At 44.6% G+C, this 134657-nt stretch overlaps 1 protein-coding gene across 1 annotated transcript; it reads right to left on the reverse strand.

The window, feature by feature from the left end:
• Positions 1-8952: 8952 nt before the first annotated feature.
• Positions 8953-120068, reverse strand: tubgcp3 (tubulin gamma complex component 3). Its single transcript, XM_084323527.1, is given in 24 exon segments — positions 8953-10677; positions 11163-11257; positions 12199-12315; positions 16050-16190; positions 24802-24933; positions 25808-25896; positions 31024-31159; positions 35739-35807; positions 37220-37355; positions 37855-38044; positions 39468-39576; positions 40000-40110; positions 55587-55753; positions 56482-56614; positions 70410-70478; positions 72395-72520; positions 74427-74539; positions 77839-78014; positions 82169-82401; positions 83112-83186; positions 84851-84918; positions 105160-105267; positions 119871-119930; positions 119933-120068. Coding segments are annotated over 24 exon segments (2733 nt in total). The 5' UTR covers positions 119946-120068; the 3' UTR covers positions 8953-10610.
• Between the last annotated feature and the right edge of the window lie 14589 nt (positions 120069-134657).

The following is a 134657-nucleotide window of genomic DNA, read 5'->3' on the forward strand; positions in this document are numbered from 1 at the left end:
TGAAAAAACCTAGGACAAATTGCAACAGTAGCAAACTCAACTGATTTTGTATCCTCATTATGTCCTTAGTGAGGGAAAAAAAGTCCCAAGGAATCCCATCATGGGAAAGTTTTGAAAACGACCTATATATATTCATATCGAAAAATGCCTGTTATAACATAGTGGTGAAAATTTTACTTTTAGATATCACTATAAAAACTCACAAGCTGATTACACACACAAAGACAAGAAAAAAAGTCAATCACAACTTCATTGAATTATTCTGTTTACTCATGCAAATCACACATTATCTTTTTTGATATGCACCAATTAGCATACACGCCAGAACTAATCAAAACATTTGATAAAGACATTTTTTTCTTCTTGGAATATTAGTAGATAGGCTCTGTGGAGCTCAGTCCACGAGGATGGGGCTCAAGGGTTTATGTCCGTGGGGATAGGTCCATGGAGATGGGGGTTTTTATAATAGGCGGAAACTACATATTTGTACAGCATGCAAAACACTACATGATTCTTGCACAAAACTACATGGGCTTAACATAAATTTGGTATGTCTGTATAGGGGAGGCTTGTAGGTACCCATGTAACCCATTTCCATTAACATATATTGAGGTAGAAGGCCAAGGGACCATTTGAAAAATGGTGATGGCCATATTTCCCTCCCCAAAAAATCGTCTTAACTTTGAATAATTAGGTATGTAGCCCCCTTTCCAATGAGGTAACATGACATGGTTGGTCTCATTGGAAACCCGAGGTTGTCTAGAATCAAAATGGTATCTTTACTTTTGAGCTACCTCAAAATTTGAACGCGTCACAATCTCTGAAAGACAGTGTCGTCAGTGATCCTGCCAGCAATCAAGTACATTGAAAAAAAACACATTTCCCATGATGGGATTCCTTGGGACTTTTTTTCTCTCACAAAAGACATATTGAGGATACAAAATCAGTTGAGTTTGCTAATGTTGCAATTTGTCCTAGGTTTAGCCTAATTCTGGCCTATAATGACTGGACTATAGGGGTAACAAAACATTGAAAAAAAAACACATTTCCCATGATGGGATTCCTTGGGACTTTTTTTCTCTCACTAAAGACATATTGAGGATACAAAATCAGTTGAGTTAGCTAATGTTGCAATTTGTCCTAGGTTTAGCCTAATTCTGGCCTATAATGACTGGACTAGGAGGTTGGGTAGGTGGGGTGAGGGGGGTTGGGTAGGTGGGGTGGGAAACTGTACATTGGAGGGGGTTGGGTTAGGACATTTGGCCAGTTTCAAATTGCAGTCTCCCGTAGGTGCTCTTTGAGAGTGGTTTTGAAAGTGGGTAGTGATTCACATTCCTTTACAGCTGTGTGGGTAGGGCATTCCACATTGATGTGGCATAATTGCGAAATGTGTTTAGTCCCTTGTTTGTGCCGAATCTGGGTTTAACATGATTTCTGGCGCTCCCTCTGGTGTTGTGGTCGTGGTATTCACTGACCTTTGGGAAGTATTTTGACATGTACACGGGTACCTTAGTGGTGTAGTGTATCTTGTAGACCAGGCCCATTGCAAGTTGCTGTACTATCTGGCTGCATGCTATCCTAGCTTAGCACAAATTAATGTAAGCAGATACAGACCACTAGCCTAGGGTTTTTGACCAACGGCTAGGCTAGTGGTCTGTGTCCCTATCCACTTCTGTCTACTCTAAGCCATCCTAGGTTGTCAAAGTGGGCAGGGGTGAGGTGGGTTCTAGGAGTAAGGTCAGTGAGTAAGGTCCTGGATCACCTTCTCCATTTGAGAGCACAATGCAGAAGTATTCAAATGTATTAGCTAAAGGAGACAACCTTATCTGGTAATAAAAAACCCTCAGGCCACCACAGGTTTAATTTTAGTTAGGCTAGTGTTGACTGACATTTTACATGTAGAAAACACCCAACACATAAACAGGTTTAGTGTGAGAACAGTGTTCGCCGACCCAACATTTGTTTAAGGAACATGCCTTTATGTGAAATGCCTTACCATCTTCTCCAGAGTCAAGATGGATAACAGTTTCCTGAAAGCTAGCCTAGCACAGCACAAATGAAGGAAGCGGATACGGCCACAGACCACTAGCCTAGCCGTTGGTCAAAAACCCTATAGGCTAGTGGTCTGTATCTGCTTACATTAATTTGTGCTAAGCTAGGATAGCATGCAGCCAGATAGTACAGCAACTTGCAATGGGCCTGGTCTACAAGATACACTACACCACTAAGGTACCCATGTACATGTCAAAATACTTCCCAAAGGTCAGTGAATACCACAACCACAACACCAGAGGGAGTTCCACAAATCATGTTAAACCCAGATTCGGCTCAAACAAGGGACTAAACACGTTTCGCAAATTTTCTGTTAGGATCTCTGTTTAACAGTACTGTATGTTTGCATATTGTGTATGTCACAAATGTAACAGTACTGTATGTTGTGTATGTCATAAATGTCATTATGAATTGAAAATGGGGGACCCTGATGTAAACAAGACGAAAGTCTTTCTCTGGTCTGCATCCCCTTAACAATTGTGTGTATTGAGCGGTACTGTATTGTACCCATTCTACAGTCTGTTAATAAAGTTTCAATCAATCAATCAATCAATAGAAGTCTGAGGTCCACACAACACTCTTAAAGGGACACTTCACCACAAAAACAACGCCGATTTATTTTGCCCATAATCTCACACATCCAAAAACTCTAATCAGACTCAAACAAAACTCTAAACAGTTTTGCACACATCCTGTAGGACCCACTCCTATCCGAGCTCCGGGAGGGTCATCAAAGAGAAGCCGCCTATTCTTGGTCCTCGCTCCAGTTAGGAGCCGAAACCGGACCAATCTTTCACCGTCGACTAAGAACACACTTCTTCAATCAATATCTGCCAAAAACAAAACCTGAACCTTCTTAGTTTACTGCCTTCTACTATCATCCACTCTTCCAATAATTAATCTTCCCTGTCTATATTACTACCTACTATACACCAATGTCTTTACTACTATGCACTCAACACTGCAGCACCCAAGTTCAGCACTGTTTGACGAACATTGTTACTCAGCTGAAAGAGTTGCACCTTCCTGCTGACTTGTCGTACAGAACCTGTAAGTTGGATAAAAGTGTTCAGCTAAATGACTAAATGTAAAAAAAAAAAATGTAAATGTAGTTTGACAGTTATTGATCGTACATGAGTGTGAATGTGGCCACTAGTGATGTCATCGGGGACATTGGATACTTGTGTGTTAATTACAGCTTAATGAAATGAGGTATGAAATGACTCGATGACATCACTGGTGACCACATTCAAACCCATCCCCTCTCAGTAGCGGTTAGGTACTGCTTAACCTCGTTCCCAGCTTTATCTCGAGAGATAAAGCCTGGTAAAGCACTACGGCCGAAAGTGGGAATCAGGTAGGAAGTCCCGCCCCTGAAATCATGACACGGTGCTCATGAAAATGTATTCCCCCCAGAAACAACCTCGTTATCGCCTCCCTCGACAGGCTGACAGACCTGCTTGTTGTTTGTTTCGCTGGGGACTATAAACAGATCAGGGGGTGCCCGGAAACCCTGTAGCCGGTATTTCTGTATTTCCGATTCACATTTTAGGAGGCATAGCTTTACCAGCCTAGGTACTGCTGCAGTTAATTGTATGTCCTGTGTTCCAGGTAGATTGGCAGCAATCAGCCAATCGAGACGCTGCCTGCAAAGTGCTTAAAAGGCCCTCCCCCGCCCCACACTCTCTCTCAGCCAATAGACACTGACTGCAAAGTGCTTAAAAGGCCCTCCCCCGCCCCACACTCTCTCTCAGCCAATAGACTGACTGCAAAGTGCTAAAAAGGCCCTCCCCCGCCCCACACTCTTCTCAGCCAATAGACACTGACTGCAAAGTGCTAAAAAGGCCTTCCCCCGCCCCACACTCTCTCTCAGCCAATAGACACTGACTGCAGTGCTAAAAAGGCCTTCCCCCGCCCCACACTCTCTCTCAGCCAATAGACACTGACTGCAGTGCTAAAAAGGCCCTCCCCCGACCCACACTCTCTCTGTTGGAGCAGTGTCTTCCCCAACCACCACACATGACCCTTTATTCACAGTAGTTGCATTAATAAATATGAACTTGACCTTGGTTGTTTGTGTCCATTTATGTTGCTTCCCTCGGAGCCAGGGTCGTAACAGTAACTCTCAAACAAAATTAATGTGTGAACCGTTTAGTTTATGCGCAAAATAAATCAGCCCCTTTAACAGGGGAGGTAACATGAGGACGTGTAGACCTGTAGACCACCACAGAAGACCTGTAGACCTCCACAGAAGACCTGTAGACCTCCACAGAAGACCCGTAGACCTCCACAGAAGACCCGTAGACCTCCACAGAAGACCTGTAGACCTCCACCAAAGACCTGTAGACCTCCACAGAAGACATGTAGACCTCCACCAAAGACCTGTAGACCTCCACAGAAGACCTGTAGACCTCCACCGAAGACCTGTAGACCTCCACCGAAGACCTCCACAGAAGACCTGTAGACCTCCACCGAAGACCTGTAGACCTCCACAAAGACCTGTAGACCTCCACAGAAGACCTGTAGACCTCCACAGAAGACCTGTAGATCTCCACAGAAGACCTGTAGACCTCCACAGAAGACCTGTAGATCTCCACAGAAGACCTGTAGATCTCCACAGAAGACCTGTAGATCTCCACAGAAGACCTGTAGACCTCCACCGAAGACCTCCACAGACCTGTAGACCTCTGCAGAAGACCTGTAGATCTCCGCAGGTCTGAACGACCTCTACATCGTCGTTAGAACGTTCAGCTCTCAAGGTTCTATCCCCGATGACCTCGTCCCCCTGAAAAGCCTGGGTTTGTGTCACCGTCAAGGATAAAATTTGTTACCCAACACAAATTATTTTAAAAAAGGATCATTTATTAAAGAGGTGAGAGGATGTTTCTTTTCCATATATTCTATACATAAATGTGTGCGCTCTACAATGGAGCGAGGACAGAGGACACATTCCTTCCACCAGACAGCTCTTCAACACTCTTGCTCTGCAGGAGACAAACCTTCCAACGACGGCTGGCTCTTCTCTGGTCTCCGTCTTTAGGAGCGAGTTGTCTGCGGTCACAGATACTGGTTGGACCGTCCATAGAGGGACAAGGAACGAGGCCAGTATCGGAATGATAAAGTCTGACACCAAGAGATTCAGTTGTAACGTGTCAGAAATCAAAGCGACACGACTGGATTTGCAGCATTTTTGACACGTTGGGTCTCAAACCGACCGGAGTCTGAATATATATATTAGTGAAAGCGACGGACTGGTATCTGGTATCCAGGCTGCCTGAATTCTTTCCCCACTACATTTCCAGTTCCGCGTTCGCCTTCTGCGCTCTGATTGGCCACTGACGTTTCTGGTCGCGCCAATCGTGTGACGGCAAGTTCTTTCGCCAGTTAAGCTTAGGCACTCTTTCGAAGTTGGTTAAGGTTAGTTTGTCTTAGAGCATGGCGATAGAACACCAGCCCTGATTCCATACTCTAACCTTAACCAACTTCGAAAGAGTCGCCTAAGCTTAACCAGTGATAAACTAGGCGTTAGGTAGTTTGCAGGCTGTTAGACCCGGAAATGGGCAAAGACACAGCTCGTCACGCGATTGGGCGCACATGTCACATGACCAGAAACGTCAGTGGCCAATCAGATCGCACCAGAAACGTCCGTGGCCAATCAGATCGCAGAACGCGGAACTGGAAATGTATTGGGGAAAGAATAGACGCATCCAGGCCGATACCGAGTCTGAATATATATTAGTGAAAGCGACGGACTGGTATCTGGTATCCAGGCCGATACAGAGTCTGAATCGGTATCGCCAGTGAAAAAGTGGTATGGGACCATCCCTGTAGGAATAACACAAACAAGTTCTCAAAACAGTCACACTTCCCAATGGCAGCCATTCAGCATCCCTTCTGCTAAACCTGGCGTTTTATTCAAACCAGGGGGATGCAAAACGGTGCAAGTGAAAAGACACCCGACTTGATTGAAAATATTCAATATCTTTTTCTAAAAAAAAAATTCAAACTGCAATATCTTCTAATCGTTAGTTCTGGGTCACCTTGGGACAGTTCAGGATTTATCATCTTTTTTGTTTTGTTTTAAGTTTCAACTTTCTTATAAAGATATGAGCACATACTGTGAGTTAAACAGGAGAAAAACACACTTAAATAATACAAAAAACCCATAACAAAACATCTCAAGTCCACAGATAGTCAGTCAAGCCGATGTGTGAGTAGTGAGTGAGCTTGAAGCCTTCACTGAGTGAACTAACCAGTGTCGACCAATCAAACTGAAGGACGAGGGCGTGTTGACTTTGTGCTCTACGTCGCCCCCCGGTGCTCATGGTGTGGCAGTGTGTCCTTGTGCGCCTGCTGGAAGAACGCGTGAGACACAATTTTCGTGGATTCTCTTTTCTCCTGCTGTACTCTATAGCGCCACTTTATCAACTAGTGGTCAAGAACTCCATTGGATACCCTTCATGTGATTAGTGTTGTCACTTTGATACCGATACCAGCCTAAGTATCACGATACCGGTTGTAAAACGATACCACGGCAAAAACCTAAAATATTTCTTAATAAAATAACAGAATATTTTTACACTGGTGAAACTTATATAATCAAAAATAATAAAAGTTATTCTGTTACAGCTGCTGAGCTAGAGAGAGGGGGGACAGGGACGTGTTAATATTAAAGGCAACCAACTTGTGTTCAGCTTTTCTGATTGGCCACGACCCCCCGCCCCCTTTTGCCACGAGCACGGCAGAAGTCCCTGCGAGCGGCAGAGGTCCCAAATGAAATTAATGATGAAGCGCGGAGCTGTAATCTTTGTCCGACTCGAATCGCGCGAATACACAACGCATTTATCAAAACTACACGCTTCACTCGTCAGTGGAGGCTGCTGACTGATTAACTAGAAACTGTACATTGTAACGTTATATAATGTATAATGTTATTTTGCGTGCTGACTGATTAACTAGAAACTGCACATTGTGAAGCGCCAGCGGGGCGATGCGGTGGTTTCTCCCCGGCTTCCGTGCGCCGCCGCCGGCTTGACTCTGTCCAGCTCCAGCAGTAGCGGCCGTCTTCCGTTGTAGAAGCCCTTTCAATGACAGAGCTCTCATATTTTGCGAATGCATAAACTATATCTTAAATTATGGCTATGTGTCTAATATGGCTGTCGCTTATCAATGACTTCGCGACAGCCATATTAGACACATAGCCATAAGATATAGTTTATGCATTCGCAAATATGAGAGCTATCATTGAAGTGGGTGGTGGCAGCGTAACAGCGTTCACTTCACCCTGATGTAAAGTAGCGATTTTTATTGTTTTGTCATGACAAACCAATTACATAATCCAACATAGGTGTAAAGAAACAACATATTCCAGTTAACGGTATATTTTTTTTAATGATTCATTACGGTATTAATTAGGTTAACTGGAGCTGCGTATTGCTGGCTCTCATATTTGCGAATACAACAGCGTTCACCCTGATGTAAACAAAACAAGTCATTGCGACGGCCATATTAGACACATAGCCATAATTTAAGATATAGTTTATGCATTCGCAAAATATGAGAGCTCTGTCATTGGAGGCTGTGGAGGCTGCTGACTGATTAACTAGAAACTGTACATTGTAACGTTATATAATGATAACATCCTCATTCGCTTCCATTCATTTTGGGGACCATGTTCAAATATCATACTTCTGAAGTATAAACAAACTATACTGCTGTGGCGATTTTGAATATCTTAACATGTATTTACGCCCTTCCTCCAGTAGTTAGTTATGGCGTTAAGTGATGCGGCGATATGGCATTAACCAACAACACAACGAGGCATTAACCAACAACGCAACAACAACGCAACGAGCACCTCTCAGAGCACCTGGGGGAGCCTCATGCGCATGCGCGGTCACTCTCTGCCGCGTACAACACAGAGCGACGCGGCGCGGATAAGGGCGTGTGCTAGGGCGGTCACGTGGCCGTGTGGCCAATCAGAGAAACGCTGAACGAAAAGCTGAACACAAGTTGGTTGCCTTTAATATTCACGCGGGGACGGGGACGATACTAATAAAATGAGAGTATTGGACGGTTTTTAATGGCTGGGTATCCAGATACTTTTCTAGTATCGGTGTATCGTGCAACATTACATGTGAACGTTTTCTTCTGTTCAGTCTCGGACAAAAGGAAAGCAACAACCTTTAGTTACTGTCTCATGAGTGGAGAGTAGCAAAACAAACCTCTAGGACCTTTAGTTACTGTCTCACGAGTGGAGAGTAGCAAAACAAATCTCTAGGACCTTTAGTTACTGTCTCATGAGTGGAGCAGGAAGAACACAGACCTCTGGACTGATGGACAGAACCACGGGCGTCTGTCTGCTAGTGAAATGATTGTAGCTGATCTGGACTTTGCCAGACGAGAGAAAACTCTTCCGCTAACCAGAGTCGTCGGGCGTCGCCGAACCCTCAACGGCCTCCGTTCCCACTGAGGCCTTTCACAGGATGTTTAGACGCCCAGTCGTCCTCCATGTTGGAAGAGACGACGGTTGCTACTGTATGTGCAAAAACCTCATAAATCAATGTTTTATTACTGGAAACAGTGACATCATGCTTCTGCGATGTTTTACCTGCTCTACCACTGCATAGACATTAGGGCGCTTTCTTTCAAACGTGGTTACCAGTGGTTACGGGCGGCCATGTTGGAAGAAAGAGAACGTTCTGTGCAAGGCCTCTGTTCTCCCCTCCGGACCAAAACACGTGATTTCCATCCCTTGTGTCGCGACCGCCGTGGTTCATAACTGAGTTCAAGGACGTCTAGACAAACACCAACGCTGGGGATTCAGAAGACACTTGTATGGAGAATAAAAACAAACAAAACCAGACAACGTCAAATATACACACAACAAAGAGATGTAAACAAAGCAGAAGGGAGAGATAATGTGGACGTTTTGTTCATCTAATGTACAATATGAAACTCTAAGGAGGAGAGGGGGGGGGGGGGCAGATTGTTCCAGAAAGCTTAGGGGGGGGGGGGGGGGTTTGGGGTTATTTTCACTAAAGTGAATTTATTCCTATATATTATTGAGGCGTGTTTAGAACCTAATTAATTAGTAATTAATGGGGACAGTGACAGAATGGCAAGGCATATAGGAGTGTGAGTGTCTCCATGTTAACAAGTCATATAGTCTTGTATTTAGCAGGTTGGGATCATATTGTAATGAAATGATGATAGAGGTCTTTCACAGAACGTTTAGATGCCTATTTGTCCTCCTTGTTGGAAGAGTCAACGTTTGCTCTGTGTTTGTTGTATGAGAAATATATCAACAAACATTGAATGTAACGTGATTTTCCAGTGTTTTACCTGCTCTACCAATGCAGATATCTTTCTCTCCAATGGTTACAGGCAACCATGTTGGAAGAGGAACATTCCGTACCTCCACGGTGACATTGCCATGGATGATAATAATAATAACCACATATTAACTCAGTTTCCTCTCAAAATGAGAATTTCAATATTTAACTGAACGTCACACGTTATCATGCAGTTCAGTGCTATGATCAGCGACTGGGATTGTTTATCTTGCAGATTTCCAGGCGACTATTGTGATATGAATTTCTTTCATGTGGCATTTTAAGACATTTTATTAAAACAAGAGTTCCGAGACAAATTGGCTCTTTTCAAATTATCTTTCTTCTGACCAAACTAATATCAAGATATTGAATCAGCGGAACAACCAAACTAATATGAAGATAATCTATATTGATATAGAGTTGTGAGATGTTATAACTCAATACAAGGCTAAATGACTTGTTAAGAGGGGGAACTTGGCATCACACTGTGGAAAGGCTGCTTGTTTATTCATGGCTTCTTACTGGAGCAGCGCAGGGCGTCGCTACTAGGAAACCCTGAGGAGAAGATCAGACAGAATCTATCCCCATATAGCCCCGCCCTACCGAACTAACAGACCTGGAAACAGGAACAGCAGAACTAACAGACCTGGGACCAGCAGATGTGACTGAGGAACGCGGCGGCTGTGATTGGAGGGTCAAGGAAAGAGGGCGGGGCTTGAGCTAGGTCATTTAGATAACAGGAAGTCATTAGAGTCCATTTTGGATGGTATGTAGAAGCTCAGCCTCTGCCTGGTCTTTGTTTTATAAGCACTATGTTCCTGGTTCATCGGAGGGCTTCACACCTGGTGCTTCTGTGATGTCATACTGGCTGCTGTGATGTCACCATTGTGATGTCACCTCGCCCGAGGCGTCGGGAATTCCTTCTGGACATATTATGAGGTCATCAATGACGGGACACATAAACTGTGATGTCACTCCTGGCTGGGCCCCTTCCGTCGTGACCTCGTGTTCTTTATCCTTCAAAGTTTCATATTTCTATGGTGAATTCATCTTCGCATAAGTGCTTATGATCCACAGGAATATCCTTTTTATTTTTTCCTTCTTCTCTTTCTGTCCGGCCCACATGTGATGATGTCATAATGTCCTCCTCCGGTCAGTTGAAGTTCTAGCCTTACAGTGACATCATCTCTGTAGTCGTCATGGTGGCAGGTGGGTGTCGCGGTGTCAGAAGTTGGACGATCGTCGCCCCCTGGAGGTGCCCAGAGAGGCCCTCAGCCTGGGCTCCCTGGCCCTGCAAGAATATCACAGCAATGATGTTAACTTCCTGCAAGAATATCACAACAATGATGTTAACTTCCTGATTTAACCTGGATGTAGTAAAAGGTAAAGGAGGGTTTAACCTGGATGTATAAACAGTAGGGAGGGTTAACCTGTATGTATAAACAGTAGGGGAGGGTTAACCTGTATGTAGTTAACAGTAGGGAGGGTTAACCTGTATGTAGTTAACAGTAGGGAGGGTTAACCTGGATGTAGTTAACAGTAGGGGAGGGTTAACCTGTATGTAGTTACCAGTAGGGAGGGTTAACCTGGATGTAGTTAACAGTAGAGAGGGTTAACCTGGATGTATAAACAGTAGGGAGGGTTAACCTGGATGTAGTTAACAGTAGGGAGGGTTAACCTGTATGTAGTTAACAGTAGGGGAGGGTTAACCTGGATGTAGTTAACAGTAGGGGAGGGTTTAACCTGTATGTAGTTAACAGTAGGGGAGGGTTTAACCTGTAGTGCTCGTTGAAGTCCAGCCTGAAGCTGAGGAAACGCAGACTCTCATCTTGACTGGTCATCAACAACACCAGGAACTGCTGAACTATGCCCTGAGAGAGAGAGGGATAGAGAGAGAGAGGGATAGAGAGGGAGGGAAGGGTGGAGTACAGACAAAATAAATGAGAAATGCATCATATCAGATCAACCGCACAAACTAACTGTAAAAGACAGACATAGATACAGACAGAGATACAGACAGACAAACATAGATACAGACAGACAGACAGACAGAGCGAGAGACAGACAGACAGACAGACAGAGCGAGAGACAGACAGACAGACAGAGCGAGAGACAGACAGACACATACACAGACCTGATAGAAGTGGGTCAGGATGACAGACAGACAGACAGGCAGACAGACAGACAGACAGACAGACATAGAGACAGACAAGACAGACAGGCAGGCAGACATAGAGACAGACAGACAGAGAGACAGACATACATAGACAGACAGAGAGACAGACAGACAGACATAGAAACAGACATAGAGACAGACAGACATACATAGAGACAGACAGACATAGAGACAGATCAGACAGACATAGAAACAGACATAGAGACAGACAGACATACATAGAGACAGACAGACATACATAGAGACAGACAGACAGACATAGAGACAGACAGACAGACATAGAAACAGACATAGAGACAGACAGACAGACATAGAGACAGAGACATAGAGACAGACAGACAGACAGGCATACAGACAGACATAGAGACAGACATACAGACAGGCATACAGACAGACAAGACATAGAGACAGACAGACAGACATACATAGAGACAGACAGACATAGAGACAGACATAGAGACAGACAGACAGACATAGAAACAGACATAGAGACAGACAGACAGACATAGAGACAGACAGACAGACATAGAGACAGACAGACAGGCATACAGACAGACAGACAAGACATAGAGACAGACAGACAGAGCGAGAGACAGACAGAGAGAGACAGGCAGACAGACAGACAGACAGACAGACCTGGTAGAAGTGGGTCAGGATGCGTAGCTGGGACCTCATCTTAGAGATGGTGTCCTGGAACTCCTGCACCCTCTTCTGCTCCTCCGCTTCCTGCTCAGCTGTGACGCCCCAGGTACCCTGCAACCAGTTAGACCAGTTACACCACCAGTTAGACCAGTTAGACCAGGTACCCTGCAACCAGTTAGACCAGTTACACCACCAGTTAGACCAGTTAGACCAGGTACCCTGCAACCAGTTAGACCAGTTAGACCAGGTACCCTGCAACCAGTTAAGACCAGTTAGACCAGTTACACCACCAGTTAGACCAGGTACCCTGTAACCAGTTAGACCAGTTACACCACCAGTTAGACCAGTTAGACCAGGTACCCTGCAACCAGTTAGACCAGTTACACCACCAGTTAGACCAGTTAGACCAGGTACCCTGCAACCAGTTAGACCAGTTAGACCAGGTACCCTGCAACCAGTTAAGACCAGTTAGACCAGTTACACCACCAGTTAGACCAGGTACCCTGTAACCAGTTAGACCAGGTACCCTGCAACCAGTTAGACCAGTTAGACCAGGTACCCTGCAACCAGTTAGACCAGTTAGACCAGGTACCCTGCAACCAGTTAGACCAGTTACCCTGCAACCAGTTAGACCAGTTAGACCAGGTACCCTGCAACCAGTTAGACCAGGTACCCTGCAACCAGTTAGACCAGTTACCCTGAAACCAGTTAGACCAGGTACCCTGCAACCAGTTAGACCAGTTAGACCAGGTACCCTGTAACCAGTTAGACCAGGTACCCTGCAACCAGTTAGACCAGTTAGACCAGTTACCCTGCAACCAGTTAGACCAGGTACCCTGCAACCAGTTAGACCAGGTACCCTGCAACCAGTTAGACCAGGTACCATGCAACCAGTTAGACCAGTTACCCTGCAACCAGTTAGACCAGTTACCCTGCAACCAGTTAGACCAGTTAGACCAGTTACCCTGCAACCAGTTAGACCAGGTACCCTGCAACCAGTTAGACCAGTTAGACCAGGTACCCTGCAACCAGTTAGACCAGTTACACCAGTTAGACCAGGTACCCTGAAACACACCACCAGTTAAAATCAGTCACCCTGAGAACACACCACCAGTTAAAACCAGTCACCCAGAGAACACACCACCAGTTAAAACCAGTCACCCTGAGAACACACCACCAGTTAAAACCAGTCACCCTGAGAACACACCACCAGTTAAAACCAGTACACCCTGAGAACACACCACCAGTTAAAACCAGTCACCCTGAGAACACACCACCAGTTAAAACCAGTCACCCTGAAACACACCACCAGTTAAAACCAGTCACCCTGAAACACACCACCAGTTAAAACCAGTCACCCTGAAACACACCACCAGTTAAAACCAGTCACCCTGAGAACACACCACCAGTTACTTAAAACCAGTCACCCATGAAACACACCACCAGTTAAAACCAGTAACCCTGAAACACACCACCAGTTAAAACCAGTCACCCTGAGAACACACCACCAGTTAAAACCAGTCACCCTGAAACACACCACCAGTTAAAACCAGTCACCCTGAAACACACCACCAGTTAAAACCAGTCACCCTGAAACACACCACCAGTTAAAACCAGTTACCCTGAAACACACCACCAGTTAAAACCAGTCACCCTGAAACACACCACCAGTTAAAACCAGTTACCCTGAAACACACCACCAGTTAAAACCAGTCACCCTGAAACACACCACCAGTTAAAACCAGTACACCCTGAAACACACCACCAGTTAAAACCAGTACACCCTGAGAAGTGAGAACACACCACCAGTTAAAACCAGTCACCCTGAGAACACACCACCAGTTAAAACCAGTCACCCTGAAACACACCACCAGTTAAAACCAGTCACCCTGAGAACACACCACCAGTTAAAACCAGTCACCCTGAAACACACCACCAGTTAAAACCAGTTACCCTGAAACACACCACCAGTTAAAACCAGTCACCCTGAGAACACACCACCAGTTAAAACCAGTCACCCTGAAACACACCACCAGTTAAAACCAGTTACCCTGAAACACACCACCAGTTAAAACCAGTACACCCTGAAACACACCACCAGTTAAAACCAGTACACCCTGAGAAGTGAGAACACACCACCAGTTAAAACCAGTCACCCTGAGAACACACCACCAGTTAAAACCAGTCACCCTGAAACACACCACCAGTTAAAACCAGTCACCCTGAGAACACACCACCAGTTAAAACCAGTCACCCTGAAACACACCACCAGTTAAAACCAGTACACCCTGAGAAGTGAGAACACACCACCAGTTAAAACCAGTCACCCTGAGAACACACCACCAGTTAAAACCAGTCACCCTGAAACACACCACCAGTTAAAACCAGTCACCCTGAGAACACACCACCAGTTAAAACCAGTCACCCTGAAACACACCACCAGTTAAAACCAGTACACCCTGAGAAGTGAGAACACACCACCAGTTAAAACCAGTCACCCTGAAACACACCACCAGTTAAAACCAGTCACCCTGAGAACACACCACCACACAAAGTGTACACCCTGAGTATACACAAACAAGCATATTCTCAGGTTAACAGCTTGTGTACTCACATTTTCCTGTAGTGGTTGTTGCCATATTCCAAAAAAATAATAAAAATTAAAGAAAATTGGTATAAGCTGGAATCCATAGCCTGCCCTGAAGTCTTATGTAGTACAGGTCAAATTTTATAAAAATCCATTCAGAAATTTGTCTTCTAGAGAGATCTGGGTAAACCCTGTGCTAAGAAAAAAGCACTCCATTTCTTCATTTCCTCATCCATGGCCATTCATTTGAAAATAAATTCACTTTTGGTTTTCGCTCGTCATATATATATATATTTTTATCCACTTTTTCTCCTTATTTTTCTCCCATCCCAATTTCGCCTTGCCAATTCTCCCTTCAATTCTCCCCTCCCCTGTCTCGAACGTTGCTAGACTATGCCTCCCACTGGTCGGCTGCAGTAAGCCTTGCATCACGTGTCCCCTCCGGTACACGAGGAGGCAGCTGTCACATCTTTTCACCTGTACAGCGTGATCTCTCAGTGGCGAGGAGTAACACGTGGGAGGCTCACGCTGCCCCCATTACTTCCTGATTCTGCTGTACAGGTGCACCAACCGACCTGTAGGAGTCGCTGTCCACAACGTCCAATCCCCACCCACCAGCTTTCCCACCCCTAACACTGCCAATTGTGTTAGTATGAACGACCAGCCAAGCTGGTAGCAACGCCGAGAGCTGGGCTCGAACCCAGCATCTCCTGCGTTAGTGGCGAGCGGCTTGCCCACTGCGCCACTTAGCCGCCCCTTCGCTTGTCATATTTCACCTAGATACCTTATTCGCACACCCCCACGTGGGATATCATTGGAAAGCTACACTCATTGGCTACAACCCTGACCAATCATTTTTTGGACGGATGATTGACAGTTCTAGAGCGTCGGGAGTCCGGTGTGGTAATCTGATGCTCGCGTGTAAAAAGTTGCACGCCTGACATATCGTCATGTAACTCGAGAACCGAGGCACGGATTTGGTCGAGTGAGGAGGCATTCGAACAGTAACAAAGAGCTTTAATTCGGTAATTTATATCTTCGGTGAAAAATGCAGCCCAGAGGCGCTAGACGCTCGCAAAGTGCCGTGACTTTGTGCGTTCCGCCGGTGGGCACGTCGGCCTGAATACGGTACCTCTCCTGTTAAGAGGTTAACAGCTGAACATGTTTCTAAAGGTTATGTCTTGTCTCAGGTGAACAGCTCAACATGTTTCTAAAGGTCTCGTCTCAGGTGAACAGCTCAACATGAATGTCTCGTCACCTCCTCCTGTCGGCTCTTCTTCTTCTCCTCGAACTGCAGGCGCAGGCTGAGCTCCTCCAGGGAGGAGCGGTACAGGCTGTCCTGAGAGGTCTGGAACTCTATGATCTGATCAAAGATAGCCCTCAGCTGGTTCAACAGGGACTAGAGAGAGGGGGGGGGAAGAGAGAGGGGGGAGGTAGAGAGAAAGAGAGGAGGGGAGGGAGATGGGGATGAAGGAGGGAGATGGAGAGAATGAAAGATGGGGTGGAGAAAGAGACAGTGGGAGGAGGAGGTAGAGAGGTGGGGAGGGAAAGAGGGAGGGTTGGATAGAGGTAGAGAGAGGGGGGGATGTAGAGAGAAAGAGAGGAGGAAGAGATGGGGAGGAAGGAGGAAGGGAGATGGAGAGAAGATGGGGTGGAGAAAGAGACAGAGGGAGAGGAGAGGAGGAGGTAGAGAGGTGGGGAGGGAAAGAGAGGGGAGGAGCAAGAAGAGAGTTTAGTTTCCACCTACATGCTTCTATATTCATACATACTAAGTGTTACAAAGGGTCAGATTAAACCGAATATATATATTTATTGCCTGAGATCCCATGTATAATATTTGTATATCGTTTGATATCCCTTGTATATTCTTTGTACATATACACGGAATATCCCTTTACCTGGTACAGGACAGACCATAATATTCGTTCTCCTATTGGAAGCGATCCCCTAGGCGCCAGTGACTTACCCCCTTGAGTCAAGTTCAATAGTGCCGACGAACATGTCCCAACTAGCCCCGGTTCCGCGTAGGAATACGGCTACCGAAATACGAATGGTACTATTTGTTCACCGTGCATATAAATAGGGCGCAAGAAATGTAGAACTCCTCTTAGTCCCTTGTCCCGTTCAGTCTCGTTCAGTTCCAGTTATCCAAGTGACGCCTGACCACACTATGCAACGTGCGGTAGAGTAGGACTCGTATTGCCCCAAATAGAGTCGTGTTTTATATCCTAATACGTTTGTTTAACGTATCGTTCGCTCCTTACTAGTAAAAGCCTTCATTACGAGTCAAAGACCACGTGAAGTGAGTAATTGTGTGTCTACATAGAGCACTTATTGCCGCGTGCTAATAGGATAGTAACATCAAGTTCAATTGTGAACCACCGCGCACCACGGAGGATACCTACACCGGTGATTGCAGAGCCATTTTCCGGCAGGATTATTCTTCATTGCTTTGACTGTGGCGGCTGGAGCAGAGAACCGTCTACACCCACTGCTGTGGGATCTACACATTCCCGTGAGGACATCACTCGAGCCCGTATCTGTCGGAGCAGAGACTCCACGGCTTCATCTGCGGCGCGCACCCTAGGATTACAGCTGCTGCTTTCCCCGCTGACACAGGGGTGATATCGCCTCCGTGGACCCTTGACTTTGTATAGAGCATTGCCTCCCCCTGCTGGCTTACGACCGGTAGTACCCCCCTTTCAGTATCTCCAGTATCTCTCCTGAGTACCATAGATAATTACTAATATTCATTATTGATTTGCCTATGCACATTCTTTGCCTTATAAGCGCATTCAATATAAAGCATATTAGGTAATACCATTTGATGTAATAAATATTCTAAACAAGTATGTGTGTGGAAACCGTGTTATTGTGGAGAAGTTCTCATCATATACCTGTGTACGGTATTGGCCAGTAATGTACATACACGGTAGTGGTTTAATGATACCAATACTTGATTAATACAGTCAGGGAATTGTACCCCTCAGTTACAATTGGTCCTTCGAGCCCCGGATAATAATTAGCGTAATATTAATATAATATTAATATTGACATGGCCGATGACGAACACTCCACAAACGGTTCTCCTAAGCTAGATCGCCCGCAGCGCAGACGGCAGCCACCTCCCTATCTAGAGGCATACGCTGTCAGTCCAATACCTAGCTTTAAAGGGAAATTAGATACGGATAAAATAACTAAAGCGGATAGTAAAATTATGTCCGACTCCATCAACCAGGATACCCCGACCACAGAGGCCCTAGTGGGTTCTAATGTAACTGACCAAGCTCACGGTGGGGACCAGGAGGGAACTGACACGACTTTATCCCCCGACAACGTCGACAAGGTAGTCCCCGGAGAGCTCCAGGACAAAGAAAGCCCTCCCGGGATGGAACCCGACCCACCACAAGAAGAGACGCGCACCCAGGAGATGGATCTCCTCGGTACGCAACAGGAGAACGGGTCTCCAACAAGTACTGCCGGGAGCCGATCGCCCCGAACGGCGTCTTCCCCCAGCGCGGCGGACAAGATGCTGGCGCAAGCACTCATCGCCACCCTGGCAGCCTCCACCGAACGCGATCGACTTCAAGCGCAACAGACGCGCGAGCGCGAACAGTTTGCAGGCGAGCGAGAGCGCTTCCAGGCGCAACAAAGGAGTGAAGACGACCGCATAAGACTGGAGACCAGACGCCTCAAGACAGAAGAGAACATTGAGAGAAGCCGCGCCGATGCACAGCACGCCGCCGCCAATGCACAGCACGCCGCCGCCAATGCACAGCGCGACGTCGCACATGCCCAGCGCGACGCCGCCAACGCACAGCGCGACGCTGCCCAGGCCAGCGCCAATGCGCAGCGCGACGTCGCCAATGCCCAGCGCGAAGCAGCGCGCGACGCAGCCCATGCCCAGCGCGAGGCAGAGCGCGACCGGCTGCAGGCAGAGCTGATGGACAAACTGGTTGCCATGGCGACACCCCCTCACTCCGCACGGAGCTCTCAGAGATCGTCAAGACATGGGTCTAGGACACATTCCCCTACCCGACGAAGCGACCCGGGACCCCGCCAACAGGAGGATCCTGTCCACGTCTCCGAACCCCCTCCCCAGCCGGTCCATACGAGACCCAGCAACCGGGAAGAATCGGACCACGCCGAGAGACTGAACAGAAGACTCCAGGTCCTAGCAGAGGGAGAGGAGGAGGAAGAGGAGGCCCAGTACAGCCCCGACCAGCAGCAACGTACTCTGGCCCAGGAGGCCCAGTACAGCCCCGACCAGCAGCAACGTACTCTGGACCAGGAGGTCCAGTACAGCCCAGAAGTCAGCCCCGAGGCCCTGCGCTACAAACCCCCGACTCAACTCACGGGTGAGTTTGACGCACCGCCAGCCCCGAGGGACAGCACCTGGGTACCCGACCTTCGGTACCCACCAAGTACCAGCCCAAGACGACACGCACGGGGAGACTCGCCTAGGAGGCCTCTTCCCCAACGCTCACCGATGTGCCAGTCATCCATGACATCGTACCTTGGCGCACCGACGTTTCCAGACTTCACCCATGAGAACCGAGCACAGTACACGGAGCTACGGATGTGCTTAGAGACAATGATGGTTGATGTAGCTGATGAACGCCACAAGTATGCTACCCTATTGAAGCACCTCAAGGTGCCCCGAGCGCACAATATAGCGCTGGCCTATGCCAACTCTACTACCCCATACACAGCGGCTCTAGCAGCACTCGACCAACGGTATGGACGCGTATGGGACTACGTGATACAGGAGATAAGAGACATTGACCGTCTCCCCCCAGCCAGAGACAACAGAGCGCTAGATGACCTGTCTATCAAGGTACAGTCCCTGGTAGGGATGCTGGGGTCCCAAAAGGAAAAGGGTATCTACGAACTGTACGCTAACTCTAACGTAGAGAGGATATTAGAGAAGCTCCCTCCCGCCCGACAAGAGCGCTTCAGGCGGCAGAGAGACTACCGCGACCCCAACGGTCCAGAGGCGTCCCTCCTGGACCTGTCTGAGTTCCTCGCCAGGGAGGTCAGTAGCCTACGACTCGACACGTTCGTATGGAGTGGACCAAGCCCACGACTCGGACCTCGGGGACAAACGGATAACCGCCGGTTGGTGACCGTTATGCACCAAGCCGAAGCAGTACCACACAAGAACCACAACACCCCCTCGACGAAAGAGGACCAGTGGAAGATTGAGTGCCAGTACTGTGAGGGAGAACATCGGCTGTATCAGTGCGAAGATTTCAAGAAGCTGACCACGGATGATGTGAGTCAGTGGGTCAAGGACCACCGCCGCTGCTTCCGCTGCGCGCGCAGCCACCTAGCAGCTGAGTGCCGCTTGAAGAAGAAGTGCAGCAGGTGCGGTGGCACCCACTTGGAGGTCCTGCATGACATCAACAGGCGTCAGCCAGGACAACAGAGTGGGCCCGTCGCGGTGATGTACCATGCCGAGGCGGTGGCACCAGTACCGAAGAGCCACCAGACCGCTCCCTACTGTACCTACTGCGACGGCGGACACTGGCTGGCACAGTGCGCCGAATATAAGACACTGAACCCCGTCCAAGTGGACCAGTGGCGTGAGGCGGCCCAGGCGGGCGCCGCTTACCACGAAGGGGCGGCCCAGGCGGGCGCCGCTTACCGCGCAGCACTGTGCGGAGCCCACCAGAAGTTCCAAGGCAACCAACCAACAGGAGTGCTCCACATTGACCAGCATAGCGGGACCCCCCGTGTGCTCCTCAAAGTGGTCAGAGTGCTCCTGAGCTACGAGGACAAGGTCCTGGACACTTACGCCGTCCTGGACGATGGGTCTGAAAAGACTCTCCTCCTCGCTTCCGCAGCAGCCCAGTTGGGCCTGCGAGGTGTCAAAGATACAATGACCATACGCACCATCAGAAGGGACCAGAAGACCATAAAGGGTGAAAGGGTCTCCTTCAAGATAGCAGCGGTGGACCAGCCCGAGAAGCAGTATAGTATAACTAACGTCTTCACTAGCCACGACATAGGCCTGTCTCAGTACACCTACCCCATCCCACAGCTGATGGCTAAGTATGTGCACCTACGTCAACTACCTATACCGCTTATCGACGGCGCCACACCGACCCTGCTCATCGGCTCCGACCACACGGACCTCATTCTCCCAATTGAGGCGGCCCACGTCGGACCCAAAGGATGCCCAGTCGCGGTTCAGACCCGACTGGGATGGACGCTCCAGGGCCCCCTCTACGGACTTGACAGTCAACCCACGTCTACACGCTGCCTACACACAGAGGCGAGCGACACCGGCCTCTCCCCCGTACAGCAGAGGCTATTGACATTAAGCGAGAGGCCCGTGAGAGAACCGTGGGCACCAGAGGGAGTTCAGAACCCCACCCCCCTCAGCTGCGCTCCAGACGTAGCTGACATCGAACCCAGCACCCCAAGCGACTCCTTGACGGGGCGGCCGGGACCGGCCCCTCCTCAGATGGGGTACAGAGCAAACAAGAGAAACAGACGGAGGAGGAGAAAGCACAGCCAAGCACAGATCAAAGCAGTCTCAGGCCCGCTTCCTCCTAAGCCCCCCTTCATCCCGTCCCGCTTCCTCCTAAGCCCCCCTTCATCCCGTCCAGTCGTCATGACCATAGACCAGTCACTACCCCGAGCTGCGTGGCCGGCCGGCCGCGTAAGCAAAGTGACCACTGGTGCCGACGGAAAGGTCAGAGTGGCAGAAGTGCTCGGCCAAGGGCGGACCTACAACCGACCCGTGGCGAGGCTGATAGAGTCGCCAAGGCTCCCCGACTCGCTTAATGACGACCATGACCCCTGACTTTGTGACTTGCCTACCCTCACAACGGACATTGAGTAGTGGACAGTGCGGTTAATCTGTCTCTGCTTAGCTAATTAGGTGGGACTAATTAGGGGGCGGCTGTTACAAAGGGTCAGATTAAACCGAATATATATATTTATTGCCTGAGATCCCATGTATAATATTTGTATATCGTTTGATATCCCTTGTATATTCTTTGTACATATACACGGAATATCCCTTTACCTGGTACAGGACAGACCATAATATTCGTTCTCCTATTGGAAGCGATCCCCTAGGCGCCAGTGACTTACCCCCTTGAGTCAAGTTCAATAGTGCCGACGAACATGTACCAACTAGCCCCGGTTCCGCGTAGGAATACGGCTACCGAAATACGAATGGTACTATTTGTTCACCGTGCATATAAATAGGGCGCAAGAAATGTAGAACTCCTCTTAGTCCCTTGTCCCGTTCAGTCTCATTCAGTTCCAGTTATCCAAGTGACGCCTGACCACACTATGCAACGTGCGGTAGAGTAGGACTCGTATTGCCCCAAATAGAGTCGTGTTTTATATCCTAATACGTTTGTTTAACGCATCGTTCGCTCCTTACTAGTAAAAGCCTTCATTACGAGTCAAAGACCACGTGAAGTGAGTAATTGTGTGTCTACATAGAGCACTTATTGCCACGTGCTAATAGGATAGTAACATCAAGTTCAATTGTGAACCACCGCGCACCACGGAGGATACCTACACCGGTGATTGCAGAGCCATTTTCCGGCAGGATTATTCTTCATTGCTTTGACTGTGGCGGCTGGAGCAGAGAACCGTCTACACCCACTGCTGTGGGATCTACACATTCCCGTGAGGACATCACTCGAGCCCGTCTCTGTCGGAGCAGAGACTCCACGGCTTCATCTGCGGCGCGCACCATAGGATTACAGCTGCTGCTTTCCCCGCTGACACAGGGGTGATATCGCCTCCGTGGACCCTTGACTTTGTATAGAGCATTGCCTCCCCCTGCTGGCTTACGACCGGTAGTACCACCCTTTCAGTATCTCCAGTATCTCTCCTGAGTACCATAGATAATTACTAATATTCATTATTGATTTGCCTATGCACATTCTTTGCCTTATAAGCGCATTCAATATAAAGCATATTAGGTAATACCATTTGATGTAATAAATATTCTAAACAAGTATTTGTGTGGAAACCGTGTTATTGTGGAGAAGTTCTCATCATATACCTGTGTACGGTATTGGCCAGTAATGTACATACACGGTAGTGGTTTAATGATACCAATACTTGATTAATACAGTCAGGGAATTGTACCCCTCAGTTACACTAAGGCCTGACTAAATTAATTGTTTGGTTCCTGTTGGTTGTCAGTTAAGGTCATGGGTAGGTAGGGAATTTATTTTATTTAATTTTTTCTCACGGATAGGGAATTTCTTTATTTAATTAAAATGTTCACGACAACATGGATGCATGTACTCTGCCAGCATGTTTAATATCCATAATACTAAAGGTTTGACTAAGATTTTTATGAAACTTTATTGTAAAATTTTTTTTTTTAAATAAATTGGGTCGCACCTAAATCGGCAGGGTCGGTCGGTAACCGGAACCAAACCATTTATTTTGATAAGCCTAGGGGTGTAACGATGCATCGATGCATCGATCCTAATGTGACGATTCAACTGCATCGATTTGAAAATGTTAGAATCGATTAGAATCGAAATAAATTTTTTTTTTTGTTTTTGTTTGTTTTTATTGACCTATAATCTATTCATGCTGAGTGAATCAGTTCCCCCAGCCACATTTGTGTATTAAATTTTTTTGGGGGAATTAACTGATAGAAAATTAATCGAATCGAATCGTGGTCAAAGAGATTTCATGATGCATTGAATCGTTGCCTGAAGAATCGTAATCTAATCTAATCGTTGTGAGGTCGAATCGTTACACCCCTAATATATACATACATACGTCTAGATTGTGACACATTGGAAACGTGTTTCAATTATGCTTTAATGTAAGAATGATTACATCATGTAAATTAATTAATAAATATGGTACTATGCTGTTGTTGTCCAATAAGGAACTAGTGATGTGTCATTACCCTGCTGTTGTTGTCCAATAAGGAACTAGTGATGTGTCATTACCCTGCTGTTGTTGTCCAATAAGGAACCAGTGATGTGTCATTACCCTGCTGTTATTGTTCAATAAGGAACTAGTGATGTGTCATTACCCTGCTGTTGTTGTCTAATAAGGAACCAGTGATGTGTCATTACCAGGCCACGTGAGCGGATCGGCGCGGCCGAGAAATCCGCTCTTCGCTCTTTAAAGCTTGGTCCGCTCCGCTAATCGCTCATGTTGACCCCGCCCCCAAGTCGCTCTCCGCTCCCTCACCGCTCACCTTGAATCGAGCGCTCCCCGCGCCAGATCGCTCGGCTTTTTTTTTTTTTTGGAGCATGGTGTAAATTAGCTCAAACTACAACAGTCTACACCCCCTGGGCCTTGGCCCCTTAACAATTGTTTGTATTGAGCCGCATTGTAATTGTACCCATTCTGCAATGTTAAATAACGTTGTTTATCCATTCACTAGCTCTATTAAGCGATGATAGTTAGCCGAGCCACAATGCTATGGTCGCTGCCATTAACGTTAGCATGTAAGCTAACGACAACAACAATGGCGTCGATACTTTTCTAACATCCTGTGAGTGAAGGAGGAGGAGTGAAGCCTGAACAGGATATCACAGGTTCACCCTTCTCAATTCTCATTGGTTGAAAACGGCCATCTGTTGCTTTGGCATTGTACTACATGTATATTATTACATCAGTGTTAAACCACTGTGTGAGCGATCCGGAGTGGATTGGAGCGGAGGAGAACTCTCGCTCCGGACGTCGCGCCGACCCATTTTAAAACCCACTCCTCGCTCACGTCAAAACCGCCCGCTCCGCTCCCCGCGCCGCTCACGCTCCGATCCGCTCACATGGCCTGGTCATTACCCTGCTGTTATTGTTCAATAAGGAACTAGTGATGTGTCATTACCCTGCTGTTGTTGTCTAATAAGGAACCAGTGATGTGTCATTACCCTGCTGTTGTTGTCCAATAAGGAACCAGTGATGTGTCATTACCCTGCTGTTATTGTTCAATAAGGAACTAGTGATGTATCATTACCCTGCTGTTGTTGTTCAATAAGGAACTAGTGATGTGGCATTACCCTGCTGTTGTTGTCCAATAAGCATCTAGAGATGATGGTATCCAGGAAGACTTCGTGTGCAGCGATGATGTGGTCGAGATCCTGAGCCTGCTGCACTTTGTTCCACAGTTCATCCCACGAGCACTCCAACACCTGCACGTGCACACACACACTATTAATTCAGATTAAAGCTATTGTACAAAAGGTATCAGAGGTATCAAGAGGCAACTACACACACTTAGCTTCCATCCAGCCTCTATCCAGCCTCTATTCAGCCTCCACCCGGCCTCTATTCAGCCTCTATCCAGCCTCCAACCAGCCCCCACCCGGCCTCTATTCAGCCTCTATCCAGCCTCCAACCAGCCTCTATCCAGCCTCCAACCAGCCCCCACCCGGCCTCTATTCAGCCTATATACAGCCCCCACCCGGCCTCTATCCAGCCCCCAACCGGCCTCTATCCAGCCCCTATCCAGCCTATATACAGCCCCTATCCAGCCTCTATCCAGCCTCTATTCAGCCTCCAACCAGCCCCTATTCAGCCTCTATCCAGCCTCTATTCAGCCTCCAACCAGCCCCTATTCAACCTCTATCCAGCCCCCACCCAGCCCCTATTCAGCCCCTATTCAGCCTCTATTCAGCCTCTATCCAGCCCCCACCCAGCCCCTATTCAGCCTCTATTCAGCCTCTATCCAGCCCCCACCCAGCCCCTATTCAGCCTCTATCCAGCCTCTATCCAGCACCCACCCAGCTCCCACCCGGCCTCTATCCAGCCTCTATCCAGCACCCACCCAGCTCCCACCCGGCCTCTATCCAGCCTCTATCCAGCACCCACCCAGCTCCCACCCGGCCTCTATCCAGCCCCCACCCGGCCTCTATCCAGCCCCCACCCAACCCCTATCCAGCCTCTATCCAGCCTCTATCCAGCCCCCACCCGGCCTCTATCCAGCCTCTATCCAGCAGAAGGTACAGAGCACTGAGGCTGCTAGACTAGAGGGTGGAGACATGGGAACATGATGAGTAAACAAACCTCGAAGGTGATGTAGTACTGCATCTGGTGGATGAAGTGGACCATTTCTGAAGCCAGGATGTGACACTGGTGCAGTACGCCTGACAACTCTGAAATATAATAACATTCAGTCATCTTAAACTGTTATACACGTTACAACTCTGAAATATAATAACATTCAGTCATCTTAAACTGTTATACACGTTACAACTCTGAAATATAATAACATTCAGTCATCTTAAACTGTTATACACTATATACATATACATGTATATACTGTAAATGTTTGCTTGTACATATATATGTGTGTGTGTATATGTATATTTATATATGCGTGTGTGTGTGTGTTACCAGGCATGGTCTTCAGCAGCTTGTATGTGTGTATGTATATATATATAGTGTACATATATGTGTATATATGTATATATATAGTGTACATATATGTGTGTATATATGTATATATATAGTGTACATATATGTGTGTATATATGTATATATGTGTGTATGTGTATATATATAGTGTACATATGTGTGAATATGTATATATATTATTTTACAAAAAAATGTATCGCATTATGAACTCGAGTAGTGATTGATTACTCGTGGAGGAAGACGCTGTACAAAATAAACGTCTTTTCCGGTGTTTTAAGACTTTGCTCTTTTATTTTGAAACCCCCCGACCGGAAGTATTGTTGTTATCGCTAGTGGAACCTATCTATGAGTGGACAACTTGTGTCGTCCGGTTCTGTGTTTTTGAGCTAACGCTAAAACAAATGTTGAGATTGTTGGTGAACAACTAACTTTAGGTTAGTTTTAACGTTAGCTACGGTTAGATGCAGCTACAGGCAATCGATGAGGAGGAAGAGCTGCTGATTTTAATCGGCAGCATGTCAAAGCCGTATATAATAGAATAGCCGCGTGGTGTGTAGGCATGACAGCGCAGCTCGAAACTACCTGTTGTATTAAATTAATTGATGTTTAACTTGTCCCTGTGTCCAGTCCTTTGACTAGCCCCGCCCGTTCATTGTAAACAATGATGCATGTAATTGTATTAACGTTAATGTGTGTTGTAGCTATGTTATACATTCTGAATGGCATTAACGTTAGTTGGGTACTGTCATTGTATTTCGTTGGTTAGCTATTTAGCTAATGTTGATAGCATTGAATAGCATCAACGCTAGCTGGCTACAACGAATTCTCACAAGCTGGCATCGTAAAAAAAGTAAATAATTTAAGATAGAGTTTTCTCATAGCCGTGAGTAATCGATCAATCGATTACTCACGCCCACCCCTAATATTTATGTGTGTGTATGTGTGTATATATATATATATCAGTGGCGAATTCTCAGGGCCTTCAAGGTATTCAGAGAAGGCCCTGTGAGCCTCAGAAGAAAGAAAATATGAATTTTAAAAATTACTTTTTTAATTTAAATTTTTAAATTTTTTTTTATCAAATGTATTAAAATAGTTTGTGTCGCTAATCTGTTAAAACCGCACTGTTTCACTCGCCATAGTTGTTTTCGACCCATTCACTGCGCATTAGAGCGTTTTTGTACAGGAGAAAATAACAGCCAATCGGAGATTTCTTTTCACAAGTCTCTGGGCAGACTTTACTCCATCGGGTATTCTAGCTCGACCTGCCCAATAAACCTTAACAGGAGCCCAGGTGTGGAGTGACAGTTTGATCAGCCAATCACATTTGGAGCTGTAGTCAATGGGCGTAGTCTTTTAGATGTCAAAGTATTCTAGAGTCTGGCTGCGTCGGCCAATCAGAGCGCAAAACGGCAAACGCGAGTGAGTGAACTATCAAGCAAGACAACACGAGACAAACTGAAACATGGCAGCAGCAAATGATACCGTCGATGTTGTTGCGGATTTATTAACAGTTCCCTTTTCAAGAAGAACATTCAATGAAAAGATGGACATTGTCAAAAAAGGCCGCCCAACCCCAGAAGGACTGGAAATCAGCCAGGCATCAAAGGCCGGTTACGAGCGACATTTCCAGGCTAGCAATTGGGAACGGTACCCCTGGATGACTGGCTCGGTTTCACGGAAGAAGCTTTTCTGCTGGGAATGTTTGTTGTTTGGGACCGACAAGGGTGCGTGGAACTTTAGAGGCTTCGATAACCTTACCTGTTTAACAAAGTCTGCACAAAAGCATGAAGGCTCGGCAAGTCACCTTAAGGCAACAATTAGTCTGAAAACATTTGGAGACGCAAGGATTGATTTACAGCTGGATGAACAGAGACGGAGAGAAACAACGATGCACAACGAAAAGGTCAAAAAAAATCGGGAGATTTTAAAACGGCTCATACACTGCATGGTTTTCCTAGGGAAACAGGAGATGGCTTTCAGGGGCCATGATGAGAGTGGAACATCTTTGAACCGGGGGAATTACCTGGAGCTTTTGTCATTTTTAGCAGAATATGATCCAGCTTTGCACTACCATCTGACCACTTCCAAGGTATTTATTGGAACCTCAAGTCAAATACAGAACGATTTGATAAGTGCTGTTGCTGATGTGATGAATGACGAAATTAAAGAAGAAATAAGGAACGCGTCATGTGTAGCTCTAATGCTGGATGAAACGTCCGATGTGAGCAATGCTGCACAGCTGTCAATTGTTCTTCGTTATGTAACAGACGGTGGCGTAAAAGAGAGGTTCATTAAATATGTGGATGTGTCGGGGGGCAAAACAGCAGAAGAGGTTGCAACCCTGGCTCTTAATTTCTTGGAGGAATATGCATGCACAGATAAACTTGTAGCGCAGTGTTACGATGGTGCACCTGTTATGGCCTCGGGACTAAACGGTGTCCAAGCCAAAGTGAAGGAAAGGGTCCCCGATGCGCTTTTCATACACTGTTATGCACATGTCCTTAATTTAGTTTTATCTCAAGGTGTAAAAAAAATTCAAGAATGCAAAATCTTCCTCTCACACCTGTCTTCCATGGCCGCGTTCTTTACTAAATCGCCCAAACGTACGCAAGTGCTTGACCAGATGTGTCAAAGGCGACTGCCACGAGTTGCACCAACTAGGTGGAATTTCACATCAAGATTGGTTTGCACTGTATTTGAACAGAAAGATGCTCTTAAGGACGTGTTCCAGTACATAGTTGACCACCATGAGGAATTTGACGATACTGCTACAGGCGGTGCTGATGCTCATATATCATACTTGAGCACCTTTGAATTTAGCTTTTTAATTTCAACATTTTACGAAATGTTTTCCCATGCAGATGTTCTTTTTGACATTTTGCAGAGCAAGTCATTTGACATGCAGTTTTGTTTGGCTCGGGTGGACGAGTTTTGCATTCGCATTGAGGAGCAGAGGCCACGTTTTGAGCAACTCTATGACGAGACAGTGAACACCACCGGTGTGCCACCTGGGCGCAGAGCGTGCGGAGATCCACGTACATACTACAAGAAGGTGCATGATGGCATTATTGACAATATTCTAAATCAAATGACAACTCGTTTTAAAGATCACAAAAAGCTTTCATTCCTTTCCCTTCTGGATCCCACGCAGTTCACCATCTACAAGAAAACGTTCCCTGAAACTGCTTTCACAAGCCTGACTGACAGCTACGGGCCGCGTTTTGACTTGCCACGGCTGAAAACCGAACTCGGTGTCATGTATTCTATGGCAGATTTTCAGGGAAAGGACCCATCTGACCTTCTTCTATTTCTTCAACAAAAAAAACTCAGTGAAAGCATGAAGCAGCTATATAAACTGACGTGTTTAGTTGTAACTATCCCTGTCACCACCTCAACCGTGGAAAGGACATTTTCTGCCCTCAAGCGCATTAAAACATATGCGAGGAATACAACCGGACAAGCCCGACTCTCTGCATTATCCTCCATGTCAATTGAAAAAGAAATGCTCCTGGATCTGAAAAGGACTGATCAGCTGTATGACCGGGTCATTGAAAAGTTCACCCAAACGGACAGGAGGATGGATTTCGTCTTCAGGTGAACCACGTCAAAATGGTGAGTGAAACAAATTAATTTATATTGATTATATTGATCTGCCGCTGCGCATTTTATTTCCACACAAATATATGTCTGTCTTGAAATATTGGCTGGGCTGCTGTGCGTTTCATTTGGTAATTCTTGACTTGATCTTTCTTTGCATACCGTAACTTCCCTCTAAGTGTAGCCGGTCTGATCTTGTCTGCGTTGTGTTTAAAGTCGATTCGACCCCTGTTAAGGGATCGCCCTGAGTGGGAGTTGAACCCCGGACGCCGGCGTCGCGGGCGGCATCACAGACCACTAAGCAAGAAGTGAATTCACTGCTTGCTTCCGGGTCTGGATGCCTCTGGGGAGTGAGTTTACTTTGCAGTACCGCTTACCATCCACAGCCACGTCACTACTTGTACCCGTGACTGTGGATATACTGCGGTACCTCCGTTACACTCACCCCACTAAACTCACACCACCCAGGGCATCCGGGTCTAACGGCACCACATGTAGCCGGTGTGATCTTACTGCGTTGTGTTTTGTCGATTCGACCCCTGTTAAGGGATCGCCCTGAGTGGGAGTTGAACCCCGATCTCCCGCGTCGCGGGCGGCATCACAGACCACTATACCAAGAAGTGAATTCACTTCTTGCTTCCGGGTCTGGATGCCTCTGGGGAGTGAGTTTACTTGCAGTACCGCTTACCATCCACAGCCACGTCACTACTTGTACCCGTGACTGTGGATATACTGCGGTACCTCCGTTACATAAGCACAATTTGAATTGTATTAAAATAGTTACATTTGTTTCGTTGTTGAGTCACCATGCATGTCTAATAATGACAACTCGCTGGGAGGCGGAGATCGGCATTGGTTTCAGCGATCACGCAACGTTGAACCACACGATAATGTTGCCGTCTCTCTCTGCTTTCTCAATTCTTCGCTTGATATAATTAATACAAATGTCCAATATAACGGAATTCGTTAGCTCATACAAATGTGATTATAACAGACTGCTGTTTAGTGTCGGGCCGACTGCCCACAGAACGGTCTATTTTATTTCAAGTCAGCAGCAGCAGCACGGAGTATCGATGGACTTATTTTATTTGGAATATAATATTAATAATATATAATATTATGAAGGCCCGGTTAACTCCGGTACGCTTCGCCACTGATATATATATATATTGTATATATGTGTGTATATATATGTGTGTGTATGTGTATATATATAGTGTACATATATGTGTGTATATATGTATATATATGTGTGTGTGTGTTACCAGGCATGGTCTTCAGCAGCTTAGCGTTGCACATCTGTCCTTTCCAGATGTCAGTCAGCGTGTACTCCATCCTCTTGGCTCTCCAAAGGAAGTTGAACACACGCAGGTAATGACCCATACACTCCCTGGTAAACACCTGAGAGAGAGAGAGCGAGAGCGACCATTAAATAACAAACCGTCAGAAAGCTGTGGGCTCAGAGAGAGACAGAGACAGACAGAGAGAGAGAGAGAGAGAGAAAGAGAGATCGAGACAGAGAGATAAAGAGAGAGAGTGATACAGAGAGGGAGACGGACAGCGAGAGACAGAGAGAGAGAGAGAGAGAGAGAGAGACAGACAGAGACTGCACCGATATGAAAATTTGCCACCGATAACGATTGTTCAACTAACACAATCGGCCGATACCGATATTTGTGGCAAAATTGTTTTGTTTTGTTATGAAACTACTGTATATTTGTATGCCTCTAAATGTTTTGATGAATTGAAAATGGAGGACCCTCATGTAAAAAAGCCGAAAGTCTTTTTCTGGTCTTCATCCTCCAGTCCACTGAGCTGTACTGTATTGTACCCATTCTGCAATCTGCCAATAAAGTTCTCAATCAATCAGACAAATGCATAGAAAAGCTCCCACCATAACCATATAATATAAAAATTATATTATTGTTTATGAAAATGTTTTAGCCCTATGCTTGACTATTATTTTAGCCATGGCAACAAATAAAATAATAATAATAAAATGAATAAATAAAATATGAAATAAATAAATAAATAGGCTACATGTCTCTCTTTTTGTGTTACAAATTATGCTCACCGATATGAACATAGGCCTCTTTACTTACTTAAAAAAAGGAAACATCAAGAAATATGTTTATGGTATTAATTCCACCATGCCATGGTGCACTATTATATCTCTCAACCAAAGCAATGCAACAGAACAATTTTGATTGACAGTCGATTCTGCCAATTACGTCACACCGCTTGCACCCGCCTCCTGCTGTTCTTACCACCAATCGGCAAGCACGTATTCGTTTTTTACTTCCGGAATGTCCGCCATTGATTTTGACGAGAGCTCACAACAAAGCTACTAACGTTAGCTCCCCGCGGCCGACGAGTAGATTACCAGCGCTCCGCAGGATGACTAAACGAGGCATAATGATTTTACTGCAACGAATGTTATAATAAAAGCCTTTGCATACATCTGTCTGATTGAAAACTTTATTAACAGACCGCAGAATGGGCACAACTCAGCACGGGCTGAGATATGAACGAGTAATGCTTGCTATCTATCTAGGTCGTCCTCGGACGTTGCTATGGTCCGGTAAATACGCTGATGCTATTGAACGTGTAACTATATAACGTTAATGCCACAAAACGAATGCCTTTGTTAATCATAAGTAGTAACTTTGATGCAGTAGTGTGTGTGTGTGTGGGGGCGGCGTTGTGCAGGTCGCTTGACTGAAACTTTTTTCAAAGTTTGAAACTTTGAACGTGTGGGCCAGATTGACGCGACACAAATAGATGGATATTTATCGGCTACTGCCATCGGCACATTTGAGCTTATCGGCCGATACCGATACCCGACCGATATATCGGTGCACCCCTAACAGAGACAGAGAGAGAGAGACAGAGAGAGAGACAGAGAAAGATAGAGAGATACAGAGAGGGAGACAGACAGCGAGAGAGAGAGAAGGAAGAGAGAGAGACAGAGACAGAGAGAAAGGAGAGAGGGGAGAGAGAGACAGTGAGAGAGACAGAGCGAGAGAGAGAGAAAGAGAGAGAGAGGGAGAGAGATAGAGAGGGGAGAGATAGAGAGAGGAGAGAGACAGGGAGAGAGAGAGGATAGAGAGAGAGATACAGAGAGAATCTCACCGGTTCCACATTTCCTTTTTACGCACAATTATTGTTATGTTTGAAGACTCACAGTGTTCCATTAAAGACACCAATTGCACACCACAGATACCACAAATTTGTCTATGAAAGAGAGACATCGAGAGGTTTTGTATCAGATTTTTATCATCAATTACTAACGGCTTCGTATGAAACCCTCCACCTAGACTCTGTTTGGAGGAGGGATATACCAGACCTAGAAAAAGATTTTGATTGGCAAGAAGCCTGGGCAAATGTTCGACTTGCATCAAGGAACCCGGACCATCAACAAATCAATCTTAACTATATTCATAGGACATACTTGACTCCTATAAGACTGAACAGAATGGGTCTTAAACAAGACTCCAAATGCTCCTTATGTACAAATGGGGACGAGGGGACATTTATGCACATGTATTGGGACTGCCCACCAGTTAAGATATTCTGGGAATAAGTGACCCAGCAATTATCAAATCTCTTAATTCTGAATATACCTGTACACCCCTCTATATTACTGCTGAATGATGTTTTTGAATATGCAGTACCTATACAACAAAAGAGATTGGTTTTAGCTGGTATTACAGTGGCTAAAAAACTGATAGCATCACGATGGTTTAAACCGGAAAAAATTTGCCGAAAGGTCTGGATTCTTACATATCTCGATGTGATTTATCTAGAAATATCTACAGCAAGAATTTTGGGTCTCAATGAATCCAAATTGACAATGTGGTTAGAAGTGGTGGAGAGAATAAAAGCTAGCATTTAATGGTAGTGTTTGGTTAGGAGCGAAGGATAATGGATGGATTATCCATGGGGGGGTCCAGGGCGGGGGGTGCGAGCAGGAGCATATGTGTGTAGGGGAATAGATAGCAGGTATTAGGGGTATATCTTGTATAAGACATTTATCCAAACGATGAGTTAACTGATGTACACTGTTTTACAATGCTTGTATATCTAATCGTGTTTCTTTAATAGTTGTCATACAGAAGTACAGAATACTTTTGTACAAAATGCTTCTTACTGTTGCGCTCCAGAGACTGTGCATGACAAGATAAGTATGAAATAAAAACATAGTAAAAATTAGAAGAAAAAAAAGAGGTCACAGTGTTCAGTTTAGACATATGTACAATGTTCGTAGACGTAGTTACCATACAATATACAATACTGTGCAGTGTACTAATATACAATACTATACTATATAGTGCAAGGCATAAATGGACGAGGTGCAGTTTAGGTACAATTCACAGTAGGTGTACGAGTTGTAGTGCAAATCCTTTATCAATAAATATAAAGTGTAAGTGTGTTTGTGTGATCTAAAGTGTGGAGAGTGGGTGCTGCAGTGTGTTGTTTGAGTGAGTGAGTGTGTGTGCGTGTGGGTGTGTGTGCTGTGTGCATTTGATGGTTGTTGCATAGTGATTATTGTTCGTTTAGCGATTATTGTTCGTTTAGCAGCCTGATGGCCTGGGGATAGAAGCTCCTTCTGAGTCTTTCTGTGCTCGCCATAAGACTCCGGTATCGCTTGCCTGACGGCAGCAGTTCAAAGAGGCAGTTGTTCGGGTGGCTCGAGTCCTTAATAATTCTCTTAGCCTTCCCCTTGCACCGCTTGTTGTAAATGTTCTGTAGGGTGGGAAGCCCCCCTCTAATTGTGCGTTCGGCTGAACGTGTCACTCTTTGTAGTCTGCTACGGTCTTGTGCAGTGCTATTCCCAAACCAGGAGGTGATGTTGCCGGTCAGGATGCTCTCTATTGTACATGAGTAGAAGTTCCTAAGGATCTTCTGACTGACTTGGAACTTCCTTAGGCGCCTGAGGAAGTAGAGGCGTTGTCGTGCCTTCTTCACAACACTGTCAATGTGTGTGGTCCATGTCAAGTCCTCGGATATGTGGGCTCCGAGGTACTTGAAACTGTTCACTCTCTCAACTGGTGCCCCGTCGATGCTGAGGGGGCTGTAGTCCTTGACCCCCGACCTCCTGAAGTCCACAATCATCTCTTTTGTTTTGCTGACGTTCAGGGAGAGGCAGTTCTCCTGACACCACTGTGACAGGTTCTCTACCTCTTCCAGGTAGGCCCTTTCGTCGTTGGCAGAGATCAGGCCCACCACTACTGTGTCATCAGCAAATTTGATGATGGTGTTGTTGTTCCGCTGTGCTACGCAGTCATGTGTGTACAGGGAGTAGAGGAGGGGGCTCAGAACACAGCCCTGGGGGGCCCCTATGTTGAGCGTGATGGATGAGGAGGTGCAGTTGCCGGCTCTTACCACCTGGGGTCTGCCCGTCAGGAAGTCCAGGACCCACTGGCACAGGTCATAGTTCAAGCCCAGGTCCCTGAGCTTGGCTATGAGTTTGGAGGGGACTATGGTATTGAATGCTGAGCTGTAGTCGATGAACAGCATTCTCACATAGTTCCCCTTCCTCTTGTCCAGATGTGATGCTGCTGTGTGCAGCACATGGGCTATGGCGTCCTCCGTGGACCTGTTGGGGCGATATGCAAATTGCAGAGGGTCCAGGTTGATGGGGAGGGAGGAACAGATGTAGCCCTTCACTAGCTTCTCAAAGCACTTCATGGCTATGGAGGTGAGGGCTACAGGGCGGTAGTCGTTGAGGCAAGCGGGCGTAGATTTTTTGGGTCATGTTTGTTTATGTGTTTGTTTAAAAAATAATAAAAAAATAAAATACAAAAAAAAGAGAGAGACAGGGAGAGAGACAGGGAGAGAGACAGAGAGAGCGAGAGAGAGAAAGATAGAGATAGACAGAGAGAGAGAGAGAGAGAGAGATAGAGAGAGAGAGAAAAACAGAACAGAAGATGTAAACAAAGTGAAACAGCAAGCAGGGTCAGGGGTCAGGGTGTGTTACCGTAGCGATGGGTCCGTCTACATGGTAGTCCAGGCTGAAGACATCCCAGCCCGTGTCTCCAGGAGACACCTGGAAGAAACAAAGACACATGTCATGTATGTGAGCCACCACTAGGGGGCAGAGGAGGGCCGTCACTTTTTTGGAATGGTTGGAATGAATCCAAAGCAAAGGAGACTTTGTTCAAAGTAATTCTAACCTCTATGTATCATAAGCCTCTATATTAGGGGTGTGAAGGTACACGTATCCGTACCGAACCGTTTCAGTGTGTACCGTACCGTACCAAACGGCTGTGTACCGAACGAATACAACGGTATGTTAACCACTAACGACTGCCCACCGGGGGCTGTTTTTTTTCACAATCTAATATAAAAAAAAATTATTTTCTTTACAAGTTGATTATTAATTTCAATATAGAATATTCGTTGACAGCCCTACAAGTACAATTACTGCACACTACATCACCCCTGAGTGGAACATGGAAAGCCAAACTTTCCCCCACTGTACCTTGACTTGAAAACCGAGGTACGTACCGTGGTTTTTGTGTACCGTTACACCCCATATCTATAATATAACCTCTTCATAGCCCCACGCCTTTTAATAAGCCTCAGAGTTACAACTCTACTGTTACATATCTACTGTTTCATCTCTATGAACAGTGAACTCTGACCTCTACCGGGACGAACAGTGAACTCTGACCTCTACCGGGACGAACAGTGAACTCTGACCTCTACCGGGACGAACAGTGAACTCTGACCTCTACTGGGACGAACAGTGAACTCTGACCTCTACTGGGACGAACAGTGAACTCTGACCTCTACTGGGACGAACAGTGAACTCTGACCTCTACTGGGACGAACAGTGAACTTTGACCTCTACCGGGACGAACAGTGAACTCTGACCTCTACCGGGACGAACAGTGAACTCTGACCTCTACTGGGACGAACAGTGAACTCTGACCTCTACCGGGACGAACAGTGAACTCTGACCTCTACTGGGACGAACAGTGAACTCTGACCTCTACTGGGACGAACAGTGAACTCTGACCTCTACTGGGACGAACAGTGAACTCTGACCTCTACCGGGACGAACAGTGAACTTTGACCTCTACCGGGACGAACAATGAACTCTGACCTCTACTGGGACGAACAGTGAACTCTGACCTCTACCGGGACAAACAGTGAACTCTGACCTCTACTGGGACGAACAGTGAACTCTGACCTCTACCGGGACGAACAGTGAACTCTGACCTCTACCGGGACGAACAGTGAACTCTGACCTCTACCGGGACGAACAGTGAACTCTGACCTCTACTGGGACGAACAGTGAACTCTGACCTCTACTGGGACGAACAGTGAACTGAACAGTGAACTCTGACCTCTACTGGGACGAACAGTGAACTGAACAGTGAACTCTGACCTCTACTGGGACGAACAGTGGAACAGAGTGTTATCTCTAGCGGGGTGAACACAGTGACCTCTGACCTCCAGCAGACGGACGTCCAGTCTCTTGAGGATGCCTGCGTTGTCGTACTGGGCGTTGGTGGCTCGCACCGCCGTCTCCAGGATGCCCGTGAGGTTGTGTTGGTACAGGGTGGTGGCTGGACGGGCCAGCTCTGGTCTGGAACACACAGGAGGTTATGACTAGGGATGTTCCATATTGGCTTTTTTACCGATATACCGATATTGTCCAACTCTTAATTTCCGATACCGATATACTGTATGCAGGGTTTCCCCCCCCAACAAACGGAATAGTTTCAGGTAATTAACGTTACATATCTCTTGTTGTGGAATTAACAACATTATGCATACCCTTCACAATAAATAAAATAAGAATTTGGTCTTACTTGAAATGATAAAATTGTATAAAATAATGTTAAACGGACTGTATTTTATATAACAGCTTTTATCCAAAGCGCTTTACAACTTATGCCTCACACTCACTCACAAACGTGGAGGCGACCATACAAGGTGCCGACCTGCTCATCGGGAGCAATTAGGGGTTAAGTGTCTTGCTCAATGACACTTCGACACGCTGGCACTGTGTGTGTGTGTGTGTGTGTGTGTGTGTGTGTGAGCGAATGTGTGTGTGTACAGTGTGTGTGTGTGTGTCTCCTCACTTGAGCAGGTCCATCAGGTGTCTGATGAAGTCGCCTTGCCCCAGCAGCAGGTATCTCCTCATGGCCTGCAGGTGCTCCAGCAGAGCGTAGTTGCGGTTCAGCACGTTCAGCAGGTATTTACTGGTGTCCAAGTAGGCGGCGTCGATCTTCCCCTCGAACGCCCCCTCCAGGTCAGAGAGGAGCTGTGCAGCTGGGGGGGGAGAGAGGGGGGGGGGCAGGGGGAGAGAAACAAGGGGAGTGAGAGGGGAGAAAGAGAGGGAGGGAGAAGGGGAGAGAGAGAAAGAGGGGGGAGAGAGAGAAAGAGGGGGGAGAGAAGGAAGAGGAGGGAGGGAGAGGAGTGAGAGAGAGGGAGGGAGATAAACAGTGGATAGTTAAAGGGGGTGGAGAGAAAGTGAAGGGAGAAACAGGGGGAGAGAGGGAGAGAAGGGAGAGAGAAAGAGAGGGAGTGAGAGGGGAGAAAGAGAGGGAGGGAGAGGGCAGAGAAAAAGAGGGAGGGAGAAGGGGGTGAGAGAGAAAGAGGGGGGTGAGAAGGAATAGGAAGGAGGGAGGGAGGGAGGGAGAGGAGTGAGAGAGAGAGGGAGGGAGATAAACAGTGGATAGTTAAAGGGGTGGAGAGAAAGTGAAGGGAGAGAAACAGGGGGAGAGAAGGGAGAGAGAAAGAGAGGGAGTGAGAGGGGAGAAAGAGAGGGAGAGAGAGGGCAGAGAGAGAAAGAGGGGGGTGAGAAGGAAGAGGAGGGAGGGAGAGGAGTGAGAGAGAGAGGGAGGGAGAGAAACAGTGGATAGTTAAACGATGTCCTTCACAACATAGAGTGAAAGTGGCAAGGAGTTTCTGACAAGATCTCCTCCCTTCCTCTCCTCTTTTATTCTCCTCTCCCCCCTCTCTCCTGTCCTCTCCTCTCCTCACCGCCCCTCTCTCCTGTCCTCTCCTCTCCTCCCCAAGGTAAAGGACAGTGAGTGGTCAGATCATTGATCACTGAGGGTCTACTAGTCTGTCTTCAGCTACACGTCAATAAGAAGGAGGTCTAGATGAGAGGTCCTGATCAATCACCCGACCACACGCAGGATCCATCACTATGTGTGACTAGGGCACCGATACTGGTGTTGGTCCAGATAATGATACTGGTGTTAGATATTGGTCAAGATAATGATACTGGTGTTAGATATTGGTCCAGATAATGATACTGGTGTTAGATATTGGTCCAGATAATGATACTGGTGTTAGATATTGGTCCAGATAATGATACTGGTGTTAGATATTGGTCCACATAATGATACTGGTGTTAGATATTGGTCCAGATAATGATACTGGTGTTAGACATTGGTCCAGATAATGATACTGGTGTTAGATATTGGTCCAGATAATAATACTGGTGTTAGATATTGGTCCAGATAATGATACTGGTGTTAGATATTGGTCCACATAATGATACTGGTGTTAGATGTGTGTGTGTGTGTAAATATATATTTATGTTGTGAGGCAACAGTGCTAAACAGTGACACCATGTAGGCAGCTAGAGACATCCTGACAAGAGAGCGAGCGAGAGAGAGAGAGAGAGAGAGAGAGAGAGAGAGAGAGAGAGAGAGAGAGAGAGAGAGAGAGAGAGATGACCTACCATCTTTGGGTGCGTCTGCAGGCTTGGAGGTCGGTGTGATTGTCCCAGGTGGAGTTCTGTCATGACACACCTGGTGCAGGAAGTTAATGGATTTACCTATCAACAGAACCTAGAGAGAGAGAGAGAGAGAGAGAGAGAGAGAGAGAGAGAGAGAGAGAGAGAGAGAGAGAGAGAGAGAGAGAGAGAGAGAGAGAGAGAGAGAGAGAGAGAGAGAGAGAGAGAGAGAATGATTAGATCTATGGATTCCTGGATATCCTGACTTAACTGACTCACCATACTACAAATACAACTAAATTATATCTGTGCTTACATTCTCCTATGTGTGTGTGTACCTTGCAGGCCTGGTCCATGGTAATGTGTGTGTGTGTGTGTGTACCTTGCAAGCCTGGTCCATGGTAATGTGTGTGTGTGTGTGTGTGTGTACCTTGTGAGCCTGGTCCATGGTAATGTGTGTGTGTACCTTGTGAGCCTGGTCCATGGTAATGTGTGTGTGTGTGTGTGTGTGTGTGTGTGTGTGTGTGTGTGTGTGTACCTTGCGCGCCTGGTCCATGGTAATGAAAGAAGGGATCATGGACTTCCTGAGAGAGTACTTGTCGTGCCACAAACGATCCGCCTTCACGTTGGGATCAGACGCCACGAAGAACTGTGGGTTTTACACAGACACACAAAAAGTATTGATTCACGAATAATAAAAAAAAAAAAAAAAAAAAACGTGTGGGTCCAAAATGTATGGTTACTTCCCATGACCTGATTGGATAAATTACATGCTGGTGCTCTAGTGCGACATCTAGTGGCTGAATGTTATCTATAGCACCTGCTTGGATAAATGACATGCTGGTGCTCTAGTATGACATCTAGTGGCTGAATGTTATCTATAGCACCTGCTTGGATGACATGCTGATGCTCTAGTCCGACATCTAGTGGCTGAATGTTATCTATAGCACCTTTATTTTTTGTATCCACTTTTGATCCTTTTTCTATTTTTCTCCCATCTCAATTCCATTGTGCCAATTCTTCCCTCCCCTGTCTTGAACATTGTTTGCATATGCCCCCCACAGGCCGGTTGTAGGGAGGATAGAAGCCTTGCATCACGTGTCCCCTCCGGTACACGAGGAGGCAGCCCGTCACATCTTTTCACCTGCTAGCGCGGACTCTCATTGGCGAGGTGTAACGTGTGGGAGGCTCACACTACCCCCGCCATTTCCTGTCTCTGCTGTGCAGTCGTCCCCAACCGACCTGTAGGAGTCGCTGTCCACAACGTCCAGATTACCACCCATCGACTTCCACCCGCTGACTCTGCCAATTGAGTTAGTATGACGGCTGGCCCAAGCCGGAGGCAACGCAGACAGCCGGAGTCGAACCCGGTGTCTCTTGCGTTGGTGACGAGTGCAATGTCCACTGCGCCACCCAGCCGCATCTATAGGACCTTTAAAAATCATTAGAATTAATAAAGAAAACTAAAAACAGCATTATATATTAGTCTTCGTTTGATATATATATATGGATCCACCAGTAGGCTAATTGAGGTCACTGGTCGTCTAATGGCTTCAGGAGGCTCCAGCTCCAGTCTAAGCTGGAACACATCACTCCTGTCCTCCACTCCCTCCACTCCCTCCACTGGCTCCCGATCAAACACAGCATAAACTTTAAAACACTACTCCTCACCTTCAAAGCCCTCCACAGCCTGCCCCCCCCCCTACCTGACTGATCTCCTTCTTCCCTACCGCCCCACCCGTTCCCTCCGGTCCTCCTCCACTGCCTCCCTCACTGTCCCGACATCCAAGCTTAAAAACTTCGGAGATCGGGCCTTCTCTCGTACTGCACCTCGACTCTGGAACTCCCTCCCCCAGTCCATCAGAGACTCCCCTACACTCTCCACCTTCAAAGCTCGCCTCAAAACCCACCTGTTCTCCCTTGCCTTCAACCCCCCCCACCCTTAAACCCCCCCCCCCCCCCCCCCCCTCCAACCTGATTGATGTCTGTCTCCAGTCTTTTTTGTGCTGTCATGCTGTCTCCCCTGTTCCCCCCATGGTCTCATGTTCCTTTTGTTTTTGTTTCTTTGTTGTTTTTGTTTCTTTGCTTTCGTTTCTTTGTTTGTACTCTTGCTCCCGACTACTGTCAGCGACTTCGGGTTACTGAGAAGCGCTATATAAATTAAAGGGGCTATGTATTATAAATGTCATTTTTCAGTCTCTAGCATTGTATTATAGTAATAGGAGTTCGTATCAATGTGTTTTAGGGTCTAAATACCATATTGGCGGATTGCTCAGATTCAGCCCAGGCCCTTTCGTCCTCCAGTAAATCAGGTCATATTTTTTTTGAACGGCCAATATGCGTCATACACGTCGATACACGTCATACGGCCGCTGGGTAGCGCACAGTGATGCGATTGGCTCTGTGGTTGGAGCTAATGCCCGCCCCCATTCTACCGAGAATACAGAGGTACCGAGAAACCGGAGTGCGGTCACTTGCATATCTTCCACGATGAGCAAACCCAGCAAACCCCGCAGGCCTTACAGGACATGTTCTGTTCCTGGCTGTAAAGCTAGTACTACTAATACGTCTTTGCACGCTTTTCCCGTGGATGCCGAACTTCGCCAGCAATGGACAAAGTTCGTTTTTGGGGACCCTCCTAGTTCTGTCGCAACGCAATACATTTTTTGATGCTGGGGTGGCATCCTGGATGGTGCTAAACAAAGGATTTGTACCTACTATTTGGGACGCGACAGAAGTACACTGTATATAACGGTATGCTGCTCTTTATAAAGTAACGTTATAGCAAACTATTGAAGCAAGCTAGTCATAATTAAAAACTGCTCAATACAAACACAACTAGTCAGAGGTAAACAAGGTAAAGTTACTTATAGCAAGCTATCGAAGCAAGCTGGCTGGTCAAGTAAGTAACGTTACTCGCTCTTTTCGGCAAGCCATTATACTAACGTTGTAACTAACGTTACATACATACAAGATAAACGTACCAATCGGAAACTATTTGCAAGCCTCGCTGTTGCAACTCGACTTCTTCTTCTGAATCATACTGTGGGTCGCTCTCTGGATCCCAAACATAATGTACAGCCATGTTGTATTAGTTAGTAAAATCGGTAGATGTTTTGTGTCGAAATAAAAACCTGAAACCTGAGACCTTCACCTGGAAGGAAGGACGGGGAGATGGGCGGAGCTATTTGGTGGGTGGCTGTCACTCAAAGCATTCTGCTAGTATGGGTGGAGCCAAGCCAATAACAGCTTGAAATCCTAAGACAGAAAAATGCTGGTTTTGAGTACTTGATTAGAAATATAAAACAATGATTCTTTTTGGAATAAACCTTACAGATGTGTTACATAGACTCACAGGAATTGTGTAAAGTTGCCCAAATAGTGCTAGGAATAGCAATACATAGCCCCTTTAAATGAATTATTATTATTATTAAGAAGCCAAAATATTATTAGTTCGACAGTGGATTCAGTGGATTCTTCTTCTGCTTTCGATTTTAGAGAAAATGAAGGGAAAGAGAAACAGGGGGGAGAGGGAGAAAGAGAAAGAGGGGGGATAAGGGAGAGAGAAAGAGGGGTGTGAGAAGGGAGAGAGAAAGAGGGGTGTGAGAAGGGAAAGAGAGAACGAGGGAAGAGTGAAGGGAGAGAAACAGGGGGAGAGGAGGGAGAGAAAGAGTGAGAGAAGTCAGATTGCAGAAACAGTGGAGAATTAACAGAGTGAAAGGTGAAGAGTCAGGGCTAGATCTTCTCCCTTCCTCTCCCCCCCAGCATGTTATCAGAGGCACCATGACGGACGCGTCTCTACAATTCGTAGCCGCATTTCTGCAGACCCCTCTCTGATTGGTTGAGGCCATTTCTGCAGACCACTCTCTGATTGGCCGAGCGTGCGCATGCGCATGAGCCGCAACAAGCTCCTCTAGCCAGGAGTCGAAACTCTGTTAAGCTCCAAAGAGAGAGGCTGAAAACCCACGGTTGTTGCCCGACGGATGGGAGCCGAATCCCGGATCCGAGTTTTCTGATGAATAGCCCCAAAACATGGAGGTCGCGTACGTTATTTCGCGTGACTTCGCGGTTTATTCATAACGTTATGCACATTTCACAACACAGCCAGCTGTCAGAAACTGTACATTGTAACGTTGTTATTTCGCGGCCTGCCCATTTGATGTTCCCAAATCATATTCAGAAAGTATCACAGAGACTTCTATTGACCAAGGAATTAGTTATTAGTAAGACACAACATTTCCGTAGCAATTGACCACCAGACTCTTTCTCTTAAGGCATTAACTGGGTTAATTAATATAAATGTTATATTGTAACTGTCTAGTTACACATTGGTTCCGAAACATGTATGTTCCAGGCTGCAATTAAAACTTTGAATCTGAGAGAGCTCTGGTCAGCGAAGCCGGCGAGCGATTATTATTGGTTTTTAATGACAAACCAATTACATAATCCTATCCAACATATGTGTAAAGGCACACACAACATATTCCAGTTAACGGTATATTTTTTTAATGATTCGTTATGGCGTAATCAATATTTCCATGCGTATAAATTGCGTTCGCGACCTCCATGTTTTGGGGCTATTCATCAGAAAACTCGGATCCGGGATTCGGCTCCCATCCGTCGGGCAACAACTGTGGGTTTTCAGCCTCTCTCTCTGGAGCTTAACACTTTGGCTGCCATGGGTTAAATTAATGATATACCATAGATTGCCAGCGCTATTTGTCTATGGAGAACGTCCCCTTCTTTGCAGGGCTATAACTTTTTAAATTCTATTGCTACATTGCCATTATTAGGGCCCATTCAAAGTCCTATATGTATTGTTCATTGTGTAGCAACGTTAAACTTTTTCATTCACATATTCATAGTAAAGTATGGTCTAATGTATAAGTATGTTTTCATCTCTTTCTGCAACTTTCTCCATAACGTGATATATAGCCCCAAATGCATTATATTGATGATGAAATACAGTTTGATGGCAATCAGCGCGATATAAAAAATTCCAACTAGACGTACTTCTAGAAGTTACTACACGTCATCTGATGTTGACCGGATGGGCGAGGGGGCGTTTATAATTCCGTGGGCAGCGTTATACCAATCATCTAATGTGGGTCAAATGTTGATAAAAGCAGTTAGTATCGAAGATGGTAACGTTACACGCTGAAACTCACCCCAGTCTCCGCGCGCCGTTGGGCGATCATCGTCGAGTAGAAATTTTATCATTATGGGATATATTATTACCCGGTCCATCTCCAGCTTGTATAATGGTATATACGTCCAAATCATGTTGTTTATCGAGTTATTGGCAATCGATCGCTATGTAGAGTGACGAGCTAGAGTGCCGGAACCTATCCCGAGTGGCCGGAAGCAATAGGGCCGACCAGCAAAACCTCTACTGCGCTTCCTGTTAAGCAGTTGCGCCGATCGGCCACCAGATGGCGCTCCTGAACCGCCAGAGAGCTCAGTGGGTCCTGCTGGTGAATCTCAGGCCAGCGGAGGGGGAATATGAATCCGATTCCAGATTTTTGAAATATTGATATAAGGACGCTGTACAGCGTCCCCCGGCAACTTTAGCATCGCCAGCAAAGACGTTGTAAATCGTTTTTAGGCAGTCAAAGTGTTAACGGAGTTTCGACTCCTGGGTAGAGGAGCTTGTCGCGGCTCATGCGCATGCGCTCGCTCGGCCAATCAGAGAGGGGTCTGCAGAAATGGCCTCAACCAATCAGAGAGGGGTCTGCAGAAATGCGGCTACGAATTGTAGAGACGCATGACGGACAGGCTCTCTGGCTGAGCAGCTGACTCACTGTCAGGACCCCTGGTGTTCCATCCCATTACTTCCCCCTCCAGGCTCCCCTCTGACACTTCCTAATGGTTCCTCTCAGGAAGCCACTCAGTACCCATCAGCCACCCTGACAGGCAGGAGGACTGTGTGCTACACAGTATCTATACTTTTACGTTTTTATTTATTAATTTTGTTTACCCAGGGACAGTGCACATTAATCAACATCTTCAGTTTCCACATCAATGTAAATGTGCCAGAATTAGCTAATGAGCTAGTTTTCATCTGTAGTCCCTGCCTACCTTGCATGTCTTTATGGTGTGGGAGGAAACCAGAGTACCTGGAGGAAAGCCACGAACACAGGGAGAACATGCAAACTCCACACAGAAAGACCCCCTGCTGGGGTTCAAACCCAGGACCTTGTTGCTGTGAGGCAGGAGTGTTAACCACTGAACCCAGGACCTTCTTGCTGTGAGGCAACAGTACTAACCACTGAACCCAGGACCTTCTTGCTGTGAGGCAGCAGTGCTAACCACTGAACCCAGGACCTTCTGGCTGTGAGGCAACAGTACTAACCACTGAACCCAGGACCTTCTTGCTGTGAGGCAGCAGTACTAACCACTGAACCCAGGACCTTCTGACTGTGAGGCAGCAGTGCTAACCACTGAACCAGGACCTTCTAGCTGTGAGGCAGCAGTGCTAACCACTGTGAACCCAGGACCTTGTTGCTGTGAGGCAGCAGTGCTAACCACTGAACCCAGGACCTTCTGGCTGTGAGGCAGCAGTGCTAACCACTGAACCCAGGACCTTCTGACTGTGAGGCAGCTGTGCTAACCACGGTGAACCAGGACCTTCTTGCTGTGAGGTAACAGTGCTAACCACTGAACCAGGACCTTCTTGCTGTGAGGCAGCAGTGCTAACCACGGTGAACCCATGACCTTCTGGCTGTGAGGCAGCAGTGCTAACCACTGAACCCAGGACCTTCTTGCTGTGAGGCAGCAGTGCTAACCACGGTGAACCAGGACCTTCTTGCTGTGAGGTAACAGTGCTAACCACTGAACCAGGACCTTCTTGCTGTGAGGCAGCAGTGCTAACCACTGAACCCAGGACCTTCTTGCTGTGAGGCAGCAGTGCTAACCACAGTGAACCAGGACCTTCTTGCTGTGAGGCAGCAGTGCTAACCACGGTGAACCAGGACCTTCTTGCTGTGAGGCAGCAGTGCTAACCACTGAACCCAGGACCTTCTTGCTGTGAGGCAGCAGTGCTAACCACTGAACCCAGGACCTTCTTGCTGTGAGGCAGCAGTGCTGACCACTGAACCCAGGACCTTCTTGCTGTGAGGCAGCAGTGCTAACCACTGAACCCAGGACCTTCTTGCTGTGAGGCAACAGTGCTAACCACTGAACCCAGGACCTTCTTGCTGTGAGGCAGCAGTGCGAACCACTGAACCCAGGACCTTCTTGCTGTGAGGCAACAGTGCTAACCACTGAACCCAGGACCTTCTTGCTGTGAGGCAGCAGTGCTAACCACTGTGAACCCAGGACCTTCTTGCTGTGAGGCAGCAGTGCTAACCACTGAACCAGGACCTTCTTGCTGTGAGGCAACAGTGCTAACCACTGAACCCAGGACCTTCTTGCTGTGAGGCAGCAGTGCTAACCACTGAACCCAGGACCTTCTTGCTGTGAGGCAGTAGTGCTAACCACTGTGAACCCAGGACCTTCTTGCTGTGAGGCAGCTGAACCCAGGACCTTCTTGCTGTGAGGCAGCAGTGCTAACCACGGTGAACCCAGGACCTTCTTGCTGTGAGGCAGCAGTGCTAACCACTGAACCCAGGACCGTCTTGCTGTGAGGCAGCAGTGCTAACCACTGTGCCACCGTGCCGCCCGGACAGGCAGGATGACTCTGTGCTACACCGTGTGATTTAGGAGTTCTATTCCTGCGCTGCGGGGAGCGTGAGCTGTGAAGAGCCTTTCAACTGTTCTGGGAACAAAGCTATAACTAACACTACAGCTGATACAGGACCTCTACACACCACCACTCAATAATGACCTCACAACGCTGGGAAAGTGCTGTGTGCACGATTAAATTGAGTGAGTGTGTGAGTGTGTCCTAAGTGCACTGCCACCTGTGAATAACTGTAAATAACGGGACATTGAGTATATATATATATATATATATATATATATATATATATATATATATATATATATATATACATGTGTATCTGTGAATGTATTACAGTATTTCTGCTAAATGTATACCTTGTGGTAGGTATATATATTATAGTATTTATACTGTGTGTATATATGCCTCATGGTAGGTATCTTTCACCTCTCCATTGGTACAGGGAGTGTGTGTGTGTATATATATATATTATATATTAGGACTGGGCGATTCTTGCTCAAATGTGAATCACGATTTTTCTCTAAGAATTGGGATCACAATTCTCACACGATTCTTATTTTTTCAATAAAATCATTTATTGCACTCTTTCTTAAACAGACAACATAACATATCAAAGTGCTTGACTTAACCTGTTAAAGGCCCACTTGCATGTTGTATTTTTGTTCAATAAACAATGTGGACTAGGCCAACGGTGACTTTCATGAAGAGGGGAATTTCTTTTCGTTAGCGTTTTTTTTTAACTTCATTTTTTTGCGTTTATCGCTTTTCTGGTCAAGTATGACCGACAGATGTAGGGTGAAACGGGAGAGAGAGCAGGGGAAGACATTCGGCAAATGACGGCGAGTCCGGGAATCGAACTCGGAGTCAACCAGGTCCGTGACGCAGCACGGTATTCCGCGACGCAGCGCGGCACATGGTGTGCTACTGGAGCACCCCTCGTTAGCGTTTTTATCAAACATTTTGTCCGCCCAACCACAACCACCACTCACATGCATATTTTAATCCATGTTTCATAGCGTGCGTGTGTCATCTTAACACTTTGAGTGCCAGGGACGCGTTGTCGTTAGTTCATGCCGCCAGTTGAGTGCCACTAACGACATATAGCATTTGTTTGTTGTATTTTTTTTATTAGCGATTTGAATTCATATTTCATCAATCGAGCCTCATGCTAGTGTTGCAGACTCTCTCTGAGCTCAATTGGGAAAATATCGCCCCCTATCGCCTCTCTCTGTGTAACTGCACCCCATTGGTTTAGACTGATGGGGGGGCGAGGCATCTGAAGAGATCCAAGTCTTCGCCGACCCTCAGAACAGCGTGGATTATGTATTTCCAGCACCCAACGCTGAATCAATAAACGCGATCGATATTTGGAATGGCGATCAGGAATTGTAATAATCTTTTACAATATGTGCAATATGTGCACAGCAATCTTTTACAATATAACATCTGATCTGAGGTAAGGAATCTATTTGACCAGTCTTTTTTCACAGATATATCAACGTGTGCCCTATATGTGTGTGTGTGTGTGTGTGTGTGTGTGTGTGTGTGTGCTCGCTGATCAGGAAATGAGAGAATATATTTCTCAGATCGCTTCTATAGCGTGCATAAGTACACATATACTATCGATAATCTAGCGTTTATTTGAAAACGATTCATAAATAGGCTGAAAAATGACAACGTTTTTGTGTATGCCAGAATATTCCAGTAAAGGGCGATCATCACGGAATCTATATATTTTCCTGAAAAACTAGGGCTTTTCAAAATGCTATAAAACGGAAATTAACCGATTAAAAAACAATCCGTCTCAACAATGTTGACTGCAAACAAGTCATTGATAAACGACGGGCAGATTAGACACATAGCCATAATTTAAGACTGAGATTATGCGTTCACAACGCTATCATTGAAGTGGGTGGCAGCATTCAACGGGGTTTTACCACGTTAAGCTCCGGCATTGAAAGTGTTAATGATGACGTCACACAAGGTATCAGGGCAGCGAGGGGTGCTGAGAATCACATGCAGGTAGTGGCGGAAGCAAAGAGCCTTCTTGCTACTACTAGCCGAGGATCTAGTATCTGTTTCACCTAACACTATTGCTCCGTGATCATAGCCATTTATCTCTAAAGCTAACCACTATTTGTAAAAGCCACAACCACGTTACCATATTTGTAAATACTAATGTAAATCATTGTGTCGTTGTACATATTGTGTATATAACGTTAGTAGCTAAGTTAGCTTGCTAGCCGGCATTCTCGAAACTCCTAACTCCTGTATACCTTTGTCCTCACAAACAAAGTATTCTGCCAGGGAACTTATGGACACGACAGTAGTAGTTATAAGGTGTTTGAGCTTGTAACGGTAACGTTAGTTAGCTATCGTGGTAGCTTGTTTCATGACTGTGATGCACCGAGTGCATCAGTCATGAAAGGGGCTACTATCGTATCAACATGCCGTGACGTGTAGCTTGCTAGCCGGCATGATGCGTGCAGTGCTTTGCCCCACAGGTCTGAGAACTCTTCTACATGCCCCGATTTAAAATGGTTCACGACAGTAGACATAATGCTAACGTTAGCGGGGTCACGTTAACGTTAGCCAGAGCCATATAGCTAGCTTGGTACTATGACCCGTGACGGGCATAAGGCGACAGCCAATAGCGCTGCTGTACTGAACAACAGGCTGCCAAGTGGTAAATGCAGTTCTTTTTTTACGACATTAAAAACCTTATAACTACCTTTGTTTCAACCAAAAATGCAGTAGTGGAGGTCCATCAAAGTCTCTCCGATGATTAAACCCATTTTCGTCTTATAAGGCGTCCATTTGGATCAAGGAAATGGCTTTCTGCACTCGTCAAACTCCATTGTAGTGGCTGAGAGGTAGGGAAAAGTTACCTTCAGTGACGTCACAGCACTGATAGCATCTGATAAGCTTTTTGATTGGCTCCATACATGTTATTCGTGCGTGGACATTTTTAACCCTTTCTGAGTGGAATTTCCGGCGTCAAATGGAAATAAATAAATAATGAAATTAGATACCAATGATGTAAACTACCCATAATTGAAGAGTAGGGTTTAACCTGCAAGTGGGCCTTTAAGCCTGTAGGTCCCCCAATTGGGGGACCCTGCTTTTCTTTATCATAAATCGATCAATAGAGACCGTATTAGATCCCCAATTATCATATCATGGGGTATCATTGGAAAGCCACACTCATTGGCTACAACCCTGTCCAAAGATCTTCGAGATCGCCAAATGATTGACGGAGCTAGAGCCCCCGGAGGTCGGGGTTAGTAATGTGTACTTTGGCGCACGCCTCACATATCGGCATGTAACTCGAGAACCGCTGAACGGATTTCTGAAAGGGCAATCGACAGGCAACAAATAGGGCTTTAATTCTATCTATATATTTTATTAAAAGAAATGCACACCCGAGCCGCTAGAAGTCGGCAAAGTGGCGCGTCGTGAATCGTCCTCATGAGGGCCCTTGGATGTTAAGAGGTTTTTTTTTTTTTTTTTTTTTTTTTTTTTTTACATTTTAGCCAGGAGTAAAGACCACAACCCTATAACAGCAGTCAAAGTGTATATTTTCATTTTTACCGATGTTTTGTAAGATTTACAGAAAATAAGAATTTATCGAAAAAATGCTAATTATATCAGTTTTATCGTAAAACCGAGAGGAAATGACTAAATCCAGATTTAACCCTGCCATTGGAAAAAGGAGCATTTTCCCTATCCATAGATATATGATTTGGCCATAATAAGGTCAAGTTCAAGGTCAAATATGAATTTATAATTCAAATCGATTATCATTTATTACTGTATCTACAAATCCTTCTGTTTAATCATCTTCCCTTTATTCATTTGCTTAGATTTTTTTTACACTTGATCTCAAGAAGGTGCTGAATGAGCTCAGTGAGCGAGCTCGGTTTTGTAACAATTGTAACAATTGTAACATAGTGTTATTCACCGGCACAGATGCAAAAATAAATCATAATTTATATTCTCCCTTTTTTAATTACAATTTACTCAAGCCTAGTAACAGACACTATAAAATACGGAATATGGAAATACATACCCCCAGGTCCCTAGATGTTCTTAGATACCAAGAACATGCAAATTGGCCTTGTAGAAGTGGAGCAATCTTCCATTTACTTAGGCATGTACCTTTAGGCGAAATTTCTGAAAATAGGGCTACAGCTTAACAGGTTTACTTAAACATAACATAATATGAAAGTGCTTGACTTAAACTTAAAGTCTCTTGTAACATACAAAATAACTCAAGTCAGAATCGTCATCATTTAAAAAAGTTAAGTAAAAAGTTCATGTTTTTTTTTTTTATATATATTTTTGCACAAATATTACAAATATTCAAGAGACATCTTTCAACAGCATAATATGCAAAGTCCAAGATTTGTTTTTTTCTTTTTCGTATTGACATATAAAACATACAAAAGACTTATACAGACATACCAAAAACAGACATGGAAATTAAAAAAGTACTTACAAAAAAAATAAAAAAATTACTATATGTGCATATATAACCAAGATGCATATACGTTAATGCATATACCAGGGTTTCCGTTAGAAAAAATTGTTGCCGGCCTCAGTGTCCGGTAGATTTCAATCTACCGGTCAAATGAGAGAAATTCCGGTCAGAGTTTATTGAGCTTAAAAACAATTGATAGGCAAAAGAATGACAACAAAACAAAAGAATGACATCATCAAGGCATGTAGATTTATAATATTTTGACTTAAAACTAGGCTACTTTTGCGTATAAAGCCATTATATTCCAAATAAAATAAGTCCCGAGACTCCATGCTGCTGCCGACTTTAAATCAAATAGGTGTCTGTGGGCAGTCGCCCGACAATAATAAACAGCAGTCTGTTATAATCACATTTTTATGAGCTAACGAATTTGGTTATATTGGACATTTGTATTAATTATATCAAGCGAAGAACTGAGAAATTTGGCAGAGAGAGACGGCAACATTATCGTGGGTTTGCGTGACGACTCTCTCTCTCCACCTCCCAACGACTTATTTGCAAGAGTATGTCGATGCAGAGCAGCAGATTCAGCTGTTATTGGCTCTTTTCTGGCTCTATCTGGGGACCGCACAGCAGCGCCCCCCACCCAACATTGAATTGCCAATGGCTGAATTGGAGTACTGCAATGGCCGCTGTAATGGCCGCTGCTGCTCCGGCTCTGCAGCTACACATGCACTCGCAAAACCCAGCACTAAGCTCTCGCTGACAACATTATTATACCTGCTTGGTGAAGCAACGATGAAACAAATGTAATGATTGTTTCGTTCATCGCATAGGCTATTTAATTTTAGCCTATTTTAATACAATTCAAATAATCAAATTGTGCTTCGACTCAGGGAATTATTTTCACCAGACATTAAGACCGGAGAGATTAAAGGATAACTCCACTATTTTGGGAAATTAGCTTATTTAACATCTTCCCTGGAGTTAGACAAGAAGATGCATACCTTTTTTGTCTCTGTGCGTGCATTTTAGCTTTGGGAATAGATGCTCCGTTAGCATAGCTTAGCTTCATCACTGGAAGTGAGGCAGGACAGTAGCCTTACAATGCCTTACAGTGTATTGCAAGGTCTGACATTGACCAAACTTGATATGCATGACCTTGGTGGGCTCTAGGTCAACTCCTGAAAAGGGGGTCAATGTCAGACTTTGCAATCAAAAGTTAGGGGGCTAATAACCCTTGCCATAATTTCAGTGCGCCCCTAACTTTTGATTGCAAGGTCTGACATTGACCCCCTTTTCAGGAGTTGACCTAGAGCCCACCAAGGTCATGCATATCAAGTTTGGTCAATGTCAGACCTTGCAATACACTGTAAGGCACTGTAAGGCTACTGTCCTGCCTCACTTCCAGTGATGAAGCTAAGCTATGCTAACGGAGCATCTATTCCCAAAGCTAAAATGCACGCACAGAGACAAAAAAGGTATGCATCTTCTTGTCTAACTCCAGGGAAGATGTTAAATAAGCTAATTTCCCAAAATAGTGGAGTTATCCTTTAAATATGTCGGACTTCAACAGATTTTGTCGGTCAAATACCGGTAATTACCGGCTAACGGAAACGCTGGCAAATACATACATAATACAATATAAAGTATAGGTACCATCAGGTCAGATCCCATTTTTCACCTTCATCATTGATAATACTGAAACCCCACCTTAATCATTCGTCCCCAGACCGTTCAGTCAGGTGTAGAAAACTGTCCCATACCTCAGCAAAGATATCCTCTCTCCCTGCGACTCTATATGTTACCCTTTCATATGATGCTGTCCGGAACATTAGTTCCATCCATTCTTTAAAAGTAATATCAATGGGTTGGAAGGTCTGGGCTGGGAGGAGGTGTATAGCGAATTGGCTGAGGGGGCTGTGAGGGACAAAGCAGCCCAGAATAAGATTGCAGGGGGCAAGGAGGGTCCCGCGGAGGGGGGCTCAGACAGGAAGTAGCAGCATTAGCTGCACTCCAATGGACAATGTAGTTGATGACGGGGTCCAGTAGAAGGAGAAAAAGACGGTGAAGAAGGAGAAGAAGGAGAAGAAGAAGAGCCCATAAAAAGAATTGCGGAGGGCAGTAATACGCCACGATGCGTCTACACTGCCGGAAATTCAAATAAGAAGAAGAAGAAGAAGATTTCCAATGTCGTAAGGCAATTCTACACCCTGATATCATGGCCATTCTATACCACATTCCCTGGTATTTAGGCAGTTTAATCTCTTTCGGTACTATACCCAAAACACATGCCATTGGGGAGTTATTCACCTTTACATTCAAAACTTTACTTAGGAATATCACAATTTGATCCCACATTTTCCGGACTTTCTCACATTCGTATAACATATGTAGTAAAGTGCCTGTCTCCTTCTCACATCTCCAGCAGATGTCACTGTCCCTTAACTTTAGTCTGGCCAGTTTACTAGGCGTCCAATAGCTTCTGTTTAAAACTTTGTAAAAGATAAGTTGTGATTGTGCCTCCCGCGAGAATTTACCCCATTTGGATACCAGCTTCTCCCATATTTCCTCAGTAATATCCTCACGTACATCGTTCTCCCAGCTCAACCTGGGTGCATTGTGTTCCCTTATAACATCATAGAATCTTGACGCACCGCCTTTCCTACGCCATCCTTTATAAAATATTTCTTGAATTGCAGTAATCGGGCCACATTTTGGCCCTCCCATTGATGACGATATACAATGTCTAATCTGTAGGAATTTATAGAAGTTTTTATTATCTATACCAAAGTCCTCTCTAATATCCTCAAAAGGTAATACCCCATCTTCCCCGGCTATATCACCTAGTACATGTATCCCCCTTTTAATCCAGTCGTCCCATATGACTGATTTCTTACCAATCTTTAGTTTTTTATTATACCATATAGAGGCTCTTGTAGTCAGATATGGGCTATCACCAGTCAGCCTGTGCGACTGATTCCAAGTTTCCCTGGCAAACGCCATTAGAGGGTTCTTAAAAGGTATAGGTCTGTCTGATTGTGTCAGGAAGGATTCCAGAGATGAGGGATATACCATTTCCTCCTCTATCTTGACCCAAGCAGGTGCCTCCTCAGTCGAGTGATTCAATTTGGAGAGCTGGGAGAGCGAAAACGCATAGTGATACCAGTCTAGCTTAGGCAGGGATAAGCCACCATTTTCCTTTGCTGCATACATTTTGGCCCAACCAAATAGTGGCCTTTTGCCCCCCCACAAATATACATTAATGACTTTGTCATACTGTTTGAGTAACTGAGTCGGGAGAGTCAGCGGCAGCATATATAGGATATAATTTAATTTGGGAGCCAATATCATTTTTACTAAGTTTATCTTCCCAAGGAGGGACATATTCATCTTGGCCCAATTCTGGGTCAGAGCACTAACGTGTTCGATTATAGGGGCAATATTGGCTTGTATTATCTCTTTCAGACCTGGGATCAGCTTTATTCCTAGGTATATCAACCCTGACGGCATCCACCTGTACTGCCATCCCCTCCTAATAGCAGGGGGACAGCACTTAGAGAGAGACATTGCTTCTGACTTGCTCCAGTTGATTGTGTATCCAGAAATTTCGGAGAAGGACTCGATAACAGTTCCAATGACCCCAGCTGCTGTTTGGGGATTGCTGGATACCAATAAGATATCATCCGCATATAAAAATAGTTTATGTTCCACCTGTCCCGCTATTACCCCTTTGATGTCTTGATTAGTCCTTAGTGCGATAGCAAGTGGTTCGAGGAAAAGCGCGAACATTTGGGGAGAAAGCGGAGAACCTTATGTTTTATTTATTTTTAATAAAAAAGGTCATAATTTAGAAATGAGATTGCATAGGTCTATGAATCGAGATCGCGATTTTATTTCGATTAATCGCCCAGCCCTAATATACATGTATGATATATTAAAGTATATATAACAGTATATATACCTCGTGGTAGGTGTCCTCCAGCTCTCCATCGTAGATCCAGCGGTACAGGAAGTTGAGGATGGGGTGGGACACCAGGCTCAGGATGTGCTGCACCAGCGCCCTCATCTGGGGGTCTCCGGTCTTGCCGTAGGCGTGGACGGCCGACGCCAGCTCGCCTCCCTTCCGCCCTGCGGGAACAACACAACGTCAACATGCGTCCGCCATGTTGGAAGAGACCAAGAAATAAATATGTCAACGAAAATGTAATTGCTGCTTTATTTGATTTATTTTGTTATTTCCTCACCGATCTTTAGTAGTTAGTGGTTTAGTGGTTATAACAACTGCGGATAGTAAGCTACTGTGTACCGTCATGGATCCATGAAAAGGTTTGGATATATACTATACCAATGATATTATATACAAATCATACAATTATACAAGTATTTTCTGTTTTAAGTTAAGTTAATCTAAAAAGTGTCCCTTGCAGATGTATTATAACGATTCAGTGATTAGAATTATGCTGCTTTGAATGAAACAGCACCATGACAACTGTATCACAGGTAGAGCCACATGATGCGTCTCATATAAGACACAAGACACATCGTATCCGTTCATCTGACTGTAGCACCTGCTCTGGTCCCAGCCCAGCCCCCTTCTCTGGTCCCAGCCCTGCCCCCTGCTCTGGTCCCAGCCCAGCACCCTGCTCTGGTCCCAGCCCTGGGCCCTGCCCCCTGCTCTGGTCCCAACCCTGGCCCCTGGTCCCTGCCCCCTTCTCTGGTCCCAGCCCTGGCCCCTGCCCCCTGCTCTGGTCCCAGCCTAGCCCCCTGGTCCCAGCCCAGCCCCCTGGCCCCTGCTCTGGTCCCAGCCCAGCCCCCTGGCCCCTGCCCAGGTCCCAGCCCCCTGGTCCCAGGCCCACCTTGGCAGAAGTCCACCAGAGCAGCCAACGTCTTCAGTCTCACTTTGGGGTCAAAGGTCCAGACCAGTAGTCTCCTCAGGGTTAAGGTGCTTTCTACTCCCATGTTGACCCCCTGATCATCCTGCACCTGTAGCTGATACACAGATATATAAACATATATATACATAGATATATACACACAGATATACACACAGATATATATACATATCAGTGGCGGCTGCTGACCAAATTTTTTGGTGAAGCACAAATTATTATATTATATTTATAAAACATCCCCCAATGTGTGTGTCAGTAGTGGCTGGTGAGTTCAAAAATTGGGGAGGACGGGAGATAATAAAGAAGTACAGACACACAGTGTGGTTATGAAGACAGCAGACAGACACTACAGTTAAAGACAACAGGCACTAGTAATAAATACCTTGGAGTAACTCTTGACACACACCTCACTTACACACATCACAACAATAGCTTAGTCAAGAAGGCAAATCAAAAACTATTTGTTTACAGCAAGATCAGACCATTTCTCATCCTCACTGTTTCAAACACATCAGTGTCCCCGGACAGCGGTTTGTGCCAGATGTCTGCATTTTCATTTTCCAGTTATATAGTGATGAGAGCACTAACTATAATCATAGTGAGATACTGGTGAGAGCACTAACTTACACACAATCCTCATATCCCTCCTAGTTACAGTCCTCATATCCCTCCTAGTTACACACAGTCCTCATATCCCTCCTAGTTACACACAGTCCTCATATCCCTCATAGTTACACACACACACAATCCTCATACCCCTCCTAGTTACACAGTCCTCATATCCCTCCTAGTTACACACACACAATCCTCATACCCCTCCTAGTTACAGTCCTCATATCGCTCCTAGTTACACACAGTCCTCATATCCCTCCTAGTTACACAGTCCTCATATCCCTCCTAGTTACACACACACACACACACACACACACACACAATCCTCATATCCCTCCTAGTTACACATAGTCCTCATATCCCTCCTAGTTACACATAGTCCTCATATCCCTCCTAGTTACACATACAGTCCTCATATCCCTCCTAGTTACACACACACAATCCTCATATCCCATCTAGTTACACACAGTCCTCATATCCCTCCTAGTTACACACAGTCATCATATCCCTCCTAGTTATACATACAGTCCTCATATCCCTCCTAGTTACACACAGTCCTCATATCCCTCCTAGTTACACAGTCATCATATCCCTCCTAGTTATACATACAGTCCTCATATCCCTCCTAGTTACACACAGTCCTCATATCCCTCCTAGTTACACAGTCCTCATATCTCTCCTAGTTACACAGTCCTCATATCCCTCCTAGTTACACACAGTCCCTCATATCCCTCCTAGTTACACACAATCCTCATATCCCTCCTAGTTATACACAGTCCTCATATCCCTCCTAGTTACACACAGTCCTCATATCCCTAGTTACACACAGTCCTCATATCTCTCCTAGTTACACAGTCCTCATATCCCTCCTAGTTACACACAGTCCTCATATCTCTCCTAGTTACACACAGTCCTCATATCTCTCCTAGTTACACACAGTCATCATATCTCTCCTAGTTACACACAATCCTCATATCCCTCCTAGTTACACACAGTCCTCATATCCCTCCTAGTTACAGTCCTCATATCTCTCCTAGTTACAGTCCTCATATCTCTCCTAGTTACACAGTCCTCATATCCCTCCTAGTTACAGTCCTCATATCCCTCCTAGTTACACACAGTCCTCATATCCCTCCTAGTTACAGTCCACATATATCTCCTAGTTACACAGTCCTCATCTCTCCTAGTTACACACAGTCCTCATATCCCTCCTAGTTACACACAGTCCTCATATCCCTCCTAGTTACACACAGTCCTCATATCTCTCCTAGTTACACAGAGTCCTCATATCCCTCCTAGTTACACACAGTCCTCATATCCCTCCTAGTTACACACAGTCCTCGTATCTCTCCTAGTTACACAGTCCTCATATCTCTCCTAGTTACACAGAGTCCTCATATCCCTCCTAGTTACACAGTCCTCATATCCCTCCTAGTTACACCCAGTCCTCATATCCCTCCTAGTTACACCCAGTCATCATATCCCTCCTAGTTACACAGTCCTCATATCTCTCCTAGTTACACAGAGTCCTCATATGCCTCCTAGTTACACAGTCCTCATATCCCTCCTAGTTACACACAATCCTCATATCCCTCCTAGTTACACAGTCCTCATATCCCTCCTAGTTACACTCAGTCCTCATATCTCTCCTAGTTACACACAGTCCTCATATCCCTCCTAGTTACACAGTCCTCATATCCCTCCTTGTTACACAGTCCTCATACCCCTAGTTACACACAGTCCTCATATCTCTCCTAGTTACACACACAGTCCTCATATCTCTCCTAGTTACACACAGTCCTCATATCCCTCCTAGTTATGAATGAATGAATGAATGAATGAATGAAAAGTATATTTTTGAACATGTTATTCTCCATATTTCTCCAAACAACTCACGGTTGTTCCGTCAAACCAAACAATCATAACAACAAATTAAAAAACACAAAAAAAAAAGGGAATTATAAACAAAAGGTCAAGAGCAATGTGTTTGGTTAGCAGACATGTCCAAAAAAGGAGTAGAGGGAAGCTAGGCTTATTGATCCCTACCCCCTTACATTTATATTTGTTCTTCCATATATTTTACTAGATACAACATAATTTAGTATATTACAATATAGAATTTGTACTTTTACTTATATTAAAAGATTAAAAGAAAAAACTTGATTCACTTGACAGCAGTGAATATAGTACAGCACTACATACACAATATAACTTTGTTTATCCTCAATACTCATTTCTGTATTTCTCTAATCTGTATTTTTTTAGCTGCTTTTTAAATTGTGCCACATGTTTACTCAGTTTGATGTATTCGGGTAAATTATTCCACAACTTCACTCCACACACCGATATGCACATGCTTTTCAGCGTGGTGTGTACCATTGGTTGTTTAAGATTCCCTCTCCCTCTTAAGTTATATTCTCCTTCCCTGTCTCTGAACCATTTTTTTATGTTGCCTGGGATTAGTTTGTATCTGGCTTTGTATACAATACGGGCAGTTTTGAAATCCACTAGGTCCATAAATTTCAATGCTTGTAGCTTTATAAATAAGTTATTGGTGTGTTCATAATATCCTACATTGTTGATTATTCTTATTGCTTTTTTTTTTGCATGGTGCATATTGGCTGTAGAGTGCTTTTATAGGTATTACCCCACACCTCCGCACAGTAGCTCATATATGGTAGGAAGAGTGTACAGTACAGTGTATACAGTGTGTTTTGGTTTAGAATGTGTCTTATCTTGCATAAAACACCAACACTCCGTGCCAATTTAGTCCCGACATATTTGATGAGGTTTCCAGTTGAGTTTGTGGTCTATTATCACACCCAGAAATGTATTCTCAAATACCCTCTCCAGTTTAATACTATCAATCATTAGTTCAACCGGTGTATTTACTTGTATATCACGTTTACCAAATATCATGATTTTTTTTTTTTTTTTATATTTAATGATAATTTATTTACATCAAACCACACTTTCAGCTTGGTTAGCTCAGCTGCGACATTCTTTAAAAGCATTTGGAGGTTCTCTCCCTCACAGAAGACATTTGTATCGTCAGCAAAAATTACATTTTTCAATATTTTAGACGCATTACCTATATCATTTATATACAGTATGAATAGTTTCGGGCCCAGAATTGACCCTTGCGGCACACCACAGATTATGTTTGACTGAGTGGACTTGTACTCCCCCAACTGCACAAACTGTTTGTCTTTGTTCTAAGTAACTCTTTAACCATTTGAGCCCTACTCCTCTGATCCCATACCTTTCCAATTTTAGTAGCAGAATATCATGATTTATAGTGTCAAACGCCTTCTTCAGATCTATGAAGACCCCTATTGCAAACTTCTTATTATCAATTATGCTTGTCAGTTCTTCTACTAGGTCCATTAGTGCCAATGACGTTGAATGATTCGATCTAAATCCATATTGACTGTCTATAAGTCTGTCTGTCTATAAGTCAATAGTTACACAGCACTGTATCTCTCTCAACCAAAGCTCTACTAGTACAACCAGCTGATATAGATGATGTCTGCTCTACAGTAACTAACTCAAGAATCAAGAGGTTTATTTGTCACATACATACCAGGGCATACAGTGAAATGCGGGACACATACACACAGTTGCGAGAGTGAGAGCAGCACATCACCAGTTATCAAGTGTATACTTCATAGACAGTCACGTTAGCTACCGGTTGTGCGGCTAGCTAACGTTAGATCGAGAGGAGACTTATTTTGCACTTACCTATAAACGCATGACATATCCCCTCCACGAAATCCACTTGAGAACAGCTGTGTAACAAAGTCCAATAGGCCCTCGTTCATTAGATCCAAAGCATCAATTGCTTTTCCTCGACTCTAACGCTAGTTTAGCAGCTAATGGCTAAACAGCTGATTTTGTAAACAAAGCAGAACGAGCCGCCTGCATTCATTCATTCACATGTAAATTGAACTCCTCCCCCGCGAGGACAGCTGAGCCGTGAGACTCAGGGTGCTTTCTCACTCACCATTCGGGTCCGTTCCGGTCCGTTTTCGTTCCGTCCTTGGGTGCGAACTTCCCCCCTCCCTCTCCCCCCTCTAGTTTGCGTACACACTCAGTCTTGGTGCGCTCTGGGTTTTGTTTACGGTTTGCGTTTTGAGCGTGTAAGCTTGCCGTAGGCGATGATGTCACGCTCGAACGTCAACAGGAAGAGTTTAACACACAGTGGTGGAGACTGGATGCTGATATAAAAGAAACAAATAACCAATAAATATGAAGTTATATTTGAACCTCTGTTGTCAAGCCTTGTCAATATAACCTACCCCCCTTTCTCACAAATGGAACTGGTGTCGTGGAGTGCGCTTTGAGCGTTTTCCAGGGTTAACGCTAGTTAGCTTACGCCAACGCTAGTTAGCAGCCAACATTAGCCCATCGCTCGCGGCAATTATATTGAATGTCATTGATCTACCGGTCGATCACGGCCGACTGGTTGGGCACCACTGGTCTAATAGAAATAAATGCATTCGAACAAGAAACCAATGTATAGACATAGCAATGGCAAAAAAAATTGCCAGGCCTAATGCGAGCCAGGGAAGTCTTGTGCTTGTAACGTGGCTATATGTTTTCATCCACTGAGCCGTGATGCTCCACATGCTTGTTTGGTTGAGGTCTGAACTCGCAAATTTCTCCATGAATATCGTTTTTGTGGGTATTGTCCAGTTGTTGCTGTATGTTTTTATCTGCCCAAAATTCAAGCAAGTAACGACGTTGTGCGTGTCAGCAAGTTGATACAGAAGCCTCTCCCGTGTTTTGGTACAAGCTACGCCCCCCGCTCCCACTGGCGCGACCCGGAAGCACCTATTTCAGCGGTCCAGGTTCAGCGCCCCCGGGGACGAATCAGCGTCCCCGGGGACGGGGGGGAGCGTTCTCACTAGGACACACACCCTTTTCTGGTGCGATGCGGCTCTGATTCAACCCCGAATGGTGAGTGGGAAAGCACCCTTTAAAGTCTCTAAACAGGATGACTTTACACAAAGTAATCTTACCTTTATAGATACTAAAACTGTTCGCTTTTATAATAAACATGTTCTTAAAAACTCAAATTCATTCAATCAAAAAAAATTAAAAAGAGGAAAAAAAGAAAGTCTCAGGCAGTTTGCCGACGGCCAAATTCTGGTCAATATCGCTGTGCGTCTCTGATTGGATCTTAAGTTTGTGTGGCACGGCGTGAACGCCAATCAATCTCGTGCGCTCCACCTCACTACCCGCCTTTTTTAAACTCAAATAGCCTATTTTGATTGGATAATTATATTTTTAAGCCCAACCCGTGCAACTATTTTTGCAGTAAGTGATTGACAGCTGGCCATTACTGCAGTCAGGTCAGATAGCTCACAGCTGTCACTTGGAAATTTTTGAAGAAAAAATAAATTCACTGGCATTGTTTTTGTTCAAATTCACTGGCATTGTTCACAGAGGAAAACATTTCTAATAAAAAAAATATATAATAAAAAAAAATATATATATATATATGTATATTAATAATATATATATATTTTTTTGTCTGGCGTTAACGCAATACTAGTATTGCGCGATAATATAATTGACGCAGTTCATCTTAATTTTTTTTTTACATTTATTTACCCAGGGTAGGTTCGCTGAGCACAGATGCTCTTTTTCAGGAACGCCCTGCTTCACATTCACACAGTTCCATTCACACCTGGGAGCTGCCCAGTACAACCACAGTTGACACCATTGGCCACTGAGCAACTCCACTGGAGCAGTTGATTTGCATTGGCAGGGTTTGGCCCTGTCTGGCACCCAACGGGAACAATATTATAGGCACTATAAGTAGACACCGCTACATAAAACAAGCTGGTCTGCCTGAGTGACTGGTGGAAGATTGAGAAATAGAGATTGGACTGATTGAGTCAAGCCATGTCACATAGTTCAAGTTTGAAATGCTTCTTTCTGTTTTGCTCCTGAGAGTGTGCTAGATACTGTACTGTACTGGTAATATTATTTATTTGTGTTAACTTCTGAATAAAACAACTTATTAAACACAAGTACATCTTATTGAACATTATTTTGATATTTCATTACCAATTATCATAGCAAAACAGCTTTTTCAAACAGTCTGTAATGCATTTTGGAAACGGGAGATGGGCTCATGGTGTAATGGGCCACCTGGCCTGAGAAACATAAGGAGGAAAGAAAAAGTAAGGACTTACTTCTAGTCATTATTTGGGTAGAACACACATATTTTGAATGCCTTCGACAGATTTTTTTTTAGCCATTTTAATCTAGATTAATCTAGATTAAATCCAGGATTGCAGATAGATTAATCTAGATTAAAAAAATTTATCTATGCCCACCTCTAATATATATACATAGATACACAGAGATATATATATATATACATAGATATATACACCGATATATACACACATAGATATATAGATATATACTGTTACGGACTGTGTCCTTATGTATATATATATGGGAGTAATGTATGTAATCTGTTGTGTATATAGGCATGTTTTGTTTGTTGTTGTCTTGTCTCCCTCTTGTGTCTTCATATCCCACTCTCAGGTTCCCAGTTGCAGCAGCAGCTGGTCAATCACCCACTCACCCCGGTGCAGCGGCAGCTGAGACTCGTTCTGCAATCAACATCCACTCCCTTCATAATACCCTTTGTGTTTCAGTGTTAGTTAGCTCCCTGGTTCGTTTGGTCTGTGTTGGTGGTAACTATGGCTCTAGTGTGTTGGTGCTTTTGTAGGTAGAGCTCTCTGGTTCATTGATGTGGTAAAGTAGAGCTCTTGGTGTCTTTGTACACACTCTTTGTTACACACGCTCTTTTGTGGCTTTTGGTAATAGAGCTGAGGCTCTTAGGGTACATTTGTGTCAGAGCTGGTAAAATTGGAGCTAATTCTGTGTGAGAGCTAATCAAAGCTCTGTGTGAGCTCATTTTGTGTGAGAGCTAGTCAAAGCTCTGTGTGAGCTCATTGTGTGTGAGAGCTGGTCAAAGCTCTAGTTATTTGGGCCATTGGTCTATATAGTATTGTATCTTTTTGTGTTGTTGTACATTTCTGTACTAATCCTTTGTATATTTGTTTGTCACCCAGCCTATGGTGATTGTTTCTTGTTATTAATCTTTTGTTTCGCACACAGGGACATTGAGGGCAGAAAGATACCCTGGGTCTACATCTGCATCACGTAGGAGAACTACTGTTAAAGACACCAGCTTAGAGTGAGCACCACCTCCTGTACTTTGGGGCGTCCGCGCCTGTAAGGGGGGGGGGGGGGGGGGGGGGGGCTTTTGTTTCATTTTGATATTATTTGGTGCTCACTGGTAGGTCCTCTTTGCTCTCTGTGTTGCTGATCTAATTTGTGTAAAAAATATTGTTATTTTACAATCTGTCTATGGTGTTTTGTGTCACTGCATCCTCACCTATCCTGTCTGTGGCCTAGTGTTGCGTCTCCCCACGGGGGCACGTAACATAAATGGGGGCTCGGTAGTTGGGCGACAGACATTTGGTGTTGGTGTGCGGTGGGCACGTTGCTTGGTTAGGGTTTTGGGTGGTGGTTTGTTGGGTGTGTTTTTGGTGTGTGTGTGCGCTAGTGTCTGGGTAGGGACGTAACATATACACACAGATATACAAACATACATACACACAGATATATACACATACATACACACAGATATATACACACATAGATTACAAACATAGATACATACACATAGATATATACACACACATATATATATACACAGATATACACATAGATATACACACATAGATATACACACAGATATATACATATATATACACATAGATATACATTACACACATAGATATACACATAGATATACACACATATATATATATACACATAGATATATACACACAGATATATACACAGATAGACAAACATAGATATATACACACATAGATATAAGGGGTGGGAATCGCCAGAGACCTCGCGATATAGGGCTGTCTTAAATACTTCAAAGCTTCGTTCGATGGGCATGGGATTCGAATATGAAAATAAAATCCGATTATATATATAAAAGAAATAATAATGTTTTTTGTTTTTTTGTGTGTTGCAAAATCAACTCTGTCTCTCTTTGTTAACACTTTCTTTGCCAGGCTTATGTACATCATTATACCGTCCTCTGCCAGCTCTATTTGTCTATGGAGAAGTTCCCCTTCTTTGCAGGGCTATAACTTTTTAAATTGTATTGCTAAATTGACATTACTATGGCCCATTCAACATCAATTATCTATCGTTCAGGATGTGGGAACGTTAAACTTTTTCATTCACATATTCATACTAAAATACGGTCTAAAGTATAAATATTAGTGCTGTCAGGCGATTAAAAAAATTAATCTAATTAATTACAGGATTTGTAATTAATTAATCTAATTAATCGCATTTTAATCGCATAACCATTTTATGCCTGATATTCTATAATCATATTTCAAATTGCATGTGTCCGGATGGCAGAATTCAGTACTGTATCTACAAAACCTTCTGTTTAATCATCTTCCATCTATTAATTTGCTTAGATTTTTCAGGTCTGGTCAATTTGAGCATAGTGTTATTCACAGTCAAAGATAAAAAATTTTTTTTATTGATATTATCATTTGGTTCATTACAATTTACTCAAGCCTAGTAACAGACACAGTATTTCTGACACTGGGAATACATTCCCTGAGATCCATATATGTCCCTAGAATCAGATACCAAGAACATGCAAATGGACCATATAAAAAAAGTCTGTAATGTGTATTCTACGTTCTTATGGAATGAACGAGATAAAAAAAAAATTGTAATTAATTTTGAGTTAATTTTCATAACGCGATAATTTGCTGTGTAATTAATTAATCTAATTAACGCGATAAACTGACAGCCCTAATAAATATGTTTTTATCGTTTTCTGCAGCATTCTGTAGAACGTGATTTATAGCCCTAAATGCATTATATTGATGATCAAATACAGTTTGATAGCGATCAGCGCAAGATAAAAAATGTCAAATGGACGTGCTTCTAGAAGTTACTACTTATCATCTGATGTTGACCGGATGGGGGGGGGGGGGTCGTTTATAATTCCGTGGTCAACATTAGATGATTCATCTAGTGTGGGTGATATGATCATTAGAGCAGTTTGTATCAAACACTGTAAAAAAAAACGTTGAAACTTACCCCAGTCTCCTCGGGCCGTTGGGCGATGAGCGTGGAGCAAAAATATTCCTATTATGGGATGTTGAAATATGCGATCCATCTCCAGGTTGTATAATAGTATATACGTCCAAATCATGTTGTTTATCGAGTTATTGGTAACGGATCACTATTGTGTCGCGCTCGAGTCCTGGGACCTATAGCGAGTGATCGGACCGAATTTGGATGAGCTCCGGTTTCCGGTTTGGGCGATCCGCCACCAGATGGCGCTCTTGAACCGTTGGAGAGTTGAGAGGGGATCAACAGTAGATCTCAAGTCTCCGGGGAGAAATATGATTGCGATCACAGATTTTTGAAATATTGATCTCAATGACGTGTTACGGCGTCATTGGCAGAATTAGCATGGCGGGGAATGACGAGTTTAGGCGTCCTTGGCGATTAAAGTGTTAATTACAACAAGCAATGCTGTTTGTTATTTAAGATGAGGTCGGACTCGGCACTGACAGATTTGTGTTCATTGTGCTGCTTTTATAAAGCCTCAAATGACGGCTTACAATATTTCATGAAAGCAAAGTGTTTCGTTTGTCTAAGATTTAAAAAGGTTTAAACTTTACAGCACTGACAAAGTTGAACAAAGTGCTGTACAAGTCACGCAAGAATTTTTTTTAATTATTATTATTATTATTATTATTTTTTTTTCTTTTTTCGAAGCTTCAAATTAAAATCGAATCTCGGCCCTGAAGCTTAGAATTCCAAAAAAAATCGAAGGTCAGCCCTATCGCGATACTCGATATATCGTGAATATTGCGATATTTCTTTTAATTTAAAAAAAAATATATTTTTTTTACTGCAAAGTTAAACTGTCAACATGTTTTATCTAATAAAATAAAGTTCAGTCTGTTCATCTCACTTCAATCATTTTTATTGCAGAACATGGTATTTTCTCAAGCAGACAGATGTAAACACTGTAATCTGTGTTGCATGTACCTGACAAACTGAACTGTTTGTATTACAGTCATATTCCAACTTAACTGAATGCACATGTGTGTGTGTACTACTGTACTATTACAGGTATTGAAATTAACAATGCAACTTCCTTATACAAAAATTAATAAACATTTATTAATTTTTATGAATAATTAAATATCGATACTTGGCGTCCCTGTATCGATACAGTATGGCCACGCAAAGTATCGCGATACTACTACGTATCGATTTCCCCCCCACCCCTAATAGATATACACAGATATACAAACATAGATATATACACACAGATATACACACAGATAAACATAGATATACACACATAGATATATACACAGATATACACACAGATAAACATAGATATACACACAGATATATACACACATAGATATAGACAGATATGGGTTGATTGAGTAGGACACCATGAGACCATCTGATAGAGTTGAGCTAGCCTAGCTTAAAACCTTGGGAGGGGTGTTTTTGACCATCAGCTAGGCCAGTGCTTCTCAAACTTTTTCTGCCAGGCCCCCCTTTGGCGGACCAAAATATTTTGCCCCCCCCCCCCCCCCCCCTTGCCCCAACAAAATAGTCATGAAATGGGCCATGTTTAAATTTATTGAAATAACACCAATATCGTGACCTTTCAAATTGGCCCTATATTTTGTTTTCAGAGCTGTCATGGATGAAAAGCCAGCTTCACACAGATACTGTATGTGGTGCTGAATGGTATCAACACCTTAACTGCTGCATCATGAAATACTTGGTGGGCCATGAGATGAGATACTTGGTACTCAGCACCACACTCTGAAACTAGCTCTCTAGGTGGTATCAGATGAGATTTCAAAGAGTTCTTCCAAGAGTTTGGATGGAGATGTGTCAGGAAGCTTTGTCTCAATGTTGTCTGTAAAGTTTTTTTTCTATCCAGAGTAACTTGGTGATCCTTTTCTGTGTTTTATTAAATAATGATTTTCAGATTTTGAGAAATGGTATTTTCATAGAGAACAGTGCAGCTGCAACAGATAGAACTTTAGTGATAATTTTCTAATTTTTTTTTTATATATAAATCTCAAGGCCCCCCCTGTCATGCCTCTGCGCCCCCCCCTGGGGGGCGCGCCCCCCACTTTGAGAAACACTGAGCTAGGCTAACAGCTAGGCTAGCTCATCTGCAAGGTGGGTTGGTCTTCTCCAGCAGAGGTGACATAAATAGCCATGTATCTTTAAGGCCATTGATGGAAAATTGCCACCATACATCACAATGATGCTAGATTGGAATGCTGGACCTTATCTGACCCACTCAGATGATGGCCTCACCCTTAACACTTTGGCTGCCATGGGTTAAATTCATTATCAACCGTAGGTTGCCGGCTCTATTTGTCTATAGAGAAAGTCCCCTTCTTTGCAGGGCTATAACCTTTTAAATTCTATTGCTACATTGCCATTATTAGGGCCCATTCAAAGTCCTATATGTATTGTTCATTGTGTAGCAATGTTAAACTTTTTCATTCACATATTCATAGTAAAGTATGGTCTAATGTATAAGTATGTTTTCATCTCTTTCTGCAGCTTTCTCCAGAACGTGATCTATAGCCCCAAATACATTATATTGATGATGCAATACAGTTTTATGGCAATCAGCGCGATATAAAAAATTCCAACTAGACGTACTTCTAGAAGTTACTACACGTCATCTGATGTTGACCGGATGGGCTAGGGGGCGTTTATAATTCCGTGGGCAGCGTTATACCAATCATCTAATGTGGGTCAAATGTTGATAATAGCAGTTAGTATCGAAGACGGTAATTTTACACGCTAAAACTCACCCCAGTCTCCGCGCGCCGTTGGGCGATCATCGTAGAGTAGAAATTTTACCATTATGGGATGTCGATTTACCCGGTCCATCTCCAGCTTGTATAATGGTATATACGTCCAAATCATGTTGTTTATCGAGTTATTGGCAATCGATCGCTATGTAGTGTGTCGAGATCGAGCCTCGGGACCTATAGCAAGTGCCCGGAAGTAATACGGCCGACCAGCACAACCTCTACGGCACTTCCTGTTAAGCGATTGCGCCGATCGGCCACCAGATGGCGCTCCTGAACCGCCAGAGAGCTCAGTGGGTCCTCCTGGTGGATCTCAGGCCAGCGGAGGGGAAATATGAATCCGATCCCAGATTTTTGAAATATTGATATTAAAGACGCTGTAAAGCGTCTTCGGCAACTTGAGCATGGCCGGGAATGACGTGTTTAGGCGTTTTCTGGCAGCCAAAGTGTTAATGTCCCACGAGTTCAGTCTGAACTTGGTCAGTCTGCCTTTTGTTTTGATGTATCAGCTTCCTGGGATGATCTTCAACTCACTCTGAAAGTCAATACTCCACTATCCCCTGGACGATTTAATAACACGATCACAAACCTCCCTACCTCAGTGTGTAACTGTTTTTAATTTAAAACATGATCACTAACCTCCCTACATCAGTGTGTAACTGTTTTTAATTTAAAACATGATCACTAACCCCCCTACCTCAGTGTGTAACTGTTTTTAATTTAAAACATGATCACTAACCTCCCTATATCAGTGTGTAACTGTTTTTAATTTAATAACACGATCACAAACCCCCCTACCTCAGTGTGTAACTGTTTTTAATATAAAACATGATCACTAACCTCCCTACCTCAGTGTGTAACTGTTTTTAATTTAAAACATGATCACAAACCTCCCTACCTCAGTGTGTAACTGTTTTTCATTTAAAACATGATCACAAACCTCCCTACCTCCGTGTGTAACTGTTTTTAATTTAAAACATGATCACTAACCTCCCTACCTCAGTGTGTAACTGTTTTTAATTTAAAACATGATCACAAACCTCCCTACCTCAGTGTGTAACTGTTTTTAATTTAAAACATGATCACAAACCTCCCTACCTCAGTATGTAACTGTTTTTAATTTAAAACATGATCACAAACCTCCCGACCTCAGTGTGTAACTGTTTTTAACGTGATCCCTTTCTTTGTTTTCTTCTCTTTTCACCTGTGTTTTATATTTGTTTTGAGCTGTTTGCGTTGCAAATGAGGGTAGAAACTCAATGTCCATTTTGGAGAATAAATAAAGGTTTCAAGTCAAATGTATTGTAGTGAGTTAAATACCTGGGAGTGTAGCACTGAGAGCAGCCTGTAGTACTCTTTCAGTTCCTGGTGCAGTGCTGCACAGAAACTCTAGGGGGAGACAGAGAGACAGATGGTAGGGCAGGTCAATATATAATATAGTCAAGTCAAGTCAAGTCAAGAGTTTTAATTGTCACGGCATACAGGTATACAATGAAATGCGGGTGGTCTTGCCCGCAACGATGTGCAATACAGTGGTACATATAATAGAATCAAAAGAAGAAACAACATTGTGCAGTAACAGATAGCAGGTAACATGGAGTGACATCTCGGTATCTGTACATAGTTATTTACAGCGCATGTGTGACATGCTAGTTAGCTTTGGTAGTGCAATACACTGTTCCTGTTATTCTAATTTAAAGTGTCCTTTCCTTTGGCCATAAGTGTGCGTGTGTGCGACATGAGTGTGTGCCCGCTCATGTTAAAGTGTTAAGTGGCTGCTCGTGTGTGAGCGTGCACAGTGTGCGTGTCGTGTGTGTGTTCATGTGTGCTTGTGTGTGGACAGTTCAATGTTCTGAGCACTCAATGTACATTGTTCATGGCTCTGATGGCTGTTGGGAAGAAGCTGAGCCTAAGCCGCTCTGTCCTAGTAGCTAGGATTTGCAGGCGTCTGCCTGACCTCAGCAGCTGAAACAGGCTGTTATTGGGGTGGTGAGGGTCTTTCATTATCCTGCAGGCTCTGGATTTGCACCTCTTGTTGTATAGAACCTGCAGGGGGGGTAGTGCAATACCCGTGGTACGCTCGGCTGAGCGCACCACTTTCTGTAGGGCCTATATATTATATTAGTGCTGTCAATCGATTAAAATATTTAACTCGATTAATCGCATGAGTGTCCATAGTTAACTCGCGATTAATCGCAAATTAATCGCATTTTTCTATTTTTTCTACCTTTCAAGTTCCAAGTTTTAATACTCTTATCAACATGCGAGTCAACAAATGCTTGCTTTATGCAGCCATTTAACACAAAAGGATGACCCTCATGCATTGCAAATTTGCATCAAATTCAAAACAGAGTGATGCACAAAATAACTTAAAAGAAAATAATAATTTAAAACAATGAATAAAGTGTGCTTGAAATAATAGGGGAAAGAAAACGTTAGGAACTTGTTACATTCACCCACACAAGGGCTGAGTAATCACACACCCCCCCTCTCTCTCTCACACACACACTCTCCCAGCTCTTTCTCTCTTGCCCCTTCCTCATCCCTCTCACCCCCCTCTCTCTATATATCTCTCTCACACACACACACACACACACACTTCAGAAACAAACATAGTATCAATGAGAGCATCAATAATACACCTGAGTGAAGTCTAGAATTTAAATTTTTTAAGTTAAAAAAAAGAAAACCGTTTTTTTTCTTCTTTTTTCTTAAAAGTTAATCGTGAGTTAAAAGAAATAGTGGCGTTAATAGAATCGGGCGATAACATGTTAATACCGCGTTAACTTTGACAGCCTTAATATATATATATATAGGGAGGTGTAGTCTGACGTCACTGGTTGTTCCACCCGTATAGGGATTTATCATTGGGAAAATGGATTATCGGCTATTGTAACAATTCTGCCGCATGGAAATTGAAAAGCTTTCCATTTTTGCACAAAATTTGTTCCCCTCTATCACTAACATTATTGTTTAAGCATTTTTGGTTGAAATAAAATTTGGCGATTTTTATTTTCTGATTAATTGCGAATATTTTCATGTTGAGCTATAGATTGTGGATGAATACGCACAGAAAGGTACACCATGCCAATGTTCATGCTTTATTTGTTTTAAACGAGACGATTTAGAAATGGGCAATGGGGAAAATACATTGTGTTGGACAGAGGGTGGAACACGAAAAACAGCAATGACGTAACCACTACACCTCCCTATAGACACACACACACACATAAACTATACATGTTATCTACTATAAGATAGTATATGCACGTGCACACAGACACACACACACAAACACTCCCTACCTGTCCGACCAATCCGAAGGCTCTGTCCAGGCTGTGCGTGTCGGTGTACTTCCTGACTTTGTTGTGGAGCCAGCCGAGCTCAGCCAATCGGCTGCTGATATCCCTCAGAGACTTGCACAGCGGCACCTAGTGGTCAGAGCAGGGTAAGTACAACGTATTTCAAGTTCAAGTTCTTTAATAGTTGTCATACAGAAGTACAGAATACTTTCATACAAAATGCTTCTTACTGTTACGCTCCAGAGACTGTGCTAGTATTTCATTCCTATACATGCAATACGACTTAGTGGCTTGAGGATAACACCTATAACTATTAGTAGATTGAGGATAACATCTATGACTATTAGTGGTTTGAGGGTAACATCTATGACTATTAGTGGATTGAATGGATTGAGGATAACATCTATGACTATTAGTGGATTGAGAATAACATATATGGCTTAGGGCTGGGCGATATGGCCTAAAAATAAAATCTCAGATTTTTTCACACCACATCCGATTAAAAAAAAAAAAAAAAATATATATATATATATATATATATATATATATATATATAAAAGGTTACTCTTGATCAAACAAAGATGGATGTTAATAGTGCAATAACTTGCTTTTTCACCAAACTTCACTTAAAACAAATAAAAGGTGCCTCTTGATCATCAAACAAGAATGAATTTCCCTATTGGGATTAATAAAGTGCAAATCTAACTTTCACCAAACATCACTTTTTGTAAAATAAAATGTGACTTAAAAAAGAAAATCATGAATTCGAATTAGACGATAAAATCGATTAATCGCCCAGCCCTAATATGGCTATTAGTGGATCGAGGATAACATCTGTGACTATTAGTGGATAAGGATAATGTCTCCATGTCTCTTCTCTGGAAGACAGAACTATACACAGGAACACACATAACCGCCCTGGACTGATGCGTTACACAGACATCGTCCCGAGTGCCTCATTCAATATTACGGACCCTGAATATTGACTATGAATCTATATCTAGATAGAGAGGAGACAGAGAGAGACAGAGAGAGAGATAGGGATATTGAAAGAGATACAAAAGAGAGAGGCAGGAGAGAGAGAAAGAGAGGGAGGGGGAGATGGAGAAACAGACAGAAACACAGAGAGAGAGAGAGAGAGAGAGAGAGAGAGAGAGAGAGAGAGAGAGAGAGAGAGAGAGAGAGAGACACACACACAGGAGCAGAGTTGTCGATGTGGCAAGGAGCCAAGGAGTATTGATCTGTTGAATGTCTCTAAAGCTTTTAAAGCCCTTTGTATCAGATGCACTGTGTGGAACAGCAAACTCTACATGAGGAGGAGTGTGTGTGAGTCAGTCCCAATACAAACACCAGCGCATGGGACAGGCTGTGTGTGCGTGTGTCTGTGTACCTCTGTGTGTGTGTGTGTGTGTGTGTGTGTGTGTGTGTGTGTGTGTGTGTGTGTGTGTGTGTGTGTGTGTGTGTGTGTGTGTGTGTGTCTGTGTCTGTGTGTGTGCGTGCGTGCGTGTGCGTGCGTGCGTGTGTGTGACGTCTGAGTGATCATGTTATGATACAGTCATCTTGTAGCAGTTATCCTGTAGGTTCATCTTGATGTACTTGTTTAGGGTATATTATATTATATTATATTTAGGGCCGTCAAAATTAATGCTTTAACTTGAGATTAATTTAAATTATTTAAAGCATTAAAATAAATTAATCTAGATTAATCTATGGAGTGAAACATTTTCAATATAATATAAGAAACAGGTCTAGCTGAGTCAATGTTGATGGTTTTGTTGAACATTTGTATTTCACAGGAGAGAAACTGTATTCAAAGAAAGCTATTAAAATAGTCTTTGAATCAAAATATACTTTCTTTGTGTTGATTTTTACATTAATTCCATGATTTAACAGAAGTAAATATCTGTTACAAGCTTCGGTCTTAAGTAGAAAAATGCTATTTCTAATCTAGATTAATTACAGAAAATTGTGAGATTAATTAGTAAAAAAAAATTAAATCTATTGACAGCACTAATTATATTATATTATATATTACCTTGTTGTCTATCTTGTAGCAGTTATCCTGTAGGTTCATCTTGATGTACTTGCCGTCGATGCCCTGGAACACGTAGAGGATGTCGCGCACCAGTGCCGTCTCGCTCACCTCCGCTACACACACACGCGCGCACACACGCGCATGAGGAGAGAATAAAAATGACAGAGCGTAGAGGAGGAGGAGTGTAGCGCGGAGGCCAGTAGAGGCAGTGAAGTCATGGAGGCCCATCAGCAGAGTGCTGAGACAGATCCTATCTTTACTGACCCAGAGGACGGGAACACGTCCAGAAGGACACACACAGGCGCGCAGTACAACCCACTGCAGTGCTTCTCTGCCCGTTTCATGTCTAAAACAACACTAATGAACGGAAGCTAATACAACTTAAAACTCTTCCATTCATTTGTGCTAAGCTAGGCTAGCTTGCGGCCTGATAAGCTTTCTACTGAACGCACAGATAGGAAATTGGTACAGTATCTATCTTCTCGTCTGACTGAAGTCGTGAGTGCATTTCCCATAATGTTCCTTTAAACCAACTAATGGATTAGTGGACCGTTGGTCCTTTGACTACAAGTGGACTAAAGGCCTCTGCATGCTACAGAAACTTCAAAGCAACTGCAACACAACATCGACAAAGCAACGGTGTTTTAGACACTCTGCCTTTATGCTTCTGCAACATCGACGCGCAAAGTTAGTTTAACTAAAGTTAGTTTAGGTTTGTGTTAACTTTAGATAATGTACAAAATAAACGTATTTCCGGTGATTTTAGACGTCGCTCTTTTATTTTGAAAACCCCCGACCGGAAGTGTTATAGTGTCTGTTGCTAGCAGCTTAACTGTCTGTGCTTTTCGAGCTAACGTTACCGTAACATCATTAGTTTCCAATGGAGAGGACCTCGGCTCACATGCAGCTCAAACTACCTATTGGAATAAATTAATTGATTGATGTTTAACTTGTCCCTGTGTGTGTCCAGTCATTTCGACTAGCAAACGTTGTATTTAACGTTACCTCAGGACGGATACCATTGTATTTACTTGGTTAGCTATGTAGCTAATGTGGATAGCATTTTGAATAGACCCAATGCTAGCTGGCTGGCTACAGCTTTATTTACTAAATTATGGAGGCTTTTTAATCGTCAAGGTAAGAGAGGATTTGTCATGATCAACTGAAGGCGTATGCTATGGAACAATATGTGCTTGGGTTTTCAGAAAAAGGCGAGCTATGTGACGCTGATTATTTAGCGTCAACGCTGGTTTCAACAATGGAGGATATTATTCTCTGCGGGACTAATATTATTCTATGACAGCCCCGCCCCCATTCGCTAACCAACCAATCACTGCTACGCAATATCAACGCAACGGTTGTTCAGATTAGATTCCGGGGACATGTACGCAACGTCCAAGCAACACAGTCTACAAGACCCTAGGACCCCTTCTCTTCTCCCTCTACACTAAATCACTGGGTAACATTATCACGTCTCATGGCTTCTCATATCATTGTTATGCCGATGATACTCAACTCTTCCTCTCCTTCCCTCCCTCAGATATCCACGTCTCTGAGCGGATCTCGGCCTGTCTGTCCGACATCTCCGCCTGGATGACGACCAACCACCTCAAACTGAACCTAAGCAAAACAGAATTGCTCCACCTGCCGGCCAAATCCTCCCCCCTGACCGACCTCTCCATCACAGTCGAGAATGCAGCTGTGACCGCATCGCCGACCGCCAAGAACCTTGGTGTTGTCCTCGACGACCAGTTGAACTTCTCTGCTCACATCGCAGCGACAACCAGAACCTGCAGATTCCTCCTGAGCAACGTCAGAAGGATACGCCCCTTCCTGACAAAAGAAGCCACCCAACTCCTCGTCCAATCAACAGTCATCTCCCGCCTCGACTACTGCAACGCACTGCTAGCTGGCCTCCCGGCCACTGCCACCAAGCCTCTTCAACTCATTCAAAATGCAGCGGCCCGCCTGATCTCAAACCTACCGAAGTCGGCCCATGTCACCCCACTTCTTAGGGACCTGCACTGGCTCCCCATTGCTGCACGTATCCGCTTCAAGGCCCTCGACCTAGCATACCGTGCGGCAAAGGGAACCGCTCCCGCCTACCTCCGGTCAATGGTCTCTAACTACACACCCTCAAGACCCCTACGCTCTGCATCTTCTGGCCGCCTCAGATCTACTCCTATCCAAGCTCCCGGAGGGTCATCAAAGAGAAGCCGCCTATTCTCAGTCCTTGTCCCACAATGGTGGAATGAACTACCCATCCCAGTTAGGACAGCCAAATCCCGTCCAATCTTTCGCCGTCGACTAAAGACTCACTTCTTCAACCATTATCTGAAATGATAAAAAAAAAAAAAAAAAAAATCTAACCCCGACTAACCTTACTGTCATGCATTTGTCCTAATAAACTAACCTACACTGTAACACGCAACACTTTGATGAACATTGTTACTCAGCTGATAGAGTTATACCCTTCTTGCTGTCTTGTCGCACAGAACTTGTAAGTCGCTTTGGATAAAAGCGTCAGCTAAATGACTAAATGTAAAATGTAAAGACCCTCTAAAACAACCGCGCTGAAACCGCGCCGATGTTGTGTTGCAGTTGCTCTGAAGTTTCTGTAGCATGCAGAGGCCTTAAGTCATTTGACTACAAGTTGACTAAGTCCTTTGACTACAAGTGGACTAAGTCCTTTGGCTACAAGTGGACTAAGTCCTTTGACTACAAGTGGACTAAGTAGTTTGACTACAAGTTGACTAAGTCCTTTGACTACAAGTGGTCTAAGTCCTTTGACTACAAGTGGACTAAGTCATTTGGCTACAAGTGGACTAAGTCATTTGACTACAGGTGGACTAAGTCATTTGACTACAAGTGGACTAAGTATTTTGACTATAAGTGGACTAAGTCATTTGACTACAAGTGGACTGAGTCATTTGGCTACAAGTGGACTAAGTCATTTGACTAAAGTGGACTAAGTCATTTGACTACAAGTGGACTAAGTCCTTTGACTACAAGTGGACTAAGTCATTTGACTACAAGTGGACTAAGTCATTTGACTACAAGTGGACTAAGTCATTTGACTACAAGTGGACTAGGTCCTTTCACTACAAGTGGACTAAGTCCTTTGACTACAAGTGGACTAAGCCATTTGACTACAAGTGGAATAAGTATTTTGACTACAAGTGGACTAAGTCATTTGACTAAAGTGGACTAAGTCATTTGACTATAAGTGGACTAAGTAATTTGACTACAAGTGGACTAAGGAATTTGGCTACAAGTGGACTAAGTCATTTGGCTACAAGTGGACTAAGTCCTTTGGCTACAAGTGGACTAAGTCATTTGACTACAAGTGGACTAGGTCCTTTCACTACAAGTGGACTAAGAACAGTGCTCTGTGTTCGTCTCGTGAACTCACCATTGGCGTCTCCGTCGCGGCGCGGGTGCAGGGTCCTGGCGGCCAAGGCGAGAGGTCCAAGGGGCGGGCCCCTGGAGGTGGGCGGGCCCAGAGCAGAGGAAGGGGAGGAGCTTATCGGGAGGGCCCAGGCCAGACGAGAGCCCAGTGGCTGAGAGGCTGCAGACTGGGGGGGTTGGCTGCAGAGAGACAGACACACACAGACACACAGACAGACAGACAGACAGACACACAAACACACACACACAGACAGACACACAAACACACACAGACAGACACACACAGACACACAGACATACACACACAGACAGACACACAAACACACAGACAGACACACAGACACACAGACAGACACAAACACAGACAGACATTCAGGACCAGCGTATCTCAGCATGTCAAAATTAAATCGAATCCCCATCAGACCTATTAGGCACACGCCAATATCTTCACAGTGATCTGAGCAAACCATTCATACCAAAGTCTGAGAAAGAAAGAGTGTCCGTACGGACTGTGTAGTAACTCATTTAAATACATTTATTTTGTGTTGTGATGGTTCCAACTTAAAAATGTTTAAACATGTTGTAGTGTGGTTTAAAATATTCTTGTTTTAAAATAATATTATTGTTTGCTGCCAAGGGGCGAAACTAGAGCCTGCCACCCGCCATTGGCGCTCAGTTTTTACGTTTGGCGCCTCCCACTGAGAGGTCTGCCCGCCATGTGGCGGGCAATGGTCATGTGAAAACCGAAAATCATGATCCAATTCTTAGCGCAGTTCTCACTCGCTGTCTCAGCACAGACACGCATTGCTGCTCCTACCCCTCCGCACCTGTTTCTGTATGCTGCTGCATGTAAACAGAGGCTATTGCCTCGGACAGTCACCGTGACTGACGTTAGTCTAGTCAGAGGGACCTCTGTGAACTAATGTTAGCTACTGTTACAAAATGACCCAGTCAACTATTCACTTTTAGTTTAATACATGAGGCATTGTGTAACGTTATCCAGCCGGCTAGCTACTGATAGCTCCCGACATCAACAACTGCTCCAGCAAGTGTCCAGTGCATAATACCTCCGTTGGCTAGGTAGCTCATGTTAGCCCACGTTAGCTCACTAGTCACTACGAAATGTCCCAGTAAACTAAATAGTTCAGAGGCGTTGTCCCAACGCCATCCAGCAGTAGCTACAGATAGCTCCTGACATCAATGTCCTACAACATGCGTATTCGAGCCCCTGGCTTACATCGCATGAGGGCTGCTGAATAGGGTCCAGGTGCAGCGCAGGAGAATCCTTTCATGCTGAATGTAGAGTTTAGGGTCCAGGTGCAGCGCCGGAGAATCCTTGCTGGAGCTGGAGGCCACTCGAGTATACACAGACAGTGGAGCTGTTTGCAGACAGCGAGGTGGCGATGTCTCGCAGATAATACAACTACAAGTATGATTATATAATATATATATTTTATTAAAAAGATTTTTTTTTATATAAAATAATTATAATTTTTTTAATCAAAAAAAAGTTGGCAGGTAAGAAATATGCTTGGCGGGTAGATTCTTCCCATATACCCGCCACTGGCCGGTGAGTCAAAAAGTTAATTTCGTGCCCCGTTTGCTGCTGATCTTTGACAGACAAGCTGCCAGGTCTGGTTGCTGGTCCCAGCTAGCTGGCAGCTTGTCAGAGATGAGATCTGGGATTAGAAACCAGATCTCTGACAAGCTGCCAGCTAGCTGGGACTAGAAGGTAGATGTCTGACAAGCTGCCAGCTAGCTGGGACTAGAAACCAGATATCTGACAAGCTGCCAGCTAGCTGGGACTAGAAACCAGATATCTGACAAGCTGCCAGCTAGCTGGGACTAGAAACCAGATATCTGACAAGCTGCCAGCTAGCTGGGACTAGAAACCAGATATCTGACAAGCTGCCAGCTAGCTGGGACTAGAAACCAGATATCTGACAAGCTGCCAGCTAGCTGGGACTAGAAACCAGATATCTGACAAGCTGCCAGCTAGCTGGGACTAGAAAGCAGATATCTGACAAGCTGCCAGCTAGCTGGGACTAGAAAGCAGATATCTGACAAGCTGCCAGCTAGCTGGGACTAGAAAGCAGATATCTGACAAGCTGCCAGCTAGCTGGGACTAGAAAGCAGATATCTGACAAGCTGCCAGCTAGCTGGGACTAGAAAGCAGATATCTGACAAGCTGCCAGCTAGCTGGGACTAGAAAGCAGATATCTGACAAGCTGCCAGCTAGCTGGGACTAGAAGGTAGATGTCTGACAAGCTGCCAGCTAGCTGGGACTAGAAGGTAGATGTCTGACAAGCTGCCAGCTAGCTGGGACTAGAAAGCAGATATCCGACAAGCTGCCAGCTAGCTGGGACTAGAAAGCAGATTTCTAGCTAAATAATAGCCACTTGGCTTCAATCATATGCGTCTAGACCTGATGCTAATACCATTATGAGTCATAAGAGTTTAAGAGCCACAAGAGACGTGTAAACATGACAACTCTGTAATGTAGTATTTATATTCAGATGGACCATTACGTTGGCAATTAGTTAACGGTCGCTCATTGATATTGGCTAAGTGTCTAGGTCTAGTCCAATCACAATCAAAGAGCGTCTATGACCGTATGTATGCATGTGTTAAAAGCATCCAGACAGGTGGTCGGTCTTCATTGGTCCGCAAGGCATTCTGGGTAATGCGGGCCCTGTGGGGGGCTTCAGTCTCTCCCGTCCAATGCGTTGGTTTCACTAATTTTGTATCATTCCATTTGGGCTGTGGGGGTGCTTAATGTCTGAAGGAGTCGACTGAAGGCTTCTTGTCCTCTGCAAAAGCATGCAATTGGTCCACATCTTGATATTTGTCTAGTATAGTGTGTTCATTAGATGGGTGAAATCCTCTTTCAGTGCCTCTGTGCCTGTTTTCGTAGGCAGTTAGCCTCTGGTATGCGCGCCATTAGCGTTAGCCACGCTTCTAGGCCCCTTTTCTTTTGGAAAGAATGATAAAAAAATTTAAATTTGTATTCAACTAAGAGGTTGGCTAATCGACTACGGCTCCTTTCGACCGATTTGTCGACTAATAGGGGTCAGCCCTACTACCGAGTATACATTCCAATCCAACCCTTTAATGTTCCACGTCCCCAATTAATGTGTGGACTGAGTACTGCACCTTTAAACAAGTGCCGCCGAAAGAAACTACCGCTGTGCAGAATTAAAGCCACGATCTGGAGTTTCTCCTGGATCTTGAGTTTCGATTTAATGTCATATTATGTTGGGACTAAGGACTGTGCCTTTAAACTAAAAGGTAGACGGCTAAGAGCTCATGATGAGAGGAAGGTCTTTGCATTATTGATATGCATAAATGGAATGAAATGCTCTTGTAAATCTAATAGCTTCCAAGATATACAACACCTTTCAAGCATGTCGACCAACCCCACAACTTCTTTTCTACGGCTAATTGCTGCTTTATTTATTCATGTGTTTACCTTTAGGTCAGGGTAGGTTCTGTTTTTAACCTATATGTACCAGGGTAGGTTCAGTTTTTAACCTTTATTTACCAGGGTACGTTCAGTTTTTAACCTTTATTAACCAACATTAACTTTTATCACTACACCATATTTTACCTATTTATTACAAAAGATTTGCACTACATCCCACACCTCATTTTTGCATTTAGCCTTTTTTTTAACTAGCATTTTTGTACCTCATTGTACTATAGGTTGTACTTTAGTTTGTATATTTTGTATAGTGGGTGGACTTTATTCTTTTTACTTTCTATTTTTACTGTATGAAGCACATTCTCAGGGGGCTCATACAGAACCAAGCATTTCACTGTAATGTACTTTATATGTGACAAATAAAACGTTTCTTCTTTTTTTTTATCCATTTTTTCTCCTCTTTTTCTATTTTTCTCCCATCCCAATTCCACTGTGCCAATTCTTCCCTCCCCTGTCTTGAACGTTGCTCGCATATGCCCCCCACTGGCCGGTTGTAGGGAGGATAAAAGCCTTGCATCACGTGTCCCCTCCGATACACGAGGAGGCAGCCTGTCACATCTTTTCACCTGCCAGCGCGGACTCTCATTGGTGAGGTGTAACGGCTGGGAGGCTCACACTACCCCCGCCATTTCCTGTCTCTGCTGTGCAGGCGTCCCCCAACCGACCTGTAGGAGTCGCTGTCCACAACGTCCAGATTACCACCCATCAACTTCCACCTGCTAACTTTGCCAATTGAGCCAGTATGACGGCCGGCCGGAGCCGGAGGCAACGCCGACAGCCGGAGTCGAACCCGGTGTCTCTTGCGTTGGTGACTAGCGCAATGTCCGCTACGCCACCGAACTCCAGGTCTTACCCGGCGAGCAGCGACTGGGGCGTGGCCGTGGGGCCGTTCAGGGTGTAGACGCCCAGGCTGGAGATGCCGCTGGTCCCCATGCTGGCAGACAGGCCCCCCGCCGTGGCCCCCACAGGGGCCCCCGTCCGCTCCCCGTAGCTGAGGGCCAGGCTCTGGGGCCGCGTGCAGTAGAATGGGGTAGAATGGGCGTCTCTGGGGAGAGGCTGAGCGAACAGCGCCCCATAGTTGCCCACCTGGGGATGACGGGGAGAGAGAGTTAGAGAGAGAGAGTGAGTTGAGAGAGATAGATAGTTGAGTGAGAGAGTGAGAGAGAGTTGAGAGAGATAGAGAATTGAGAGATGAAAGAGAGAGAGATAGAGAGTTGAAGAGAGAGATGGAGTTGAGAGAGAGGAGAGAGTTGAGAGAGTTGAGAGAGAGAGAGTTGAGAGTTGAAAGAGAGAGAGAGATAGAGTTGAGAGAGAGAGTTGAGAGAGTTGGGAGAGAGTTGAGAGAGATAGAGAGTTGAGAGTTGAAAGAGAGAGAGAGATAGAGTTGAGAGAGATAGAGAGAGTTGAGAGTTGAAAGAGAGAGAGAGATAGAGTTGAGAGAGAGAGAGTTGAGAGAGTTGAGAGTTGAAAGAGAGAGAGTTGGGAGAGTTGAGAGATAGAGTTGAGAGTTGAGAGAGAGTTGAGAGAGAGAGAGAGTTGAGAGAGTTGAGAGAGAGAGAGAGTTGAGAGAGTTGAGAGAGAGAGAGTTGAGAGAGAGAGAGAGAGAGAGAGTTGAGAGAGAGAGAGAGTTGAGAGAGTTGAGAGTGTATATGTCTCTGTGTGTGTATGTGTGTATATGTCTGTCTGTGTGTGTGTGTGTGTGTAGGTCTGTGTGTGTGTGTGTGTGTGTGTGTGTGTGTGTGTGTGTGTGTGTGTGTGTGTGTGTGTGTGTGTGTGTGTGTGTGTTCCACACCCACCCTGGATGGTTTTCTGGGGTCTTCACAAAGACTCAGCAGCAGGTAGAGGACAGACCAGCGGTGTTTCAGCACCCCCTGGTGGAGAGAGAGAGACAGAGACAGAGACAGAGACAGAGACAGAGACAGAGAGAGAGAGAGAGAGAGAGAGAGAGAGAGAGAGAGAGACAAACAGTCAGTTGATGAAACCAAAATCAACACAAAATAATCCATCTCCCTGCGCAGGCCAGGAGACTCAGACTGACACCATGTTATGAATAGAGTACATGGATTGATTGAAAATTGTATTAACAGATTGCAGAATGGGTACAATACAGTACGACTCAATACACACAATTGTTAAGGGGATGCAGACCAGAGAAAGACCATCGTCTTGCTTACATCAGGGTCCAACCAAAGGACCCAACAAGGTGTTTAATTTTTTATTTATTTTTTTATCTACTTTCTCCCATTTTCAATTTTTCTCCCATCCCAATTTCGTATCGTCCAATTCGACCCTCCCCTGTCTCGAACACTGTTAGGCCATGCCTCCCACAAGCCGGCTGCAATGTGGACGAAGCCTTACATCACACGTGTCCCCTCCGGTACTCGAGGAAGCAGCCGTCGCATCAGACCTAGGCTCTGTTTGGAGAGGCTCTGTTTGGAGAGACCTAGGCTCTGTTTGGAGAGACCTAGGTTCTGTTTGGAGAGACCTAGGTTCTGTTTGGAGAGACCTAACGTCACGGTGACCAATTGCAGCCACTCTTATTGTCTGGGACCAAATACGGCCACGCCCCACTCCCAGCAAAAAGTGGGAATCTCTAGAATGGGTTTGGGGCGGCGCTGTATACGGAAGTAGCTCTCAAGGTGACGATTAGACAACACTTTTTTGTTGTCAGTAGATGGCAGCATTGGTTTAAAATTAAAGGCTGAAAATGTTGAGAACTACAACACTGCATTTCCCAAGAGCGTTAGCACAGGTCGCAGGTCACTGGGATGGGTCTATATTCTCCGACGTGATCTGAACAGCGTTAAACTATTACTGCAACCTCGGTATAGCGACCGCGAATGGCCAACTAATTATCTTAACAAAAGTGCGCTGGTAGCATTACATATGTTGTCTAAAGGGGGACATATGGTACAATTTAAGATTCTAATGATAATCGGCATATAAAGGACAAGATAAAGCATCGTTAATTTGTAAGAAACTATTGTTATGAAAATGTGATAGAATCCTATAAAAATGTGGACGCACTTGGCCTACGTTCCGTTAGGCTCTGTTTGTTTTGGTCTGTAGTTTCAGTTCCTACCTGGGTCTGTAGTTTCAGTTCCTACCTGGGTCTGTAGTTTCAGTTCCTACCTGGGTATGTAGTTTCAGTTCCTACCTGGGTCTGTAGTATTCAGTTCCTACCTGGGTCTGTAGTTTCAGTTCCTACCTGGGTCTGTAGTTTCAGTTCCTACCTGGGTCTGTAGTTTCAGTTCCTACCTGGGTCTGTAGTATTCAGTTCCTACCTGGGTCTGTAGTTTCAGTTCCTACCTGGGTCTGTAGTTTCAGTTCCTACCTGGGTCTGTAGTTTCAGTTCCTACCTGGGTCTGTAGTTTCAGTTCCTACCTGGGTCTGTAGTTTCAGTTCCTACCTGGGTCTGTAGTTTCAGTTCCTACCTGGGTCTGTAGTATTCAGTCCTACCTGGGTCTGTAGTATTCAGTTCCTACCTGGGTCTGTAGTTTCAGTTCCTACCTGGGTCTGTAGTTTCAGTTCCTACCTGGGTCTGTAGTTTCCTGTGGAGCTCTGCGAACAGCGCCGCTTCCCCCTCTCTCCTCTGCTTCAACACTGAAACAGAGAAACAAAGACATAATATATTATTGTCTATATGTATATATCGTGGACAAGTTAACGGTCTAGTAAAAAAACCTTTTGATTACAGTCAGTGTAGCTTTGCATGGATGCCTGACGGTACAACTTCATATTCAGTCCCAGCCACTCACTCACTTTAAACAAACACTCACCTTTAACATTCACTTTAAACACTACACCATATTTTATCTATTTATTGCAAAAAGATTTGCACTACATCATCCATACCTCATTTTAGCATTTTGAATTTCTTCTTTTTTTGTGTGCATTTTGTACCTTGTTGTTTGCATTTCGTACTTTAGTTTGTATATTTTGTCATAATACGGTGACATCACAAAAGGTTCCATAACTTTCTATCATGACGTCATCCTGTGGTTCTAGAATGTTTTACGTTCTAGAAAGGACTACTATGACATCACCCCAAACGGTCCGGACTGTTTTACGTTCTAGAAGGTTCTATGTCCTAGAATGCTCTATTATGACAAATACGACGATTCAATGACTTTATCTAAATCCAATGAATATTAAACATTCATATAATACAATAACCGAAATATATATAGCTTTGGCTCTTACATTACAATAGTGTTTGGACTGTATTCTTTTGACCTTTCTTTTACTGTATGAAGGACAATCTCAGGAGGCTCATACAGAAGCAAGCATTTCACTGTAATGTACATGTTACATGTACCTTAGGTGACAAATAAAACAAAACGTGAAACTTGAATAAACAGCCCCGCCCAGCGCCTCCTGCCTGGGACGTGTCCTGCAGTAAACTCTGAACAGGGGTCACAGCAGGGGACCTTCCGCCCCTCCGGTCAGGTGGTTAAAAACGCCATCCTACCCAGTCAGCAGAAATCATTAGGTTGGAACATTTGGACGATGGAAGTCTGTGCTGTACTGTGTGGCAGTAAACAACCCTGGTTCTCTGCTGACAGAAGGGCAAGAGGTTCTGCATCCCCTTCCAGACGGGCCCAGAACTCACTGCTCCGTTAGGCTCGCCCCCTCGATAGAGGCCTTCAAATCTAGGCTCAAAACCCACTTCTACCTACTAGCCTTTCCCGTTCACTGACTCATGCCCTGTTTGCCTGTGTGCTTGCCTGTGTGCCCTCCCGTAAAACTGAGTTGTGATTGTTGTCAATATGTATCTATGTGTATCTACCCTCTGTACAGCACTTTGGTTGACATGTGTCATGTTAAATGTGCTTTATAAATAAATAAATCTGATTGATTGAGCTCGTCATCATTTTCACCTAAAGGTTAGTTTCTGAACCCTGACCGTGGGTCCCTTACTACCTGCACTGGGTCGTTATGGGAAGGAAACATTACCTTTACAATAACTAGTTACAAATGCATCATCTCACACATATCCCAAAATTCCAAACAGTCTTACTGTCTAAAAGTCTAACGAGTTTGAATAATGTCCTCAGTGACACTGAAACAATGAAATGATGGGACATGAAAAATGAGCAAACCCATTACTGACTACAATCCCTATAATATGGACTGTAATGAGGAACAGGGTTGTAATGGGGAACAGGGTTGTAATGGGGAACAGGACTGTAATGGGAACAGGGTTGTAATGGGGAACAGGGTTGTAATGGGGAACAGGACTGTAATGGGGAACAGGACTGTAATGGGAACAGGGTTGTAATGGGGAACAGGACTGTAATGGGGAACAGAGCTGTAATGGGGAACAAGGTTGTAATGGGGAACAGGACTGTAATGGGGAACAGGACTGTAATGGGGAACAGGGTTGTAATGGGGAACAGGACTGTAATGGGGAACAGGGCTGTAATGGGGAACAGGGTTGTGATGGGGAACAGGGTTGTAATGGGGAACAGGGTTGTAATGGGGAACAGGACTGTAATGGGGAACAGGGCTGTAATGGGGAACAGGGTTGTAATGGGGAACAGGGTTGTAATGGGGAACAGGGTTGTAATGGGGAACAGGGCTGTAATGGGGAACAGGGCTGTAATGGGGAACAGGGTTGTAATGGGGAACAGGGTTGTAATGGGAACAGGGCTGTAATGGCGAACAGGGTTGTAATGGGGAACAGGGTTGTAATGGGGAACAGGGTTGTAATGGGGAACAGGGTTGTAATGGGGAACAGGGCTGTAATGGGGAACAGGGCTGTAATGGGGAACAGGGTTGTAATGGGGAACAGGGCTGTAATGGGAACAGGGCTGTAATGGGAACAGGGTTGTAATGTGGAACAGGGTTGTAATGGGGAACAGGGTTGTAATGGGGAACAGGGCTGTAATGGGAACAGGGCTGTAATGGGGAACAGGGTTGTAATGGGGAACAGGACTGTAATGGGGAACAGGGCTGTAATGGGGAACAGGGCTGTAATGGGAACATGACTGTAATGGGGAACAGGGTTGTAATGGGGAACAGGGTTGTAATGGGGAACAGGGTTGTAATGGGGAACAGGACTGTAATGGGGAACAGGGCTGTAATGGGGAACAGGGCTGTAATGGGGAACAGGGTTGTAATGGGAACAGGACTGTAATGGGAACAGGACTGTAATGGGAACAGGACTGTAATGGGAACAGGACTGTAATGGGGAACAGGACTGTAATGGGGAACAGGGCTGTAATGGGGAACAGGGCTGTAATGGGGAACAGGGCTGTAATGGGGAACAGGGCTGTAATGGGGAACAGGGCTGTAATGGGGAACAAGGTTGTAATGGGGAACAGGGCTGTAATGGGGAACAGGGCTGTAATGGGGAACAAGGTTGTAATGGGGAACAGGGCTGTAATGGGGAACAGGGTTGTAATGGGGAACAGGGCTGTAATGGGGAACAAGGTTGTAATGGGGAACAGGACTGTAATGGGAACAGGACTGTAATGGGGAACAGGACTGTAATGGGAACAGGACTGTAATGGGGAACAGGGTTGCAATGGGGAACAGGACTGTAATGGGGAACAGGACTGTAATGGGGAACAGGGCTGTAATGGGGAACAGGGTTGTAATGGGGAACAGGGCTGTAATGGGGAACGGGGCTGTAATGGGGAACAGGGCTGTAATGGGAACAGGACTGTAATGGGAACAGGACTGTAATGGGAACAGGGCTGTAATGGGAACAGGGCTGTAATGGGGAACAGGACTGTAATGGGGAACAGGACTGTAATGGGGAACAGGGTTGTAATGGGAACAGGACTGTAATGGGGAACAGGACTGTAATGGGAACAGGACTGTAATGGGAACAGGACTGTAATGGGAACAGGACTGTAATGGGGAACAGGGCTGTAATGGGGAACAGGGCTGTAATGGGGAACAGGGCTGTAATGGGGAACAGGGTTGTAATGGGGAACAGGGCTGTAATGGGGAACAAGGTTGTAATGGGGAACAGGACTGTAATGGGAACAGGGCTGTAATGGGAACAGGGTTGTAATGGGGAACAGGACTGTAATGGGAACAGGGCTGTAATGGGGAACAGGACTGTAATGGGAACAGGGCTGTAATGGGAACAGGACTGTAATGGGGAACAGGACTGTAATGGGGAACAAGGTTGTAATGGGGAACAAGGTTGTAATGGGGAACAAGGTTGTAATGGGGAACAGGGTTGTAATGGGGAACAGGGCTGTAATGGGGAACAAGGTTGTAATGGGGAACAGGGTTGTAATGGGGAACAGGGCTGTAATGGGGAACAGGGCTGTAATGGGGAACCGGGCTGTAATGGGGAACAAGGTTGTAATGGGGAACAGGGTTGTAATGGGGAACAGGGCTGTAATGGGGAACAAGGTTGTAATGGGGAACAGGGTTGTAATGGGGAACAGGGCTGTAATGGGGAACAAGGTTGTAATGGGGAACAGGACTGTAATGGGAACAGGGCTGTAATGGGGAACAGGGCTGTAATGGGGAACAGGACTGTAATGGGGAACAGGACTGTAATGGGGAACAGGGCTGTAATGGGGAACAGGGCTGTAATGGGGAACAGGGCTGTAATGGGGAACAGGGCTGTAATGGGGAACAGGGCTGTAATGGGGAACAAGGTTGTAATGGGGAACAGGGCTGTAATGGGGAACAGGGCTGTAATGGGGAACAAGGTTGTAATGGGGAACAAGGTTGTAATGGGGAACAGGGCTGTAATGGGGAACAGGGTTGTAATGGGGAACAAGGTTGTAATGGGGAACAGGACTGTAATGGGAACAGGACTGTAATGGGGAACAGGACTGTAATGGGAACAGGACTGTAATGGGGAACAGGACTGTAATGGGGAACAGGGTTGCAATGGGGAACAGGACTGTAATGGGGAACAGGACTGTAATGGGGAACAGGGCTGTAATGGGGAACAGGGTTGTAATGGGGAACAGAGCTGTAATGGGGAACGGGGCTGTAATGGGGAACAGGGCTGTAATGGGAACAGGACTGTAATGGGAACAGGACTGTAATGGGAACAGGGCTGTAATGGGAACAGGGCTGTAATGGGGAACAGGACTGTAATGGGGAACAGGACTGTAATGGGGAACAGGGTTGTAATGGGAACAGGACTGTAATGGGGAACAGGACTGTAATGGGAACAGGACTGTAATGGGAACAGGACTGTAATGGGAACAGGACTGTAATGGGGAACAGGGCTGTAATGGGGAACAGGGCTGTAATGGGGAACAGGGCTGTAATGGGGAACAGGGTTGTAATGGGGAACAGGGCTGTAATGGGGAACAAGGTTGTAATGGGGAACAGGACTGTAATGGGAACAGGGCTGTAATGGGAACAGGGTTGTAATGGGGAACAGGACTGTAATGGGAACAGGGCTGTAATGGGGAACAGGACTGTAATGGGAACAGGGCTGTAATGGGAACAGGACTGTAATGGGGAACAGGACTGTAATGGGGAACAAGGTTGTAATGGGGAACAAGGTTGTAATGGGGAACAAGGTTGTAATGGGGAACAGGGTTGTAATGGGGAACAGGGCTGTAATGGGGAACAAGGTTGTAATGGGGAACAGGGTTGTAATGGGGAACAGGGCTGTAATGGGGAACAGGGCTGTAATGGGGAACCGGGCTGTAATGGGGAACAAGGTTGTAATGGGGAACAGGGTTGTAATGGGGAACAGGGCTGTAATGGGGAACAAGGTTGTAATGGGGAACAGGGTTGTAATGGGGAACAGGGCTGTAATGGGGAACAAGGTTGTAATGGGGAACAGGACTGTAATGGGAACAGGGCTGTAATGGGGAACAGGGCTGTAATGGGGAACAGGACTGTAATGGGGAACAGGACTGTAATGGGGAACAGGACTGTAATGTGGGACAGGGCTGTAATGGGGAACAGGGCTGTAATGGGGAACAGGACTGTAATGGGGAACAGGACTGTAATGGGAACAGGACTGTAATGGGGAACAGGGCTGTAATGGGGAACAGGACTGTAATGGGGAACAGGGTTGTAATGGGGAACAGGACTGTAATGGGGAACAGGGTTGTAATGGGGAACAGGGCTGTAATGGGGAACAGGGTTGTAATGGGGAACAGGACTGTAATGGGGAACAGGGTTGTAATGGGGAACAGGGCTGTAATGGGGAACAGAGCTGTAATGGGGAACAGGGCTGTAATGGGGAACATGGCTGTAATGGGGAACATAGCTGTAATGGGGAACAGGACTGTAATGGGGAACAGGGTTGTAATGGGGAACAGGGCTGTAATGGGGAACAGGGCTGTAATGGGGAACAGGACTGTAATGGGGAACAGGACTGTAATGGGAACAGGACTGTAATGGGAACAGGGCTGTAATGGGAACAGGACTGTAATGGGAACAGGGCTGTAATGGGGAACAGGGCTGTAATGGGGAACAGGGCTGTAATGGGGAACAGGGCTGTAATGGGGAACGGGACTGTAATGGGGAACGGGACTGTAATGGGAACATGACTGTAATGGGAACATGACTGTAATGGGGAACAGGACTGTAATGGGAACAGGACTGTAATGGGAACAGGACTGTAATGGGGAACAGGACTGTAATGGGGAACAGGGTTGTAATGGGGAACAGGGCTGTAATGGGGAACAGGACTGTAATGGGGAACAGGGTTGTAATGGGGAACAGGACTGTAATGGGGAACAGGGTTGTAATGGGGAACAGGACTGTAATGGGGAACAGGGTTGTAATGGGGAACAGGGTTGTAATGGGGAACAGGGCTGTAATGGGGAACAGGGCTGTAATGGGGAACAGGGCTGTAATGGGGAACAGGGCTGTAATGGGGAACATGGTTGTAATGGGGAACAGGGCTGTAATGGGGAACAGGGCTGTAATGGGGAACAGGGCTGTAATGGGGAACAAGGTTGTAATGGGGAACAGGGCTGTAATGGGGAACAGGGCTGTAATGGGGAACAAGGTTGTAATGGGGAACAGGGCTGTAATGGGGAACAGGGTTGTAATGGGGAACAGGGCTGTAATGGGGAACAAGGTTGTAATGGGGAACAGGACTGTAATGGGAACAGGACTGTAATGGGGAACAGGACTGTAATGGGAACAGGACTGTAATGGGGAACAGGGTTGCAATGGGGAACAGGACTGTAATGGGGAACAGGACTGTAATGGGGAACAGGGCTGTAATGGGGAACAGGGTTGTAATGGGGAACAGGGCTGTAATGGGGAACGGGGCTGTAATGGGGAACAGGGCTGTAATGGGAACAGGACTGTAATGGGAACAGGACTGTAATGGGAACAGGGCTGTAATGGGAACAGGGCTGTAATGGGGAACAGGACTGTAATGGGGAACAGGACTGTAATGGGGAACAGGGTTGTAATGGGAACAGGACTGTAATGGGGAACAGGACTGTAATGGGAACAGGACTGTAATGGGAACAGGACTGTAATGGGAACAGGACTGTAATGGGGAACAGGGCTGTAATGGGGAACAGGGCTGTAATGGGGAACAGGGTTGTAATGGGGAACAGGGCTGTAATGGGGAACAAGGTTGTAATGGGGAACAGGACTGTAATGGGAACAGGGCTGTAATGGGAACAGGGTTGTAATGGGGAACAGGACTGTAATGGGAACAGGGCTGTAATGGGGAACAGGACTGTAATGGGAACAGGGCTGTAATGGGAACAGGACTGTAATGGGGAACAGGACTGTAATGGGGAACAAGGTTGTAATGGGGAACAAGGTTGTAATGGGGAACAAGGTTGTAATGGGGAACAGGGTTGTAATGGGGAACAGGGCTGTAATGGGGAACAAGGTTGTAATGGGGAACAGGGTTGTAATGGGGAACAGGGCTGTAATGGGGAACAGGGCTGTAATGGGGAACAGGGCTGTAATGGGGAACCGGGCTGTAATGGGGAACAAGGTTGTAATGGGGAACAGGGTTGTAATGGGGAACAGGGCTGTAATGGGGAACAAGGTTGTAATGGGGAACAGGGTTGTAATGGGGAACAGGGCTGTAATGGGGAACAAGGTTGTAATGGGGAACAGGACTGTAATGGGAACAGGGCTGTAATGGGGAACAGGGCTGTAATGGGGAACAGGACTGTAATGGGGAACAGGACTGTAATGGGGAACAGGACTGTAATGTGGGACAGGGCTGTAATGGGGAACAGGGCTGTAATGGGGAACAGGACTGTAATGGGGAACAGGACTGTAATGGGAACAGGACTGTAATGGGGAACAGGGCTGTAATGGGGAACAGGACTGTAATGGGGAACAGGGTTGTAATGGGGAACAGGACTGTAATGGGGAACAGGGTTGTAATGGGGAACAGGGCTGTAATGGGGAACAGGGTTGTAATGGGGAACAGGGTTGTAATGGGGAACAGGACTGTAATGGGGAACAGGGTTGTAATGGGGAACAGGGCTGTAATGGGGAACAGAGCTGTAATGGGGAACAGGGCTGTAATGGGGAACAGGGTTGTAATGGGGAACAGGGCTGTAATGGGGAACAGGGCTGTAATGGGGAACAGGACTGTAATGGGGAACATGGCTGTAATGGGGAACATAGCTGTAATGGGGAACAGGACTGTAATGGGGAACAGGGTTGTAATGGGGAACAGGGCTGTAATGGGGAACAGGGCTGTAATGGGGAACAGGACTGTAATGGGGAACAGGACTGTAATGGGAACAGGACTGTAATGGGAACAGGGCTGTAATGGGAACAGGACTGTAATGGGAACAGGGCTGTAATGGGGAACAGGGCTGTAATGGGGAACAGGGCTGTAATGGGGAACAGGGCTGTAATGGGGAACGGGACTGTAATGGGGAACGGGACTGTAATGGGAACATGACTGTAATGGGAACATGACTGTAATGGGGAACAGGACTGTAATGGGAACAGGACTGTAATGGGAACAGGACTGTAATGGGGAACAGGACTGTAATGGGGAACAGGGTTGTAATGGGGAACAGGGCTGTAATGGGGAACAGGACTGTAATGGGGAACAGGGTTGTAATGGGGAACAGGACTGTAATGGGGAACAGGGTTGTAATGGGGAACAGGGTTGTAATGGGGAACAGGGCTGTAATGGGGAACAGGGCTGTAATGGGGAACAGGGCTGTAATGGGGAACAGGGCTGTAATGGGGAACAGGGCTGTAATGGGGAACATGGTTGTAATGGGGAACAGGGTTGTAATGGGGAACAGGGCTGTAATGGGGAACAGGGCTGTAATGGGGAACCGGGCTGTAATGGGGAACAGGACTGTAATGGGGAACAGGGTTGTAATGGGGAACAGGGTTGTAATGGGGAACAGGGTTGTAATGGGGAACAGGACTGTAATGGGGAACAGGGTTGTAATGGGAACAGGGTTGTAATGGGGAACAGGGTTGTAATGGGGAACAGGACTGTAATGGGAACAGGACTGTAATGGGAACAGGACTGTAATGGGGAACAGGACTGTAATGGGGAACAGGGTTGTAATGGGGAACAGGGCTGTAATGGGGAACAGGACTGTAATGGGGAACAGGGTTGTAATGGGGAACAGGACTGTAATGGGGAACAGGGTTGTAATGGGGAACAGGGTTGTAATGGGGAACAGGGCTGTAATGGGGAACAGGGCTGTAATGGGGAACAGGGCTGTAATGGGGAACAGGGCTGTAATGGGGAACAGGGTTGTAATGGGGAACAGGGCTGTAATGGGGAACAGGACTGTAATGGGGAACAGGGTTGTAATGGGGAACAGGACTGTAATGGGGAACAGGGTTGTAATGGGGAACAGGGTTGTAATGGGGAACAGGGCTGTAATGGGGAACAGGGCTGTAATGGGGAACAGGGCTGTAATGGGGAACATGGTTGTAATGGGGAACAGGGCTGTAATGGGGAACAGGGCTGTAATGGGGAACCGGGCTGTAATGGGGAACAGGACTGTAATGGGGAACAGGGTTGTAATGGGGAACAGGGTTGTAATGGGGAACAGGGTTGTAATGGGGAACAGGACTGTAATGGGGAACAGGACTGTAATGGGGAACAGGACTGTAATGGGAACAGGACTGTAATGGGGAACAGGGTTGTAATGGGGAACAGGGCTGTAATGGGAACAGGGCTGTAATGGGGAACAGGACTGTAATGGGAACAGGGTTGTAATGGGGAACGGAACTGTAATGGGGAACGGGACTGTAATGGGGAACAGGGTTGTAATGGGGAACGGGACTGTAATGGGGAACGGGACTGTAATGGGAACAGGGCTGTAATGGGGAACAGGGTTGTAATGGGGAACATGGCTGTAATGGGAACAGGGTTGTAATGGGGAACAGGACTGTAATGGGGAACAGGGTTGTAATGGGGAACAGGACTGTAATGGGAACATGACTGTAATGGGGAACAGGGTTGTAATGGGGAACAGGGCTGTAATGGGAACAGGGTTGTAATGGGGAACAGGGTTGTAATGGGGAACAGGACTGTAATGGGGAACAGGGCTGTAATGGGGAACAGGGCTGTAATGGGGAACAGGGTTGTAATGGGGAACAGGGCTGTAATGGGGAACAGGGCTGTAATAGGGAACAGGGCTGTAATGGGGAACCGGGCTGTAATGGGGAACAGGACTGTAATGGGGAACAGGACTGTAATGGGGAACAGGGCTGTAATGGGGAACAGGGTTGTAATGGGGAACAGGGCTGTAATGGGGAACAGGACTGTAATGGGGAACAGGGTTGTAATGGGAACAGGACTGTAATGGGAACAAGGTTGTAATGGGAACAGGACTGTAATGGGAACAGGGTTGTAATGGGGAACAGGGCTGTAATGGGGAACAGGGCTGTAATGGGAACAGGACTGTAATGGGGAACAGGACTGTAATGGGAACAGGACTGTAATGGGAACAGGGTTGTAATGGGAACAGGACTGTAATGGGAACAGGGTTGTAATGGGAACAGGACTGTAATGGGAACAGGGTTGTAATGGGGAACAGGGCTGTAATGGGGAACAGGGCTGTAATGGGAACAGGACTGTAATGGGAACAGGGCTGTAATGGGGAACAGGACTGTAATGGGGAACAGGACTGTAATGGGGAACAGGGTTGTAATGGGGAACAGGGTTGTAATGGGGAACAGGACTGTAATGGGGAACAGGGTTGTAATGGGAACAGGACTGTAATGGGAACAAGGTTGTAATGGGAACAGGACTGTAATGGGAACAGGGTTGTAATGGGGAACAGGGCTGTAATGGGGAACAGGACTGTAATGGGGAACAGGGTTGTAATGGGGAACAGGACTGTAATGGGGAACAGGGTTGTAATGGGGAACAGGGCTGTAATGGGGAACAGGGTTGTAATGAGGAACAGGGTTGTAATGGGGAACAGGACTGTAATGGGGAACAGGACTGTAATGGGGAACAGGGTTGTAATGGGGAACAGAGCTGTAATGGGGAACAGGACTGTAATGGGGAACAGGGTTGTAATGGGAACAGGACTGTAATGGGAACAAGGTTGTAATGGGAACAGGACTGTAATGGGAACAGGGTTGTAATGGGGAACAGGGTTGTAATGGGGAACAGGGCTGTAATGGGAACAGGACTGTAATGGGGAACAAGACTGTAATGGGAACAGGACTGTAATGGGAACAGGACTGTAATGGGAACAGGACTGTAATGGGAACAGGGTTGTAATGGGAACAGGACTGTAATGGGAACAGGGTTGTAATGGGAACAGGACTGTAATGGGAACAGGGTTGTAATGGGGAACAGGGCTGTAATGGGGGACAGGGCTGTAATGGGAACAGGACTGTAATGGGAACAGGACTGTAATGGGAACAGGGCTGTAATGGGGAACAGGGCTGTAATGGGGAACAGGGCTGTAATGGGGAACAGGGCTGTAATGGGGAACAGGGCTGTAATGGGGAACCGGGTTGTAATGGGGAACAGGGCTGTAATGGGGAACAGGACTGTAATGGGAACAGGACTGTAATGGGAACAGGACTGTAATGGGAACAGGACTGTAATGGGAACAGGACTGTAATGGGAACAGGACTGTAATGGGGAACAGGACTGTAATGGGGAACAGGACTGTAATGGGGAACAGGGTTGTAATGGGGAACAGGGCTGTAATGGGGAACAGGACTGTAATGGGGAACAGGGTTGTAATGGGGAACAGGACTGTAATGGGGAACAGGGTTGTAATGGGGAACAGGGTTGTAATGGGGAACAGGGCTGTAATGGGGAACAGGGCTGTAATGGGGAACAGGGCTGTAATGGGGAACAGGGCTGTAATGGGGAACATGGTTGTAATGGGGAACAGGGCTGTAATGGGGAACAGGGCTGTAATGGGGAACCGGGCTGTAATGGGGAACAGGACTGTAATGGGGAACAGGGTTGTCATGGGGAACAGGGTTGTAATGGGGAACAGGGTTGTAATGGGGAACAGGACTGTAATGGGGAACAGGGTTGTAATGGGGAACAGGGCTGTAATGGGGAACAGGACTGTAATGGGGAACAGGACTGTAATGGGGAACCGGGTTGTAATGGGGAACAGGACTGTAATGGGGAACAGGGTTGTAATGGGGAACAGGACTGTAATGGGGAACAGGGTTGTAATGGGGAACAGGGCTGTAATGGGAACAGGGCTGTAATGGGGAACAGGACTGTAATGGGGAACAGGACTGTAATGGGAACAGGACTGTAATGGGAACAGGGCTGTAATGGGGAACAGGACTGTAATGGGAACAGGACTGTAATGGGAACAGGACTGTAATGGGAACAGGGCTGTAATGGGGAACAGGGCTGTAATGGGGAACAGGGTTGTAATGGGGAACAGGACTGTAATGGGAACAGGACTGTAATGGGGAACAGGGCTGTAATGGGGAACAGGGCTGTAATGGGGAACAGAGCTGTAATGGGGAACAGGGCTGTAATGGGGAACAGGACTGTAATGGGGAACAGGACTGTAATGGGGAACAGAGCTGTAATGGGGAACAGGGCTGTAATGGGGAACAGGGCTGTAATGGGGAACAGGGTTGTAATGGGAACAGGACTGTAATGGGAACAGGGTTGTAATGGGAACAGGGTTGTAATGGGAACAGGGTTGTAATGGGAACAGGGTTGTAATGGGGAACAGGGTTGTAATGGGGAACAGGGCTGTAATGGGAACAGGGTTGTAATGGGGAACAGGACTGTAATGGGGAACAGGGTTGTAATGGGGAACAGGGCTGTAATGGGGAACAGGGTTGTAATGGGGAACAGGGCTGTAATGGGGAACAGGGTTGTAATGGGGAACAGGGTTGTAATGGGGAACAGGGTTGTAATGGGGAACAGGGTTGTAATGGGAACAGGGTTGTAATGGGGAACAGGGTTGTAATGGGGAACATGGTTGTAATGGGAACAGGGTTGTAATGGGAACAGGGTTGTAATGGGAACAGGGCTGTAATGGGAACAAGGCTGTAATGGGGAACAGGGTTGTAATGGGGAACAGGGTTGTAATGGGGAACAGGGTTGTAATGGGGAACAGGGCTGTAATGGGAACAGGGTTGTAATGGGAACAGGGTTGTAATGGGAACAGGGTTGTAATGGGAACAGGGCTGTAATGGGGAACGGGACTGTAATGGGGAACAGGGCTGTAATGGGAACAGGGTTGTAATGGGAACAGGGTTGTAATGGGGAACAGGACTGTAATGGGGAACAGGGTTGTAATGGGGAACAGGACTGTAATGGGAACAGGGTTGTAATGGGGAACGGGACTGTAATGGGGAACGGGACTGTAAAGGGGAACGGGACTGTAATGGGGAACGGGACTGCTAAAATCATCTCTCATTTCATTGAGCTGGACTTAACACGGCACTGTCCTCATGACATCAGTAGAGGACACGTTCAAAAACCCAATAACTCTCCACTAAAGTCCCACAAGATTCACGTGTGCAAAAATAAATCAACATTGGATTTATTTTTTAAGTGGTCCTTTCTAAAAAAGCTCCAGCGCTAAGTGTAAACACCAGACACGCCCAGGGTCAATCTGTGTCCCGGGTTCCCAGCTCAGCTCATTAAAAATGCATCACACTCACTGAGTGGCAATTAAGTCAGACCTTGGGACAAAGTGGACAGTCAGCCGTCCCACCAGAAGACATCAGAGAGACCAGTCGAGTGTCTCTGTGAGGCTAAATAAAAACAAGTGGTGAGGTGCCCGGTTTTTTTCTTCCTCTCCTTTGCTTATTTCCTATACAGCTGGTGTCAATATTTAGCCACTAATGGAGCAGCTCTGGCTCCTGTTGAAGGGGAGATGTGCTGTAATGGGGCAGTAAAGGTTAGCTGCCAGTGCCCAGACAAGGTGTTTTCTGAAGAGGGGAGATGAAAGCATGAGGTGTAAGAGCAGAGTGGCAACGCGCTCAGAGACAACATTGTAGACCAGGGGTGGGCAATTATTTTTCCCAGGGGGCCGAATGAGCAACTGAAAATATGTTGGAGGGCCGGGCCAAAATTCCAAACTCAATTATGCATAATATACATTTTATTTCTATATAAAAAGCAGTAAATGGCATTGTTTTGACCCCTGGTAAGAGTGTATGTTATTATTTGGCAATTAAAATGTGAGGTTAGCTTTAAAAAATATAATTTATTCAAATATAATTTATTTCCAAAATGATAAACAAAATGTGAAACATTAATAACAAAGGGCATTTTGAGTTTCATATACTATTGAAACAAGGATTTTCTTAGCTTTCTAAAGACATCACATCATCTTATAGCAAAAATAAACAAGACATGTCACTGAAAAGAAAAGTATCCCAGTTTTGTAGCCTTTTTTACTTTACATGCCTATATTAAACATTTAATGTTTTCAGAACTGTGCAAAAAAAAAGAAGAAAAAATACCAAGTGTCCCATTTCACTTGTTATATTTCCACATTTTAGTGTTCAGTTCTTTTTTTTTCATTCAGTGTGAGAAATCCAGTCTCTGTTGAGCTTTAACAAGTCCATCAAAGTCAGGTTGCATGTCTGAGGTGAAGATGCGAAGCACAGCTGCCAGATGTTCATCAGTGAGAGAGGATCTGTACCTGGACTTGGTAAACGTCAGCGTTTCCGTTAGCCGGTAATTACCGGTATTTGACCGGCAAAATATGTTGAAGTCCGAATATTTAAATCTCTCCGGTCTTAATGTCCGGTGAAAATAATTCTTCTAAGCACAATTTTATTATTTGAATTGTATTAAAATCGGCTAAAATTAAATAGCCTATGCGAATGAACGAAACAATAATTCCATTTTCAGTTTCATTGTTGCTTCACTCCGATAGGATGGCGCCGCTCAGATGTGAAACTTATTTTTCTTTTTTTTTTGAGCCTGCGCGCTCTGGCCACCATAACGACAAACAGGTATACGAGGAAGAGAGAGAGATGGCGAAACAAGCTAAGCTTAGTAAATATTTCATGAAACCAAGCACAAGCAGGTCTAATAATGACAACGAAGCTGAGTCTTCTGAACTTGAAGTCACAGAGACCGCTGACGCTGATGCCGTGGTGGCTCCCGCGGAAAAGAAACAAAAATGTCGAGCGTACTTTTACTATTAATTTATTGATTGAACCACAAAGAGCATCCCCAGTCTGCTGCTACCGTTGCGAGCCTCGCCTGTTCCAATGGGGATCTATTAAAGTCGAACCAACAACTAAAGTGGCTGTTCTCGCAGCCGTCGCAGGTACAAAACGGATAGGCACAACGAGAGACGGGGTGAGTGACTAGTGTTGACTGCAACTGTTGGTTGACTGCCGTGTCACATAGTAATGCATATTATTGATTATAACTAAATGTAGGCTATAACCTATAATGAAATTAACAAATGCGTTACACGCATGTGGCTCGTCCTCTCTGCATGTGGCGACGAGCTAGCAAACGAGGCAATGTGATGATCAACTACAGTTTGCTGTGTGTGAAGTTGAACATTATGATATGTGTGACGTGTCTGATACAACGAGGTGAAGCGATGTCTACTCGAGATTCATTTGGGGGTGCGTGTGACAGAGCTGCTGCAGCGCAAGCCTGCGGGGCGGGAGCTTGATGCTGGTAGCGTATCGCACTAACTTGAGAGGCGAGAGATAGTAATTTGATTCTGCAAATCAATTTCTCATTCTTCGCTTGATATAATTAATACACATGTCCAATTATAACGGAATTCGTTAGCTCATAAAAATGTGATTATAATAGACTGCTGTTTAAAACTCTGACCGGAATATCTCGAATATGTCCGGTGATAGAAATCTTGCAGGACACCCAGACCGGCACGAATATGTTCTAACGGAAACGCTGGTCATGACTGAGAATGTCTGTTCACATATGTAGGTGGATCCAAAGAGAACCAACATCTTCTGAGCATGTCTCCTCATGTTTGGAAAGTTCTCCTCCTTGAGAGCAGAGTAGAACCAGGGCTCTACAGTGCGACCATATTGCTTGCATATGCCCCTAAAAATATTTGTGTGCGAACCTCAAAAGTAAATTAGGCGCACGGTGTGCGACTGCAGATTACAGCCTTCAGTCGTACTTTTTATTTCTCCGCCGAGAATCGTTAAAAAACTACAAGTCCCACATTGCACTCAAGCCAACGGTCCAATCACAGTAGAGTGAAGTGACTGGTTTCATGGGAAATAAAGCAAATGACCAATCGGAAGCTCTCATTTTGCTTGTTTACTTCCTGAAACTCCGCCATTGCGATCAGGGCTCTCGTTTTCCGAGACACTAACTTATTATATAGTATCTCTCTTACCAATAGCAATAGATTTTAGAACACCTAGATTTATCGATAGCAATAGTAACATAACGTTAATGAAACAAAACGAATGCCTTGCTTTGTTAATCATAACATTGATGCAGTAGCGTATGTCGGTGTGTTGGCTGTAACGGACATGACAATAACATAACGTGTACATATTGCGATAATCTATTCTAACATTTTCAAATCGATGCAGTTGAATTTCCCCCTTAGGATCGATGCATTGTTACACCCCTACACCAAAGTCACTGGCCCACTGTGTATCTGTGTGTATAATAACTTGGCTAGCGTTATCAACAGCAGAGATGGGCTAGGGTCCAGCTGCAGCACCGGACGGCTGGAGTGCAAGCGGTGTGATGTAATTGGCAGACTCGACTGTCAATCAATGGTCTACCTGACACGCAAACTCATAAACAATGTTTCTGTACTGGAGGTGTACAGTATTTCAATAGGCAACCCTGAAAGGATTATTTTTCTAGAAGAGCAACACAGCCAAAACATAGGCATTGTATGCATAAAAGGGGCAAAAGCTAAAGTTAAGTGACTGAACCTTTTGTAGCAGTAGTTTGATTTGATAGTTTATTTGATAGGGACAGCACATGTACATCAAGTACAAAATACAAAATATAAACATGCAGGGTTGTAGCAAGAGCTAATTTACACACATGCACGCACAGTACAAATATACATTTATTTTTGAAAAAAAAAAAAAACTCTTGTTACTTGAAATATTTTCACTGTGCTCCTAAATATTTTTGGGTGCTCCTAAATTTCTTTGTGTGCTCCTACATTTTTTCATTTAGGAGCACATGTGGTTAGCGTAGAGCCCTGTAGAACTCTAGCAGTGATGCTGACTTAAAGTGCTCTTTCAGTAGTGAATCAGACTGCAGGTCAATGAGTTCAAACTGAACAACTATCAACACTGCAGGTAAAGGGAGAGGAAACCAGCTGCATTTCATCCTCAACCTTTTTGAAATCTTGAAAACGCCTTGAAAATTCATCATGCAGTGCTCCCAACATGGATGAGTACCTGTGCCGGTGATCAGCTGATGGTTTGACTTCTTTCAGGGTTTTTATGTGTTTGAGATTGTTGCTGCCTAGTTGCCTTGAAATTAATTGCAACTTTGTCATGAAGGCTTTCACATGGCTATGCATTTCATGAGCAAAAATGCCCTTGCCCTGCAGTTATGTGTTCAGTAGGGATGGGTACCGTTCACATTTGAACCGATACGGTACCGGTACCTGTGAATCGATACCGGTACCCAACGGTACCTTTTTTCTATACTTTAGTCTCTAAAAATGTAATCTACCTATCTCAGTTGTGAAAAAAAATATCCAAACTTCAAATAACCACACTTTCGACCGTTTTCGGCTTGCCCCGACTGCTTCGTTGTTGAATCAAGTCAAATCCTAGGTAAGCGTATATTGTGCATGTGAACGTTGACATGAAAATAAAAAAGTTAAAAAAAATAAAAATAAAAATGATGTAATCTTTCGCGGGCCGGTCAGAATCATCCCGCGGGCCGTATCCGGCAATGCCCAGGTCTGTTGTAGACACACACAGCACATACATACTTTACACATACTGTATGTACTAGGGACGGGCGCGAGTAATCCATTACTCCAGGACTCACCGGTGTGTCTGGGAATGGTTTGTGAGGTCTGTGAGTGGTATGTGAGTGGTCTGTAGGGCTGTCTTAAATACTTCGAAGCTTCATTCGATGGGCATGGGATTCGAATATGATTCGATTATAAAAAAAAGAAAAAGAAAAATATGATTTTTTTTTGTGTTGTGCAAAATAAACTCTGCCTCTCTTTGTTAACACTTTGACTGCCATGAAACGTCTTTTGACGTCATTGCGGGCCATGCTCAAGTTGCCGGAGGACGCTGTACAGCGTCCTTATATCAATATTTCAAAAATCTGCGATCTGATTCATATGTCCCCTCCGCTGGCCTGAGATCCACCAGCAGGACCCACTGAGCTCTCTGGCGGTTCAGGAGCGCCATCTGGTGGCCGATCGGCGCAATCGCCAAACAGGATGTGCCATAGAGGTTGTGCTAGACGTCCGTAGTACTTCCGGGCGCTCGCTATAGGTCATGGGACTCTGGCTCGTCACGCTACACAGTGATCGATTGGCAATAACTCGATAAACAACATGATTTGGACGTATATACCATTATACAAGCTGGAGATGGACCGGGTAAAAATATATCCCATAATGATAAGATTTCTACTCTACGATGATCGCCCAACGGCGCGCGGAGACTGGGGTGAGTTTCAGCGTGTAACGTTACCGTCTTCGATACTAACTGCTATTATCAACATTTGACCCACATTAGATGATTGGTATAACGCTGCCCACGGAATTATAAACGCCCCCTCGCCCATCCGGTCAACATCAGATGACGTGTAGTAACTTCTAGAAGTACGTCTAGTTGGAATTTTTTATATCGCGCTGATTGCCATCAAACTGTATTTCATCATCAATATAATGCATTTGGGGCTATATATCACGTTCTGGAGAAAGCTGCAGAAAGAGATGAAAACATACTTATACATTAGAGTATTAGACCATACTTTACTATGAATATGTGAATGAAAAAGTTTAACGTTGCTACACAATGAACAATACATATAGGACTTTGAATGGGCCCTAATAATGGCAATGTAGCAATAGAATTTAAAAAGTTATAGCCCTGCAAAGAAGGGGACTTTCTCCATAGACAAATAGAGCCGGCAACCTATGGTATATCATGAATTTAACCCAAGGCAACCAAAGTGTTTTAACACTATGGTCGCCAAAAACGCCGTAGGACGTCTTTCCCCGCCATGCTCATTCTGCCAAAGACGCCGTACCACGTCTTTGATATCAATATTTCAAAAATCTGTGATCGAAATCATATTTCTCCCCCGGAGACTTGAGATCTACTCTTGATCCCCTCTCAACTCTCCAACGGTTCAAGAGCGCTATCTGGTGGTAAGATTCAGCGTTATTTTTTAATGTGTTCGATACTAACTGCTCTAATGATCATATCACCCACACTAGATGAATCATCTAACGTTGGCCACGGAATTATAAACGACCCCCCCCCCCCCCCCATCCGGTCAACATCAGATGATAAGTAGTAACTTCTAGAAGCACGTCCATTTGAATTTTTTTATCTCACGCAGATTGCTATCAAACTGTATTTGATCATCAAAATAATGCATTTGGGGCTATAAATCACGTTCTGGAGAAAGCTGCAGAAAACGATAAAAACATACTTATACTTTAGACCGTATTTTAGTATGAATATGTGAATGAAAAAGTATAACGTTGCTACACCCTGAACAATAGATATTTGACGTTGAATGGGCCATAGTAATGTCAATTTAGCAATACAATTAAAAAAGTTATAGCCCTGCAAAGAAGGTAAACATCCCCATAGACAAATAGAGCTGGCGGAGGATGGTATATTAAGAATATAAGCCTGGCGACCAAAGTGTTAACTACAACAAGCAATGCTGTTTGTTATTTAAGATGAGGTCGGACTCGGCACTGACAAATTTGTGTTCATTGTGCTGCTTTTATAAAGCCTCAAATGACGGCTTACAATATTTCATGAAAGCAAAGTGTTTCGTTTGTCTAAGATTTAAAAAGGTTTAAACTTTACAATTTCGAAGCTTCGAATTAAAATCGAATCTCGGCCCTGAAGCTTCGAATTCCAAAAAATAAATCGAAGGTCAGCCCTAGTGGTCTGTGAGTGGTTTGTGAATAGTTTGTGAGTGGTTTGTGAGGTCTGAGTGGTTTGTGGGGTTTGTGAGGTCTGTGAGTGGTTTGTGAATAGTTTGTGAGTGGTTTGTGAGGTCTGAGTGGTTTGTGAATAGTTTGTGAGTGGTTTGTGATGTCTGAGTGGTTTGTGAATAGTTTGTGAGTGGTTTGTGAGGTCTGAGTGGTTTGTGAATAGTTTGAGTGGTTTGTGAGGTCTGTGAGTGGTTTGTGAATAGTTTGTGAGTGGTTTGTGAGGTCTGAGTGGTTTGTGAGGTCTGAGTGGTTTGTGAGGTCTGTGAGTGGGGTTTGTGAGGTTTGTGAGTGGTTTGTGAGGGAAAAGGTCAGTGATGTCACTCACACTCTTTCTTGATCTTCTCCGACACCAGGAACTCGTCTCGCTCGATGGTGGGAGCGTAGTTACTGCCGATCACTCTGACGGCGTACTGGAACTGGTGGGCCACTTCAGCTGGGAGGACCGACACGTTACTTATGTACATGAACATTACATATGAATGGAGTAACAGGGCTAATAACAGACTGGTTACATGCCTCTCTTCAGCTGGGAGAACAGACACGTTACTACATGTATATGAATGGAGTAACAGGGCTAATAACAGACTGGTGTAGGGCTGCACGATTTTGGGAAATAATCTAATTGCGACTTTTCTGACAGATATTGCGATTGCGATAAAATTTGCGATTATAATTATAATTTTTTTAACAGCCCCACAGAGGTTTATTGTAAAATGCGGCTTGCGTCTGGCCTACGCGGTGGGTCTTTTCAGGACACCGAGCCTGACATTTTTTCTTTTTACCTGGGAATCGATACCGGTACCCAACGGTACCTTTTTTTCTGTACTTTACTCTCCCTCTCTGAAGTCTAAACTTCACACACACAATCTAAAACCCCTTACCTCCCTCTCCCAAACCGATCTTGTATCTCAATGGGACTTCCTGGTTAAATAAATAAAAAATTTAAAAATAAATAAAAATAAATAAATTGCGATTTAAATTTCTTTTTGCAATTTGATAATTGCATCGTTCCAAATCGCGATTTCGATTTAAAACCGATTAATCGTGCAGCCTTAGACTGGTGACATGCCTCTCTGACCCGACTCTGCGCTGCAGGGACTCACTGGATACAAAGTCGGGAACCGGTTCACTTCCGTCTGGAGCCACTTCATCATCTAGTCCAATCTGAACGCTCACCAAGGACCGTCCAGAGCCACCTCCTCTTCCCAAGAATAGTCATGTTTTATCCATAATGAATTGTTTGTTCACCAGTGTTTTTGTGCCCACATTAAGTCTCTAATTGTATAATAACTGAACTGCGACAAAAGAATGCACTAGTCTACACCTGGCAACTACAACAAAATAATGACCAACATCTGGTATTGCGATGTTGGTCATTATTTCATCGTAGTTACCAGGTGCTGGTCATTATTTAATCATAGTTACCAGGTGCTGGTCATTATTTAATCATAGTTACCAGGTGATGGTCATTTATTTAATCATAGTTACCAGGTGCTGGTTATTATTTCATTGTAGTTACCAGGTGCTGGTCATTATTTCATTGTAGTTACCAGTGCTGGTCATTATTTCATTGTAGTTACCAGTGCTGGTCATTATTTCATTTTATTACATGGCGTTTTCACATTCGCCGAAATGCTTGATTGTGATTGGTCAATAGCGCTCGGTTGCCCCTAGCAGCGGTCAGTTATCGATAATTCACCGCTGCCAGGGGCAACCGAGCAATAATGACCGGTGATACGGGTAACTAGCGCTATTGACCAATCACAATCGTGACCGAGCAATAATGACCGCTGTTTGCAGCTGGAGCAATCAAGCCCACTGACACACACTGCATCAGTGCAATCAGACACACCTGCCGGCTGCCGGCGATAATAATAATAACTTTATTTGGGCTGACTGACAGCGGAGCCACAGAACAACTGCGTCTGCATTAGGGCTGGGCGATAAAACGATAACGATAACTATCGCGATAAATTATTTCCTCGAAATAAACATGAAACGTGGTCGCAAAGTTTCGATATATCGATTTTCCAAGCTTGGATATGAGCACACGCACTAACAACCAATCGGTGAAGGAGATGGCCGATAGAGGAAGGAGACCCGGAAGGAGGTAGGACTCGGTAAACAAGGCTGGCTATGGCTAATTAGCTTGCACGCCGCTATTTCACAGGTTACCTGCCGAGTTGGTGTGTGTTTTGAATTCTGAGGGTAACTGTTATAGTAGTGTGGGGTATACGGTGGACGTCGTTGCAATGAATTGGGCGGAACAGAGTATTTTAGGGTCATTTTTTAGTACATTGTCATGAAATACTCCGCTTGGAAACGAGGCTGGCTATGGCTAATTAGCTTGCACGCCGCTATTTCACAGGTTACCTGCCGAGTTGGTGTGTGTTTTGAATTCTGAGGGTAACTGTTATAGTAGTGTGGGGTATACGGTGGACGTCGTTGCAATGAATTGGGCGGAACAGAGTATTTTAGGGTAATTTTTTAGTACATTGTCATGAAATACTCCGCTTGGAAACGGGGCTGGCTATGGCTAATTAGCTTGCACGCCGCTATTTCACAGGTTACCTGCCGAGTTGGTGTGTGTTTTGAATTCTGAGGGTAACTGTTATAGTAGTGTGGGGTATACGGTGGACGTCGTTGCAATGAATTGGGCGGAACAGAGTATTTTAGGGTCATTTTTGAGTCATGAGATACTCCGCTTGAGATACTCCGCTCTGCTAACGTGCGCGGACTGATGACGACATCAATTCGACTCTCGAGACATTCACAGCAGCAAAACAAGTCAGCCCGCGTATCGGCGCCGGGCATAATAAGTTAATTAAACTTGACAGACATTATATCGACGATAATTATCGATATCGAGTTATATGAAAATAATTTTATAATTTTATCGCGATAACGTTTTTGGTCATATCGCCCAGCCCTAGTCTGCATTTGATCTCGTCTTGTCGATGGTGTAAAATGAATTAGGTATATTGTTAGTAAGTTAGCCATGTAATAAGCGGGATAATGTATAGCTATACTCGGTCATTGTCGCAAAATAATTGACCTTCACTGATGTTTAGAACAACTCGGCGAGGCGCCTCGGTATTCTAAACTCTGTGTCGGTCAATTATTTTGCGACAATGACCTTGTAGCTATACATTATCCCTTACGTAGTTACCAGGTGCTGGTCATTATTTCATTGTAGTTACCAGGTGCTGGTCATTATTTCATTGTAGTTACCAGGTGCTGGTCATTATTTCATTGTAGTTACCAGGTGGTGCTGGTGATTATTAACTTTGTAAGTACCAGGTGCTGGTTTATTTCATTGTAGTGTGCAGTGCGTCAAGTTGATCAGAAGCATGTGGTCAGAAAAAGGAAAGTTGGTGAACAAACGATTCATTATGGACTAAAAACTCAATTATTTTTGATTAGAGGAGGCTTTGGACCATCTGTGGTGGGTGTTTGGAGAAGACTAGAATAGATTTAGTGCGTCCGTTCGAGTCGTTACCATGTTTTGAGTGAACTGGTTCCTGCCTGTTTACAGTCCCTGTGTCAGGTTCACACTACTCTGAACCCCGTGCTCGAGTATTCTTGTTTCAATGTATAAACAAATGAGCAGCAGTTAGCATGGGTACTTCATTATATCATATGGCTATTTGACTGAGATTGTCTTCAGCTGAGCACATCTCCTAGATAGCCTCATCACCGCCTCACTTGCTGCCAGGAGTGGGATTTGCAACTGGGGGAAAAATATCAATGTTACTTAGATAGCACAAAAAGCTATGTATGTAGCAAACAAAAGTATAAACGAGAAATTAACGTTACTGATCAGCCAGCGTTTCCGTTAGAACATATTCGTGCCGGTCTGAGTGTCCTGCAAGATTTCTATCACCGGACATATTCGAGATATTCCGGTCAGAGTTTTAAACAGCAGTCTATTATAATCACATTTTTATGAGCTAACGAATTCCGTTATAATTGGACATGTGTATTAATTACATCAAGCGAAGAATGAGAAATTGATTTGCAGAATCAAATTACTATCTCTCGCCTCTCAAGTTAGTGCGATACGCTACCAGCATCAAGCTCCCGCTGCAGCAGCTCTGTCACACGCACCCCCAAATGAATCTCGAGTCGACATCGCTTCACCTCGTTGTATCAGACACGTCACACATATCATAATGTTCAACTTCACGTATACAGTCATTAATATATTCCAAATAAAATAAGTCCCTCGATACTCCGTGCTGCTGCTGACTTGAAATAAAATAGACCGATACGCAGTCGGTCCGACACTAAACAGCAGTCTGTTATAATCACATTTTTATGAGCTAACGAATTCCGTTATATTGGACATTTGTATTAATTATATCAAGCGAAGAACTGAGAAAGCAGAGAGACGGCAACATTATCGTGGGTTTGCGTGACGACTCTCTCCACCTCGCAACGACTTATTTGCAAAGAGTATGGCGCTGCAGAGAAGCTGTTCAGCTGTTATTGGCTCTTTTCTGGGAACCGCACAACAGCGCCCCCCACCCAACATTGGCTGAAAATGGCTGAATTGGAGTACTGCTGGAATATTGCATTGTACTGCTGGTACTGCGGCTCTACAGCTTCAGAAAAGTCCGCACACCCAGCACTAAGCTCTCGCCGACAACGTCGTTGTCATTATTAGAAGCAACGAGGAAACAAATGTAATGATCGTTTCGTTCATCGCATAGGCTATTTAATTTTAGCCTATTTTAATACAATTCAAATAATCAAATTGTGCTTAGACTCAGGGAATTATTTTCACCGGACATTAAGACCGGAGAGATAAAATATGTCGGACTTAAACAGATTTTGCCGGTAAAATACCGGTAATTACCGGCTAACGGAAACGCTGGATGGCTGTATGTACTCTGTGGGTCACCCATCTGCATTGCATTGAAATTAATGTGACATCCATGAATGAATGAATGAATGAATGAATGAATGAATGAATGAATGAATGAATGAATGAATGAAAACTTTATTTAACTTTATTAGATTGCAGAATGGGTACAATACAGTACAGCTCAATACACACAACTGCTAAGGGGATGCAGACCAGAGAAAGACGTTTGTCTTGTTTACATCAGGGTCCCCCATTTTCAATTCATAGTGAAATGAAATGGCCCATGGCCTTAACACTTTGAGTGCCCATGACGTCATATCACATTTTTTTTTATCCACTTTCTCCCATTTTTCTATATTTTCTCCCATCCCAATTTCGTATCATCCAATTCAACCCTCCCCTGTCACGGACGCTGTTTCTTGCCTCCCACAAGCCGGCTGCAATGTGGACTAAGTCATACATAGCACAAGTCCCCTCCGGTACTTGAGGTAACAGCAGTCGCATCTTTTCACCTGCGCAGCTCGATCTCTCAGTGGCGAGGAGTAACGCGTGGGAGGCTCACGCTGCCCCCGACACTTCCTGATTCTACTGCGCAGGCGCACCAACCGACCTGTAGGAGTCGCTGTCCACAACGCCCGATCCCCACCCATCAGTTTCCCACCCCCTAATACGGCCAATGTGTATTAGTACGGACGACCAGCTAAACTGAAAGCAAATGTGGAGCGCTGGGCTCGAACTGACGAGCCCAGCGTCTCCAGCATTTCGTGGCGAGCGCCTTGCCCACTACGCCACGTAGCCGCACGTCATATCACGTTTTATCAGCCCAATGCCTGAATGCCCACGACGTTTATTAGCGTTGTTTTTTTATTAGCGATCTGAATTCATATTTCATCAACCAAGTCTCCCGTTGGTACAGCAGCCCTGTAGGAGCTCAGATGTGAAAAAACCGCCCCCTATCGTCTCCCAGATGGTAATACACCCTTTTGGAATGGACTCAATGAAAATGGATGAGAAAAAAAAAATCCGGAATCCACATTTTACTTCTCAGGCATGTAACCCGAGCCGATCGGATTCATTGTGGACCCTCAGAACAGCGTGGAATACATATGTACAGCAGGCCTGTACAGTGCGACATATATATCGCACGTGCTACAGCAACAGCGGTCTGTGCGATGGATGGATTTACTTCAGTAGCACTGGTGCGATAGGGATTCGGTTCATATAGATACTCTTATTTTGAAAATCCTGTAGCGGGTCTCATTTCTGCCCACGCGCAGCTCCAGCTAGGCTCCGAAAGCTAGCAACGTTCAGGTGCATATGATAATCTTATTTTGAAAAAACTCTTGTGACAACTCGACGAGTCATATCCGCCCTATCCGTGCGCCTTCTGCAAGCAGAGCAGCGCGTTGGTCGGTTCACTCGGTTGGTGCGCACTGAACTGCTGCGTTAACACAGCAGTGCGCCTACACGTCCCGAAATAAGTCCGTGGTGGGTTTTTTTCTCGCAACGGGTCAAATGCATCTACATGCTTTGCACCGTCGCCATTCCTTTATGCGCACATCGCCCGAAATTAACGTTTATGTACCATTACAATCACTACAACGTTAGCAAGCTAACAAGCTAATCCTGATCACAGGCAGAGCCAGTAGACACAGTGTGGACTGGGGAAAGAGAAATGGGGGGGCACTCTCTCCCCTTCCCTGTGTGTGTGTGTGCGTGCGTGCGTTTGGAAAGATGATGAAGTCACTAGTCAGGACAGGAGTATATTATAGTAAACTGAGGATGGACAGATAATGTTGATATTCAAATATAAACAAGTTTCGACAGGAGTGGAAGTTTGAAGACAGACTAGACTACAATATGATGCGGGGGTGGTGAGTTGAAACAGTGTGTGTGAATGAATGAATGAAAACTTTATTTAACAGATTGCAGAATGGGTACAGTACAGTACGGCTCAATACACACAATTGTTAAGGGGATGCAGACCTGAGAAAGACGTTTGTCTTGTTTACATCAGGGTCCCCCATTGTGTGTGTGTGTCCCAACCGACCCCACTTCTATGTTTCAATAAATTATTTGCATTTAAAACTATTAACGCTGACTCATTCCTTCAGTCCACTCAAAATTATGCTAATATTCCTTATGTTGTTTATGATATTAATTGAAAATAGCATATGAGAGTATCATAGTAATAATAACACATGGTGATATACTAAATGACAGCCAAACATGGCACTGCAACTAAATAACACAAATACAATAGGCACATTTGTGACTGTTACAAATATAACACGTTTTATACTTGTGCTACAAGATTTTGGCCTGTGCTACAAAACTATAAACCTCTGTAGCACCAGTGCTATGTGCAAAAAAAGTTAACGTACAGCCCTGTACAGTATATAGCGTTGGATCAATAAAAGCAATCGATATTTGGAATGGCGATCAGGAATTGGAATAATCTTTTTGGATAACATCTGATCTCACGTAAGGAATCTATTTTACAAGTCTTAGGATATCAGACCTGTTTTGACGGAGATATAAGCTTTTCCCCTATGTGTGTGTGTGGCTGTGCGAGCGATCAGGAAATAAGATAATCGATTTTTCAGATCGCCTATATATAGGGATGGGTACTGAATTTGGTTCTTTTGAGGTACCGAACCGAAACACGTCGGTACTACCGAGTATCGATTCAAGTGAGATACTTTTTTCTTTTCATGTCAACGTTCACACGCACAATACAGGGCTGTACGCGAAGCTTTTTCACTAGGGGCACACTTGCCCCTAAATGAGAAATTTAGGGGCAAAAAAAAATTTTAGGGGCAAATTTTTTAATAACAATTTTACCATTATAGTGAAACAAAAATATGTTCCTCCTGCCTCATTACTGTGGTCCTTTTATTTAACATTTAAGTGCTTTTGTTGTCAGGTTTGTATCTTTTATAATGAACCAACTGAACTTCGTATTACCACAGCTGCAAACCAGGGCTCCAGACTAACTTTTTTCACCACCGTCCCAAAACCGTCCCGAAATACAATTTTAACCGTCCCAAAGTGAATGTAACCGTCCCAAAAATCAAATGTAGTTTCTTTACTTTGGTTTTGTCGTCTATAGTTGTTATTGCCATAAGAAACACCATTCAGAGAAGGGGAGAATAAATTGATTTAGTCAAAAGGCTCCCATGGTGGAAAGATTTCACAAGAATAATTATAATAAATGTAAAAAAAAAGTGTTTAACAAGGTGCTAGTATAGGGATATTTGGTCACGGTGCTGTTATAGTCAACCAATTGGAGCCATCTTGATTATTCCTTCCATAGGAAAATATATTTAAATGTATTTGTATTTTATTTCGTTTTAGTTTTTTTTGTTATTACAAATGTGTGTTTATGGTTGAAAATGTTAGAGATAAATAAAGATCAAATCAAATCTAACTGAATAAGTTATCCCTCTTCTAACAAGAAAGAAAAACTTAGTTTAGCTTTAAACTATATAATGTCATTGCGTCCAGAGATTCCACCTTTGATAACTAAAGTAATGACACTTGACTAGTAATGAAACATGTCCCTTAGATCGCGCTGTCCTCCTGAGTCCTGGTCGATATTGATAACTGCTGCTAAATTCCAGCGGGCCCTCCTCACTGAATATGGATTCATTGTGTAGCTGCAGAGTGAAGTTTGCCTATAGCCTGTCGTCTATTTCTCCGCGTTCGTTTAGATAAATGTAACGTTATGCCAATTAACTCGCAATGGTAGTAACATTACGTGTTAGTATAGAATCGAATAGAAATCCTTTAATAATCAGTGGCAGTCTGCACGTTAGTCAGTAACGTTAGCTAGCAATAAGCAGCTATAACTAGAACGCGTCGATAACTGTATACAGTTCCAATAGACTAACATTACACTTCTGTGATTTAAATGTGTCCTCACCTTAGACTCAGGGGTAGTATTGCTGGATGCAGTTCCCTGTTGGTCATTTTGGGTCTGTGTTTATCCTCTTCAAATAGCGCAGCATGTTTGCGGTGCTCTCGTCACTGAGAGGATGCCACAGTATAGCGCGCGTTTTTTTTTTTTTTTATAACATTCTGATCTTTCCGCGGTTCTTGTACAGTGGTCTCGTGCCGTGCGACTGTCAATTACCAGCTGTCATTCACTGTGTCAACCAGGGTTAAATACCAGTGGAGAAAGCCTAGGTAAGAGAGATTTCCCTCACCTGTTAACATGTTTTTCTTTTTTGATGCGAGATTCATTTGGGGTGTGACGCTGCTGCAGCGCGACTGGTTGATGAGGTGGGTAGGAGCTTGATGCTGGATTAGCGTATGGCTGCATTGGGAGGCGGAGATAGTCATTGGATTTGGCAAATCACGCTACGTTTAGACTTCAGTGAACTTAGTCAGCACGAGACATTCACCATTTGACAGCAATATATGCGCGCACTGACAGTCGGCCAATTGACATTTCCTGTGAAAAAAATCCTCTCCGTCCCGGTTGCGTCCCAGCAAAGATTTCTGTTCGTCCCAAATCAATATTTGATCGTCCCCGGGACGACGGGACATCGTTAGTCTCGAGCCCTGCTGCAAACATTTCTTCTTTCATTGATAACGGTGTATTAACAGTGTTCATAGTCAGTATCTGCTGCACACTGCAACACAGCTCTAAGACATACACTAAATCATGCTCTTTGTTTCTCTTTCTCCCTCTCTCTTCCACACACACAGTCACACACACACACACACACACACACACACACACACACACAGAGCTCCCTCCCCGGGCCCCTGTCCTGTAAGGTATTGGCTTGCGTTGCTACACGGACACATTTGTATGTTGCACCATGGTACTTCCTGGCTTACAGAGTACAGACTAGTAAACAAACACTCCGTCTCTTATTATATGTGAACTAAAGAGTACAAGGTTTACACAACAGCCCCCACCCCTTGTTTTATTGTATTTGTACCTGTACTACCTGCTGTCAGCTGTTTATCTCTCTCTGTGAGCTTGATTAGCTAGCGTTAGCTCACGTTAGCTAGCGTTAGCTCCGCGGCTAACCCTGAACTAAATCAATGACTAAGTTCTAAAGCATTTCGAGTAGTTTTCACTGCACATAGAAGTAGCCAAACAGCGGGAGCATTTCGGGAGTATATAACCAAAACCCAGGCAATTTCGAGCCCTTGGCTTGCCTTAAGGAATCAAATAGTCTGCCATTAGCTACATGCTAACATGCTAACGTTATAACGGTCGGGAAAACCTGGCAGCGATAAGGGAATTGAAAGTCACAGGCATGCGATTCCAGGTGCCTGTGACTTTCTATGAAGAAATGAGCTATGAAGAAACTTTACTTTTCTTCATAGCTAAATCAGTCTATCAGAGTGAGTGCTCAGCCTTGGATAATTTAGGAGTGAAATGCGAATGCAAGACTTGAAATCACTACTCGCAAGCCCGCCCCCAAATATTATTTACCAATCGCAACGGCCAATTAAAGGGGCAATTCGCGATAATCTCATCGCAGTGTACAGTGCTGCAATATATGCTTACCTAGGACTTGACTTGATTCAACAACAAAGCAGTCGGAGCAATGGCAAGCCGAAAACTGTCGAAATTGTAGTTATTTGAAGTTTGGATTTTTTTTCACGACTGAGGTAGGTAAATAAAATTTCTTGAGACTAAAGTACCGAAAAAAGGTACCGTTTAGGCTTGGGCGGTATGACGGTATTAAGGTATACCAGGGTATTTAGAAATACCTACGGTATTGATTTTCAATACCGTCCGTCACCGTCAAAATCACAGATGTGCTTCAGTTTCTATAACAGTGAAACGGAGTTTTGAGTGTAGTGCACACACTGAGTGTAGTGCACACACGCGCCAGCAGAGGGCGATACCGCTCTAGTGGAGCGAGTGGGTCACAACGGTGTTCACGTTTTACGGTAATGTTGCGACAGTGCTGTGAAAATACCGTAAAGCGTTGTGACGAGAGCAGTGTTGTTGTGGACATAGATATATATGGTTGTGGAGCAATCCAATCCGTCTCTTATTATATGTGAACTAAAGAGTACAAGGTTTACACAACAGCCCCCACCCGCCTTTTTATTGTATTTGTACCGTCCTGTACTATCCGCTGTCAGCTGTTTATCTCTCTCTGTGAGCTACTGAGCTTGAATAACTAGCGTTAGCTCACGTTAAGTAGCATTAGCTCTGCGGCTAATCTTAGATTACCCTGAACTAAATCAATGACTAGGTTATAAAGCATTCGAGTAGTTTTCACTGCACATAGAAGTATCCAAACAACGGGAGCATTTCGGGAGCATATGACCAAAACCCAGGCAATTTCTAGCCCTTAAGGAATCAAATAGTCTGCCATGGCTATAGGCTAGATGCTAACGCTAAAACGGTGCGGGCTTCTACCGGTGCGGGACTACCATTCTGAGAGCTGACGATGATTTGTTTACTTGGTAACACGTAACCCCCCCCCCCCCCCCCCCCCCCGCTGATGAAAATGAAAGTCATACCGTCAAATACCGTGCACCGGGGTATTATAACATAAAGGTTTGCCGGTTTGAAAATAAGGATACCGCCCAAGCCTAGTACCGTTGGGTACCGGTATCGATTCACAGGTATCGGTTCAAATGTGAAAGGTACCCATCCCTACCTATATAGCGTGCATACGTACACATTATACTATCGATAATCTAGCGTTTATTTGAAAACGATTCATAAATAGGCAGAAAAATTACAAAGTTTGTGTGTATTCTAGAATATTCCAGTAAAGGGCGATTATCACGGAATATTTATATTTTCCTTGAAAACAAGGGCGTTTCAAAATGCTATAAAACGAAAATGAACCGATAAAAAAACAATCCGTTTCGACAATGTTGACTGCAAACAAGTCATTGATAAGCGACGGGCAGATCAGACACATAGCCATAATTTAAAACATAGATTAGGCGTTTTAACGCTATCATTGAAGTGGGTGGTGGCACTCAAGCACTAAATCGTGCGCCCCCCCTGCTGGCACTGAAAGTGTTAAAGTTGCACGTTGCTGAAGTTAGGGAATACATACATAAGTTGGGTTTGGATTGAAGCCGGCATGATGCTACTGCAGCATCTCTAGGGCTACGTTTGCATCCAAACTGGGCAGTGTAGGTACATGTAGTACAGGCCTGGTGTACAGTAGGTACATGTAGTACAGGCCTGGCGTACAGTAGGTACATGTAGTACAGGCCTGGCGTACAGTAGGTGCATGTAGTACAGGCCTGGCGTACAGTAGGTGCATGTAGTACAGGCCTGGCGTACAGTAGGTACCGGATCTCCTCTCTGGTAAACAAGAATACCCTGAAGACTCTGGCAGGAGCACTCATTCAGGGGTACTACGACTATGCTTGCACCTCATGGTACCAAAGCACCTCAAAGGCGCTAAAAACAAAATTACAAACATCTCAAAACAAACTGGTCAGACTACTGCTTGACCTTACTCCTAGAACCCACCTCACCCCTGCCCACTTTGACAACCTAGGATGGCTTAGAGTAGATGACAGAGTACAGCAACTTGCAATGGGCCTGGTCTACAAGATACACTACACGACCAAGGTACCCATGTACATGGCAAAATACTTCCCAAAGGTCAGTGAATACCACGATCACAACACCAGAGGGAGCTCCACAAATCATGTTAAACCCAGATTCGGCTCAAATAAGGGACTAAACACGTTTCGCAATTATGCCACATCAATGTGGAACGCCCTACCCAAAGCTGTAAAGGAATGTGGATCACTACCCACTTTCAAAACCTCTCTCAAGAGACACCTACGGGAGACTGCAATTCAACACTGGCCCCTGTAAATATCCTAACCCAACCCCCTCCAATGTACAGTCATTTACCTAGTATGGTTGTCAATAGTCCAATGTACAATTTTGTTTGTTTGTACAGAGTCTCCCCCCCCCCCCCCCTCAATGTACAGTTTTGCTTGTTTATACAGTGTGCCCCCCCCCCCCCCCCAACCACCTCCAATGTAAATTACCCAGTATGGTTGTCAATATCCCAGTGTACCCAACCCCCCCCCACCCAACCTCCTCCAATGTACAGTTTCTACGTCAAATGTATATACTCCCTTTTCTTGACTGCTTCTGTATCACAAACAGTACTGTATTTGCAAATCTGGTATGTCATAAATGTATAGATGTAGCAGTACTGACTATCTGTATGTCATGTATGTCCAGGGGAGGAAACTAACTTTTTGGCTTACCAGCCAACTGGCGAGTATCTGATTTTTTTTACCAGCCAAACAGATTTTTTACCAGACAAAAAAAATCGCTAATTGTGATAATTACTTCTTTGTATGTCAAGCCGCGTCAATGTTGTGTATGCATCTGGGTAGGCACACTGTGCCTTTAAGACAGCACGGTGGTCTTACGACAGTGCTGTCAAGTGTTGTGGTAACGTCAGTTGGGTTGGTGTGCTGTTGACGTTGTGTGCACAGTGCACTGGTTGAGCTAGCCCCTTTCGTGACTGCGATGTGCAAGCCAGGGGCTTTTGAGCATGAAATAAAATGTCTAACCTTACGTCGTAGTCCGGTGCTTTTTTGGAAACATTATAGTCATAACAGATATACACCTAGCTGGCTGCTTTGAGCACACGGGGCTAACGTTAGCTAGCAAGCACCTATATCTAAAACGCTAACTAGAAGCTAACCACCGTATACAGTTCCAGTAGACAACATTACACCTCTGATTTAAATGTGTCCTTAGTAATTATACTCGATGGTTGTACTAGGGTTGGATGCAGTTCCCCGTTGGTCAGTCTGTCTGTTTTCCATATTCTGCTGTGTTTAACGTTATCTGTTTGCGAGTGCTCCTGATGGCTAGCCTAGTAGTACCGCGGGACTTTTATTATTATTATATGTCCGCGAGTTGGCCAGTACTGCGCAAACGTTTATTAAACATTATATGTCCGCGGGTGGTCTTGTGCAGTGCTCTCGTGGCACTGTCAACTAAAGCGAACACTCAGAAGACGCGCACCGTTTGCCAGTGCAGTGATTGGAGAATGTTTTATTTTTTTGTATACTCGCCAGACTGGCGAGTGGTCTTCATGAATCACTCGCCAAACGTAAAAAATACTCGCATTTGGCGAGTAAAGTGGCCTAATTTCCTCCCCTGTGTATGTCATATATGTCCTGATGAATTGAAAATGGGGGACCCTGATGTAAACAAGACGAAAGTCTTTCTCTGGTCTGCATCCCCTTAACAATTGTGTGTATTGAGCTGTACTGTATTGTACCCATTCTGCAATCTGTTAATAAAGTTTTCAATCAATCAATCAATTCAATCAATCAATCATACATGTAGTACAGGCCTGGTGTACAGTAGGCACATACAGGCCTGGTGTACAGTAGGTACATGTAGTACAGGCCTGGCAGCATACAGTAGGTACATGTAGTACAGGCCTGGCAGCATACAGTAGGTACATGTAGTACAGGCCTGGTGTACAGTAGGTACATGTAGTACAGGCCTGGCAGCATACAGTAGGTACATGTAGTACAGGCCTGGTGTACAGTAGGCACATGTAGTACAGTGTACAGGCCTGTCATACAGTAGGCACATGTAGTACAGGCCTGGCGTACAGTAGGCACATGTAGTACAGGCCTGGTAGCATACAGTAGGTACATGTAGTACAGGCCTGGTAGCATACAGTAGGTACATGTAGTACAGGCCTGGCCGCAGAGCAGACACCGACTAGCAGCCGTTCAAACTGTCCCCGACAGGAGAGTCAAGGCGGCACTGTGTCCAGCAGTGAGGGAGGGGACTCAGTTCAAGCTTAACGTATACAGATTTAGAAAGACAGACGTTAGTAGTCACTGACGGGAGAGTTACAATGAACTGTCAGTCACCTAACAAATCAATAGACAGACAGACAGTAAAAGAAGAGCAGTCAGCTAGCTAGTCACAACGTCAATGCTGTTTATGATGAATTGAAAATGGGGGGACCCTGATGTAAACAAGACGAAAGTCTTCTCTGGTCTGCATCCCCTTAACAATTGTGTGTATTGAGCCGTACTGTATATTGTACCCCATTCTGCAATCTGTTAATACAATCAATCAATCGATCACTGCTGCGACTGCGAGGCTAGCCGTGCAGGGGTGTGATGCTACAGATGTGATGCTAACAGGGAGCTACAGCTACCTTCGCTCTTGCCGGTGATTCTGCAGCAGAGGCTCTGGAGCAGCACGTTGGGAGACTTTGCTCCAGGGCGGCCATGGCGGCGGCTTCTTCTCTTCTTCCCCCCCGTTAACGGAATAATAAATGTCACGGTTATACAACAGTGTTGTCAACTATAACTTAACTCCTCTCTCTCACTCCCCCAGCAGCCATTTTGACAGAACCCGCCGAAAGCAGCGTCTGTCGGCAGCAGCGTTGCTAGCTGAGGAGGGATGAAAACATTGCCCCCCCGGATAACTGTTTTACGAACAATGGTTCCGGCATGATAGGTTCCTACCCCCCACAGAACTCTGGAATTCTCTTTATAATGAGTTGAAGTACTGTAAAAATATTTTCCAACTAAAAAATACGTTTTAAAGACAGAACAATGAGAACATATGAACAGCAGGTATCAAGTTTCAAGTTCAAGTTCTTTATTAGTTGTCATACAGAAAGAAGTACAGAATACTTTTATACAAAATGCTTCTTTCTGTTTAGCTCCAGAGACTGTGCTAGACAAAAAAGATAAGTATAAAATAAAATAAGTATAGCAAGTAAAAAATAGAAGTCACGTACGTAGACACAAGTGTTCAGTATGTACGTACAATGTTCAATGCAGAGTAGAAGTAACTGAGTTACCATACAATATCCTATACAATATACTAATATACAATCTACTATATAGTGCAAAGCAGAAATGGGATGAGGTACAATTTAGGTACAATTTACAGTAAGGTGTACTGATGGGTTGTAGTGCAAATTATTTTCCAATCAATATAAAGTGTGTTTAGGTGTTCTAAAGTGTGTAGAGTGGGTGCTGCAGTGAGTTGTTTGTTTAAAGTGAGTGTGTGCGTGTGGATGTGTGTGCTGTGAGTGCATTTGATGGTTGTTGCATAGTGTTATTGTTCGTTGAGCAACCTGATGGCCTGGGGATAGAAGCTTCTTCTGAGTCTTTCTGTGCTTGCCATGAGACTCCGGTATCGCTTGCCTGACCGCAGCAGTTCAAAGAGGCAGTTGTTCGGGTGGCTCGAGTCTTTGATAATTCTCTTAGCCTTACCCATGCACCGCTTGTTGTAAATGTTCTGGAGAGTGGGAAGCCCCCCTCCAATTGTGCGCTCGGCTGAACGGGCCACTCTCTGTAGTCTGTTACGGTCTTGTGCAGTGCTATTCCCAAACCAGGAGGTGATATTGCCAGTCAGAATGCTCTCTATTGTACATGAGTAGAAGTTCTTAAGGATCTTCTGACTGACTTGGAACTTCCTTATGCGCCTGAGGAAGTAGAGCCTTCTTCACAACACTGTCAATGTGTGTGGTCCATGTCAAGTCCTCGGATATGTGTGCCACCCACACTATAGTAATCTATACTCTTTTTATTTCTTTATTATTATTCTTTATTCCGCCGATTTTGCAAACACAACTCCTGCCAGAGCGTTCGCGCCCCATACAAGTGAAAGGTATCAAAACGACCGGCTTGCTCCAAGTCACAGCGCTATTGCTTTTCGGAAAGTTAAATAAAATGCATTATTATCATTGTTATTATTAAGACCTGCAGCTAAAATGTTGTATTCAGTTCACTGCATGTAACGTATATCAGCACCACGCGCGTGGACAGCTCCGCCAGCGTTCTTGGGGTGCGCTGAGGTCTATAAGGGGATCTGGACCCCACCCTCCTTCTCTCCCCATCCTCCCTCTCTCTCTCTCTCTCTCTCTCTCTCTCTCTCTCTCTCTCTCTCTCTCTCTCTTTCTCTTGATCGCTGCCACTATGGGACAGAGAGAGGGAGGGAGAGAGTGAAAGAGAGAGGGAGAGAGAGAGAGAGAGGGAGAGAGTGAAGAGAGAGAGGGAGAGAGAGGGAGAGAGTGAAAGAGAGAGGGAGAGGGAGAGAGAGAGAGAGGGGAGGAGAGAGAGAGAGAGAGAGAGAGAGAGAGAGAGAGAGAGAGAGAGAGAGAGAGAGAGAGAGAGAGAGAGAGAGAGAGAGAGAGAGAGAGAGAGAAGGAGAAGAGAGAGAGAGAGACCTTGAACACAAGGGAACATACCTATTTTCAGAACACATACATGATGTTACTCCTCCGGTCGAAGACAATCCAAAAATATTAGTGCACGTGAACAACTCTCCCAAACCCAGAGACTATAGCTATCACATGTGTGATGTCATCACATAATTTATATAAGTATATAGCCCAGCAGGCAATGAATGAGAAAATATGGCATAGATTACACTGAGAGCACCTGCAGGGGAATGTTCTTGTGCCTGAATGTTTAGTTATTATAATTGATTAGTTTGTGCTTTTTTTTTTACATGTTTCTTTTTAATCTTCGAGTCCATCGCGCTCCTGTCGCTTGCCATGCAGGCCGCCATTGGAAAGGGCCAAGGCGAAATAGAATATAAATATATGGCTTTTTTTTAATGAGATCTGTGTCCTGTCTGTGTCTCAACAGGCCGGGGCAGGCCCGCGTCGCCCGGCTTGTTATTAACCCTTTCACTGCGGCGCACTATACCAAACGGTTAACCCTTTCACCGCGACAATACACAGAAGGTTTACCCTTTCACTGCCACACGACATCAGGTGGTTAACCCTTTCACTGACTGCACACAACATCAGGCGGTTAACCCTTTCACTGCCACACACCATCAGGTGGTTAACCCTTTCCACTGCCACACTACAGAAGGTTAACCCTTTACTATCACACTACCGACGGTAACCGTCGTCGGTAGTGTGATAGTAAAGGGTTAACCTGTGAATGAATGAATGAATGAATGAAACTTTATTTAACAGATTGCAGAATGGGTACAAATACAATACACAGTACGGCTCAATACACACAATTGTTAAGGGGATGCAGACCAGAGAAAGACATTTGTCTTCTTTACATAGCTAAAGCTAAGCTATACCTCAATTTTCTTTTGTACCAGCTGTATAGATACACTGAACAATTTTGTTATTTACACTTGTTTACGTACTTGACTTCTTGACTTCTATTTTATACTTATTATACTTATTTTATACTATCTTGTTATTATCTAGCACACTCTCTCAGGAGCAAAACAGAAAGAAACATTTCATGCAAATTATTCTGTATTTCTGCATGACAACTAATAAAGAAACTTGAAACTTGAAACACCAGGGTCCCTCATTTAGTGTGGCAGTGAAAGGGTTAAAAAAAAAAAAAAAAAAACTAATAAATTCCTCACAAGTCGGGGCATGAAGTGTTACTGTACACGGGGGCTGCAGACGCTAGAGTGCGCACACGCTCACCGTCCCAGACTCCCACCGACCCACCGCCGCGCACACCGACAGCTGCCGCCGGTCACCGCGCCGTGACGTCGAGGAAAGAAAAGCTCCTTTGCCTTCAGCTTCAGCCAAGACGATTACAACAAGGTGAGGAGGGAGAGAGAGAGAGAGATAATGGGAGGAGGAGAGACGGGAAAAGGAGCTTCTATAATATGACTGCACGGTGATCTATCCACAGTGACAGGGGGGGTGGTGCGCTTTATTATTATTATTATTATTATTATTATTATTATTATTATTATTATTATTATTATTATTATTATTATTATTATTATTATTATTATTATTATTATTATTATTATTATTATTATTATTATTATTATTATTATTATTATACACAAAAAAAACTCTCTCAAAACTATGAGATCAGCGCCTGAACTCCTGTGAACTCCTGGTGGTGGAGGTGAGGCAGATAGGATTACACCAGCAGCGGGACGGGACCGGCACAGAGAGAGAGAGAGAGAGAGAGAGAGAGAGAGAGAGAGAGAGAGAGAGCGAGAGAGAGAGAGAGAGAGAGAGGAGTGATGAACGCCAAAGACATGGAGAAGAAGAGGACAGAGGAGGAGGACAGAAGCTGATCTGAAGAAGAAGTGTGAGAAGGAGGAGGAGGAGGAAGAGGAGGAGGAAGAGGAGCAGGATGGGGATGGATTTAAGCACTCTCGGGAGCATTATCAGCCGATATGTAAGTTGTATATAACCGCTCTCTCTCTGGCTTCTATTCTGTGTATATTCACATATTCACCGTCCCATTACTCCTTCCACCCCCCGGGCCCCCGCCTATTATGGTTTGTCTCTCTCTGAGATAAACGGACCGATTGTTGGTGCGCGGCTCGTCAGGCGCGTTTATTGTAGTGGTTTCGAGTTGCGCAAGTATAGACGGAGGGGCGACTCATCCGGCTTAAGTTTCAGTCTTGAGAAGAGGAAGGACGAGAGAGAGGCATGGGGAAGTAGTGACTTGTTGTCGCGCCACGTCTTCTTCCCTGGGTGACTATGGGTCTATATTAAGTTAGACGAAATAGCACTGTTTGCCCTTTTAAAGTGATATTTCACTGTATAGTAGATGTGCTATAGATGTGCTATAGATGTGCTATAGATGTAGCAATGAATGAATGAATGAAAACTTTATTTAACAGATTGCAGAATGGGTACAATACAGTACGGCTCAATACACACAATTGTTAAGGGGATGCAGACCAGAGAAAGACTTTCATCTTGTTTACATCAGGGTCCCCCATTTTCAATTCATATTTCAAAGCAGTACTGTCTATTTGTATGTCGTGTTCGTGTATGTCATATATGTTATGATGAATTGAAAATGGGGGACCCTGATGTAAACAAGACGAAAGTATTTCTCTGGTCTGCATCCCCTTAACAATTGTATGTATTGAGCTGTACTGTACTGTACCCATTCTGCAATCTGTTAATAAAGTTTTCAATCAATCAATCAATCAATCAATCAATCAATAGTAGAACTTGTCAACTTACCTCTCTATGTAAAGGCATCTACTAGTAAACTATAGCGACCACTGCTGTCGTCTGCTGTCAACACCGTTCCTCCCAGGTATCCAGCTCCTCACTGACTCACCTCCATTCATTTGTGCAACTATACGTCCAAATATCACACTTCTGAAGTATAAACAAACTATACAACATTATTCTGGGTAATGTATTTTTCTGAGTCAAAGGTATAGCCAAGTTGTTTTTGTTTTTGTATACCTGATATTGTTGTTTTAAAATTAAGAGTATTTAAGAACAATTTCATCCATTCACTTCCATACATTTGTGGGACCTATATGTTTGAATATCATACTTCAATCTGAAGTATAAACAAACTACTTCTGTGAAGATTTCAATAAAAACAAGACAATTCTGAGTCAAAGGTATACGTCCGTACGTGTTTGTGTTGTTACGGATGCGTATTACCTTGAAAAATAAAACCAGAATGAATGAAAACTTTATTTAACAGATTGCAGAATGGGTACAATACAGTACGGCTCAATACACACAATTGTTAAGGGGATGCAGACCAGAGAAAGACGTTTGTCTTGTTTACATCAGGGTCCCCCATTTTCAATTCATAGTGACATTTATGACATACACAACATACATGACATTTATGGCATAGGGACATACATGATATACAGGTATATAGTACTGTTACATTTGTGACATATACGATATGCAAATATACAGTACTGTTACCCATAGATCCTAACAGAGAATTTATACATATGATGGGGAGGGGACTGTACATTAGCAGGGGGTGGGTGGGAGAAAAAATATACATACGGTGGGGAGAGAATATATACATACGGTGGGGAGGAGACTGTCTATTAGGAGGGGGTGGGGGGGTTGGACATTTACGGGGGCCAGTTTCGAATTGCAGCCTCCCGTAGGTGCTCTTTAAGAGCGGTTTTGAATGTGGGTAGGGATTCACATTCCTTTACAGCTTTGGGTAGGGCGTTCCACATTGATGTGGCATAATTGCGAAATGTGTTTAGTCCCTTGTTTGTGCCAAATCTGGGTTGCACATGATTTGTGGAGCTTCCTCTGGTGTTGTGGTCGTGGTATTCACTGACCTTTGGGAAGTATTTCGACATGTACATGGGTACCTGTGTGGTGTAGTGTATCTTGTAGACCAGGCCCGTTGCAAGTTGCTGTACTCTGTTGTTGACTCCTAGGTTGTCAAAGTGGGCAGGGGTGAGGTGGGTTCTAGGAGTCAGGTCAAGTAGTAGTCTGACCAGTTTGTTTTGTGATGTTTGTAATCTTGTTTTTAGCGCCTTTGAGGTGCTTTGGTACCATGAGGTGCAAGCATAGTCGTAGTACCCTTGAATGAGTGCTCCTGCCAGAGTCTTCAGGGTATTCTTGTTCAGTTTGTTGTAGGTGTGCTGTGTGTATCTTTGACCTGCATGGAATGTTGGGGTGTGGTTACCATGATTACCAGCTGCCTTGCTGGAGGAAAGATTCTAAACATTGTGTGAGAAGTTAACAGTTGTTCAAACAATACACCTCAAGTGACAATCTAGAATATGCTCAATACTCACAATTTGAAAACGGCAACAATAGATTAAAAAAAAAAAAAAAACCTTTGACTCAGAAACATATATTACACAGAATAATATTGCTGTATTGTGTGTTTATACTTCAGAAGTATGATGTTTAGGCTTGCTCCTCAAAATGAATGGACGTGAATGAGCAGCTTGACACCTGGGAGGAATGGTGGTGTTGACAGCGGTGGTCACTACAGTTTACTAGATGACTTTAAATAGAGGTAAGACGACTGCAGAAGTTTGACAAGCTCTACTGAAGTGAAATATCCCTTTAAGTTCTCAGACAGTTCCCATTGTTCTCAGTGTCATTGTATAGCTTTTGTCAAAATAGGTTCTAACCATGTCAATTACTGGGCCTCACAGTGCAGAAAGAGATTCCACCTGCGTGCCTGTTGGTCTCTCAGCTAGATCATTTATATATAATGTTGGTTAGAAAGGGAGAATAACTCTTGAAAATAGTATTAATTCGTTCGTCCAGCGAGCTCAAAGCATCAGAAGCCAGAAAAAAAGCAAAACTCAACAACAACATTCAATAATACTATTCCAGATTCACTTCACGACAAACGGATAGTATCCCATTGGGAATATCGTTCCAGCCAGGTTTCATGATGCACTCTCCTCTGGCTTCAGTTAGGAGCCTACTGGGAACTACAACCAGACCAGAGCAGCACTCAGTCACATGCATTATGTAATTTAGTGTGTCTCTCTCTCTCCCTCTCTCTCTCTCTCTCTCTCTCTCTCTCTCTCTCTCTCTCTCTCTCTCTCTCTCTCTCTCTCTCTCTCTCTCTCTCTCTCTCTCTCTCTCTCTTCAATTCAAATGGGCTTTATTGACATGGGAAACATACGTTTACATTGCCAAAGCCAAAGCCAAACAAAACAATCAAACAGAGAAATCAAAAGAAATCAGTACATTACGGAAGGAATTTCTTGTACAGTCTTTATGGTGGTTGTATTCCGTTGGATGTCCTTTTCTTGTCACAGCAGCTCACAAATCTGGCTGCTGTGTTTGCACATTTTTTTTTCTCCCAGTAGGTATGGGAGTTTTGAGTTATTGTCCATGTTTTCAAAGTCTCTTTGGGTGTTTTCAATTTGTGGGAAATATATGTCTCTGATGTCTTGGTATAGTGGGCAGGTTGTTAAGAAGTGGAGCTCGGTTTTCACCTCTTCTTGTGTGCAGTGGGTGCATATGCATAGTCTGTCTTCGCTTAGTTGGGAGCCAGGTCTGCCTATGGCGGCCTTTCTCGATGACTAGGCTGTGCTCGCTGAGTCTGTACCTAGTCAAGGATCTTCTTAGTTTTGGGTCAGTCACAATGCTCAGGTATTCTGCCACTGTGTACTCTCTGTTTAGGGCCAAATAGCATTTAAATTTGCTCTGGTTTTGGGTTGATTCTTTCCAATGTGTCAGATAGTTCTCTTTTTGTTTTCTTATAATTTGATTTAGTCCAGTGTGGTTTCTGTCTGGTGGCTCTGCTTGTGTTTGTGAGCAGAGTCCCAGAACCATCTGGCTGAGTGGGCATCTATCGAGGGTCTCTCTGTGGGTGAGGGCTATGTTGTGGAGTGTGTCTGGGTCACTTTCTTTTAGGTGATTGTGGAATTTAATTACTCTTTTTTGAATTTTGATGATTAGTGGGTATCTTCCTAGTTCTGCTCTGCATGCATTATTTGGTGTTTTCCGTTGGGTGCGGAGAATGGATTTGCAAAATTCTGCATGCAGAGTCTCAATTGGGTGTTTGTCCCATTTGGTGAAGTCTTGGTTTGCAAGTGGGCCCCAGACTTCACAACCATATAGGGAAATCGGTTCTATGACGGAGTCTAATATTTTGAGCCAGGTTTTGATTGGAATGTCTAACTTGATGTTCCTTTTTATGGCATAAAAAGCCCTTCTTGCTTTGTCTCTCAGGTCGTTCACAGCTTGGTTGAAGTTCCCTGTAGCACTGATGTTTAGGCCGAGATAGGTGTAGTTTTTTGTGTGTTCTAGGGAAATTGTGTCTAGGAGGAATTTGTATTTTTGTTGTTGTAGGCTGGGCCTTTTTTGGAATATCATAATTTTAGTTTTGTTTAGGTTTACTGTCGGTGCCCATGTCTGGGAGAATTTGTGCAGAAGGTCAAGGTGCTGTTGTAGCCCTTCTTTTGTTGGGGACAGCAGCACCAGGTCATCTGCAAACAGTAGGCATTGGACTTCTGTGTTTGCTAGGGGGATGCCAGGTGCTGTAGTTTGTTCCAATGTTTTTGCCAGTTCATTTATGTATATGTTGAAGAGGGTTGGACTCAAACTGCACCCCTGTCTAACCCCACGGCGTTGAGGAAAGTGTTTTTCCTCAAACCTCAGAGCACATGTGTTGTTGGTGTACATTGACTTTATGAGGTCGTAGGTTTTCCCTCCAATGCCACTATCTAACAGCTTGTACAGCAGACCCTCGTGCCAAATTGAGTCAAATGCTTTTTGGAAGTCAATGAAACAGGAGTATACTTAGCTTTTATTTTTATTTATTTGGTTGTCGATTAGGGTGCAGAGGGTGAGAATGTGGTCTGTTGTACGGTGATTTGGTAGGAAGCCAATCTGTGATTTGCTCAAGGTATTGTTGTTTGTGAGGAAATGTATGAGTCTGTGGTTAAGTCAAGTCAAGTCAAGAGTTTTAATTGTCACGGCATACAGGTATACAATGAAATGCGGGTGGTCTTGCCCGCAACGATGTGCAATACAGTGGTACAACATATAATAGAATCAAAAATGAAAAAACAACATTGTGCAGTAAACAGGTAACAGGTAACATGGAGTGACATCTCGGTATCTGTACATAGTTATTTACAGAGCATATGGGACATGCTAGTTAGCTTTGGTAGTGCAATACACTGTTCCTGTTATTCTAATTTAAAGTGTCCTTTCCTTTGGCCATAAGTGTGCGTGTGTGCGACATGAGTGTGTGCCCGCTCATGTTAAAGTGTTAAGTGGCTGCTCGTGTGTGAGCGTGCACAGCGTGCGTGTCGTGTGTGTGTTCATGTGTGCTTATGTGTGGATAGTTCAATGTTCTGAGCACTCAATGTTCATTGTTCATGGCTCTGATGGCCTGGGGGAAGAAGCTGAGCCTCAGCCGCTCTGTCCTAGTAGCTGGGGTTCGCAGGCGTCTGCCTGACCTCAGCAGCTGAAACAGGCTGTTATTGGGGTGGTGAGGGTCTTTCATTATCCTGCAGGCTCTGGATTTGCACCTCTTGTTGTATAGAACCTGCAGGGGGGGTAGTGCAATACCCGTGGTACGCTCGGCTGAGCGCACCACTCTCTGTAGGGCCTTCTTGTCCTGTGCCGTGCTGTTTCCATACCAGGCAGTGATGTTTCCGGTCAGGATACTCTCTACAGCTCCTGAGTAGAAGGACTGGAGTATCTTCCCCGATACTCTGAACTTCCTTAACTGTCTCAGGTGGTAGAGGCGCTGTTTCGCCTTCTTTACTACTGTGTCTATGTGTGTTGACCATGTCAGGTCCTCTGAGATGTGGACCCCCAGGTACAGGTTAATGATCATACAGAGGATTTTTCCAAGGTTGCTGTTGACACAGATCCCACGGTAATTGTTTGGGTCAGATTTGTCTCCCTTTTGTGGAGCGGTGGTATGAGTCCTTGGTTCCAAATATTGGGGAAGATCCCAGAGCTAAAGGACATTGTTAAGGAGTTTTAGTATAGCCAATTTGTTACGGTTTGTATGCGACCCCAATAGCACAACACAAGACAGGTATGAGAGTTAGCCAAAACAAGGGCATAATTTATTTACAACAAAAAAGCGGCACTGTCCCTTTAAGGGAGAACAAAAATACACAGGTGAAACGAAAGTTCTGAGTCTGGTCCTGTTCAGACTCACCAGAACACTTGCCGACGGGCAACACAGCAAACAGGGGTCCATGAAAAAGGAGTGAGAACATAGGCATCCTCCCGTGGAAGCCTAGAGAGCGATGACGATGCCTCACACCACAGAACACTGCCGACGGACAACTCAGCAACCAGGACCCACGGAAAAGGAGTGAGAACATAGGAATCCTCCCGTGGAAGCATAGAGAGCGATGGCGATGTCTCACACCAGGAACGAGGCCCACGGAGAGAGAGAGTAGGGCAGTAGATGGCACGACGTCTCACCCCAGAGACGCAGCGGTAGATGGTAGCAACGGAACGACCTGGCCATGAGTGGAAGGCAGTCAGCAGTACTTGTAGTCTCCCGACGAGCTGACTGCTAACCACTCTCAGGTGCGTGAGGTGAATGTTCGGCACGCCCCCTCGTTGGGAAGCATGCAGTTCCTAACCAGCCCTCACACAATTGGAATTTGGAGTCTGTGAATATGATCATTTCATTTAGGATACCATCATGCTCCGCAGGCCTTCTTGGTTAAGTGATTTTATTTTGTCCTGTAGTTCTTGTAGTGTAATTGGGGAGTCTAACGGGTTCTGGTAATCTTTTATGGTTGACTCTAGGCGTTGTAGTTTATCTTGTATGTGTTTTTGCTGTTCATTATTTTGTATTGGGCTAAAGAGATTGGAGAAGTGGTTTACCCATACATCTCCATTTTGGATGGGTAGCTCCTCGTGGTGTTCTTTGTTTAGTTTGTTCCAGTTTTCCCAGAAGTTGTTTGTTTTGATGGATTCCTCTATATCTTGTAGCTGGTTTCTAACGTGTTGGTCCCTTTTTTTCTGACTGTTTTTGTAGTGTTTCAGTGTTTCACTGTATTGGAGATGTGTGTTCTGGTTGTCTGGGTCTCTGTGTTTTTGGTTTGATAGGTTCCTTCATTTCTTCCTGAGATTTTTACAATCATTATCATACCATTTGTCATGCATATTTTTATTTTTCCTCGCTTTTCTATTTGAGGCCTTTAGGTTGGATAAGGAAGCTGTAATGTCGAATATGTTATTGAGGTTTTCTACCGCCCCGTTTACGCTTTTGCTGTTGTGTTGGACGTTTTTTCCCAGGAATTGGTCTAGTTTTGATTGGACCTTTAGTAGCTTGATAGCGGATTGGAATGCTTCCATACTATTTTCTTTCCATTTGTAGTGTCTCTCTCTCTCTCTCTCTCTCTCTCTCTCTCTCTCTCTCTCTCTCTCTCTCTCTCTCTCTCTCTCTCTCTCTCTCTCTCTCTCTCTCTCTCTCTCTCTAATCGATAGGAAACAGTGGAGCCCTAGCATGAGCTCTGTATTATTATTATGGCTCATGGTGGTTATTGCATTAGGATGTACAGTAATGCGTTTGGCCCTAATCCAGCACGAGGGAGATAGAGAGGTGGGGGGGGGGGGGGAGACAGAGAGATAGAGAGAGGGAGAGAGAGAGAGTCAGACAGAGAAAGAGAGAGAGAGAAAGAGACAGAGAGAGAGTGAGAGAGAGCGAGAGAGACAGAGAGAGAGACAGAGAGAGAAAGACGGTTTTATAGGCAGCGTTGCAAGTGGTTTATAATAATGTTAAAACATATTACTGTGTATTAGAAGAGGATTGAGGAGAGTCACAGCTCACCAGCCCTGCTTCTACTGCTGTAGGACTCAGGGAGGCTGACTATATTCCTACCCAGTGCTTACCACAGGTCCCGAGGTCAGTAGGTAATCTGTTAACCCTTTCACTGCCACACTACAGAAGGTTAACCTTTCACTGCCACACTACAGAAGGTTAACCTTTCACTACCACACTACAGACGGTTAACCGTCTGTAGTGTGGTAGTGAAAGGGAACCGTCTGTAGTGTGTGGTAGTGAAAGGGAACCGTCTGTAGTGTGGTAGTGAAAGGTTAACCGTCTGTAGTGTGGTAGTGAAAGGGTTAACTATCTGTAGTGTGGTAGTGAAAGGGAACATCTGTAGTGTGGTAGTGAAAGGGTTAACCTTCTGTAGTGTGGTAGTGAAAGGGAACGTCTGTAGTGTGGTAGTGAAAGGTTAACCGTCTGTAGTGTGGTAGTGAAAGGTTAACCGTCTGTAGTGTGGTAGTGAAAGGTTAACCGTCTGTAGTGTGGTAGTGAAAGGGAACCGTCTGTAGTGTGGTAGTGAAAGGGAACCGTCTGTAGTGTGGTAGTGAAAGGTTAACCGTCTGTAGTGTGGTAGTGAAAGGTTAACCTGCTGTAGTGTGGTAGTGAAAGGTTAACCGTCTGTAGTGTTGTAGTGAAAGGGAACCGTCTGTAGTGTGGTAGTGAAAGGTTAACCGTCTGTAGTGTGGTAGTGAAAGGGAACCGTCTGTAGTGTGGTAGTGAAAGGGAACGTCTGTAGTGTGGTAGTGAATCAAATCAAATCAAATCGAATTTATTTATAGGGCCCGACAACACACGTTAATGTCCCCATGGGCCGTACAGGTCTTCTTTAAACAAGTCAAGAAGACAACATAACAATAAGTCAAGAACAGAACAAGAACACCATAGGGTCCAAACATTTTTTAGATGAATGCAAATAAATGAAAGAATGCAAGCACTCCCAGACATACCCCACGCGAAGGTAAGGAAAAACTCACTAAAACCTAACAATAGGGAAAAAAAGCTCCACAGGCAATGTGGAGGAGAGAAACCTTAGAAGGGCCGTTCAAGGGGGGATCTCCCTTCTTAGATGTCGGTGATAGTAGTGTTGCAGACGGACAGTTGGTAATGAAAGGTTAACCTGCTGTAGTGTGGTAGTGAAAGGTTAACCTTTGTAGTGTGGTAGTGAAAGGTTAACCTGCTGTAGTGTGGTAGTGAAAGGTTAACCTGCTGTAGTGTGGTAGTGAAAGGTTAACCTTTGTAGTGTGGTAGTGAAAGGTTAACCTGCTGTAGTGTGGTAGTGAAAGGTTAACCGTCTGTAGTGTGGTAGTGAAAGGTTAACCGTCTGTAGTGTGGTAGTGAAAGGTTAACCGTCTGTAGTGTGGTAGTGAAAGGTTAACCGTCTGTAGTGTGGTAGTGAAAGGTTAACCATCTGTAGTGTGGTAGTGAAAGGGAACCGTCTGTAGTGTGGTAGTGAAAGGGAACCGTCTGTAGTGTGGTAGTGAAAGGGTTAACCTTCTGTAGTGTGGTAGTGAAAGGTTAACCGTCTGTAGTGTGGTAGTGAAAGGTTAACCGTCTGTAGTGTGGTAGTGAAAGGTTAACCTGCTGTAGTGTGGTAAATGGTAAATGGCTGCTTTTTTATATAGCGCTTTTTATCCAAAGCGCTTTACAATTTTGTTCCTCACATTTGACCCATTCACTCACACATTCACACACCGACGGCGGAGGCAACAGTGCAAGGTGCCAACCTGCTCATCGGGAGCAATTAGGGGTTAAGTGTCTTGCTCAAGGACACATCGACACGCTGCCCGGTTAGAGTTAGAGTTTACATGTGCTGTTGATATGTTAGAGTTTACATGTTCTGTTGATATGTTAGAGTTTACATGTGCTGTTGATATGTTAGAGTTTACATGTGCTGTTGATATGTTAGAGTTTACATGTTCTGTTGATATGTTAGAGTTTACATGTGCTGTTGATATGTTAGAGTTTACATGTGCTGTTGATATGTTAGAGTTTACATGTGCTGTTGATATGTTAGAGTTTACATGTGCTGTTGATATGTTAGAGTTTACATGTGCTGTTGATATGTTAGAGTTTACATGTTCTGTTGATATGTTAGAGTTTACATGTGCTGTTGATATGTTAGAGTTTACATGTGCTGTTGATATGTTAGAGTTTACATGTGCTGTTGATATGTTAGAGTTTACATGTGCTGTTGATATGTTAGAGTTTACATGTGCTGTTGATATGTTAGAGTTTACATGTGCTGTTGATATGTCAGTGTTTACATGTGCTGTTGATATGTTAGAGTTTACATGTGCTGTTGATATGTCAGTGTTTGGGACATCTGTTCCTGGTGTTCCTGTCTGACATACTGTGCCGGGAGCACTGACACAAATATGTACATTTATGGAAAAGCAGTTGTAAAAAGTAGTTTTTTTTTAAGAGAAATATTTTGCATAGAAAACGTGGCAAAAATCGATGAAGAGGAAGATTACGCTTTCAAATTTGAAGAGGATGAAAACAGGAGCAGCATAGCTGGACCACATTGACATGACCTTTAGAGGTCGATGGATGGAGGGTGGAACGCTGCCAAGCACTGGAACACAAGCGTCACATAGAATGTTGACAGAGGGCCAACACAATGGAGAATTTGTGCGCTGGTGTTAAAAAGTTAATTGATAAAAGTCTGATGTAAATGTGGTAATATATGGTGACATGGATGTCAGGTCATACTGCCAGGCTGTAAGACTTTTCCTTCAGGAGCTAAGGTGTGCAGTTAGATTGGGTGTGTGTAGCCTTGTGGTGCAAACAACCTGCCTTCAAGATAAACACTGGCTTAAAGACAAACACACAAACACTGACAAACTGCCTCAAAGACAAACACTGCCTCAAAGAGAAACACACAAACACTGCCTTAAAGACAAACACTGCCTCAAAGAGAAACACTGCCTCAAAGAGAAACTCATTCA

The sequence above is a fragment of the Notolepis coatsorum genome (genome assembly GCF_963971535.1).
Source record: "Notolepis coatsorum genome assembly, chromosome: 1".
Lineage (NCBI taxonomy): Eukaryota > Metazoa > Chordata > Actinopteri > Aulopiformes > Paralepididae > Notolepis > Notolepis coatsorum.